The 124435-nt window shown below is 37.3% G+C and overlaps 3 protein-coding genes and 3 long non-coding RNA genes across 7 annotated transcripts in view; 4 read left to right on the forward strand and 2 right to left on the reverse strand.

The window, feature by feature from the left end:
• LOC124166876 overlaps positions 1-1586 on the forward strand; it is a 3915-nt gene extending 2329 nt beyond the window's left edge. Inside the window, exon 2 of the mRNA XM_046544587.1 lies at positions 638-1586. Coding sequence (XP_046400543.1) covers positions 638-688 — 51 coding nt within the window. The 3' untranslated portion in view covers positions 689-1586. The remainder of the gene's footprint in view (positions 1-637) is intronic.
• A 21669-nt stretch (positions 1587-23255) lies between these two features.
• On the reverse strand, positions 23256-26222 carry LOC124166983. Its single transcript, XM_046544732.1, has 8 exons — positions 26149-26222; positions 25888-26067; positions 25721-25795; positions 25558-25614; positions 25425-25475; positions 25096-25343; positions 24849-25014; positions 23256-24225 (listed from the first exon to the last, which is right to left on the reverse strand). The coding sequence occupies exons 1-8, from the start codon at positions 26216-26218 to the stop codon at positions 24077-24079; spliced, it is 996 nt and encodes a 331-aa protein (XP_046400688.1). The 5' UTR covers positions 26219-26222; the 3' UTR covers positions 23256-24076.
• Positions 26223-42152: 15930 nt separating this feature from the next.
• On the forward strand, positions 42153-45900 carry LOC124166988. The gene is made up of 2 exons (XR_006866553.1): positions 42153-44894; positions 45612-45900. It is a non-coding gene; the product is annotated as an uncharacterized LOC124166988 (long non-coding RNA).
• Positions 43953-45618, reverse strand: LOC124166989. Its single transcript, XR_006866554.1, has 2 exons — positions 45161-45618; positions 43953-45044 (listed from the first exon to the last, which is right to left on the reverse strand). It is a non-coding gene; the product is annotated as an uncharacterized LOC124166989 (long non-coding RNA).
• Positions 45901-48621: 2721 nt separating the features above from the next.
• LOC124167347 lies at positions 48622-51130 on the forward strand. Of its 2 annotated transcripts, none has more exons than XR_006866662.1 (4): positions 48622-48770; positions 48951-49044; positions 49936-49986; positions 51097-51130. It is a non-coding gene; the product is annotated as an uncharacterized LOC124167347 (long non-coding RNA). The 2 variants fall into 2 exon arrangements; XR_006866663.1 differs by having other exon boundaries at positions 51090-51118.
• A 19302-nt stretch (positions 51131-70432) lies between these two features.
• On the forward strand, positions 70433-121051 carry LOC124167096 (protein ANTAGONIST OF LIKE HETEROCHROMATIN PROTEIN 1-like). The gene is made up of 7 exons (XM_046544886.1): positions 70433-70454; positions 70796-70922; positions 85864-85946; positions 97577-97790; positions 100081-100258; positions 120196-120346; positions 120473-121051. The coding sequence occupies exons 1-7, from the start codon at positions 70433-70435 to the stop codon at positions 120619-120621; spliced, it is 924 nt and encodes a 307-aa protein (XP_046400842.1). The 3' UTR covers positions 120622-121051.
• Positions 121052-124435: the final 3384 nt, after the last annotated feature.

Genomic DNA, 124435 nt, shown 5'->3' on the forward strand with positions numbered 1-124435 from the left:
ACTGCTTGTTGTGAGAATCGTTCCATGCCCCCACGTTCCTCAGTGATCCCATGGACCGCGCCACAGAAACCCTGGTCGCGGCTCCACCTTGATTTTGCTGGACCGCTTCATGGTTATACATTTTTTGTTGTTGTGGATGCCTATTCAAAATGGATTGAAGTGGAAGAGACTAAGGGATCCATGTCTTCATCGATTGTAATTGAGTGTTTGAGAAGGTGGTTTGCTGTGCATGGGATCCCCGACCAAATTGTATCTGACAATGGCCCTGCTTTCAGATCACAAGAATTCTCACAATTTCTCGAGCAAAATATCATATCTCATGTACGCATAGCTCCATACAACCCTGCTTCCAATGGGCAAGCTGAAAGAGTGGTCCAGACACTCAAAAGGTGCTTAAAGAGACTGCCACCAACCACATGGAGGAGTGAACTTTCAAATGTGCTTCTCACGTTACGGACAACACCAAGTATGGCCACTAACCGCAGCCCTTCAGAGATGCTCATGGGTCATCAGATACAAACACTGCTACACAAATTACACCCTGCCTCTCTTCCACCTGACACAAAAAGAGACAATATTGCTGCTAACTGTCATGAATATTCTAAAACTAGACGCAATTTTAATGTAGGTGACTTAGTCTTTTACAGGATGTATGTTGGACCTCAACGCTGGTGCCCAGGGAGAGTGACAGCAGTTATGGGGCCTCGCAACTTGGAAATTGAAGGGGCTGATGGCAGAATTGATAGACGTCATGTGGACCAAATAATCCACAGAAGGAATCCTGGGCACCAGAGGGAGGATCCTGTTGGTCCAGGTGGTATTCCAAATGTGGCAGGGAGATATTTTTTTCACAATGATGATTTGGATGTTCCAGAGCAGGAACCTTTGTGTGTTGGGACAGATGACTCAAATCGGCAGTTGGGTGAGCCAGTGGCAACAGGAACAAGTAGTGCGCGTGTGTCAAACCGAACCAAAAGACCACCAAGTTATCTGGGAGATTACAGTTTGTCGTACCTCTTTGAGTGCTAGTAGATATGTCATTTTTGTGTCAGCAGTTAAATTATGTGATACGGACAGTTGCAAAAGTTCATATTTTTCTTCTTTCTGGAATAATTGTAAATTCATTTATAGAGGAGGTTTGTGAATTATAGGGTATGACCACATTAAAGTTGGGAGGAGTAAGTTAAGTAAAAGTTATGTATTTTTCATGCAATTGTAATGTTTAGAAGGTAATTGAAATGTTTGTGTTGCTTTGACTTACGTACTAATTTGTTTGGTACCTATGTGAAAAGTTCTTGAGCATTCATAGGGTATGGGCCATATTTAAAGTTGGGAGGAGTTGTCATGTATTGTGCATGTGATTGTAATGTTGTAATGTAATTGAAATGTTGTTTTGTATCAGGCCATCTTGTTAAGGGATATTCAGCAGTGTTTTGTTTTGTGTTGCATGATGGGCGGAAACATGCGGCAGAGGCAGTCAATTTCCGGGTGTCGAACGCGAGCCCTGGCGTTATCAAAATCTATTGTGTTGCTGGCAAAATAAATCCGTTGTGCCTCACTACTGAGTCTGAATATTATTTCCGCACACAACAGGTGGCAATTTGCTCAGGGTCATGAATTGAAATGTTATTGCGGAGAATTGATTTGGTAAAATTAATGTTCTTGGATTTCCCATAGGTATTATTAATAATGTTCCAGGCGGTTTTAGATTTGTTATTGGAGGAGGAAATTGATTTGATGTTATACATTTTTCTGGTGCTGTTGATCACACTGGAGCAGTAATAATAATAATAATAATAATTTATTAATTTGCCAGACGACAAGTATTGTACATACATTGTATATGCCACGTCATGAATACAAAATCAAGTTATATACAAAATGGCAGTTTAAATACAAAGGCAGTTACAAAGATAAATATTCATCAACTGAGTAGAAACAATTGGATAGTAAAAAGTTTTTACACTTAGTTTTGAAGGTCGACAAACTCATGGGAGCTTTTAGGTTCTTCGGAAGCTTGTTATAAAGCCTTAGAGTCATTGTTTTAAAGCCACAGATAGCTTTCTTAGTACGTACAAATGGGATATGCAAGTCTCCCTGCTGCCTAGTACCCTGGTTATGAATATCCGAGTTTAGCGCAAAGTCCTTAAAGTTTGACTTGGCATATAATAAAACAGAAAGTATGTAGACACAGGGAATGGGTAGCACGCGGAGACATTTAAACAAAGGGCGACATGGGGTTCTACATGGTTTGTTTGCAATCAAACGTATAGCTCTTTTTTGGATTTTAAAAATGGTCACTGCATGGGGTGAAGAGCCCCAGTGTAGAATGGTGTATAGTAAATGGGGGTAGAATTCCCCATAGTAAATAATTAGAAGAACATCAATGGATACAGTGGATCTAATTGATCTGATTAGGAAACACTTAGAGCTAAGATGACCAGCTAGATTAGAGACAAGTTTTTCCCAGGAAAGATGCGCATCGATATTCATTCCCAGAAGCATGGTGTCGTCAACCTGTGGAATACATGTTCCATTTAGGTCAACATTAAGCAAACTAGGGGTTTTGTTGAAATTAGAGAAGTAAATAAGTTGGGATTTTGTGACATTGAGATTAAGACAATTCAATTTACACCAAGTAAGAACCTGATCGGAGACAAAGTTGGCTGCTGTATGTAACCCTTTGACAGTTGAGGACGTAATAATAAAATTGGCATCATCAGCATATAATACTGGATGAATACCAGTTGCAGAGGATACAAAGTTGGTGAGGTCATTTATGTATAATAAAAATAGAATTGGGCCAAGAATAGATCCTTGAGGAACACCTTGGGTCAGAAATTTCGGAAGAGAAGAATTTCAGTGCTTTTTTAAGTCAATATACTGACGTTTTAATTCACTATCATTTGTAGCTTTATAACTAACCCATAGAGATTTGAGAACTTGTGCATTATGGATAATATCAGGAGTAATCCAAGTTTTACTAGGAGACCTACTTGATTTAGAATTTTCTAATGGAAAACAGCTGTTAAAGAGTGTGAGAAAGATTTCAAGAAAGTTATTGAAGTTGTCATTTTGTGACGTTACGTCGTAAAATCTGGTTGATTTTTCACGTAAGTCCAGACAAGGGAAATACTCCAACCGTCGGTCACAAGCTGGATCAGGGAAAAAGACTCCACAAACAAGAAAAACAGCTCACAAGAAAAAGGTAGCAAAAAAATAATTTACGAGTTATTACCGTTCGATATCTATTCAAAATAGAGTATTCAAAAATCAGAAGTATTACAGAAAACAATGATAGTATTTCATGATGCCAAAGGAAACATTACCAGCTAAAAACCAGCAGAATAATTGCACAAAATTTGCCATGCCTCACTAGACATGTGACTCCGAGCAGACCACGAGCAAAAGAGAGCCTTGCCTATGCAGGACAAGACAGGATGTGAGGGGAGGGATTCTTCCAGGGAGTGGAGGGGTAGCCAGGCGAATTCAACTACTGCGCCACTGATGCGTCGCTGCCCCTGCAGAAACGGCCGCTCCGCAAAACACCATTCCCTGGTTTTGAGACAACAGCATACAGCCAGAATTTTCCCCTCAACTTCTGGGTTGGAGACATCAGATGAATCAGAGGGATAGTTCATTGGAACACATGGAGGGGAGGGAGATACTGGGGTGAGGTGTTGGAGGGAGAGAGAGTTGTGATAGGACAATGGTAAAACTTCTCACTCCAAGTGCAATACTAAGGCCTTAGCACCGATTTCCCCTATGCTTGCCAAGGAGTAAGTATTTCTGCGCAGTAGTCCTATATAAGTCTTGCATTGCAGGTAGGCTGGGTTCGGTGCTGACTTTCGGATGCTGCTTTCCGGAGGCAGCATTTTCCGGAGACAGGATTTTGCAGAGACAGGACTTTGCTACAGGCCTTTTGCGCGAAAAATCCTTTGCGCGAAAAAACCTTAGCGCGAAAAGTTCTTGGCGGGAGAAGTTCTGCGGATAAGTTCGGAGGAAGTTCGAGGAAGTTCGGAAAATTTCTGGGGGGGGAGGGGTACCAGAAATTTTTTTGGGGGGGGGAACACTAAAAAATGCCACAATTTACTGAGACTGAACAATAAACAGTATCCCAGGTTGTCAATTGTAGAGCATTACAAAATTCACTGATATTTTCAGGAGTGAAAAACCTTTTTTTAGCTTTAGTCCTCTTAGGGGGAGAATATTCGGAAAAAATTTCCATTGTTGTAATTATAGCATGGTGGTCTGAAAGATGTGATTCAACTGCTGTGCCCAACTCACACTTCAAGTTGCAAAAAATATTATCAATAGTTGAGGCAGATTGGGAAGTTTGTCTAGTAGGAACAAATATTGTTTGCTTGATATTAAATGCTGAAAATATGTCCCACAGACAGGTGCTCATATTGCTAATCTGACTAAAATCAACATTGAAATCACCACAAAGGATAATAAAACGGTTTTTAACGAGACATTTCTCCAAAAGCAAAGCCAAATTATCAAAAAATATAGAGGAACGATTTGATCCTTCTAAGGAGGAAACATCCAGATGCCACTTTGGTACAAAGAGTATCAATATGAATTTCCCACGATAATGATTCATGCACTTATAATCCCAGGAATTTTGTTTCAGTGGAAGAACTTAAAATTTTGCCATTTACCCTCAGAAGTGGAGTAGAGGTTATTTTCTTTTGATGTGTATGAAACTGAATAAACGTAGATTTTTTATCATTTATGACCACATTGTTATCATCACACCATTTACTCATTGCATTAATGTTTCCTTGTACTACATCATAGTTAAAATACTTCGAGGAAAATAAATAGGTTGTATCATCTGCATACATGTAAACAGTACCACCATTAAAATATGAGGGAAGATTGTTAATATAGATAAGGAAAAGAAGAAGACCCAAAATAGACCCTTGTGGAACACCTTTAGTGACTGTTAAAGGGGTTGATGTTGCATAAGTACTTATAGTCGAGGAGAAGATACTCACTGATTGAGATCTACCTGTTAGGAAGGATTTTATCCACTGATTTGCTATGCCTGAGATACCATAGCTTTCAAGTTTAGAAAGTAAGATCTCATGATCCACAGAATCAAAAGCTTTTTTTAGGTCATAGAAGATTCCTGTAACAGAATTGTGTTTGTCAAGTTCACTAATAACATTGTGAATGAACTTAGCCATGGCAATTTCAGTTGACCTATTTTTCATGAAACCAAATTGTATTTTAGAGAGAATATCAAATTTAGTTTCAAACGATAAGATTCTGTTAAAGATGACTTGTTCAAAAACCTTTGAAAATACAGATAGAACAGAAATTGGTCTGTAATTATTCATATCTTGGGGGTCACCATTCTTGAAAATTGGGACAACTCTCGCTACCTTTAATTTCTCTGGAAAAATACCCAGTGACAGTGACTCATTAACTAAATATATAAGTGGAGTCATAATAGCCATTTTTACATTTCCTTTCAATATGGTGCCAGGAATGTTATCATAACCAGCACAGTGTTTCCTACTAATTTTAGTCAGTATGCTATTAATTTCTTTCTCATCTGTGGGGTAAAGGAAGATAGACTGAGAATAATGAATTCTGAGGTTAGGAGAGTTAACAGGATTCTTTGGAGGGTTAGAGAAAGCTTGCTGATCATTGATGGTATTCAGGAAGTTATTATTGAGCAAGTTGGCTATGACAGTTTTGTCTGATATTAAAGAGCTGTCATGCAAAACCACGTCAATGGAGGATTTAGAAGCTTTTGAAGTAGTGGAATTTTTGATTAAATTCCAGGCAGCCTTGCTTCGGTTATCTGAGGAATTAATGGTATGCATGTTGAACTTTCTTTTTGTCTCATTAACTAAAACATGGTGTTCACGTTTTAAAGTTTTATAATACTTTTTGAGGGACTGGGAGTCACTAAATTTTAATTCATGGAAGACCTGTTTTAACTTCAACGATGAGGCCCTAATTTCATCGGTAACCCACTTATTCTTAGAGGTGACTGAAGATTTTATTGCTTTTAGAGGGAATGCTACATCGAAACAATACAGAAAAATGCCTAAGAAGTTGTCAAATTTAATATCAAGTGCATCCTCTGTGTATACAGAATCCCAGGATTGCTGATGGAGTAAACTATTAAACTGTGACTGTGCTGTAGGGGAGAAAGATCGTCTGTAATAAACTTTATTGGCCAGGGGGTTAGGATTGCTGTGTGTAATAAGCTCAATCAGTTGGGCTTTGTGATCAGAGAAATAAGTATCAAGGATAATACTTTCAGTTGAAGGCTTATCAGTGAAAATATTGTCAATAATCGTGGAAGAAGATCTGGTAACTCGAGTAGCTTGATTTACTGTTTGGGAAAAATTAAATGTCCCGAAAGAATCGAGTAATTGCCTCACTTGTGAGGAGTTCGAGCTGAAGTCAACATTGAAATCACCACAGATAATTGTGTTGGCTGCATTTTTCATGAAAGCTGGGATAGCATTATCCAGCAGATTCAAAAAAAGAGAATAATCACCACTTGGGGAACGATAAACACATACAACAGAGATAGCAGTATCACCAAGTAATAGTTGAGTCCCACATCATTCAAAATCAAGTTCCTTACTAGGATTATTAAATCTAAAGTTTCTTACACATATACTATCTTTCACCAGAATCAACACACCGCCATTCTTATACAGTGTTCTACAGAAAGAGGAGGCAAGATTAAAACCCTCAATTTTGAAGGAGTTTAACTCATTGGAGTTTAACCAGTGTTCAGAGATACAAACAACATGAGGCTTATGCTCGTTCAAGAATAATTCAAGAACATTAATTTTGAAGCGTAAACACTGAATGTTTAGGTGTAAAACCTTTAATTTTGTTAGGCCAACATTGGTGTCACAAGCAAAATGCCCTAGTCAAGACTTTACTTGGGGAACTTTACCTATCTTATGGTTTTTACTTAATATAAACTTTTCGATGCCAGCATTCTCTGGCCACAGACTTACGTCAAGGACTTGACTTAACTTTGAAGAATCAACAGTAATTTTGAACGAGGCATAGGGACCCCTGGCATTTAAGGTTACAACAGTCACGGGAGAATTCAATTTTTCTTCAAGGTAATCTTTAACCTCCTTATCTTTTATTTGTGGTTCGAGTCTCCACACATGGATGAACGCCTTTCTCTCCAATGCCTTGAAAGGACAACCCGAACTAGCGTTCCCAGTTCCGAACATTCTTGATCGCCGCCGATTTCTCTTGCTCTCGACCACTGTGAACACCGAGTCACTTTTTTCCTCCTGGTTTCTTTCTTGCCGCAGAAAGGTTCCGTTAGGGGATGATGATGATTCCCCCGATTTTTCCAAAGTGGCCTTGATGATTGGCTCATCGGCAGACTGCATTGGGATCCTTTGCGAAGATGTCGGAGGTACAGATGCTTTTTCCCGTGAAGAACATGGGTCGGTCGTCTTCTTCTGGGTGTCTTTCGTGTGATAGTCAACTCTTAGCATAGTAGAGAACGTTTTCTTTGTGTCACTACTTTCAGTAGTCAGGATTTGGGGAGTCTGGGACAAGGTCAAATTAAGCGTTCCCTTTCACTCCCGGTGCATTCCAGACACGTGCCGAGCCCATAGCTTCTCCCACTCGAGTTGGATATGTTCCCATTGGTAGTTAGCAAGATCTCCTCATACGTGAAGGTAACGTGAATCGTATTTCCCCGTCTCGGCATCGGAAATAACCGAAATAATACCTCTAACTACTTTGTTATTGAACATTTTGAAAATAAATGCTTTTCAATGAGAAAACGGGGACAATCCAAAGTCACTTCCGCGTAGCAACCTCGGGGAAAGGCGTCTCGCTGTACAAGTCCCCATTAGACGCACGTACCGAGGTCGCCTCCGCCCTAAACATGACCATACGCATTTCAAAACTTGGTTTTCAAACATAGCTACCGTCGACATAAGAAGTCAATAGAAATTGGGAGAACCACCTCAGAGAGTGAATTGGTGGGTGCCAACCTGAGTCCATATTCTTTTGGCAATATTTTTAGAAGTCCATGCAAATGTAAGATCATTAAAACCGATAAAATTGATCCGAGAGCTTCAAAACACCTTACAAGGGAAATTCTGTCAACTAGCATTAATCCCTGATATTTTTCTCGAAAATACCCTTTTAAGGGTATTTAAGGGTATTCAGGGTAAGGGAAATTTAATTTTGTCCTGACACCCCCTATGTACCCCTTAAGGGGTCGATCAGGGCGGGGGGTACTCACTACTACGTAGTGAGTAATTTCCCCAAGTTTCAGACCGATTGGACCTACGGTTTTGGCCCTATGACCAAAAAACCCGAAAATTTCGGGAATTTTGCTCAATAACTCCTTTATTTGAAGAGATAAAAATATAGTTTAAATTGGAAAGTTGTTCAGTAAGTAACTGGTCATCCATTGCGTGTATTGTTTAACACCTTACACTTCGGGTGTGACCCCTACACTCTGGGGGTAGGGCATGAGGATAAAACTTAAACCTCAATATCTTTCTTATTTGAAGTGATAAATGAAAACTGTAAACGGCAAAAGTGATTTAGTTTAACTGTCCTTCGAATACACTAATCAAAATTTCTCCGACTCCCAAGGATTCAGGGTCAGGGTAACCATGTACCCTAATTTGTAGAGTTAGCATTTTGACAATAAGTATCGAACTTGTTCATCTTTCAACTTTATATACGATAAATTAATTTATTTTTCATAATTCCCTCTTAAAGTGCCCAAAAATCCGAAAATTTTTCTCGTTTGGGGGAAACTTATAAAACCTTAAATATCTTCCACATTTGAATAGATAAAGTTTTGCTTTAAACGGCATAGCTGTAAGCATTTTATCATCCTTCGAATGCAATCATCAAATTTTCTAAGACTCATTCAGGGCGCAAAGTAAGGGTACTAGGGTATCCAATTTGAAGAGTTAGCGCTTTGACAGTTATTACAAAAAATGTTTCTCCTTCAACGTTATACACGAATCACTGATTATCTTTTACGAATTCAACCCGTAACTCTCAAAAAGTGAATGGGGAGTCTGGCGCATGACGTCACAGCATCATTTACCTTGAATATCTTCCACATTTGAATAGATAAATTTTTGCTTTAAACGACATAGCTATAAGCATTTTATCATCCTTCGAATCCAATCATCAAATTTTCTAAGACTCATTCAGGGTCCAAAGTAAGGGTACTAGGGTATCCAATTTGAAGAGTTAGCGTTTTGACAGTTATTACAAAAAATGTTTCTCCTTCAACGTTATACACGAATCACTGATTATCTTTTACGAATTCAACCCGTAACTCTCAAAAAGTGAATGAGGTTTCTGGTGCATGACGTCACAGCGTCATTTACCTTAAATATCTTCCACATTTGAATAGATAAATTTTTGCTTTAAACTGCATAGCTGTTAGCATTTCATTATCCTTCGAATGCAATCTTCAAATTTCCTTGTACTCATTCAGGGTCCATAATAACTGTACTAGGGTATCCAGTTTGAAGAGTTAGCGTTTTGACAGTTAGTACAGAAAATGTTCCTCCTTTGTCGTAATATACGAATCACTGATTATTTTTTACGTATTCAACCGGTAAGCCTCCAAAGCTGCATGCCGAAGCTGGCACATGACGTCACAGCAGCATCTAACTTTAATATCTTCCACATTTCAATAGATAAATGTATGATTTAAACGACATAGCTGTTAGCATTTTATTATCTCTCAGATGAAACAATTAAATTTTCTCAGACCCTTGAGGCTCCATTGTCAGGGTGCAAGGGTACCCCTATTTCACGATATATCGTTTTGACGTCTATTACAGAAAATGTTCATCCTTAAAGCTAATAAACGAAACCATACTTTGTATTAACATTTCTGTTCTCTAACATTAATACTTTCTATTTTAATATTCCAAATTAGTGTTGAATTTTTCAGTTTTTAAAATCGAAAGATCATCTCCATCATTCTAATGCAACTTCTAGCATATTTAAAGGTTATTGTTCTGGGTAAATAAATTAAGAAATAAATAATACATTTTTCATTCCATTTGTAATGTGTTTTATTAATATGCGTACATAAAACTTTTCATCCCCGTTTCAGTTGTAAAAACATACTCCCCCTTCAGTCATCCTGAACATCCGGGGATAGTATAGATTTCTCTCTCCCCCATCATAATTAATTAGGGGCAACAACCCCTCTCCATCCGATACTTCACCCATCCTCCAACTCTTACTTCTTGAGGAAGGTGAACACCTCCAGTACATCTTGTAGTCTTCTCCTTAATAATCACTGCCAGAATAAATGGATAGAAAAAAATATCAGATATTTGATAAATTAGATACATTATCATATATTTCACAACGAAAAAGAAATAAACCCTTTTAAATGAGTAGGAAAAGCTTGCCGTGTTGGTGAGGGTATGGGGTGGCGGTCGTGTAAGAGGTGGCGGTCGTGGTAGTAGGGGGTGATTCCCATCCTTCCATAACAAAAGGAAGCGAATAAATTAACATCATAATGAACAATGAGATTTAAGAACTCCAATTCTTTCCTCCATGATCTGTAATATATTTTTGAAGAAGCAGATCTCATTAATTATTTCATTGATTATTATAGCAATAAATTATACTTTTCTTCCTCCCAAGTCGTGAAATTCCGTATATTTCACTCATAATCAACTTAAAGTTGAATCTCAACGTTTACAACACTCATAAATAACACTTTTCACCCATTTCCACGAAACACCGCATGGAAACGGTAGAGTACATTTCTTCTTCTTTATTTTAGGTATTCTAGTTGACATTTTTTCCATTTCCTTTCCTTTCTTATTTCTGCAACTTTTTCTAGTGAGATTTAGGGGTAGGGGGTATCACTGGGGTCATGACTCCGTAACTATCTATGCAGTTATGCCTTTAATTATTGAAATACAAGTGTCCTCCATATAAGATGAGTATTATTTTTTTTATTAGACGAACCATCACTTCACAAATTTGCGTCAAGCTCGGGTGCTTATACTTATGACGTGGGAAGTCAATGAAGATGACAAATATGCGTCGAAAAGTCGGAAAAGATGTTAAAAAATTGACAACACCTCAAAATAAAACAGAAGCATTACTAATAACTAGATATACGTGTAAATAGCACTTTCATTTTAATTTTATAGCACCTTCAATTATAGTTTATAGCATTGCGTAGCGTCTATCTTTTTCTTTTTTCATTATACATTACCAGTAGATGACGACAAAATGCGGTGAAACACAGTTATTTGAAAAATACGGAATAGTTTTATTAATAATGTGTTGGAAAAAATTAATTAAGGAACTAGATATAACTAAACTAGATCACCCCGGTGAACTTCGTACCACCTGATATTCAATGAACGGTTTCAAAACACCAGTTCTAAATCAAGAACGGTTGTACTGATTTTAATAATTTTTGAATTATTATAAAAATATTAGTAAAAAGTGTGCACTCAAGAAAACTACAAGAATAAGTATTACAATGGCTTGTTAGAAAGACATTTTTATTTATTCTATCTACGCTGGGTAGACGGGAGACTTAACTTGCCCGCTCTTGGGACAAGCTTACATAACGCTAGACCGATGCTTGATTGACGTAACAATCTCGTGAATCGGCCCTAAGGAAGAACATTAATATGTTATGACTTATGGCGCGCTATAGTTTTAACTCGGTTAGGTAAAGTGCACCGCGTAAATCTACCCCATGTGCAAACGTACCTCTGTCTACCCTACACATTCGGGTCTATTCCATTGAGCCAAGCACCTTCTGATATACAAGGCAAAACACAAAATGTCATCATCGTATAGATCGCTAACGATCTTTGGTAGCGTTTTTAATAACCGTAGTCAAGGTGACAGTCTGAAAAAAACATTCTCAGGAAGAAAGGTAAAGAGGGAGAAATGCTTCTATATTCCAATTGGTGAACTCACCGATTTTGCGCCTTTTAGACGGAAGCGTGCGAAAATGGGCTGGCGGGGGCGGTGGTGTAGCCTGTATGGTCTAGTTTGAGTCTCATTCAATTAGCAGTAAGAGCCGGCAGAGCATTTCCATAGAGCTCGTGACTAAATTTACGAATTTTACCATCGAAAAGACAAATTTGCTGATTAAACATCATAAAAGTCCAGTCATCGCGCCTATGTCGCATTTGTTCACGTGCATCGCATCAATATCGCATTTATCACATTAGCAATTTTTACGTATCACTACAAATAACTTATTGGTCATGAAGCACACTCGTTGGTTGACACAGGAGATACCCATTTCCTCTCGTTTCTCATTGTTCTCTAAGCTCTCATGCTTTCACTTATTCTGTTTTTATTTTGCCAACAATGTCAAAAAATTGAAGTATTTTCTCAATTATCATTAGGATACATCTATGCTGGTAATCACTTATTTATTCGAAAAGTCAATGGTTTTCATTACAAAAGTAAGTACAATCTTCTACCATAATCAACGTATTTTAATGCGCATCATCCTAATGAGATTTTTTTATTTTGATATTTCGTACAGATAATTTTCGATCACAATTTTTTTTACGTATCTCCAGCTTAATTTAGCTAATTCCACAAGCTGTATAAGTGTTATGCGTCATCAAAATGGCATGTGAGAGTAGTTTCCATTGAGGCAAAGCTGTTTCCTGCTCCGAATTCGATCATTATAATGTAAAATTTTAGAACTCAGGTCTACAAGCTCCTAACATGACTTATGATCCCACAAATCCATACAAATATATTTTAGACGTCAATTTACGGGAAGAAATCTCTTTCACATTCATTTATAGCGATTAATTTACCCACTGGAGGCGCTCCAAGCCCCTCCCCCCCCCCTTGCCCCCCAAAGCTTTTATTTCTTAGCTTACCATGATCTAACCTTTATGTGATCCGGATGCGTCATGCGTCTTTCAAAAAAAAAATTTTTAGAATGTGTTAGCTTTATTTGAGTGATGGAGTCACAGATGGATACCACTTATTTATCTCCAATAGTCAGAAAAATATGGTTCAAACTGGAGGAAAAATATCAATAAAGTTCAAAGCTCATGCCCTAGAGACATAGGAGTAGGAATAATGAACATATTTGAGTAATTATCAAGGATTCTGACTATGGAAAACATAAGTGACTTTTATTCATCTAATCAATGAACAGGTAACATAATTTTTTTGTAGTACATATATTTCAAACCGTCATGAATCATATGTTGATATCTGCACTGTTTGGTTTCCATTTCTTCAATCAAATTAAATAATTATCTCCAAACTTCTTTGCAATACTCTGTGATTAGAATTGTTTTGGTAAATATTGTTGTGTCCGTAGACGTCCAGTCGCTCTCGTTGCGGCTCGTGAGAGAACAGGATGCGTTCCAAGTGTAAAAGGACGAGTATTCTGCTCCACAATTGTCAGTTTTTGGTCCAAAGCCGAATCTTAACCTACGGAGCACTAGCCTCCCGGTGAACTAGAGAGAGAGACTAACTCAGACGGTTATAAATTCGTTAAGTGCTTTGACGTCTTGACCCTGATTTCTCCCAAGCTCCTCCGGTTGTAGCCCGGACGGTCCACAACCCCGATTTTCAGGGTCCTGTCCTGATCGTCGTAGGGATGCGACAATATTTTATTCCAATAGATCAGCATTTCTTAGAAAAACAAACTTCCATCACGGTGAAATGCAGGTAATTTACAATACATATTACTGTAATGAAGTTTATTATGAATAATACTTAGATAGTTTATCTTCAGCGTTTAATTGCAGGCTATGTTTTATTCACGGAGCCTTGATATTGAAATTTTCACTTTAACCAATTTGTTATACTTGTATTAACTTGAGTTTTTATAAACCAAAGCTCCTAAGGCACATTCCATTCTTATCATTGGAATAAATGGAATTAACAGTGACGGCGATTTGGATTTCTCGGTGACAACTAACGCCATCTATTACTATGTATCCAAACAAGGTCGTTAGGCCCACGGATAAAACGTTACGTTAATAATACATAGGAGTAATGCACATGAATTTAATCGAATGATCATTAATCGGGTAAAACAAACTTTATCGGAAGGAAAAGAGTTTAATTTTCAATCGCTTCGTGCAACGAGATTGGTTGGATATTTCACCATCCCCTCCAGGACCAACCTCCTATTATTGCCGAGCATAAATGAATGGGTAAAGGCTAGAACTCCATCAGTGTGTGGTCCAAGGCGTCGCTGATGTGACATCGTCTTGCATACGGTGATAAACAATCATCAAAAACAAGCAAATGACCATTGGAGAGAAAGAACCACTGGTTACTATTTGCTTTGGAATCCTACGGTACACTTTGCAAATGGAGTGAAAAATATTTGCATTCAGGAAGTATCGGCAAATCAGTAAAATGAAAAAATATTCAAATTTACCAAAAATGCCAAATGCCAAAGTGTACCGTAGGATTCCAAAGCAAATAGTAACCAGTGGTTCTTTCTCTCCAATGGTCATTTGCTTGTTTTTGATGATTGTTTATCACCGTATGCAAGACGATGTCACATCAGCGACGCCTTGGACCACACACTGATGGAGTTCTAGCCTTTACCCATTCATTTATGCTCGGCAATAATAGGAGGTTGGTCCTGGAGGGGATGGTGAAATATCCAACCAATCTCGTTGCACGAAGCGATTGAAAATTAAACTCTTTTCCTTCCGATAAAGTTTGTTTTACCCGATTAATGATCATTCGATTAAATTCATGTGCATTACTCCTATGTATTATTAACGTAACGTTTTATCCGTGGGCCTAACGACCTTGTTTGGATACATAGTAATAGATGGCGTTAGTTGTCACCGAGAAATCCAAATCGCCGTCACTGTTAATTCCATTTATTCCAATGATAAGAATGGAATGTGCCTTAGGAGCTTTGGTTTATAAAAACTCAAGTTAATACAAGTATAACAAATTGGTTAAAGTGAAAATTTCAATATCAAGGCTCCGTGAATAAAACATAGCCTGCAATTAAACGCTGAAGATAAACTATCTAAGTATTATTCATAATAAACTTCATTACAGTAATATGTATTGTAAATTACCTGCATTTCACCGTGATGGAAGTTTGTTTTTCTAAGAAATGCTGATCTATTGGAATAAAATATTGTCGCATCCCTACGACGATCAGGACAGGACCCTGAAAATCGGGGTTGTGGACCGTCCGGGCTACAACCGGAGGAGCTTGGGAGAAATCAGGGTCAAGACGTCAAAGCACTTAACGAATTTATAACCGTCTGAGTTAGTCTCTCTCTCTAGTTCACCGGGAGGCTAGTGCTCCGTAGGTTAAGATTCGGCTTTGGACCAAAAACTGACAATTGTGGAGCAGAATACTCGTCCTTTTACACTTGGAACGCATCCTGTTCTCTCACGAGCCGCAACGAGAGCGACTGGACGTCTACGGACACAACAATATTTACCAAAACAATTCTAATCACAGAGTATTGCAAAGAAGTTTGGAGATAATTATTTAATTTGATTGAAGAAATGGAAACCAAACAGTGCAGATATCAACATATGATTCATGACGGTTTGAAATATATGTACTACAAAAAAATTATGTTACCTGTTCATTGATTAGATGAATAAAAGTCACTCATGTTTTCCATAGTCAGAATCCTTGATAATTACTCAAATATGTTCATTATTCCTACTCCTATGTCTCTAGGGCATGAGCTTTGAACTTTATTGATATTTTTCCTCCAGTTTGAACCATATTTTTCTGACTATTGGAGATAAATAAGTGGTATCCATCTGTGACTCCATCACTCAAATAAAGCTAACACATTCTAAAAATTTTTTTTTTGAAAGACGCATGACGCATCCGGATCACATAAAGGTTAGATCATGGTAAGCTAAGAAATAAAAGCTTTGGGGGGCAAGGGGGGGGGGGAGGGGCTTGGAGCGCCTCCAGTGGGTAAATTAATCGCTATAAATGAATGTGAAAGAGATTTCTTCCCGTAAATTGACGTCTAAAATATATTTGTATGGATTTGTGGGATCATAAGTCATGTTAGGAGCTTGTAGACCTGAGTTCTAAAATTTTACATTATAATGATCGAATTCGGAGCAGGAAACAGCTTTGCCTCAATGGAAACTACTCTCACATGCCATTTTGATGACGCATAACACTTATACAGCTTGTGGAATTAGCTAAATTAAGCTGGAGATACGTAAAAAAAATTGTGATCGAAAATTATCTGTACGAAATATCAAAATAAAAAAATCTCATTAGGATGATGCGCATTAAAATACGTTGATTATGGTAGAAGATTGTACTTACTTTTGTAATGAAAACCATTGACTTTTCGAATAAATAAGTGATTACCAGCATAGATGTATCCTAATGATAATTGAGAAAATACTTCAATTTTTTGACATTGTTGGCAAAATAAAAACAGAATAAGTGAAAGCATGAGAGCTTAGAGAACAATGAGAAACGAGAGGAAATGGGTATCTCCTGTGTCAACCAACGAGTGTGCTTCATGACCAATAAGTTATTTGTAGTGATACGTAAAAATTGCTAATGTGATAAATGCGATATTGATGCGATGCACGTGAACAAATGCGACATAGGCGCGATGACTGGACTTTTATGATGTTTAATCAGCAAATTTGTCTTTTCGATGGTAAAATTCGTAAATTTAGTCACGAGCTCTATGGAAATGCTCTGCCGGCTCTTACTGCTAATTGAATGAGACTCAAACTAGACCATACAGGCTACACCACCGCCCCCGCCAGCCCATTTTCGCACGCTTCCGTCTAAAAGGCGCAAAATCGGTGAGTTCACCAATTGGAATATAGAAGCATTTCTCCCTCTTTACCTTTCTTCCTGAGAATGTTTTTTTCAGACTGTCACCTTGACTACGGTTATTAAAAACGCTACCAAAGATCGTTAGCGATCTATACGATGATGACATTTTGTGTTTTGCCTTGTATATCAGAAGGTGCTTGGCTCAATGGAATAGACCCGAATGTGTAGGGTAGACAGAGGTACGTTTGCACATGGGGTAGATTTACGCGGTGCACTTTACCTAACCGAGTTAAAACTATAGCGCGCCATAAGTCATAACATATTAATGTTCTTCCTTAGGGCCGATTCACGAGATTGTTACGTCAATCAAGCATCGGTCTAGCGTTATGTAAGCTTGTCCCAAGAGCGGGCAAGTTAAGTCTCCCGTCTACCCAGCGTAGATAGAATAAATAAAAATGTCTTTCTAACAAGCCATTGTAATACTTATTCTTGTAGTTTTCTTGAGTGCACACTTTTTACTAATATTTTTATAATAATTCAAAAATTATTAAAATCAGTACAACCGTTCTTGATTTAGAACTGGTGTTTTGAAACCGTTCATTGAATATCAGGTGGTACGAAGTTCACCGGGGTGATCTAGTTTAGTTATATCTAGTTCCTTAATTAATTTTTTCCAACACATTATTAATAAAACTATTCCGTATTTTTCAAATAACTGTGTTTCACCGCATTTTGTCGTCATCTACTGGTAATGTATAATGAAAAAAGAAAAAGATAGACGCTACGCAATGCTATAAACTATAATTGAAGGTGCTATAAAATTAAAATGAAAGTGCTATTTACACGTATATCTAGTTATTAGTAATGCTTCTGTTTTATTTTGAGGTGTTGTCAATTTTTTAACATCTTTTCCGACTTTTCGACGCATATTTGTCATCTTCATTGACTTCCCACGTCATAAGTATAAGCACCCGAGCTTGACGCAAATTTGTGAAGTGATGGTTCGTCTAATAAAAAAAATAATACTCATCTTATATGGAGGACACTTGTATTTCAATAATTAAAGGCATAACTGCATAGATAGTTACGGAGTCATGACCCCAGTGATACCCCCTACCCCTAAATCTCACTAGAAAAAGTTGCAGAAATAAGAAAGGAAAGGAAATGGAAAAAATGTCAACTAGAATACCTAAAATAAAGAAGAAGAAATGTACTCTACCGTTTCCATGCGGTGTTTCGTGGAAATGGGTGAAAAGTGTTATTTATGAGTGTTGTAAACGTTGAGATTCAACTTTAAGTTGATTATGAGTGAAATATACGGAATTTCACGACTTGGGAGGAAGAAAAGTATAATTTATTGCTATAATAATCAATGAAATAATTAATGAGATCTGCTTCTTCAAAAATATATTACAGATCATGGAGGAAAGAATTGGAGTTCTTAAATCTCATTGTTCATTATGATGTTAATTTATTCGCTTCCTTTTGTTATGGAAGGATGGGAATCACCCCCTACTACCACGACCGCCACCTCTTACACGACCGCCACCCCATACCCTCACCAACACGGCAAGCTTTTCCTACTCATTTAAAAGGGTTTATTTCTTTTTCGTTGTGAAATATATGATAATGTATCTAATTTATCAAATATCTGATATTTTTTTCTATCCATTTATTCTGGCAGTGATTATTAAGGAGAAGACTACAAGATGTACTGGAGGTGTTCACCTTCCTCAAGAAGTAAGAGTTGGAGGATGGGTGAAGTATCGGATGGAGAGGGGTTGTTGCCCCTAATTAATTATGATGGGGGAGAGAGAAATCTATACTATCCCCGGATGTTCAGGATGACTGAAGGGGGAGTATGTTTTTACAACTGAAACGGGGATGAAAAGTTTTATGTACGCATATTAATAAAACACATTACAAATGGAATGAAAAATGTATTATTTATTTCTTAATTTATTTACCCAGAACAATAACCTTTAAATATGCTAGAAGTTGCATTAGAATGATGGAGATGATCTTTCGATTTTAAAAACTGAAAAATTCAACACTAATTTGGAATATTAAAATAGAAAGTATTAATGTTAGAGAACAGAAATGTTAATACAAAGTATGGTTTCGTTTATTAGCTTTAAGGATGAACATTTTCTGTAATAGACGTCAAAACGATATATCGTGAAATAGGGGTACCCTTGCACCCTGACAATGGAGCCTCAAGGGTCTGAGAAAATTTAATTGTTTCATCTGAGAGATAATAAAATGCTAACAGCTATGTCGTTTAAATCATACATTTATCTATTGAAATGTGGAAGATATTAAAGTTAGATGCTGCTGTGACGTCATGTGCCAGCTTCGGCATGCAGCTTTGGAGGCTTACCGGTTGAATACGTAAAAAATAATCAGTGATTCGTATATTACGACAAAGGAGGAACATTTTCTGTACTAACTGTCAAAACGCTAACTCTTCAAACTGGATACCCTAGTACAGTTATTATGGACCCTGAATGAGTACAAGGAAATTTGAAGATTGCATTCGAAGGATAATGAAATGCTAACAGCTATGCAGTTTAAAGCAAAAATTTATCTATTCAAATGTGGAAGATATTTAAGGTAAATGACGCTGTGACGTCATGCACCAGAAACCTCATTCACTTTTTGAGAGTTACGGGTTGAATTCGTAAAAGATAATCAGTGATTCGTGTATAACGTTGAAGGAGAAACATTTTTTGTAATAACTGTCAAAACGCTAACTCTTCAAATTGGATACCCTAGTACCCTTACTTTGGACCCTGAATGAGTCTTAGAAAATTTGATGATTGGATTCGAAGGATGATAAAATGCTTATAGCTATGTCGTTTAAAGCAAAAATTTATCTATTCAAATGTGGAAGATATTCAAGGTAAATGATGCTGTGACGTCATGCGCCAGACTCCCCATTCACTTTTTGAGAGTTACGGGTTGAATTCGTAAAAGATAATCAGTGATTCGTGTATAACGTTGAAGGAGAAACATTTTTTGTAATAACTGTCAAAGCGCTAACTCTTCAAATTGGATACCCTAGTACCCTTACTTTGCGCCCTGAATGAGTCTTAGAAAATTTGATGATTGCATTCGAAGGATGATAAAATGCTTACAGCTATGCCGTTTAAAGCAAAACTTTATCTATTCAAATGTGGAAGATATTTAAGGTTTTATAAGTTTCCCCCAAACGAGAAAAATTTTCGGATTTTTGGGCACTTTAAGAGGGAATTATGAAAAATAAATTAATTTATCGTATATAAAGTTGAAAGATGAACAAGTTCGATACTTATTGTCAAAATGCTAACTCTACAAATTAGGGTACATGGTTACCCTGACCCTGAATCCTTGGGAGTCGGAGAAATTTTGATTAGTGTATTCGAAGGACAGTTAAACTAAATCACTTTTGCCGTTTACAGTTTTCATTTATCACTTCAAATAAGAAAGATATTGAGGTTTAAGTTTTATCCTCATGCCCTACCCCCAGAGTGTAGGGGTCACACCCGAAGTGTAAGGTGTTAAACAATACACGCAATGGATGACCAGTTACTTACTGAACAACTTTCCAATTTAAACTATATTTTTATCTCTTCAAATAAAGGAGTTATTGAGCAAAATTCCCGAAATTTTCGGGTTTTTTGGTCATAGGGCCAAAACCGTAGGTCCAATCGGTCTGAAACTTGGGGAAATTACTCACTACGTAGTAGTGAGTACCCCCCGCCCTGATCGACCCCTTAAGGGGTACATAGGGGGTGTCAGGACAAAATTAAATTTCCCTTACCCTGAATACCCTTAAATACCCTTAAAAGGGTATTTTCGAGAAAAATATCAGGGATTAATGCTAGTTGACAGAATTTCCCTTGTAAGGTGTTTTGAAGCTCTCGGATCAATTTTATCGGTTTTAATGATCTTACATTTGCATGGACTTCTAAAAATATTGCCAAAAGAATATGGACTCAGGTTGGCACCCACCAATTCACTCTCTGAGGTGGTTCTCCCAATTTCTATTGACTTCTTATGTCGACGGTAGCTATGTTTGAAAACCAAGTTTTGAAATGCGTATGGTCATGTTTAGGGCGGAGGCGACCTCGGTACGTGCGTCTAATGGGGACTTGTACAGCGAGACGCCTTTCCCCGCGGTTGCTACGCGGAAGTGACTTTGGATTGTCCCCGTTTTCTCATTGAAAAGCATTTATTTTCAAAATGTTCAATAACAAAGTAGTTAGAGGTATTATTTCGGTTATTTCCGATGCCGAGACGGGGAAATACGATTCACGTTACCTTCACGTATGAGGAGATCTTGCTAACTACCAATGGGAACATATCCAACTCGAGTGGGAGAAGCTATGGGCTCGGCACGTGTCTGGAATGCACCGGGAGTGAAAGGGAACGCTTAATTTGACCTTGTCCCAGACTCCCCAAATCCTGACTACTACTTTCTGGAGTCACAGATGAGTAGCTACGATCGTCGAACGACACAGACTTCACAGTTTTATGCTTAGCGCCCAACTGAATATCACTATTGTTTTTTAGCACTCGAATCTCATTATTGAGTCGCAGTATTTGAGTATCTTGAGCGGTAATAGTATCACAGCACTGGGAAATCTTAGACACTAGCCCTTCGATGAGTACTTTTAAATCTTGTTGTCCCGTCATTAGCTGAGACAATGTGCTCGTCGCCTTGTAGATTTGGCGCGCAGGCAAAACTTGACAATTATTACACTGATATATCAGTTCTCGGCTGGAATTCAAAGCATTTAAGCTAGCCTTATTTAAATTAGTGCACTCGAAGTGAAATTTAGCCAGACAATCGAATTTGCACGTAATTATTACGCTATTTTCATCAAATTTATCGGAGCACAATGCGCAACGAACTTCACTATCGTCGGTCTTGGCTTTTTTTTCATATTTTTAAATTACAGAAATGGGCAGTCAGAATCATCTGCAAAGCTAGGAAACGTGACAGCTGTCGCAATCTTTTCAAAAAGTTACAAATCCTTCCTCTACCTTGTATTTATATTTATTGTGCTGTGATGCTTATAAGAAATCACCAATCTCACTTGACACTTCTAAAGAATCTTAATCATAACACGAGAAGCAGAGACAATTATGCTGTGAGACAACATAACCTTTGTATTTTTAATACTGGTCCTGTCACCATGAGTTGCAGGATTTATAATAACCTACCTGCCTCATTAAAAGATGAAAAGGAGAAAGGAAATTTCTCCTCTAAATTAAAGATGTACCTTTTAAACAATACCTTTTATTCTATTGAGGAATTCCTCAATTCTTAATTGTTTTGTTGTAACTGTGTAACATTCTTTTATGTATTGTTTATTCAGAATCTCTTGCGTAAGTGTTTATCTTTTTTGACGGGTCCTATATATGTTTTGCATATCTTTTGGCACCAATAAATTTATTATTATTATCTTATGATGTATTTAGGTTTTATTTTATTCGTGTAACTTATAATTTGTTATTACTTAGCCGTTATATCTTTCACGAAATGTTTCTTTGTTTTCCATTTATTTAGCGAAACTGTAGACAATTGAGGAAGGCGTGGGATAATATAAAAATGAGGAGGAAAAGGGTGCTAGCAGAGGAAGCGCGACGTCGGATGGGTACAGGCGGAGGACCTTGCCCATCCACGTCGAAAGACAGCACCATCCCAGAGTTGGAAGTGGCAATTCCATCGATCGATCACTATCTGTTGTCAGTTGGGGATAGTGATCGATTGATGGAAGCACCCAGCGGCCCTGAAGACTTTGTTATCATTGATGGAGACCTCGGAGGAGAAGGTAAGTTCAACGGGTCTTTGAAATTTATTCATTAATAATGTTGATTACTTATTTAATATTTTTGTCAAACAAAATTCTGTCAACTGTACACCTCAAAGTTTATCAAGACATAATTAGATTGCACTAACCCTAGTAGCACAGAAAGGATTATATCTAGATATAATACGTATCATTGTATACACTGTATACAGATTATATCTGTATAAAATCCATGCAAATGTCCTCTACCACGCATATAATATCTAGATATTATACGTATTATATCTGCTGCAATAATATGGATTTTATATAGATTAAATATGTATACCATGTAAACTTGGATGATGGGGATATTGGTACCTCTAATAGCACCAAAAGGATTATATCTGTATATTTTCAAGATTTCGAAATACACCTGCATACAGATTTACAAATCTGTATATTATACAGATTTTATACATGTCTGATGAGATATTATTTGCATATTTTAAAGATTCTGGTATACATCATGTATAGATACTCATATCTGTATTGTATATATATTTATCACATATTTCAAAATCTCTGCTTCTCTTTGAGTATAGTTAAAATTTGAGATTTTTTAGCTTGACTCAACGCTAGTACCTACTGGCATAACGAGAGTGAACAAAAGTTAATATAGCTTACCTTTGATTCAAGATTGGATTAGTGCCCAAGTAGCCACCCAATAACCTCATCTGTCTGTTATAAAGCCGTAGTGACGCAGTCAAAATATTGATATTGATCAGTAAAAAGTAACAGCTTAATATGTATATGAGCTCATTGCAGTTCTTGTGAAAGAAGAACACAAACTACAATAGAAAGAATTGCATGTGGGCTTCAATTGTATGAAGTACACATTTGGACGTATCCCATTGCGTACTCTAGGAATAATGGGTTTTAACAATTGCTAGAATTTTACAAATGAGATTTGCGTCCAACTATGGAAAGGAAGGATTAAACATTAAACTGTCTAAAGCAAAGTAGGAATGGAAAACACTAATATAAAATCTATGTGAAATCATAACACATCCACACGGGAAAAATGCAATATTCATTTAGTTACACCCCAAAGAAACTTTGTATATTTGATCTGCCACACTTCGCTCCTAATAGCAACTGTAATTGGCCCAACCACTCATATGAGTTTGTCTGCAATGCAGGAGATTCTAATTTCTAACGAACTTTAATCACTAACATCACATGCCATATCTTGCAAACTAACAATTTGAGGTAATGGTTAACTATAACTCTGAATGAAAAATTCATAGACAATCCAAGCCAGAATCTCACCCGTGCAATACATTCAAGATCACTTGGGAGAATACAACGTTACTAGTGTTAACCATGATTGACATTTCTTGAGCATGTTTTTCCTTGCAAGTTGCTACCAAATATTTTCAGGGTTCACATCGGAAATCAATATTTAGGATATCGATAAAGCAAAAGAAGTTAAGTTAATACTTTTTTATTCTGCTTCTGCAATATCATTTACAGAGTTTGTTAAGATCCGCCTTCTCTTAAATCGCCCATTGGCTTGCCGCAGCCACTCCCCAACAGCCTTCGCAACATCCTTCTTCATGGCAGACGAGAACATGACCCTAGACTGAAGGGCATCTGAAAGAAAATATTTCAATTAATATTTACTTATTGTACTGAATTATAAGTTAAGTAGGACTCCCCACCTTAGGACAACTATACCCCTCCAACTCAAAGGCATGAATAAGGTGATGTAAGAATTGAAGAAACTATTATTGATATTTGTACGTTAAGCCCCTCTCTAGTACTTAGAGGGGTGATGGAAAATAAATGTAAAGAATAGGAAAATACAAATCTAGGGTGAACAATTACCTATCAGTAAAATTTGAAAATGAAATACTTCATGATTAATGCTAGATAGTGAAGTTTTTCTTCATTTATTATACCATAAACCTGTGTACTATTTCATATACTGTTGTAAATACAGGGGATAAACGTAATTTGACTCCACAAATACAAGAAATGAGAGTAATCACATGTATACAACATTCACTTAAACAGCAAACCCACTAAAACATTGGAAATTAAAAATATAAGAATTATTTAGGAAATTAAACTTTAAAGTCTTAAAGGGTCATTGATAGTTAAGACTGCTTACTATAAATGGCTTTGAAATATAGCATGAAGCAGTAGAAGTCTACATTTTCTAGTGTCCCCTATTTTATATCATTAGATTACATGATGAGTCTAAACCATTTTACCGAAGAGTATTCTGTCAATCTCCAAATCTTTAAAGCCTGGTTTGTTTCTCCCAGGGACTCCCAAGTATGTAAATTCTCTGGCTAGCTCATCCGTCATTAAGTGATAACACATGGCATTCACTGCAGCCACAAGTGTGTTACCACCCTGCATCTTAAGCTCTTCTCTCTGTAATTTGTCAGTCATAAAATTTCATTAACCATAAAATAATAAGTAAGTGCACTTAAGTAAGTGTAAGTAGGCACTTACCAATAGTTCCCTTGAGGAAGCATCTTTTACAGCATCTTCCAGCTCCCTCAGTTCACCAATTGTGTTCATTGGCAAGTTAAATTTTTGAACAGCAGCCCTAAGACCGGGACCTTGACTTGTGCTCTTCATGGAATCAATGGATGTTACCAAAAGCCTGGTATTCTCTAAGGCTTCTGATAGCTGCATCTGCATGCTGTCAAGTTTTTTCTTGAGTAATTCATTGCTTAAAGCAATCTGATCAATCTTAGCTGTTGTGCAAAAGCAAATAATACTATTAAATATTCAAGAAAACCAGGAGAAGTTTTACTATTTTAGATTAACACTCTTACCTGTTTTCTGTTGGCAGCACAAGTTGCCACACTTACATGATGAATCAGCATCTGTAAAACCAGTCAACAACATGTAAGCATTTTAAAGAAATAATTCTTAAGCTAATACCTAAATTTCAATGTTCACACTTACTTATCACAGTTTCCATTATAAATGAAGTTTCTGCCAACATCGTATCTGGATTGCATCCTGCCAATAGCATAAAATAAGATGATTAATGAAATTAGTTAGCTAGTAATGAAGTCATTTTCAAGCTTGACTGCATAAAAAATTTCCTTATTATTTCAGCACTTACCATTATCTGATAAGGGTTGGCTTTCCAGAAGTTGCCTCTTCTGAATGGAAGCATCTTCAGTCACAGTGCAATGTGCTGCAAAAATAAAAATTAATATTCTTCAAGCATTTCACCAACAAAGATTCGCTTGTACACAATAATTTAATTAAAGGAGTCTTTCAACCTACACTTCTGCAATTTGGGAGGAAAAGGTATCCTCCTCACTGAATCATCCTCATCAGAGGTTTCACCGTCAAAGAGCACTCTTGCTCGCTTCCTTCTTAATCCACGCCCAAGAGGCTTATTTGCATCTAAGTCAGACGTGTCCACTGCCATCGTCTCCATCTCTCTTGCTTGTTCATAAGTATCTGAAAAACAAAATTATTTCATTTTATCAAGCTGGACAATATTGAAGCTCAGTATCAACAGGAAGTGAAAAAAGTGCTTACCGCAACTGCTGTGAGGAAATATCCTCACCTCATATGTTGGCCAGGAGGACTCACATGGTGAGCAATTCATAATTGCAAAACCTCACATTTAAGCCTCACATTATCCCACGCAAGTGGCACAGGTGACTTTTCTCACTACAATTCCTTGGTACGAAATTGATATACTAGTATATAAACAAATTTCACACATGACTTTGAACTTGATAGCTTGATCGTGAAATGTTATCTCTGCGGTGAATGACGAAGGTATAAACGCCACTGACAATCTTTACATTACTATCAGACACTTCTCGATAGCGTAAACCACTGTTTAAAAACCAACCACAATGGAACAGTGATAACTACAGCTCCTGGCAGATGTTTGTCAACCTCGTCAAACTTTGTGCATTACAACCACTGGTACTGTGATTAACGGTAGTTGTCACATTGAAAATAACACTATTTTGAAACAAAACATGTTCGTAGAAATCTCCAAGCAGTGAGCAAAAGTTACATTCACCTCACTATTCAAGCAGTTATAACGTTGAAAATAACACTACTTTGGCACAGAAGATGTTCGTAGAAATCTCCAAGCAGCGAGCAAAAGTAGTATTCACCTTGCAATACAAGAAGTTGTCACGTTGAAAAAATAATATTTTGCCACAAAAGACGTTCGTAGAAATCTCCAAGCGGCGAGCAACAGCTGTATTCACCATACAATACAAGCACAGGCAGTCCTTAACGACGAATTTTCCGGCACCTATGAAGAAATGGAAGATTTTATTGCATATAAAAACATTGCGGACATTAAAAAACATCCAAATTGTTCTAATTAAATAAATGAATGAGGGTCAACTTACAATCAACGTATCCATCTCCTACGGCCGTGGCTCTCTCTCTCTCATCTCAGACGGCTACAACGTTGTTGTTATATGGGTATTATACTTTTTTTGTTCAACTGCTCCAGTCGGCTCCAGTTTTGTATTTTATACGCTTACTCAGACATTAATATTATAAATAACACAAAATGTGATAGCTTTCGAGTTTCTATCGTCGGATATTTTGTTTTAAAAACGCCAACTCGACCCGAAAAATGTAAACAGACGTCCGCCATTAGGGGGTCGGTATCTCACCACCGGGGTAGCTGGCCGTGGTATCATACCGACCCCTAAGCCGTGGTATGATACCGACCGGTGGCCACTCGTAATCGCTCGGGGGCGGTAAACGCGCTTCGGGGCGGTATGATACCGCAGGCGGTATCTCACCGCATGCGGTAAGCCGTTCGTAATAGGCCTCAAAGAGTTTTGTTTTTGTTTGTATCAAATCCAGCTTGGCTCATATCCATTTCCCATTTTTTACTTTAGTTTTATGCATTTGTTATGTTTAGTGATGTCATGAAATGAGTAATATATTATATGTACATATAAATTTCAAAATTTTAAGTTTATCGCCATTGTAATAATCTATTTTGTCATTAATGTGCATGCAAACTGTATTTTATGTTTTTAAACTCTTGGATTTTTTCCTGAATTATAAATATTTTTGCTTTCTACCTTTCTATTCTAATGTGTGCAGAATTGTAGCCACATAGCATGAATCTTGCAAGTCATGCTTCACATAGGGAATATTGACAGCTTTGCTTTTAATATTTCTAACAGGCCATAACTTGCTATGGGATAAGGAATGGCAAAAAAAAATTCCTACTTCCAGGGAATCGGCAGGATTAGAATAAAAGTTGGAATAATGGAGAAAATTCTGCCCTACAACCACAGTTTCACCATCTTGAGTGCCCAAGTAGTTGATCACAACGATTTCTCCTCCTGCCATCAACACACAATTATCTGGCAACTTTGTTGTAACTTTACCACAGCTCAAGTAAAGGGATTTAAAAAATGGCATCCCAACTTCTGAAGGAAGCTCTTCCCCTCTGAAAGGGACATACTCCCTATTCTCTTTACCAGCTCGTTTAACAGAATTATGGTTTCTGCTTTCAATAACCCTTCGAACTAATTGCTGTAATGGGTGTTTAAAACTTCTTATCCTTTTTTTGAGAAAATACAAGTGATTCTCAAATTTAAATGCGCTAAATTTATCTAGAGGTCCAAAATTTCTCACATCATCAACTAAGTGTATTAATCCATGGACATTATAACTAACACTCTCTCTCCCATATAGAACACCAAAATGTTCAGCAAAATATTCCAGGAGTTCTTTGGCATAATTTAAGTTCTTTTCGTCAGCACAATACTCTGCAGCAACCAAAATTCTGATGGAGAAATGCAAACTTAAAAAATGATGGAATACATCACTTGGAACTATATCATGGAAAATAAATGGTCCAGTATACAGCAAAATCTGTCGGAATTCGGTAGCTTTCCACCGTAACAAATGTACAAGGGACCTAGGTTTCCTAGCAAACTCTGCTGGCAAGTAGGAATTAATTTGATTGAGGCGTGAATTTATGACATTTAAATTTGTGGAATTTAATCGTATTTTCAGATTTCCCCTGGTGAATGAAATTAATAACTTCCTCATTACACCAAGACAAACCAGGTGCATGTATTCAAATGGGAAGTGAGACACCATTAAGGTATTTGGAATTTTTTCGAGAGGAGAGACACCAATGTGATGCTCTTCTTGCTTCCTGTCAGCAAAATCTTGGTCTGTTCTTTTAGGCGCATCAATTTCATCAAATACAACCCTGCCTTTGATATAATCCCCTTCTATTGTACACTTACCACACCCAAAATAGCCTGAGTGGCCTTTGATTTGTGCAATAAAAGCACGTGCCGGAGCATCACAAATATATGCAACAACTTTCACCCTGTAAGTCTTTCCATTATACAGGAAACCATCCTCTTTTAAGTGAACTACTTCACTAACATACTCTGACAGGAAGTCTACACATGATTGTGGCTTTTCGAATCCGTGGTAAATTCCCACAGCAAATGGGCTAATATTTGGATAATCAGAGAAACTCATCAAGATGGGCCATAACTGACTACTCGAGCTCTTGGCAAGTGGTACCCCATCAATGTTACACATCAAATTAATAGTAAACTTATCCTGAGTTTCTGGATGCTTACCCAGGGCATCTTTCAAAGATTCTTGTACACCCAAGTGACAATATTGCCCACTTCCAACAGCCTTGGACACAAAATTACGGGGTGTTTTGAGTAAGGTTCTCACATCTGAAGGCAGACTTGAAAAACAACTGTGTCCTCTTAATATTTTTAAAAGGTCATTCACCTTCACTAAAGAAATTCCTGTTTGTGCCCACTCTGCCAATAAATGTGTAAATTTCTCTAAACCAACGTCATCTTCAACAGAAATATCTGAATCTGAATCACTCTCACAAAAAGGTTCAACATCATCCATTATAAAGTTTTCTAAGTCTCTGTCCTGTATTGACGTTGATGGATCAGATGGATTCGACTCATTCCCTCCTGACCTTATTTGGGTGAAATTAGGAGCAATATAAATAACTGGACTCGCATTTGCTATTGAATGAATATCACCTTTACTTATGCTTCCTGTGGTTGATACAGATCGGCACTCAATCAATCTGCGCTTATGTCTAGTACTCATATCTAGCAAATGTTTATACTTTTTATAGGGCATTTTGCAAGAATATTGGATTACAAACAAGGAGTAAATACCAAATGGATCGTAATAAGGAGTTAGTTCAGCTTCCCTGAGAATGAATAAGAATAATTTCTGCTTACTTCCCCAATGAAGTCCAAGCCACACATATCGAAGCCGCAGTTTACTTTCTTACGAAATACTTCTTATTTTACGTCAAATTTTATACCAAGAAACATCCATTTTGACCACATTTGGATCCAGAATTTTTTCTGGGTGGAGGGGGAGGGGTGGACAAGGGTCTGACATGCAAACTGTCTTCTTATATTTGAGATTAAAAACAACATACAATAACTATGCGAAGTATTCTCTTAATTAATGATAGTTATCGATATGAAATGAAATGATTAAGCCTCCGTGATATAGAAAACAAAAAAAAATTAATGATAACCATATTAAACATCTTGTCAATTTTTTAAAGCGGTTTCGGGGGGACACGTGCCCCCGTGGCCCCCCTTCCCTAATTTCGCCAATTATATCCGCCTAATATTCGCGTGTTGTCATCCCGCAACCACGGAAAATGTTTGTCAATAATTTGTACCGTACCTAAGGTATCACGTACGATTTTGGCAGCTTTTTCCGAAAACCCAGTGAACACTTCTACGAAAGCGTTTGAATTTCGCAGTTTTCCGATTTCCTCTGTCTTTAGACCAGCCATTTAGGTCCATGGATGGCATTTTCTGCGTTTTTTCCATCGGATTCCCGCAAATGTTGCATTGTACAGTTGTCACGAAATTTTACCCAAAACGAACGCAATAATAACGGGAGCGTATTAAAAATCGACTTGCCCATTTTTTAAAGGGTCTTGGGGGAACTTGCCCCGTGCGCGACCCACTAAAACGGCCAAATCAAAAGGAAAGCCTTCTTAGAAATGGACTCCAAATGATCTGCTAACGAGCCACGCCCGACCAATATTTAGTTCCCGAAATGGCACTACCAGGTAGAAACTAAATTATAATTAAGGTGTGTCGCATGATCGAGTAAGTACTATGTAGGTCGGCGTCTAGAGTGCTGGCTTCTCTCTCAGTTGGTCTGGGTTCAAACCCCGGCACTGGCAGAAATTATGCAGACGGTTCACTCTTAGCTTTAGTGCTTTTTAGAGGATATTTCAAGTTCAGCAGCGCACTTCGTTCGTCGGTTGCAATGGAAAGCCGTGATCCCCTTGGCTTCTTTCGTTAATAGCAGGGTAATGCCGATGCCCTCCTTCCCTCATGATCGTATCCATAGGCGGATTTAGTGGGTCGGGCACGGGGGCACGTTCCCCCCATGACCCTTAAAAAATAGGCAAGTCGATTTTTAGTACGGTCCCGTTATCATTGCATTCGTTTTGTATTACGGGGTATCCTTGTCCCCCACCCCAGAACGAAATCCTGGATCCGGCCTTGATCGTACCTATCAGTCGCCTCCGCCAAATACCACATTTACAGCAAGGCAACAATGCACACAATATATAATGAGAAGGTCATTTTGTAATTTCCTTTTAATAGCTATATTATTGAAGTCTAAACCCCCCTAGCCTTAATTGTTCCTAGCTGCGCCCCTAAATGTCGGTAATTGTAAACCTCTGCGTGCCGACAGTGTCACGGAAAAAAATGAAATCCACGATATCGAGGAAAGGTTAAGTTCACGACTCATGAGGCTTACAGGGTCTCTGCTCTGTCACATTAACAAGTTTTGAGGTGATTAAAGGCCTTCAATGAGGGCCGGGAAGACGTTCACGTCCAAAAAGGCAAGAATAAGCAAATCAAAAATGAAATCAATGCTCATTGACTTTTTCGACAGCAAAGAAGTGGTCCCTAAGGCATTTTCTTATCAAGGACAGGCCAACAGATTTGGTAGGAGGCGACAATTAATTCACAATAAGGGTATATAATAGCGTACACTTACCTTTAAAAACTTCCGGCGAAATCTGGCGGAGGAGTCCAGCAAATGCGTCACACAGAATGAACTATAGTGACAGCAGTAAAATTCACTCGCGAAAAACGAAGGCAAACGAACGAATATAACCACACTGCCTCACTCTGATAAATATAGTTTTGTGTAACTAGCCTCAACTGACACTCGCAAAGACACTAGTTTCGAAAAACGTGGTCACCCAGATGTCAAGTCAAAAGTAAAACTGCGAAAAAACGTTTCCCAGCTTTCCCCCTTTTATGACGGTCGCGGGTGTACGACGTCTTTGTTTCGGAACCCAATACTGCGGGGTTTAGGCTTTACCCTCGGAGTCCGGGAGCAACTACCCGGCTGACCCTTCGCCTTCATGGGGCCGCGGTCATGCAATTTATTTATCCAGTCAGTTTTCGAAATAAATATTTGTTCTTTTCTCAATAAATATAAACGAAGATTTGGATTCTTTGTCTTTTGAGGAGCGTTTACAATTTTTAAACGAAATTTTACGATAAATATTAACTTATATTTCGAGTTCTTTATAAACATCAACATGGAAATTGATGCTGCATTAAATGCGTTAATATTGACCTTAGAACTTCGTTTAAAATTTGACAAGGCTCAGAAAAAAATGAGGAATTCAATTCAAAGTCTGCAATTTACGTGCAAGAAACAATTATTCATGTGCCAAACACACATATTAAGCAAGCCATGAGTTGACCTCGATGACCGAACCGATGCCACTGGTAGGGTCGTAAACCCAGAGAGGAGGGAGCACATGTGCTCCCTCCTCTCCGGAAGCACATGTGCTCCAGTCCTCACTGGAAGGGGTTGAAAAAGGTTGGAGCTGAAAGCGTGTGATTATCCGCGAGACACTTTAACGAATGTACTCCAAAAATGCTCCGTACCAATGGCGCAGCGAGGGCGAGGTTTTGGGGGATAAACAATTACTTAAGGCAATGGGCAATTATTTAAGTTTCATACAACGAACGTATAACATTCACAACAAACGTAAACATAACAGTAGAGGCAATAGTTGCTAATGACAACAATCCCAGGGAGACATTGATGAATCCACCTCGAATCTACGTCGTCGACATCGATTCTTGTGTTGCACCTCCCCAACCCCCCTCGAAATATTAAAACACGTTTACTTTGCTTTATAAAAGAGAAAAATCATTAATTTTTAAATTTGGGGGGGGGGGGGTTCAGGCGTCCGGACCCCCCCCCTGAAAAATAGAAACGCATTAATTTTGCTTCATAATAAAAAAAAGTGAAAAATCAACAATTTTTATATTTCGTTTGGGGGGGTCCGCACCCCCCCCCCCCCGAAATATTAAATATAAAAACACATTCACTTTTCCTCATAAAAGGAAAATTTTTAAAATGATCAATTTTTATATTTCGTTTTGGGGGGTGGGTCCGCACCCCCTTTTAGCCCCCCCCCCCCGAAATCCGAAGTATGAAAACACATTCACTTTACCTCATAAAAGGATAAATTTTTTAAACCATCAATTTTTATATTTCGGGGGTTCCAGTGAGACCGGGTCCCCTCCCCCCGAAATATATAAAAACACATTTCTTGCCTATTATTATAATAGAGATATTTAAATTAAAGTATCCAAGACATTGAAGATATCTTCTAGACATCTAGCAGATATCTAAAATATCCAAGACATTGAAGATATTTTCTAGATATCTAGAAGATATTTTGTGCTATGTGGGCATAACTCGAGTTATGCCAGATCTTGTTTTGAGTTTAGCTAAAAGAAATGTCAAGTTTTAACTATACTCGACAAAGAGACGCAAAGATTTTGAAATATGTGATAAATATATATACAATACAGATATGTGTATCTATATATGATGTATACCAGAATCTTTAAAATATACAAATAATATCCTTATGCTGTAACCAGGGATCTTCAGACATGTATAAAATCTGTATAATATACAGATTTGTAAATATGTATACAGATGTATATCAAAATCTTAAAAATATACAGATATAATCCTTTTTGTGCTACTAGGGAATGAGTGGAAGTAATGTTCAAGGATACCTAAATACCCATGCACTATTTCTCTTATCCCTGGCAAAAATATACAGTGACTTTTCAGTGATGTACACAGTGAATTCAGTGACTACTCAGTGAGTTTCCCAGTGAAATGAGACCGTGATTTGTCCAGTGACATTGGGCCAGTGGGATTGACAGTGATCAATATGTAATTGATATTTTAAGTTAAAACATAGATATATTAAGTCAAAAATTGAAAAAATCAGTCAATTTAAGAATAGTTTATCTCGCCATATTTCAACATGACCAGTGATTTGTTTTAAAATCAAGAATCACTGGCTAAGTCACAGGCTGCCACTGCCTAGGTCAATGGATACTTTTGCCGGGGATCTTGGGTGTTGTGCTGTGCAATGGCCTTTAAAATAATCAGTTATTGATTTTAAAAGATTTTCCATGATACTATGACACTTGTAACATAACTTTCATAAGTATAATAATTCCATGTAGTCATATCTGAAAGTATCCATTTTATGACAATTATTTCTCACGTTTGCAACCAGGTTAAAGCTTTTATGCAAGCCAACGTTTCGGAAGACTATTTGTCTCCCATCCTCAAGGCTGTGTTATTCAAAGGAAGTCCAATTTCAAGATTTAACCTGGTTGCAAGCCCGAGAAATATTCATCAGAAGTATTCACCACTAAAAATTAAATTCGTTTATCCATTTTATTTTTCAAAATGAAGATGGCGCTGGGTCATGGAGTGAACCCCACCAGTTGGAGGAGACACCCATAGTGGAAGCTGTGGGATCCACAGCTGTTGTCTCTGGCTCTGCTTCAGAGCCAAGGCAGGCTGTGGATACCCTACAGTCCCCTATGGGACCTGGTCCCTCTCCACAGCAGCCAACAGACTGTGTGGGGGGAACCAGAAACACCACAGCACCAAGGGCTCTCACAAGAGCTGAAGCTCATCGAAGGGAGCTGGATGCAAGGTTAGCCAGAATCCAGACTGCCTCAGCTGATGAAGCTAAGATGAGGCAGGCTGCCGCAGAGGACGAAGCTCTTCTGCGGCAGATAAGGATTCAGGCAGCACTCGAGGAATTGGAGCATCAAAGAACATTGCATGCAATGGAAGTAGAATATAAGCGGGTATGGTATCTCTGTGTGTAGATCCTTATATAACTTAGTCACTTTAGGAACTCTTATGTTAATGTATGCTTATTGTTTTTATATCTTACTTGCATCATTTAAATAATAGTATGTTTTTTATCTCTCCTGTCTTCCATGTGGATTTGACTGATTCCTGAGTAACTTATAATTCATAAAATGGCATTCATGTACCTACACAAATTCATGATAATACTTGAATAATATAAATAACAGGAGCTGCATTTTTAGTTACATTTAATAATGACAATTTGTACTTGCAGGGTCATAGTGGAAGAGTGCCTTGGAATTTTAGATAATTAATTGCGAATTTTCTTTTCTTTCTAGCAACAATATAGTAAGTGAAAGGTGCTGCTTATATTCTACTTGCAATTCCTCGAGTGCTACAACCTTGCATCCATCTCTCCTGAGTGCCCTTGGTGCTGTTGGTTTACCTCCACTGCTGTGATTCACTCCATGTGCCTATAGCTCTGGGTGGCGCTTGTCGCTTGCTTTCGCTCCAAGCACCCTTTTCCTCACTCCCACGCCTTCCTCAATTGCTGCATGTCCATGATTATTTCTGCCAACATCTTGCATTGCTTATGACGGACTGCATACACTCAATTATGTCCTTGTACTACCAAATTGCACAAAATAACCTGCTTCTGCCTGCATGGCCTGAAATATATTTATCTGATATGGCATGAAATTGTTTTCTTTACAATGCCTGCTTATCCCTTAATATGCCCGCTGATCAATTGGTGTTGCTTCTTTTAACTGTATTTATTTAAGAAAGTTATTAATTTCGGGGGTATGGAATTTGCAGAATTTTCCTCTGGGTCATTCAATCAATTTATTTGTCATTAGTTGGTAAAAACCACAATAAACATTGTCAAGTAGTGACCTTGGAAAAAATATACATTTTCATGCAAAGCTAAATAGGAAATTTTGAATCATTATCTAACTAAATCATTGCTTGCATCACTATCTGCACTCTTTGATTTTTACAATATAGTTAGTAATAAAATTATTTTTTTGTTAGAATTTAAATTTATCTGGAAAGTAATCACCTAAGATTTTATTCAATAATATAATAGGAAAAAAAAGGCATCAGTTGCTTGATATTTTTTTAATAATTGCAAGAGCAGGGATAAAATACATAAATTTTGGCAGAAACCTCAGTAATCATATACTTTAGCTGGTATAACAAGTTAACAATTGTCATGATACTGTGCTTCGTGTATGTCATTTGTTTTAAGTGCTGTCTACAACTCCCTGTATTCCTGTAACGCAGTATTGAATAAGCGTTCATAAGAAAATGACAACAATAACATATTATCTGGAAAAGAAAATAATGTAATATGATGTAATACACAGTTATAGGTGGTAGGAAAGCATATGATTTTTGAGAATTTTCTTTTGTTAAAATAATTACATAATCTAATCAGTTAATATCCAGTGATAATTATTATGAGCCAAGGAGCAGACGGTGCAGCATGTCCACTAATGTCAAAGGCAGCATCACCTAGTTATAATAAGAAAAGCTGTAATTAGTCACAACATTTATTTAAACAAACACTGTACTTGGGAGTATTTTAAGTAAAAACCAATTTCCAATCAAAGGGTGGGTGGTGATATTGGTGGGTGGTGGAGGTGTGTGACAGCTGAAACATAATCACTGATACACTATTTCATGTTCCACAAAACCTTTTAACCCGGCGGTAGTCGCGCCCATTTTCCGAACATAAACGGTCGCGTGGGGTGTCTCTGGCACCCCAAAAGATTTTCTTCAATTCCTTTCAAATAGTATATATTATTTAAAAATTTCACATCTCGACGTATCCTTTGTTTATTTAGGAATGGCTATACTATATATTTTAAAAACCATAAATTCAACTTTTATTTTTTTAAGAAAATATTTTTGAATACCCTATTTTCCAGTAGGCAGTCCCAGTTCCTCCGGAAAAATTGCCAATTTTTTTTGTTACAGCCAAAGAACACAGTTGAAATGTTGAGATATAAATACATGGCATATACTTTTATAAACATCAATCACTGTATCTCATCATATTTTCAGCGTCGACCTCTATTTGCCTTACGTAAATACTAATAATTGTACTAAATTAATTTACTTATCGATATTGAATCGATTTCCAAAAATGTATTCTTGAGGAAAAATTTACGATGATATTACGGTCACTTATAACTATTGAAATACTTCTGTTACAAATTATATACAGCATTGGAAAGGTAAACTAACAAATATGTAGTCCTCAACAGAAGTTCAATTTCAGGCTATTGAAAAGTTTTATTGAATCTAAAGAATGCAGAAAATAAATTATGTAAACTATTTATTTGCTTCTAATCACTTCTCAAAATTTTCAGCAAATGTGTACCGCGCATTAGTTTCTAACACAGTTTACAGTATATTTTTGTTTTTATATCTGTGGGAAAAAAAACACATCTTCCTACTTTTTTCTATTTTTCTCCTCATCCTTTTCTCAGGCTCATTTTACGCATATTCCTCTATTTTTCAAGTCTCTAGAGATCATGTTCAATATCGATCTAATTTTACTGTATGGAAAAGTTAACGATCGAGTTATCTCACGAAGAAAACTTCTTTGCAATGTAATAGTGAATTAGAATACCTACGTATAACAAATGCACTGATGTCAGCAGTGTTTGGAAAATGAATGAAAATGTCCATGGACCATCTCCTGATGTTTCTGCTTGTATGATAGGTGCTGCCTATTTTATCTAATGTGGCTACACCTCCTTCAGTGCAGTTATAAAAGGTCAATATTTCCGGTTTTCTTTTATTATCTGTTCGTCTTGGATTCATTGATAGAAATAGCTGTGTGAATTGTTGGCGAAAAAATTACATTCTTTGACCATTTTACGACGCAGGAAACTAGAGCTTTTTTCTTCCTAAACCAAAATAAGCTGCTATTTTCTTCTTTCTTTTACTTATACGACTTTCAGTGCTAAATCTCTTTTATTTTTTGCGCACTGTTCCCGCAACCATCAAATTATTGCTTAGAATTTCATGTGCTTGCGGAATATTATTGAATCAGTAGTTCAAACAATGTTCCTCCCGTTTCTGTTTACAAAAGAAAACGTTCGCTTTAACTCCTCTTTCAGACTGCTATCTACAAAAAATGGACCCTCTGGTTGCCACCCTAAATAGGTACATCTTAAAATACAATCGAATTTGCCAATGCAAAACTTTTGATGCTATATTTTTCGGGGTTGGAAGGTAAATATTGCCTATGTGAACATCTCCTTTGAAAAGGAATCAATTGCTCATCAGCTTTTTCTCATGGCCCAATTCTATAATGTTGCCGTGTATTGCGAGCAAACATCTCAAATACATCTCTACTTCGTGCTAATTTGCCACTTTTCATTTTCTCTACTCTAGCAGTCACGTTGTCGAAACGAAAAGATAAAGGGGAAAAGAGAAATATGTCATAGCTCATGGAGGAATAACATATTTCCACTCCTAATCCATTGTGGTTCCAAAACAATAAAAAATTCAGCCACACGGTATTATTTGGCTAAAAGTAAAATACTATTCAGGAACACTAATTCTTTCCTGTCTGTTTCACTATCTCTTTTACGAGAATAATTTTCAGTGACTTTCTCTACCTCAATATTAGTGCAATTTACAATTTTCTCTACCATTCTTTCAATGAACATCATACGAAAACAAAACATTTGAGTTTTGAATCCAATTTATTTTGCTAATAAGTCCACTCCTCTCAGTAACACTGCTACAATATTATGTTCTTATGTTTGGTCTTGATCCCTGCGTATTACACGTTTCAACTCCATACTTCCCAACGTACATAAGCTCCCTTCCCTTTTACAAAAGTTAATCATCTCTGCACTGTTGTTCAGTGTAAGTGTCATGCGCAGCTATATGACACCCATCTTCTTTTTCATCAGAATCAATCTTCTTCCCTCAAAGATTCATTCAAAAGGCAAAGACTCATTCTTTTACTCTAGAGGTAGCTGACATCTAGTATGAATTGAAAACGATGAATGTGAGTATTATAAAGCCAACCTTCACTGGTAAATTCACAGAAACATGTAAATAACGACTTTTTTTGAATAACTACTGCACTAGCATAATTGAATGAAGTCTTCAAAAAATCACTTCTAAGAAATCGCATTTTCTACAAAAGTTGACGTCAGAAACAAATAAATCCTCATCCAAATTTTCAGTCAAAAGTCAAAGTATATTAGCTTTTTCCCTTTTTTTAGAAAGACTGCAGGAATCCATAGTGTACTGAATGAACGTGCTATAAGTATTGCATGATAGATTTTTCGTGGTTCACTTCGAGAAAAATCACTGTAACATTATAAAAAAATACTAACTTTCTATTTGTTGACATAAATTTAGGCAAAAAATATACCAATAAATAAATATCTATTAATGTAAACGTAAAAAGACAACTTGAATGGCCAGTTTCAGAAAAGTAGCTATCTAATGTGATGAAAATGGATGAAAAACATTCCGCGGCAAACCGTAACGAGAACGGTCGCGTGGGGTGTCTGGCGCACCCCACTCTGCAGAGCTTTGACAAAAGTAATTTTTCTTAAAAACTTGCATTGATTTTATAATACTCTTTTACATGTACTCTCAGAAAGCTTAAAAAATCAGCTAGAGGAGGTTACAGGTCATTGCAGTCTCAATTGCAAGAAAAAATAGCGCTTATATAAGACTGGGGTGTCTGGGACACCCCACGCGACCACTGCCGGGTAATCTGACCTAGGTTTCGACTTGGTACAATATGTCATTCTCAAAAGTTAAAATACATGTTTGGTGATCTTATACTGTTTTCTTATACCTTATACTGTTTGATCTTATACCTTCAAATGACTTGTCTTTACCCCCCTTCACCTTTCCAAAACAGTATAAGAACATAAAACATGTATTTTATCTTTTGAGAATGACATATTGTACCAAGTCGAAACCTAGGTCAGACTATTATAAGGTTTTGTGGAACATGATATAGTATATCAGGGATTATGCTACCAAAAGCCAATTTAATTTGAAACTGGATCTCAAAAGTTTACATGCACTACAATATAGACATGCTAATATTGTTTAACCCCTCAAAAATATCATTTACCACTATCAGCAGGCAACCATTATTTGTCATAATTTAAAACCTGATTTATCTCTGTTTTCATGTATGTATTGTAACCCCACCGTGCGGGGCACATTCGGGGAGGGGGAGATTGGAGGGCAAAAGGGGGGGGGCGGAGGTGTAGCGGGGATATTCCGTGCACCTGGGGCGAGGGAATGGGATTTTGGGAAAGGGTAGGAGGGGAAGTTTAGGGGTGATGAGACCTGAGACAGGAGCGTTCGGATAAAGAAAGCCGTTCGACTGCGTAGTTCGCTCAACATAAATTTAATGAGTTTAAATATGACCATTTACAAATACAAGCAAATCAATGGCAAAAGTAACAATTAACCTCTTCTCCTTGAATTCAATGAAATACAACGCATAATTCACCATGCTGCACAACAGAAAAATTTCAGTCCTTAACCTAAACCCAAAAAAAAATCACGCTACACGTTTTCACATTCATAACCCATACAAAAACCACAAGAAAAGGGGACAAATAAAAAAAACAAGAAACGGGGGGGGGATGGAAATATGAAACAACGAAATAGATATTGCACAGAAATTCACACGGTAATAGGGGAAGTACTGTCCTCTTCTCTATTTGTGCGGGGAATTTTATCAATGTTTTTAATGAATTCTCTTCTTGACTTGGTGAAGTGGGAATTTTCTTCTATTCCTTGAGGGGGGGGGGGGAATGGGATTTCGTGGCTTTTTCTCTTACAGTTTGTCGAATTTTCGGGGCTCTCGATCTGCTGACCGTGGCGATTCGGTTCCGCGGCGTAGGCTGCTCTGCATCAACTCCGGCAGGTTCACGAGTGGGAGATGGCTTCTCTGCGACAGTTGGGAGATCCTTTCATCGGCACCACGAGTCTACCTTGCAACTCCGACTCGCGTTGGGCACCCTCTCTCTCTCTCTCTCTTGGGATCTCTCCACCAACTTTTTTCTCTGCCTCCCCACACTCCGCCTACTCTTGGGAGCGTTTTTTTTTTCGGAATCGCCAAAAAAGAAAATCATCTAAGCCCCTTTTCCTCCGGTGCACCACGTTATATAGCCATATGAGGGGAGGAAACACCGGGGAGGGGGGGGGGTCAGGGGAAAGAAAGGGATGATGCACTTGGGGCTGGACGGTCACTTCACCAAGGACACAGGGGGGGGGAAACCACGTTCTTCTTCGTCTTAAGAATTCGACTTGCACACATTAGGAGGGGGGGGGGAAGGGAGAGCATTACACATTGTGGGGAGGAAAATAGGGAAACATCAAACGGGGACTCAATGATTCATGACACTCACGCACACATTCACACGGACACATATCAAAAGAAAAAAAAACAGCCTTCCTTTACCTCGCACTCCCGTCTCATGCGCCACTATGTAAGCGGGCAGAATGCACCGGTTACAGTATGTAACAAAATGATCATGGCGTGACATTGTGCACTCTATGCTATGCTTTTGCGGCCTCTTGATGTCTTGCATACATTGCATTGCTTCATTACCCCCCTGACAATTTCATTTCCTATTCATAGCCCAGACATCCCATTCTCCTATTTTCAATCATGTCGTGAGAAGTTTCCCCACCTCCCTCTTTCACCTTACAGCATGCAGTTATCCTTGGATGAAGGTAAAGTAGCGATTAGTGAAAGCCCTTCTTTCAACTATGGCACTGAGATTTCTATTTTGCACGGCAGGTATTGGAACATCAGCATGGGGATCTTGCAGTTGTATGTGCTCTGGAACTGGCTCCCTCTGGCTGATGGCCACGTTGTGGAGCACAGCTCAAGCCAGTATTATTTTAGCTGATGTTTGAGTGGCTGTTCTCATTTTCATTGAGAGGCAGGGAAATCGCCTCTTCCATATCCCAAATGCCCTCTCCACTGCAGATCTGGTTGCAATGTTTGATGCATTGTCCCTGAAAAAAATAAATGATATGTATACAACCGCTATGATTTCCATGAAATCATTTTGTCACTGCACATCACCCTTTTCAATAAAAGTTAGACAATTTATTTTTTCCTCTAACCAACCTATGCTCAGCTGGTGTGGCTGGGTTGCGCACTGGTGTGTAAAGGTATCTTAGCTATGCTATCTCCCAGCAATAAGCCATTGACTTCATCTCTGTCGAAGCGGAGACACAGTCAGCTGTTGTGGAAGATCCTAGCATCGTGTGTAGACCCAGGCCATCGACAAACAATTATGCTTAAGAAATTGACCCTTCTTAAAAGATTGGGAGCCCAATGGGGACCTGAAGATTTAATTGAATTAATTGTTCACGGCATAAGTGACGGGAAAATCCATGAGTCAGCGAAAATGCGCGACTTTACATCCGTCTCTGATCTAATTTCTTATTTGAGCTCCCTTCAGAAGGTGGCACGTGGGGAAGTAGTCGAAGGAGATAACGTCGAATCAGTTCGGCGGGTGTTTATGGGCTTAATTGATACTGGAGCGGACGTATCTTTGATGTGTGATAAATTTTTGGCTACTTTCTCTGGTAAATTAATACGAAACGAACTTCCCATCATGTGAATTTTACCTGGGAGACTTATATCGAAGTTCCGTTTTGACGCAACCGTTGAGATTACTGGTCAAAATTCGAAGCTCACTTTCGTGATGGTACCTTCTGCATGCCTCGATTACGATGTCATTGTAGGGTGCAACCTATTTGAAGACATAATGTTAGCCGCTGTCACGGACTGCGACGGTACTCGCGTGATTCGGCGACAGCTGCCTGGCGTCATTTGAGTTTCGGAGGATACGATGAACGCCCTCAGCGTGCAAAAGGACTACTATTCTCAGACAAGTGTAGTGCTAAAAAATTACGCCGAAATGATAACCTCTGGGACAGAAGTTTCCACCGTAAATAATGCTTCAATGGAAATAAATTTGATTGACAACTTTATTGTCAACCGACGGCCTTACCGTCTATCGTCGAGTGAGCGTGCGGAAGTTCGCAAAATTGCGGATGACCTAGTATCCAATTGCGTTATTAGAGGGAGCCCCTCCCCGTACGCTTGTCCCGTCCTTTTAGTGAAAAAAAAAATGGGACGTACCGTATGTGTGTTGATTTCCGAGGAGGGCATCCGTCCAAGCCAGAGTAAAATCAAAGCATTGAAAAATTTATCTCGCCCTACCGACGTTAAGCAGGTCCGACAATTTATGGGGTTAGCCGGATACTTCCGAAAATTTATTCCCGAGTTTGCTAGTCGTACCGCATGCATAAATGACCTTACAAAAAAGAATGTAAGTTTCGTTTGGACGACAGAACATGAGGAAGCTAGAAAGTACATAATTGACTGTTTGACCGCCGAACCACTCTTGGTGGTATTCAACCCCGATATGCCCACGGAGTTGCATACAATGCGAGTGCGGTAGGCTACGGAGGAATCCTCATTCAAAAATATGACGGGGAAAGCAGAGTGGTTGCGTATTACAGCAAACGTACCTCTTCTACTGAGGCGAAATATCACTCCTATGAATTGGAGACCCTAGCCATCGTCAACTCTCTAAAGCATTTCCGAGTGTATCTTATCGGGATTAAATTTGTTATTGTCACTGATTGTAATTCAGTCAAATCGACTATGAACAAACGCGATATTGTTCCTCGAATAGCCCGATGGTGGACATACATGCAGGATTTCAATTTTGAGATAATTTACCGTAAAGGCTCTACCCTGAGCCACGTTGATTATCTTAGCCGTAATCCTGTCTCAGTCTTGCGAGTCTCTCAGCACGATTCGTGGTTACACATCGAGCCAAAGGGCAATGCCGAAGTTCGGCAAATGCTTTCCGAGTTGCGTGAGGGAATATTAGACTCGAATCAATACGTTGAGAAGGATGGCTTACTATGTCATCAAGAGATTTTAAAAAAATAGGAGGAAATTGCTGCGCTACTATGTCCCCCGACAAAGTAGGCTTGGACTTCTGCGATTATTTCATGACGAGCAGTGCCATATTGGAGCAGAGAAAACAATTAAGTCAATAAGTTTGCATTCTGGTTTCCGCGGCTAAGACAGTCTGTCAAAAACTATGTGAAACACTGCCTTGTTTGTGTTGTTAAGAAGACGCAAACAGGTTCTCTACAGGGACTCGTTCAATTACCCAATAAGGTTCCAGTCCCAATGCACACGATACACATCGATTGTCTGGGACCCTTGCCGGTGTCTATTGATGGACACAGATATGCGCTTGTACTAATTGATTCTTTCACTAAGCATTGCAACATGGTTGCCTTAAAATCTGTAAGATCTGATGAGACTCTGCGAGCCCTGCAATTTTTTATTTCCTGCTTCGGAGCTCCTGAATTAATCATTATGGACAGTGGCACCAATTTTCATAACTTGGCAGTGGCTAAGTGCCTAAATGAATGGAACGTTCGTTATCACTTCATAACACCCGATATTCACAGAGCAAACAGACAAGTGGAGCGTTATATGCGCACCATCATGAACTTAATAAGAATTGAGACAAGGTTCAGGGCAGAATGGCCGAGCGTTTTGTGGAGAATTAAGTTAGTTTTGAACACTACCATGCAAAAAGCGACAGGGGTCAGTCTGCTCAATTGCTCATTGGTATTGAAGTCACCACCCCATTCATTCAAGCCGCCTTAAATGACCTTTCAAGTGATCTAACTCCTGTGAGAAATATGAATGTTGACAGGAGGCGTGTCATCGAGCGACTTCGATCAGATGAATCATCTAGAGCAGCTCTCAACTCCAGAGGGCGTGACACCCAGCAGTACAGCATTGGAGACTTCGTGCTGCTTCACCGGGCGAGCAAGCTTCACGCGAGCAAGGCGGATTTCGAATTCCTTGGTCCTTACGAAGTTCGAGAGGTGACACCAGAGGGACGCTATGAGCTCAAACGGGTCGGCGCTACGAGACAAAGGATCGTCAAGGCTGCCAAGGAACAGCTGCGACCGTGGCCGAAGGATTGGTCGGCTGCGACTGACATGTAAGACCTTATCTCTCTCCATGAGGGGGAGGGGTGAGGTACGAGGTAAGCCTGTACCCGTGATTTGTTTTGGCTTTCCGGGGTCTTCGGACCTTGAAGCATGGGTTTGAATGAACTCATGATTTGTGTTGGCTTCCGAGGTCGGAGTACCTTGAAGCATGGGTTTGAATGAACTCATGATATGTTTTGGCTTCCGAGGTCTGAGCACCTTGAAGCATGGGTTTGAATGCACCCATGGTTTGTTTTGTTTTCCGGGGTCTTCGGACCTTGAAGCATGGGTTTGAATGAACTCATGATATGTTTTGGCTTCCGAGGTCTGAGCACCTTGAAGCATGGGTTTGAATGCACCCATGGTTTGTTTTGTTTTCCGGGGTCTTCGGACCTTGAAGCATGGGTTTTAAAGAACTCATGATTTGTTCTGGTTTTCCGAAGGTTATGCACCTTCACGCATGATTGCTCCCATTATGCGTTTTGTTTTCCAAGGCCTTAGGGGTCTTGAGGTGTGTGACAAACTAATTTATTTAGATTTCAGATCGACACGAGTTGAACTCTGGAGCCAGCCTGGGTCCATAATGTGCCTATTTTGATGGCTGAGTGCTATCAGTGTACCTTACAACTTGATAATTAGATGTCGCTGCTAATGACAGTGGGATCGCGAGTTTGTATTCGGCTCTTTGTTGTTTTCACTTGTTCTAAGTTGAGTTCTTGCAATTTCAGACCTCGCGCAGCGGCAGTTCCGAGAGCGTAACTGCATTAGGATGGCCGTGTTAGCAGCGTTCGAATTCTCACTGATATCACGGCGGAGGGATACTCCGTCGCATCGCGCTGACGACGGATGTGGCGGAGGGAGCACCGCTAGGGCGCGCTAGGGGAATGGAGGGGAAGGAGACGGATGACGAAGCGAAGCCTGTCCAAGCCTGTCCGGAGGCGGCATATTGGATGCGAGCCCTGGCCTGAGCACACGCATGGTCGTGTTGTACCTGTGCAAATAAATGTGTAAAGCCGAGAGTCTCATGTCATTTTCAAAAGATCTAACAATATCAAAAATAGCTGAAGTGTGCAATGTAACTAAATAGCAAGTAAAGCAAGCTCGAGATCTGAGGAAAAGGAAAGGTATACTTCCAGATGTGTCCTGGAAAGAAGGAAAACAGCTAGCTGATAATATCAAAATAGGTGTAATTAAATTTTAAATTCAGTATGTGTTTGTATGGAACACCAGAATATTACGCTTATGCTAGATGTACTTCCTTCAGTTAAAATGGAATACAAAGATGCAATGAAGTGCATAGTTTGTGACATTGGTTACAATCTGAGTATGGTGCACAGGTGTGAGCAGTGCCCAGGTAAAAAGCAGCTGCGTGAATTGCTATGCAACCATTTAGCTAAGTAGTTATCAGATGATTTAACTCTTACTGATTTTTAGAGGACACATACAGATCATACAATAACTGAGAATGTACAAGTAAATGTAAATGATTTTATAGACCGGCTTTATGGTGAAAGATGTTAAAATTAATCATTTTACTGCTGTATTTCAGGCCAAATTTTTTAGAAGAATTGAATATTGATAAGGTCATAATTTTACTTGACTTTGGTGAGAATTTCTCTTTCATTGTGCAAGATGCCGTTCAGGGATTTTTCTGGGACAACCGATAGGCAACAGATCATCCACTTGTTATCTATCATAAAGTTGATGAAAATGTGTCCTACATGACCTTGTGCATCATCAGTGACTGCTTGGATCACGATGCAGTAGCAGTATATCCCCTATGAATGAGCCATGCCAATGTATAAGAATGTATAAAATTTTGAAACAGTTTTACAAATTTTTTTCATAGGAGATGCCTTTATCAGATAAGTAATTAAGGTTATTAAGGAGATATTTTTTGGCATTGCAAAATGCAAATATTTTAGTGACAGAACTGCAAGCCAGCATAAAAATTCAAAAATATAAAAAATATATGCTTGCATTAATCAGGCTTTGATTTGTCAGCAGAATGGCATTTTTTGCCACAAGTCATAAAAAAAGTGTATGTGATGAATCGGGGGAACGGTAAAATGTTTACCTACAAAAGCCTGTTTACAACAACCCAGTGGACGAAACATTTTATCAGTGTGTGACTTGAGTGAGTTGATAAAAATGTTGAAGGCATAAAAACATCATATGTTTCCAGTGATGATGTAGAGATTTGGAAACAAAAATTGAACATGCAGTTTTAAAACTCTAAAACAATTAAGGGACAAGACCTCCTCACTAAAACATTTCAATAAGTGAAAATGAGTAACAATTCAGTGGACGTTCTCTGCCCAAGTTCAGAGTGCCAAGAAAAGTTGATTTAATAAAAAGATAAATAAAAGCATGTGCCAAGAACATTATTAAAAACCGTGGAACTTATGTCACCACGGTATATAAAAGCAGATGGTACATTGGCTGTGTAATTCAAACAGTTGAGGATGCTTACCATCAGGCTTAAGAGGTTAGAGGTATGTACTTATCCTTCAAATAGGTACATATTCAACCAGTTTTTGCCTAATTGCAAATATCTAGTAAATCCATATATTTGCTAAAATGTTTCCATTTTATACTATTTGGAAATTAAAAATAGATTACCAGCTAAATTTAAAGAATGGTAGGGGTTTACAGGAACTTTGATACTCAAATACAACTCCCCTTTTGGGGGATGCCCTGAAACATAAGTGCTGTAGCCCGCCATTTTACAACCATCATTAAAATAAATCATAGAAGCACTATCCATCATGGGAGCAACTTCAGGTTTAATTTTCCTGAAAGAGGGAGTATAGTGCAAGTTATATTAAAAAACTCGGTCACCTAATTAGTGTCCTTTTTTGTTATTAGAAGTTGAAAAAGTGGCATTTTTCAACTAAAAACATTAGCGGAATGATGATTTTCATAAGATTTATTAACAAATAAATCCAAAATTACCCAAAACCTCACTCTATATTAAAGTTGGTGGTCTTTACCATGCTTACAGAGATTTTTATGGCTTTCATTTGATATATGTGATTTTTACAAGTATTTGAAAATGTCACTTTTTTGACGAAATTTGTCAAAAGTGCAATTTTTGAACATTTATAGAAAAAAAGTTTTCAAGTGAAAATCGTTGTGATAGGATTTTTGAAAACTATAGCAGCATGTTTATATCCTCTAAAATTTTTACTAGCTTCACTCATTTGGTTTAGGTTGTACAGGTGCACAAATATGGTAGTTTTGAATAATTTGACTGGTGTGCAGAATTTGTGTGTGCCTCATTGACTTCAAACACTCATATCTTGGAAAATACTTGCAATGGGTCTTTAATATTTTGGATTTTTCTTAACTAAGGTTGAAACTAACAACAGGGGAAAAATTATCAAAATCTGAGATGGTGAGTGTGGGACCCCCCAAAAATTGGATGAGTTGACATGGAATGACCCTATAGCGTATGGTGTTACGGCTATTTATAATTTGGAATTAGAACTGCGATTTTAATGGCTTCTTACCAGCCGCAGGTTTGATCCTTTTATATTCACCTGATCCATTACCCAATTGGTAAAACGTAAAATAATATTTCATAAAGAAAACAAAGCGTAAATAATTGCAGAAGATCATATGTGGCGTATATAATAAATATTAATTACCCTGTTGAAATGAGAAGACTCCTCAATTAATTGATCACATTTGTGATGAAGAGTTGATGGATTTCGATCAAAAACATTAGTAATACTGGCATTTTTAATTGATACTATGGTTTAAAAGCCGTCGATAATTGCGCCTTCACAGAAACAACAGCATCGAGTGCTGCGCATTATTATTCCGTGAAGGCGGGAAGGCAGTGAAAGCATTTGTTGTCAACGAGAGGAATGCTGAATATTCACGTAAGGTTTATTTTCACTATGCCAGTTTATTTTTCGCAATGGTTTAAATCTTATAACTGTTAAATGAGTTCTAAATTGCAGTGGGTATATTCGAATGATTCTAATATGGTGTTGAAATAATGTGATATAGTAGTGTCTGTTTAATTTTGATGGTAAACATTTCTTTTTTCTGTCATACAGCCGTGGTGTCGATTCAATTTTTAAATCAGTGGTTTTCCAAGAAAAATATTGCTGAAATTGCAGCTATCCTCTGAATTCCCTTATTAGGCACATGGTAAGTACGTACTTAAATCGAAAGACATCTTTTCATCTCTGGTGGTAACTTTTTTAATCTCTAGTTAAACTTGGCAATATTTAATCATCTATCCGATTGTTATACTAAAAAAATACTCTAATGATAAGACTACGACGGCATTATGGTTCCTTACACCACTTGGAGTCACCGTATACACTTAATGTTTATGTGGCTCCGTAGCTGAGTAGGATTACTTCACGCAAATTTGATGCACTGAAGTTATGGGGGGGATTCGAACCTGAGCCAATTGTATTTTTTTTATTTTGTGAAAGGTCAATTGATAACATCAACACAATAGTTTACTCAATAAAAAAATTACCACCAAATTTTTTAAGCGACTAATATTTTTTAAAATAATGACTCAATCTGCCTTAATACATTTATTTCTAAACAAACTTATTCAAAGAGTGGAAATTAGCAGGGGAAGTGGCAGAGGTTGTAATTTGTCCTTGCTACTGTCGAATTTCCATTGATAAAAATCTGTACTCATATTGTGGACAATACTCAATAAATAGCCAGATACACTCGTGTGAAATCAGAATGATAGCCGTAGATCATGATGTTTGAAACTCTATCGATAACACTGATCAACCAAAAAATAATTTTTCCTATTCTAGCCATATGTTTTGCTAATCCTCTGGTATTTTTCGGGCTGATTCCGAAACTGGGCCCAGATGTTTTCTATCGCATTGAGTTTTTTTAGGGCAATCGGATTCAAAGGAGTTTAAGTAAATAAATAAAATAATGTGAAAAATGGGTACTCACTCGTAATTTTCTCGCATATTTAGCTTCTGACGAATCCCTTTTCAGTGTCCACCGCTAATCTGATAATATGTTTCTGAACTTTTCATGGTGCTGTTCGTGCATCAGTGAAATATTCTGGTGGAAACACATATCGTGTTGAGCACTAACGGCGCCAAGGTATGTAGGATGTTTAGCCATTGTGGTGATATTTAGCCATTCTCTTTCCTAGAAAACCTTCAAATGCATTTTTGAATGACTTCCACGAATTTTTTTTGTTGAACTCTTTTTGTCAAAATTCCGAATTCTTCAGCACTTATTCAAAAAAAAAATCTGTGGCCCAATAAAAAATCCTTCTATTATCTGTTTTTCACTGATTTTTTGGACATTTGTTTCAAATATGTAAAACCTGCACCATTTTTACACATATCTTTTACTAAATTTTTAAAAATCCCTAATTTAATACTTAGAGGTAGCAAAATAATGTTTTTAGGATCGTAAAAAGATGAAAAGGACATTTTTGAATCCAGTGACGAGTGCTTAAGTTATAGCCAATCTTTTTTCAAGCAATGATTTTTTCTGTCTCTGCTATCCCAATCGTGGAAGAAGCAATAATATTTTGGTGCAGTGAAACTGTATGCCTAGTAAAATGCAGCTACTTCTAATTTTCCACAAATTTTGGGTACTGAAAAATTTACTGCCTATTCTAGTAAGATTCTTTTATGTCGGTTCCATGAGCTAATGCTTTGGAGGGAAGTTCAATTCCATTATGTTAAAAAACAGCCTTTAAATGACGTTAAAGGAATCAATGAACTGAATGATCATCTGTGTTATATTCAAAACTAAGAGTACCCATAACAGAGAGAACATCATTGCAAAACTTAACTTTTGTTATCATGAGAAAAAATTATTTGAATTCGTCATTGAGAGGTGGATGCATAGAAAGTTTTGTATTTGGATCCAGCAAATTCCAACCCATCAATTGTGATCTTAAGATTTCTCTCTGATTTTTAGACAAATTTAAGTTGCGCAATAGATCACTTAAATACTCTTTTGTCATTAAATGAGGTGTATCAGAAATGTTTGGTCCAAAAATTGGGTCTTTCGAGTTTTCGAATCCATAATTCTCAGATACTTTCTGAATATTCGCTAAGATCAACATTTTGTGTGGTTCCACCACTGGTAAATTTTTCAAGTGTGGGGTTGATTCTAGGTTGTTTGGATCTTTTACAGTGCGTTTTGACTGCGGTGTTATTCCTTTAATTTCTGTTTCACAAAAATAGATTTCAGAAATATGATCCTTAGCTTCCCGTCGAATCATGAGGACGGAAAAATTCATATGACATTTTCCATCAGTCCAACCAGTGAGAAGCCTTTCACACCTGCTACATATCGCAGAAGACTCCGATCCTGTATCCAGGTCACCCAACGGACAGTCATAATAAAGTCTAAAACACTGTCTCAAAAAGGTAATATTCCTCCTTTTAGCCTTCAAAGTAATTTCACCGCACACGTAGTAAAAGTAATCGTGGTAGTTCACGCACTGTTTAGGCCCATTCCCCCTTTTAAAAATGTCTGCCAAAAAAGTATGGCTTGTAAATTTTTTCAAATGGTGTTTTGTGATTGTCTACTTGTAGGGAACCAATGAAAAAAATTCAGGATAATTAAAAATGCTGAACAACATGGCCTCGGTGATTTGAAACGGACTGACCCCATGATGAAAGCTAAGACATTTCATAACGATTACAATGTAATAAGCTGACATTTCCTGCGAGCAACAAATTTCTAAAACCGTCTGCAGATGAAAAACACACGTCTTTACGCGCCGACAGTCACATACTTATTTGGAGTGGAAGCTGATTATGCATTGCATCAAAAAAAATGATAGGTTACTGCAAGTTTAATTATATATTTTGTTGGGACAGGAAGGCATGCTCTCGTAGGACAACATGTTATGACAGGAAATTATTATTTTTACCTGTTCATGCTATTATGATATATATATGAAATAAATTACTACTTTTGTAAAAGAAAAAACATACATTCAGCTGTCCCAATGAAACTAGACGTGATGGAAATAATCCCTGCCCAGATTCCAAATCAGCCAAAAAATACGTCTGAGACCATCCAACGACGCGTCCTGGAGACGTCGCGACGTCTCCAGGACAAAATCTTTGTTCACCAGTGTGGGAAGTTATGTAATTAAAAGCAACAATGCTTTTCTTCCAATAGGAGTGCGAAATACAAATATATCCAAGGATTAAGTTGAAGTAAATTGATACATGAAATCTTTCACCCTTAAAAAAGGACGAAAGGGTAATTGTGTGACCTCGGCTAGGGCCCATGATAGGGGGTCCTCCACCGGAAGATTTTGGGAAATCGCACGCCTACAAATGGATTTTGACGCTATTCTGGCTCTTAAAATTTAGATTCAAGTTAATAAAAAGTATCAATTTTGTAAATAAAAATACTAAGAAAAATGAAAATTACATAGCTTAAAAATTTAGATAGGTGTGATGGTTCTATTATCTATTTAGAATATTTGTACCTAAAAACCGCACTGAAATATAAAAATCCTGCAGAATAACTTTCGAATAACCCTTTCAAAAAGCATAAGGTTCTCTTTTATCTTCTAAAACCTTTATTTCATAATTTTTTTTACAAACATTGCATGCCGATTAAGCTGTAAATAAAGCTGTAGATAAAAATAATCTAAGCTTAGAATTTTATAATTGTTAAAAATAATTTGATATTTATCGACCTTTCACAAAATAAAAAAATCATTTGGTTCGGATTCGAATACCTCCCGATAACTTCAGTGTATCATATGCGCGTGAAGTAATCCTACTCAGCTACGGAATCACATAAACATTCCGTGTTCACGGTGAGTCCAAATATGAATCTGAAGAGAGGGAATCCTCGCCACGGAGCTCGCAAGAAAACACTTCGAAGGCCCAACATGAGCGTGGACGTGAGTTTCCTCAGCGAATTCTATCCGCTAGGGCATTTCAGCCTGTAGTTTGACTCCTTTCTCGCTAGCCCGGTCGCCCCCACGTCAGTCCTCGTTGGCTATTGCTGGCGTACCGGTGAGAGATGCAGGCTAACTTATGTGCCAACCTTCTAAGTTTTTATCGACCCTACCACATAAGTTAAGTGGGACTCGTGGGTGTCTACATACTTTTGAAAACGATAGTACATTTTCTGGCAGCTTTCCCAGTCGTTTTTCGCCCTTTCTCGGAGCACACCCTACACCTCTTTCGAGCCTTCTTTTGTCCTGATGGTGCGGGAATTTTTTCAGTGAAATGCTTTTCAGATATTCTAGTTATCTCGGCTCTGGCGTTTTCAAGGGGCGATTCGTCTTCCAATGTAACTAACTCCGAACAAATTTTTTGCGTAAAATAGGTGACTGCAACGGATGTTTGGCTTAACTGATTGTGGCATTTGTCACTGCCATAACTATTAGGTGGAATACCAGCTTACGCCACCACTTCACTGATCGATGATCCAGGGCACCGTAACTCATTAGTTGATCAATTAGATCTACACCAAATTTTTTCTTGTTATAGTGTATTACTATCGCAGGTTTAGTTTTCTCCCTTCCTCTGCGATCTTTGAAAGTGATCATGTCACTTGTATGTCGAGTGGAGAGCAGAAACACATCACGTTTGTCTTTCCAACGCTGGACTAATATATTTTCATGTCGCGCGAAAACATGCTATCCATGTGATAGGCGAGCATTTTTTATTGCCAATGGAATCCCCGCCCTATTTTTCATGATAGTACCTACTAATCCCGTTTGAAGGCTTTCCAATTCACGGGCCAGGGCTTGTGTAAAATCGGTCTGTATATAATGTGTGACCCTTTTTAGCAAGCGTAGCCAAAAGTCTCTTGACTATAGCCAATCCAGAGTTTTCCTGGCCATGAAACACATCCACATTCCAAACAAAACCACTGCTTGCTTCTGGGAGCATGTAGAGTTTTATGCCATATTTGCTTGGCTTCTGAGGCATGTACACTTTGTAGCAAAACCTACCACGAAAGGGACAAATTCCCTCATCTACAGTTATATCCTCCGCAGGTTGGTAGGATTTTTGAAATTTATTTCGAAAATCCTCGAGCAATGGACGCACTTTGAATAGGGGGTCGTGACGGTCTACGCGTTTTTCAATGAATAATTGGTTGTCCGCAAGATGGAAATTTCCTAAGATTGCAAGTAATCTATCTCTAGAAAAAACACCAGGACAGAAGCCACACGCCAAGACGGGATCAGTACTCCAATGATCATGGATACGAGGACGTTTGCTAAAGCTCATGTGCATTATAACGGCAAGAAACTTTTTTACGTCACCTTGAGTCACTGTTTTCCAGGATTGCAATCTGCTTTTTGCGGATAGTAAGTTCCCTCTCCTCAGTTTTGCAATTCTTTGCCTTGCATATAAGTTCGTATGTTCTTTGATACAATTTATCAAATCAATGTCGAAAAATGTTCAAAAAATCATCATCTCACTTGAACTATTTAGCCCAGTACATATTTGATTTCACACCATAGTCACCAGTGAAGATTACATACTTCAAAGATGGAAAGATTATCGTTAGAATAGAGGCTCGAAAAGTAGCTAAGTTCCATATCCTAAATAAAAACCTTGGGAACTGCATCAATATCACTCCAAATATCTCCCGGGCCCGCTCCTCTGTTAGTTGACCGTCTTCCTCTAGGTGCACCCCTACGATTTCACATTGTTTTTTGAGCTTCTCCTCGCTTACTTAGCTGTTGCACCATTTCTGGTTCGTTCATACCTTCAGAGTCTAATATTAAATATCATATGAACAATGAAAAACAGTAATCGTACGAATAAATGTTGCGCAAAAGATATATAAAAGAAGTCAAAAAAAGGTCACGCGGGTTGCGTTACTATACGCTAGAAATGGAAATTACCTCTTGAACTATCTTTGCTGGGCATGTAATCATCATCGCAATCTGAGTCATCAAAATCACTTTCACTATCATCGCTGTCGAAACAATTCAACGCATTGGCAATGTTTTCGTCGGCGAGATTTCGCTCCATGATCACTGGCGAAAGAACGCACGAATGACAAACGAGGTAGGGATTTCCAAACCTTCAGACAAATTTTGTCTTGAAGGAGAAAAAATATGATGAAATATATGACTTTGTGGCATTAACTTCACCTATAAGAGCAAATGCATGAATCCGAGTAATACCAGCTGCGTAACTTTGAGGCGTGAGCCGCCACAATGTAAACAAAATGCCCGTCGTAATATTACGCCTCCCGCAAATTCTGCAACACCTCGCGCCGCATAATATTAAGCGGTTAGCACTCAAAGTGTTAAAAGTCTTAGCAGACATAAGTTGTACACCAGTGAGCTTTTATGATCACAATTGCTCAAATTTAGCACTATCTTTGTATTTTCCTTCGATTGTATCTCCTAACGTTAAAAACGATAATGATTATTTTAAGAAAATAAGACTTGGTTTAATTCGTAATCCTGAAGTATGTATGTGATGTATTTAGTGCACGAACGCTTTAATACTCTCTCATGTATTCATGAGATTTGGCTGAGCAGACTTCTTTATGAATTTGCAAGTCTCATTCTCCTGTAAGTAGAATTAATTACCAGTGAATGTTCGTGCTGAAAATACATTATCAGCCTTTAAGAGAGCCATTTATAATTATTTACTGTTGCCATTCTTGAATGAAATATGAAATCTAATTCCTTTATTCAACTTTAAACTAAATTATGGACTCAATTTAAAGTTGAATGATACTTCTTGCTTTTTTATTACTATTTTTTAATATAATGTACTTTAAAGTCTTTAAAAATCTTCGCAAGTCTAAAAGGGTATTAGTCGGTCGATCTTGAATAAAAAGTACCTTTGAGGATAGGTTATTTGTTGGAAAAGGTATTGTCATTTGCACTCGAATGAGATGAAGTCAATCTTGGAGGGTGCCTACTCCAAATTGCAAGACAATGAAAAATACAGTGTTGTTTCTAATTGTTGAGTCTAGATGATACCGTTTGTGTTTCCTTTGAGTGCCACCAGGAGGTGAACCCATCGTCGCCAGCCGAGGAGGCCGGACTTCGAGCTTTCGAGGATTACATTATCGGAGCTGACTCGGTTCTTCACAAGAGCGGTAAACATTTTGTGGGGTGATTGGGGGCCCCAGTCGAGATAAAAGTTAATAAAAAGTAGTGATTTCTCAAGAAAAAATGTTGTGAGAATGCATAGCTTGTAAAATTTTCTAATTTATCCTGGTTCTAGTATCCATTTTTTGAATTATTTCCTTGAAACTCCACTGAAATATAAAAAGCCTCTAAAATAACCAAGGACATGAGTCGGTTCCTAAATTTTTTTGGTTCTCGGTACTGGTCCGATTCTCTCCCATTGGTTCTCGATACTCGGCTCCAAGGATAAACTATTATTATCTGAATTAATGGCAAATTTTGATGAACAACAACAAGAAGTCAATGACAATAATTTCACTTAAGAATTAAATCAGCAGGAAAGCTCTGTAGAAAAAATCTTAAGATTGTCTCCATAATTTTATTTTCCTAGTAAAAAAAAGTTTAAATAACAGGTTGTTAAAGAATGCATGATCGACCAATGTGTCACATTACATCAGGCAGCCACACTTTCTTTCTCCAGGTCTTGACTTTAAAAATTCAACATTTTTACCCTATTTATTCTTTTCTGGTAGAAATATTGCGTGCAGTACCAAACAGGCATTCACTGAAAACAGTAGGGGTTGAATGTTGGTGGTGGTTTTCGGGAATTGCTGCGTATGTAACATTTTCACATTCAACGTTTCACTCCTCCTACTGGGAGCGTTATCAAGAGAATGGGAGGGAAGCCGTTGTCGTCCTGAGCTTATAAATGTTTCGTTACCCATTGTTGACCCGATTTTGAATTTTAGGCGATAGCCGTTGGTCATTACAGGCATCCCCCGAGTTACGTTTGTCTTGACGTACGTAAATCCGTACTTATGTAAGTGATAACCGTATTTCAAATGATTACGTTAATTTTCGAATGCGAGCGCGAAGAAATAGATATTCGCTCGTACAACCTATGGTAGAAAAAATATCGATTGGTTATCGAGTTTTTTTACGTGCTAAAAATAACAAAGTGACCCATATTTGTCATTCCTCGAAGGAATTTTCATTAATTTCTGCAGAAAAATCGCTTATAAATCCCAAGTCAGCAATCAACGGGAAAATTTGCAGTTCTAACGATGGATGTGGTTGCGCTCATTCCTGTATGATACAACTTGTTATACAGGATGCTCACCCGAACTCCGACTTTCTACTATTTAAAATTTGTATCCTTAAGTTTGGACATTTCCATCTGTGGCATTAAAAGAAAATGAAGTTCAAGCAGAAATCTTTATTGTGTAAAAGAATTGTTTAGTACCCACGTAACGGCATTGAAATTTTGAGTGGTGGCAATGAACGCCACGAAAAAGTTTAGAAAAAGTTGACACACGATATTAATTGTGTAATTGTTTACATGTTTCTGGCGGAAGATTTTATTAAGCTGCATTTTCTCGTTCTCTCATATTGTGTGCATCTGTAAATGAATATTGCGTCATTGAAAGCTTTTCCCCACTAACTTTGTTGCACTTTAATGGTGGAGTTGGCTGAATAAAAGCTCACTTTTAATTAGCTTCGTGCTTTGGAAATACTCTTCGATGTTTCCAGCGAAGTAAATATTGAAATGATGATATTTTCACGTTATTTTATTGTGATATGAGACAGTGAAAGTATGTTTCCGTGCGTGAAAGATTGAGTGTATGTGTGTGTGAATGTATCTAAGAATATAGTTATTCACTGGTATTTTTTGTGTGTTATTTGCTCGTAATCCTAGACACTCCTACTACGTGTATTTACTGTGGCAGTGAAACCACCAGATTCATCGATCAACGTAATATATAAAAGGCAGAAGATATAATGATTATAGGTAGGTAGACAATGCATTCTTTGGGCCCTTAGATCGCAGTATAACATAATACTACTACTTCCTTGGCACTACAGCCCGGTATGGGCTTTGGCCTCCCTCAAGACGCCTGTCCATTCTCTCCTGTTCTGCACTTTCTCCCACCATCTGACAATCCTCATTGCCTTTATGTCATCTTCCACATCCTGCATCCATCTTTTCCTCGGTCTTCCTCTTTTTCTCTTTCCATCCATATTTCCATGTAGAATCTTCTTAGGCACCCTTTCTTCACTCATTCTTTTTACATGACCTAGCCAAGCTAGCCGTTGGGTCTTCACAAACCTCACTATGTCTTCGCCTCGGATAATATTTTCTATTTCCTTGTTTGTTCTTATCCTCCAAGTTACCCCATCTGTCACGGGACCATATATCTTTCACAAAAGCTTCCGTTCAAATATCCGCAGAGCTTGCTCGTTTCCAGTGGAGATGCTCCACGTTTCTGCTCCATATGTCACGACCGGTCTGATAAGTGTCTTATAGATCTTGAATTTCATCTCCTTAGATAGAAGAGTTGACTTCAGGAGCTTAATATTAGCAAAGTAAGCCCTATTTCTAGCCATTATCCTCTTGTTGATCTCTTCTGTCATTGAGTTCTTACAGTTTAAATTAGTACCAAGGTAGCTGAAATATTTTACATTTTCAAAGTTGTACTGCCCAAATGTAACGTTTTGAGTCCATCTTCTGTCTTCCGTGGTCGACATTCTCATGTATTTGGTTTTTCTCTCATTGATTCTGAGCCCTATATTCTTACTCTTCTGTTCTAAGATTTTGAATATTTCTTATAACATATTGAATCAATTTAAGTATTCAGTTTAGTAATGTAGCGTTGAGATACGTACTTTCCTGAATCCACGCGATTGGTCAACTCTGGGAATAATATTATGCATTTTGATTGGCAATGCTCGAGATGCAACTCTCAGACTATATTAATGTTTATCAATTTTGTATCTAATAACGTAAGAATACGCAGTAGAATTCATGAATATCGCAGTGAATTGAATGAAACTTCACCGAGAATTTACCGCGCATTTCTTCGCTGAGAATTTCACCGCACCGATCGAAATCTCTGAAGCACTAACTCAAAGGTTCGACTTACGTAAATTTCGACTTACGCAGAGTCTGCCGGAACGCATCTCTTACATAACTCGGGGGATGCCTGTATATTGGGCCAGGAACCCTCTCCATATGCTAATGATGCAGGCCTTTTCGAAACTCTAACCCGCCGAGCCAAAATCGTGTTTGATGCGGAGCATATCAGTGGTGAAATGCTACACCTTATGTGGGCACTGAAAGGTAATGGTTACAGTGTCTCATTCATAAAAAGAGCGATGAAAGAAAGACACCCGCCTCAAGATGACGACCACAAGGGGAAGAATTAACATATGATAAACTTCCATACATCTCCGGGGTCACTGATAGAATCGCTAGGATCCTTCAAAAAGGCTACATGAAGACTCACTTCCGCACGGTGAAGAAAATTCAAAATATCCTACCTTCACCGAAGGATAGCCATCCTCCCCTTCAATCCATGGGAGTGTATGAGGTTCCCTGCTGCTGCGCCAGAAGCTACATGGGACAGAGCCAGCGTTCAATCACCCAAAGGCTTAAAGAGCACGAAAGAGCGTTAAAATTACATCAGTGGGACGCATCAGCTGTCGCTGAACATTAGGCCTCCAGCCCTGGGCATAGAATAATGTTTAACGTTACATGGGTATTGGCGAAGACGGTAGAATATCATCAGCGTCTTATGCGTGAATCCATCGAGATAGCGAAAAGGCCTAATAACTTTAATAGGGAGGATGGATATATAACCTCAGCCACACAGGGAGAGGGTTCCTGGCCCAATCTAATGACCGACGGCTATCGCCTAAAATTCAAAATAGGGTCAACGATGGGTAACGAAACATGTATAAGCTCAGGACGAGAACGGTTTCCCTCCCATTGATAACATTCCCAGTGGGAGGAGTGAAACGTTGAGTGTGAAAATGTTACGTACGCAGCAATTCCCGAAAACCACCACCAACATTGATAAAAGAATCTGTGAAAATCTTCATACGAAAAGTAGTGGTTGAATTTGATTGGCCACGCGAAATATGCTCAGAGCACAGTTTACACACTTCATAGCATCAGGATCTATAGTGAAACTCCCCCAACATCTGATGACATCATCCGTTAATTTGTTGTAACTAGTGAGTCAGTTCAAAATATGTTCTGTATTCTGCGATGTAGCTTAAATTGTTACTTTAATTGACAACTCACTTGCATGCTTCACTGTCACAGTTCCTACAACCTCAACAATAAACTGCCCGATACGCCGCTACAGCGACACCATGGATAAACTGAGCAGACGTGAATTAAAGCATAATTGCAATGCAGTGTTGCATTCTGCAGGATAACAACACTTTTCTTTGCCTTGCATAGGTTTATCAACTTTCGAACAATTTCTGGGAACATATCTTGCTTGTATGTCGAAGATTTACTGTATGTGTACGTGATTCAATCGTAACACCACTTTCACTTGAAACGATTTTCCGCTGGTCGCCGTATATTGCAGTCCACACTGCGTTGCTGAGAGTCGTATTTTCTGAGCACCGCCTGAATATCACGTGAACGGCAGCTGGCAAGAAGTCGTTTCGTCTGAAAGCGGCCTCAATGTAGCATTGTCTGTACAGTTAAACTTCGATTTTACGCACTTTGATTTTACATCAAGTCTCGTTTTTACGCAGCGACACTCAAGTCCGGCCTGAAAGTATAGGGAATTGCAATGGTGAAACTTCGATTTTACATCTTTTCTTGATTTTACGCAGCTTTCTTTCGACTTTTTTTGAAAATCCCGATTGGAGCAATATGAAGTTAGGTTATTCATTCGTCTCAATGAGTAGCAAAAATGAATACAGGAACGGTTGAAATGACGTTGCGCTGTTGAACGAGAAACTAAAAACATCGCGAATCTAATTATTGTTTCTTCCTGCGTCTTCTCAGTAATATTTCAGTCTCCTTTACGAACGCAAATATCTCTCTTAGTTCAAATTTGCCGTTGAAGGATATCGAAACCTAAAACATACGGCAATCGCCGTGTATGCGTAACTACTTTTGATTAAGGCAGATGATCGCCGGAGATATTAACATTATCACCTTTCGTTTATTATTCGACTTATTGATCGGAGCTGTTTATAACCAATTGATTGTAATTACAGTAGATGATCGTTTATCCAGAATTATGAACTACGGAATATCTAGCCCTAACGGAAGGTTTTCTAGAATTTTGCCAATGCTATGTTTTCCGTCGCCCCGGCGAAATATAACGGCGAGATGATCCATTAAAAATCCTCCCGTGCCAAAATTTTGGCTTCCAAGGTGATCCAAAAAAAAGTCGTACTTCTGGTATGGACGTAAGTCGATGGTGATTCAAAACGATGATAAAAGCAGCATGCGTTCCCTCATTCCGCGGGCTAACCCCACATCTGCGGGGACAAGTCTTAGAGAATGGAGGTGAGGGAAAATTAATTGCGCGGCGCGCTTATCAGAGCTGACTCAACTTGTATCGCATTGTCAGTGGGTTTAAATGAAAGATGGTTGAAACTTACACCCCGCCAGGTGGCAAGCGTTTATTTTTAACGGAACGGGAGTTAATCCCTCGGAGAATAACTCGCGTCGTCAATCGTCATGTAATCATTGAAGTAACCCAGAGAAGTCAAACTCAAGACGTGAGTGTTAAGGCAGTCCCTTTAACTGAGGAATGGCTTAGCACCATTAAATCGAATTACAAAAAGAGTCCGGTGTTGTTTTCAGATATGGGGAAGCAAAATATTACGTGAAGATGAGTCACACAGCTTGTGAGTCGAAGGTCCCGGCGCTGAATCTGCGGAAGAATGCCGACAGAGAAGCTATACCCGGTAGATCCTATCTACTGGTGCTAAAATTTCATGGGAAAATGCTTTTTTCCGGTGTTAAGATCACTTTTTAAAAAAAAGTGATCTAAACACCGGATGTGGTTAAATGGATTTCCTGAAAACTGCTTTTAGTGAGATTATTTTCGAAAATTAGCTTCTCTGCGAGCATCTAGTATCACCATTCCAAAATTTCTCCTGCGTAACAGAAGTAATCTTAGTGCCAGAAATGTTAGCAATTCAACAATGGGAAACATTGTTCAGGAATGCAACATTGTTTCTCTTAAGGTAACATGTCATCTGTGGTGTTGCTTGTGAGTAAATAAGATTATTAGGCTTCATTTTCTTGCCTCCAAATGAGTAATTGAATCGGGGAAACATGTGACGCGATTGAAAAGGATTTCATGCTCCTTTACTATGAAACCTCACGTGTGAGACTTTCTGGTTCTGTTTCTGGCCTAAATCAGAACTGTACTAAAGTGTATTACTAAGCGTTCTAAAAATAATGAGCAAGTGTTATCCTGGAAACTATACTCCAACTCAATACCAACTCTTGATTTTACACACTTTGATTATACACAGTGCCCATATTTCAGTCCCTCCAACTGCGTAAAATCAAAGTTTTACTGTATTTGATGCGGTAGAAATTTGAACCAAGAAGGGGCAGTACCGAGAGCCATGTAGCGGAACCGACTCATCGCTAAAAATACGTAACCGTTGTGAGTAGTCGTTTCAGAAAAGCATCAGGGTCTCTTCTATCTTCTTAACACTTTATTTAATTTATTTTTATATGATATTGATACCCTGAGTATGTTATAAATAAAACAAGAAATGAGTGCGTAGAATGTTATGATTGCAAAATAAATTTGGTTCTAGTAATCTGAGTACAGTGAAACCTCTCTTTAACGAAAGTCAAGGGACCGAAATTTTGCCATTTCGTTGATCGGGAGTTTGTTCCCCGGGTATGATACGCACGTTGCATCATCCTGGGGGCATGGAAATTGAAGCAAGTCTGCTTGAGTTATCTTCATTCTACCTTCGCACACTTCGAAACAGTGCTGATTTCTTCAGCTGCAATGCAAATTGCGGGCCAGAGACCACAATTAGGAAGCCTAAGTGCGTATTATTCAATCACTTTGCGTGCTTTTTAACCCGGCAGTGGTCGCGTGGGGTGTCCCGGACACCCCAGCCTTATATAAGCGCCATTTTTTCTTGCAATTGTGACTGCAATGATCTGTAACCTCGTCTAGCTGATTTTTTAAGCTTTTTGAGGATAAATGTAAAAGATTATTATAAAATCAATGCAAGTTTTTAAGAAAAGTTACTTTTGTCAAAGCTCTGCAGAGTGGGGTGCGCCAGACACCCCACGCGACCGTTCTCGCTACGGTTTACCGCTTAGTATTTATAGTCGCCTTGAATGTTTTTCATCCATTCTCATCAGATATTATAGCTACTTTTTCTGAAACTGGCCATGAATGTTGTCTTTTTATGTTTACATAAATAAATATTTATGTATTGGTATATTTATTGCCTCAATTTATGTAAAGAAATAGAAAGTAATTTCTAATAATGTTACAGTGATTTTTCTCGAAGTGAGCCACGAAAAATCGATCATGTGATACTTACAGCACGTTCATTCAGTACACTATGGATTCATGCAGTCTTTCTGAAAAAAGGAAAAAGCTAATATATTTTGACTTTTGATTGAAAATTAGGAGGAGGAATTATTTGTTTCTGACGTCAACTGTTGTAGAAAATGCGATTTTTTAGAAGTGATTTTTTTAAGACTTCGTTCAATTACGTTAGTGCTGTAGTTATTCAAAAAAATCATTATTTACATGTCTCTGTGAATTTACCATTGAAGGTTGGCCCTATAACACTTACATTCATCGTTTTCAATTCATACTACATGTCAGCTACCTCTAGAGTAAAAGAAAGAGTCTTTGTCTTTTGAATGAATCTTTGAGGGAGGAAGATTGATTCTGATGAAAAATAAGATGGGTGTCGTATAGCTGCGCATGACACTTACACTGAACAACAGTGCAGAGATGATTAACTTTTGTAAAAGGGAAGGGAGCTTATGTACGTTGTAAAGTATGGAGTTGCAACATGCAATACGCAGGGATCAAGACCAAGCGTAAGAACATAAAATTGTAGCAGTGTTACTGAGAGGTGTGGACATGTTAGCAAAAAAAAATTTGATTCAAAACACGAATGGTTTGTTTTCGTATGATGTTCATTGATAGAATGGCAGAGAAAATTGTAAATTGCACTAATATTCAGGTAGAGAAAGTCACTGAAAATTATTCTCGTAAAAGAGACAGTGAAACAGACAGGAAAAACTAAAAATTCCTGAATAGAATTTTACTGCTAATCAGGGTAAATAAAGCTGAGTAACTGAATGATTTATTGTTTTGGAACCACGATGGATTAGGAGTGGAAATATGTTATTCCTCCATGAGCCATAACATATTTCTCTTTTCCCCTTTATCTTTTCGTTTCGGAAACGTGACTGCTAGAGTAGAGAAATGAAAAGCGGTAAATTAGCACCAAGTGGAGATGTATTTGAGATATTTGCTCGCAAATCACGGCAACATTTTAGAAATGGGCCATGAGAAAAAGCTGATGAGCAATTGATTCCTTCTCAAAGAAGATGTTCATATAGGCAATATTTACCTTCCAACTCCGCAAAAAGTAGCATCAACATTTTTGCATTGGCAAATTTGATTGTATTTGAAGATGTACCTACTCAGGATGGCAACCAGAGTGTCCAGTTTTTGTAGATAACAGTCCAAAAGAGGAGTTAAAGCGAATGTTTTCTTTTGTAAACAGAAACGGGAGGAATATAATTTGAACTACTGGTTCAATAATATTCCGCAAGCAGATGAAATTCCAAGCAATAATTTGATGGTTGCGTGAACAGTGCGCAAAAAATAAAAGAGATTTAGCAGTTGAATGTCGTATATGTAAGAGAAAGAAGAAAATAGCAGCTTATTTAGGTTTAGGAAGAAAAAAGCACTAGTTTCCTGCGTCGTAAAATGGTCAAAGAATGTAATTCTTTCGCCAACAATTCTCAGCTATTTCTATCAATGAATCCAAGACGAACAGATAGTAAAAGAATACCGGAAATATTGACCTTTTATAACTGCACTGAAGGAGGTCTAGCCACATTAGACAAAATAGGCAGCACCTATCATACGAACAAGAACATCGGGAGAGGGTCCATGGCCATTTTCTTTCATTTGCCAAACACTGCTGATATCAGTGCATTTGTTATACCTAGGTATTCCAATTCATAAAAGGAATTGCAAAAAAGTTTTCTTCGTGAGATAACTCGATCGTTAACTTTTCCATACAGTAAAATTAGATCGATATTGAACACGATCTCTAGAGACTCGAAAAAATAGGGAAGTATGCGTAAAATGAGCCTGAGAAAAGGATGAGGAGAAATAAAGAAAAAAGTTGGAAGATGTGTTTTTTTTTCCAACTGATATACAAACAAAAATATACTGTGAACTTTGTTAGAAACTAATGCGTGGTACACATTTCCTGAAAATTTTGAAAAGTGATTAGAAGCAAATAAATGGTTTACATGATTTATTTTCTATATTCTTTAGATTCAATAAAACTTTTCAATAGCATGAAAGTGAACTTCTGTTGAGGACTACATATTTGTTAGTTTACCTTTCCAATGCTGTATATACAGTAAAACCCCTTATTTACACTTTTCTCGGGACCCAAGGAAAAAAGTGTAAATTGCGGGAAAATGTAAATTGTGGGAAATAGAGAATTTTCACTTTTATTCACATACTGGCTTTGGAAATGTTAATTTTTTAATTGTTCACTAGGCATTATTCCATAACATTGTTTCCCTCTGAAGCACAGTGTTTTTGCTGGCAGCAAAAATTTAAAAATATGTAATCCTGTTTTGTCTGCACTGAAAACATCTTTTGGGCTGTAACCTTCCAGAACTCTAAAATATTCAGATTCTTTCCACTGAGTTGCTGTCTCTATGTTAACATCTTTGCTTTCACTACTCACCGTCTAATATACAAGACTACCTAATTTTGAATCTATCCAACCAACCATTACAGATGCCGTGGAATCTTAGATTCCCAATCTTGTGGGGAAATACCTTTTCTCAAGGGCCTTTGGGCCTGTTTACACGATACATTAACACGTACGAGTTAATTTCTGCTTGCATGAATGATTTTTGTGGACCGGAACGGGACATGTACGAATGTAGGCAGGGGCAGATGCAGGATTTTTTCCTGGGAGGGGCACAGAGGGCCTGACAGGCGAAAGATCTTGTCTTAATTGAGATTAAAAACAAGATATAACAATGACTTTACAAAATTCTCTTTATTTTTATATCAAAGTTATTTTTATTGAATTAAATGATTGAGCCTCCTTGAGTAATACACAAAACAAAGCGAACGTAATGATGATCATCAGGGGCGGATCCAGGATTTTTTGCTGGAGGGCACAAGCAATGCCGTGATTTTGTTCTGGAGAGGGGGGGGGGCACAATGATACCACGTTATACAAAACAAACGCAATGATAACCGGACCGTATTAAAAATCTTGCATATTTTTTAAGTGTCTGGGGGGGCACGTGCCCCCCCCTTCCCATAGATCCTCCTATGATAACCGTATTCAAATTTTGTCTATTTTTTTAAGCATCTGGGGGGGCACGTCCCCTGCCCCTAAATCCGACTATGAATGCATGAACCAAATTTGAACAGGTTCTATTTTCTGTTCATGCATACGCACAAGTTGGGTGAATACACGGTGCATTTTCGTGTTCATAATTTAGGCATTAACTTGTACGGGTTAATGTACTATGTAAACAGGCCTTTAGATGATACCATTTGCAGGGACATTTGATGATCTTGCACCTAAAAACTACTTTTTTAGAATTCGTTCTATTTATTCTTACCCGGAATTCTTCACGTATATTCTCTTTTTTGATAAATGTCCGCACTGGTTTGCATATTTTACAATGGCATCGCGATTTTTCACCACGGTATTGAATGTTGACAGTCCCAACATTCGAGTTGCTTCGCCAGCGTTTGAATCGATGCGGGTTCCGGTGTGGGAATCAACCATCTCTAAAATTTTCATTTTCTCGTCAGTTAAAAATGTCCGTTTTTCACCTCGAATTTCCATTTTCAAGCCGGATCAATTCTATTTCCCGAACGAATTGAGGGTAACTCGGCTACACACGAGTATCTGAACTACCCCTCGGCGATCAAATGCGTAGTACAAACTGTCATGGAACTTCATAATTTTTGAAAGTTACAATAGTTTGCGATACACTGCTATTTGAATGGGATTATTCAAGTTTAAATAAGTTTTTTTAAAGTTTTTAATTAACCCATAATTGCTACGCAACTGTTGAATGAAGTCAGCGCAAATGATCCCAGTTGTCGGCCAAGTTTTATAGTTCCGGCATTTATCACGTTTCATCACGTCTGGTTTCCTTTCAAACTCTCGTATCAAGTTATCGACTACATGATTATTGTCAACATTCCTTCAGGAGTTCTTGCATTATAATTAATACATAGCTCGATTGCTCTAAACACCTACGTTCATATCGTGAATCTTTTCGCCGCTGATAGAAAACGAGATGACGTAGTTCAACTTTCCGACGTTAGTGGCGTTCTGTCCCGCCACATTCAAATTCTTCCCGAAAATAGTTCTCATTACGTCTCTTTCTCATGGATTTTTAAATAAAAATGCGCGAAAGGAAGCCAAACGACAGTTTTTTAGGGCTGATATGCGCGATTAATTGTTTTAGTACGGAAAAAAAAATTTTTAGTCGGCACGTCGTGATGCAAATGGCGGGAAAACGAAAAAAACACGGCGTAAATACAGGGTTCTATTTACATTGGAGAGATAGGAAATATGACGGGACCCTGAAAAAAACTTGCAATTTGCGGGAAAACGTAAATTCCGATAACGCAAATACGGGGTTTTACTGTAATTTGTAAAAGGAGCATTTCAATAGTTATAAGTGACCGTAATATCATCGTAAATTTTTCCTCAAGAATACATTTTGGGAAATCGATGCAATATCGATAAGTAGATTAATTTAGTACATTTATTAGTATTTACGTAAGGCAAATAGAGGTCAAAGCTGAAAATATGATGAGATACAGTGATAGATGTTTATAAAAGTATATGCCACGTATTTATAACTCAATATTTCAACTGTGCTCTTTGGCTGAAACAAAAAAATGGCAATTTTTTTCCGGAGGAACTGGGACTGCCTACTGGAAAATAGGGTATTCAAAAACATTTTCTTAAAAAAATAAAAGTTGAATTTATGGTTTGAAATATATAGTGTATCCATTTCTAAATAAACAAAGGATGCGTAGCGATGTGAAATTTTTAAATAATATATACTGTTCGACAGAAATTGAAGAAAATCTTTTGGGGTGTCAAAGACACCCCACGCGACCATTTATGTTCGGAAAATGGGCGCGACTACCGCCGGGTTAATCGGTTTTCAAAAATTGGTTTCGTAGAAGAGGAGTTCATTCATTGGGGTTTTTCACTACACCCATGTCTCGTATAGCGCAATTTTGATATAGCGCAAATTCGTTCTTCAGGGAAACATTGCAATGCAGTGTAGCCTAATCAAAATCTTAAACGCTCTCATGATAAAATGTGAACTTGCGCTAAGTGCACACAAAATTGCAATCTTTTACGCATATTAACATTATTGCTCGCCTCAAATCTTCTTTTTTGTTTATATATTAATCGAAATCCATTGCTGTGCAATGGCCAAAAGTATTACTCGTCATTGGGTCCAGATAGCCGGCCTACCGAAGTAATTTATCTCGTCTCCTTAACAGAATGGTAATAAATAATTTAGATCATTAATCAAGCGTGAGGCTGGTGGAAATGAGTTTCTTTTTAAGCAATACAGTTTGAGATGTATTTTTGCCGTCATAGGATATCGGGCGATTGACTTCCAGGTGGAGGGTCTACGCTATAGCCTTCAAGGTCATCAGTATTCACGGGGGAGAAATGGAGCGGTGGCCGAGTTGCATATGAATCAATAGCATCAACACATAAAAGGGTCCGCTATAGAGCCTCAAACACAATGGCTTCGCTCCCTCCCCGCAGTCGTAGGCCTTCTGCGTCTCAGGAATACAGTTCAAAGGTAGAAGGTGATTTAGATAGAGCCATACAGAGTAAAAACCAAAAGAATATGGCAAAAAATAGGAATGCGTGTAGAAAAATCAAGAATTTATCAAGAAACACCTTAAACCTAGAAGAAGTCAATTGCTTTGAAAATGGAGAGCGTCAAAGCGATATTGCTTGGAAGTTTAAACGCACGATGCCTTATTCTTAATAAAGACGAAGTTAAAACATCAGTGACCTCAGCCGCACCAGCTTCAACCAAGCGGTCTACACATACGGAAAGTTCATAGTGAATCAGTACAAAAAGACGAGGGTGGTAATCGCTCCGAGACATTCAGTGAAAGCTCCGGTTGGTTCCAGAATTTAAACGGCAAGCAGGTATTTTCAGTGCGGCGATATCAGGTGAATCTGCAAGTGTTGATAGCGCAGTCACCACAACATTTTCTGATGAGCTCCAAGCTGTGATTGAAAGTGGCTCCTTTCCCCTCGACTAGTTTTTAGTGTTGATGAGACGATATTCTTTTGGAAAAGAATGCATTCTCGTTCATTCATTTTCAGGGAATGAAAACCTGGGTCAGGTTTCGAGGCATTTAAAGACTGTTTCACGTAGCTGCTAATGACTTGGAGGACTTCAAATTAAAATGATTTATCATTCATTAACTCCGCTGGCTATGAAATGGCATTCAAAGAAGCATTTTCCTGTCATTTCAATGAGCAACAAAAGGGCCTGGGTGACACGATAGTTGTTTTTACACTGGTTTGAAATATCGTCAACTGTCGGCAACGCATTATGATCCCCTGAGATAGCAGATGTTGGCCCACCCACACGACAAGAGGGAATTTCGAAAGCACGTAAGAATTTTTTTTTAACGTGAATAAAAGTCTTTGAATGCAAGCATACTATCTTTAAAGGTGTTTAAACTATAAACATTTATATAAATAATGTTTTCTAAGGCTTTTTATGGGAATATAGATGTTTTAGAGGAAATTCAATGCCCAAGACCTATGCTACCAGGAATGCATCCCTATCTTCCCAGTGTTAAAACGCTCTCATATAACGCAAATTCGTATAGCGCAAAGATCCCAAGGAACGCATCCCTTGCGCTATACGAGACATGGGTGTACCGTGTTTACATAGACAATTGGCCGGACCAATAGCATTTGTTCGTTGAACGGAGTTCTTCGTTCAGCGGGAGTTCGTTAATGTGAGGTTTTACTGTATTTTTTACTACATCTTTCACATAGGCTTCACGATAGACAAGCGCATTGTGGGGGCCCCTAAGCTCTGGGCCCAAGGCAATTGCTGATCAGCTGACCTAGTCAGCATTTGTTCGTTGCATATCGGCTGACGTGGTGATTACTGCTGACCTAGTCAGTGGTAATCACCAGGGGCGGTTTGGGCTGGTCGCTCAAGCCCCTCTGTTTTATGTCGAGAGGTATTTTGTTTTGCAATCAGTCAACAGCCCTTATTTTGACCTCTCTGAGCACTAAAATCGTAGATGCCTGTTCAAAAAGCTTTCTGAAAGTGAGATATTCAAGTTAAGAGATGGCATTTTCTCTTAAAGGTCATATCACATGGGGCACTTCATTTTTGCAGGTTAGCACTGAAAATGTTTGTTGAAATTGCAAGAATGCATGCTCGGGATTAGAACAGAGGTTATTTTGCCGTCTCGCATCCACGCATCCTCACATTTATTCTAGCAATACTCCTCTATACACGACGAAATATTGATTATGCCTCGGTGTGTACGTAAGATTGCACAATTACGTGCTCCTTGTAAAACGGCCTTTAGAATTGGAATAAATCACTGGATTAAACATGTGTTGTAACAGATTGACTCAGTATAAATATCATAAAATGGCCTTATTTCTCAAGATACTTAGGAAAGTGGTTGCGTCTGTTGCTGATTGTGTTACATGTGTTTGTCTTTGTTGCAGAGGACTTGTTCTCGCTGATTGAGGCCCACGAGGGGCGTGCGTTGAAGCTGTACGTGTACAATACTCAGGAGGACGCTTGCTGTGAGGTGACAATCACGCCCAACTCGGGGTGGGGAGGAGAGGGGAGGTAAGTGAATATTCAGCACTCTCGCTAACAGCCTTATCACAAAGGTCTGGCTTTTACGAAGCAAATCGTTTGTCCCAGTGTAGGAGCCAATCCAATCTATAGTTAAAGAAACGTCATTAAGAAATTTAAGTTGTTACTAAATCTATAATCCCTGCCCCGTGCCTTATTCATGAAGGCCTCGATTTTGTCGTATCCTCGACAATGTCGAGGGGGCGACGTTCAAGCCTCTACGTTTCCGTAAGTTGCAATTTCACAAAGCTTATTGTCGCTGTTTTGAGGCCACCCTAGGCAGAATAAATATCGAGGCGACGTAGGCCTCGACAATTATTTCGAGTCTTGTTTATACTCTATTTACAAGGATAGCAGCTGACGTATTTAGAAACTTACAGTTCAGTAGCTGACGTACGTATGATGGTGATCACGGTCTTATTTCATATATTTAAGAAGGCAAAATAGGTATAATGATACATGTATGGTTGTATAATTTAATAATATCATAATTCCAAAAACCGAAGTTTCATGAGGTTGTTTCATAAGCTATCACCTGTGTTATTTTCTGTGAAGAATCGTTATTAAATATTCGCCAACACGAATCTCAGTCACATTAGAACAATATTTATGTAGCGGATTTTACTGCCCCTAAATTTGTGGAGTTGGGCAAAACTCATGAACTCCCACTGACTGATTTAGGGTTGTGTCAAGGTTCGTGTTGATTTCGTGATTATCATGGGTTGTGTTCATCTATCCGATGCATGTTATATGGCTGTGTTTTCTGCTGTAGGTGATTGATGTAGCAATGTTGGAAAGGAGGAAAATCTCTGTAGTAATATCGAGAAAATGGTAACTTTATTGAGGGTTGTTTTTTATACCTAGACTATAGCTCGCCAGCATGGAAACAACTTACAGCTGTAGAGATAAATGAGTGTGCTTGTTTTGAACTGTAGTAGGTGGTGGTTCTCTTTGAACTTGATAATTTATGGAATACCTAGTTCTCTAAATGCATTGTACTTATGTGTGGATAGCATGAGATAAATACGTTTACATATTGTGCATTGATTCATAATATTTTGGAGCCAAACATCACATGCATCATTGGTACTTTCTTGTTATAACGTGTTGAATATGAATTATGGTTTTCATCGTGTAGCAATTTCCTGATTTTTATGCTTCTTCATGACCGTTGCCATATCATAAGTACTACTGTTTTAGTGCTACTGATTCTTTCCCATGAGCATGGTAAGTTATCATTCCTTAACACTTTCAACGCGGCGGTAATTTTTTTAAGTTTTGCCGGTGACTGAATTTTAATTCTTTGGTTTTAGATGGTTTTGGTCTCATTTTGAATAGATTGTTCATTGGAAGTTACGAAAAAATTTTTTTTTTATGAAAAATCGCAATTTCAAATTTGACGACGATCGTCGTCCGACGTCACCGGATAGCACAGCAGTCGTGTAATGCGTGGTTGCATAACCGAGCCCATTTTTCCGATGACTTTTTCTTTTTACCGTATGCCATGTTCTGTCTCTAATCTGACATGTCAATTGAATATAAATTGATCCGTGCCGTAAATATTAATTAGCAAGAACGTTGATGGCTGTGTAATATTCGAATTTCTTAGTCGTTGATAGAGAATTATGTGGCATGACCTTTTCTATTTCAACTTTTTGAATTTCTATTTGAAGGAGCCGACGAGGAATATATCTTTCAAATCAAAGACGAGGTGGGAATTTAAAACAAATAAAGATGTAAATTTCATATATTTAAATTAACACTAAGAGGACGAGAGTTTCACCCCACCTATAAGGACGGCTAGTGTTCATTTAATCACAAATTCCTTTTATCGAATTCAATGCCGTTTTTCTACCCATTGACGGTGTTATTGTAATATTGTTCAAATCCATTCTTTAAAAACTTATCTTAGCATTAACAATGGTATTTCTGTTGAAAACTATACGTAATTATTATTTCTGAAAATAATGAGTTATATTATGTTCAGTTGTCATGAGTCTCAAAGTAAATTCTCTCAAATTTCAAAATTATATTGTTTTAAATGAAAAAAAGGACCTGCTCTAACCATTTATCTATGTATAAAAAATGATTTTTCATTCATTGAAACTAAAATGTATAAAATATTTCGAAGCATAATTTTTCAGACTCGTTTTTATTTTTTCGGCGCAATTTCCGGGAAATATATTTTTGCGTTGAAACAAACAAAGGAGGAATAATACAGAGAAGGAGACGACATTCCAAGTGGATACAAAAATTGGGTTTAGACGACAACTTCCGAAGTGCTAATCACCCGAACCCGACCCGGGTGCTGATCCCTATCTTCTAGGAACTTGCGCTAATGCTTCTTACCCGTTCCAGGAGGGAATACCAAAGTTAGGAAACAATAGAATTTTACATCTTTCGCTCTTCCTCTGCACTCCCGAAAGGAAACAACGGTTTTCACCAGGTACATGGTGGGGGGACCGAAAACCAGGAAAAATAAAAAATATTTTGAAATTATTATCATTTAATACTTAAATTTTACATAACATTTAATAATGGAATACATAATATTTAATACATTAAATCATGGAGAGGACTAACATTGAACATTTCTATGAAATGCTTCAAAGCATGGCTTCAAGCACAGGGGTGGGCATCCCTCACAGGCGGGGCAAAAATATGCCGTCTCCTTCCTGAACCCTCTAGACTAATAGAACGTGCAGCGTCGTTGAGGGACACGTTTTCGTTTTTGGTCGATGTCATGTGTCTCCGGAAAGTGCTTAGACAATCCAAGGACCCTGGAGGCTAGGCTGGGAGAGGAACGAGGAATAGGTTCGGAATATGACGGACTGATTTTGTAGAGTCGATCAGACGATTGCGGCTCATCGCGACCAGGATTACTCGCAAAATGCAGAGCTTGCATGATCGCGGTGAACCTGTCCCTGCCAATGCATTTCCTAAAGCAAGGATAATTGAAAAGGGGGTCTACACTCCAATAGTCGGATATTCTACTCAATGGGCATTAGGCCGGCCCTTATTTTTCAGAATTTCGAAAAGTTATGTTTTCCTGGTCTCATAATGATCCAAATGAGGTTTATATTCACGTGTTAAAATTTGGTTACTTTAAAATAATGGCAACCCGTGCCCCAAGGGCCCTAAGTACTAAGGACCCTCAATTGAGTTTTTTCGGATCAAAAAAATGCTATTCCTAAGTAAAACGTAAAAGTAAAGCCCTTTAGGGCCAATTTTCTGTTGGTTTTGACCTATCTCTAAGCGTTTAGGAGATATCGTCCGTCGTAAAGCAATCCCCCCCAGGGCGCCACCCCGCACAGCGGCACCGCTGAGGTACGGCCCGCACCACTTACTACAGACTTCCCCTCCACCCCCTCCCCTCCCTCGGCAAAGACTTTGCTCCTGACGACAAGATTTACGTGCTAGTGGTACAGTATTGAATAGTTTTGTTCATCTTCTGTCATGATTAATGTTGTTAAGGCCCATAATGTCAATTTTAACTCTTCAACGCCGTATTATGTACGAGTACTGGGTACATACCCCTTAAACCTTGATTTTTTTCCGCCAAACGGCCGCGAACCATTCCAGCAGGCTTTGTTCCATAGTGCTTTTTATCTACAAAATATTATAAGCATGCAAAATATTATATGCAAGCAATGTTACGGTCAACTTCAGAATTTTTATGAAGCATTGGGGCGACAATGTTGAACAACATGCATTATTTTCTTATTATGTCGATAAATTTGCGTAAATAGTTGTTGATAATAACTACCCTGTATAGAACATTGAAATAATTCAATCAATCAATAAGTCAATCTAGATGTTTCAGGATCAATAAATGGGAAATAATTTTTCAAGTTTCTTTGAATCCGATTATGTTTTGTTATGTGTGATTCTTTCACTGCCTTTCTTGACTGATTGGCAAATCTATGCGATTTTGTTGTACATATCTGGCTGCTGTCCTACCTTCCCTCAACACCTGGGAGGGGTACCGAAAGGGAACCCACGACATGAAACATTTCGGCCAAGTTATCAGTTATACAGTACTATGGTTATACCATAGCCACCCAGCACTCAGTTTGAAAACACCATCGTGACAGGTTATGCTTTGCGGTTGGACTGTTTTTTTATCGTAGTTCCAGCTTTAAATTTCGAACGAAGGATAGGAATTTTAAAATGTCAAAAGCTAGTGATACTGTTCATACCAGGGCAAGTGAATTCAGCTGAGAAGGATTTTATGTGAAAGACAGAGTATTACTGTGCAAAGTGGATAAAATATTTTAATTTGAAAGATTTGACACTTTGTTAAAGCTCATCAGTAGCGATACACATAAACGTGCGAAAGAAAGGGGACCCGCAAAACAACGGCTATCATTTGAACACACAGTCACTCAGTCAAAGAAAGCAAAGGAGGAGCTTGTTGTTGCCACTACAGAAGAATTTTTAAGGGCTTTATTTAGTGTAGAATGAACTTGACAATCCAAACATTCTGAAATGGCTCACAAAGCATACATATATGCACAAGGTGGGGATTTGTCATTTGCCGATTGTATTCGCCAAGACTATATTGAACCAATACAACTTGAACCATTTCCTTCATTTAGTTTTATCAGAAATTTTGTACAATCGAAATTGTGCTGAATGTTACATAAAATGAATAATAAAAGAATAAGTATACATGAAATGTGTATCACAAAATAATAAAATGCCTATAAACATGGGAAAATTGTAGCATTATAATAACACCGTCAAGATTTTCTATAACACCTAAATTATGTGGTTTTAAAAAGAATTTTAGCAAAAAATTAAATTGCTTTCACGGACCTCTAATCATGACGTAATGTGTCCTCTGTGAAACTAATAATAATTATTATTATTGATGAAATACTACATCATAATTCGTCATTTACAATGAGTTTGTTAAGGAGTTTCCATTTATTCCACTAGTCAGTCAGTCTGTTGTCTTCTCTTATTGCCTCTTAAATACCATTTCTAAACTGTAAGTAAAATTGATTTCAATACAATCCTCGGGAAACTATTATTGGGCGTAGAATACAAAGCAAAGCATTTCAATACGGAACTGAAAACAGGCAACTGATTTCTCGTAGGTGGCACAAAAAAGTGCTTTCATTCTGCTGTGAGGAACTCTATAGGAGTTTTCCCTTGAAGGGTAGAAGAAGCGTAGGCCGTGACACATTGCACATGCAGCTAATGTTAGGGGCCTTGAAGCTGGGTTGGACGACGCGGAAATGCTAGTCAAAATTCACTCCTCAGTCAACTGCCCAATTGGTTATGCAATATAGTAGTCCAATTTCAACAAATAAGTAAGCGCGTAAGAATCAATAGCCATGCAGCATCCCATGGACCTTGTGATAGGCATTGCGAAGTTTTAAGATCAGAAAAATGTTTAAAGTATGTGTGTGCAGCATCAAGTCATCCGTCACTGGGACTTGATCCGTGGAACCTCTGATTCTAATCAGTAAAGTGTCTGAATTTTAAGCATGGTTTGCCCTCTTTTGCCACCCGATAACGACTTAACTTTGCCATATAACACGCCCTCCTCTCCTTCCTTCTGAAACTTTTCCATTTCCTCACGCTATCTTTCCCACCAAGCCTCCCTTGCCCTCTTAGTTTCACGTCGTAATCGATTATTTAGTTCCCTATACATTCTTTTGCCCTGTTCTGTGTCCATGTTCTTCCACTTCCTCCTCTCCTGCATTTCTTTTACCATGTTCTCCGTTATCCACGGCTTCTTTATCTTCTACTGTCAACATAACCAATTGACTTCTCAGCCGCTTTAACTATTCCCATTTTAATATTATCCCTTCTTTCCTTAACAGTCTTCATACTTTCAATCTCCCTTACACTAATGTCCACTAGTTCCTGATATTCTCTCCTCATATTCCCCTTCAGTGCTTCCAACTCCCCTTCAGAGTCACCAATGCTCAATTGGTTGTACTCCTTTTTTCAGGGAAGAGATAGTTGGTAGGGTTTCCCACTTCCATTCCAACAGTGTTTTTCACGTGACACCATCTCGTGGACTATTTGTCTGGCTCCTACCCTTCGACCTGTCTGGTATGGCTGGCTCTACTGGGAAAAATTTAGAATTAATCCCACCAGTGCAGCTCTAGAGGTTATAGAAACACGCAAGCCTTTCCACGGCAGCAAGGATGTAGCCCAAGGGAAATATATTACTATATATAAACAAGATATTCTATGTTACTAATAGAATACATAGTATAAGGATCAATAAAATATAATATCCCTCAGAAAGCCGTAAAACTCACCATTTTGAACCATTTCTCTTGAAATTCTGCAATTTATTATTCTCTCACCTAAAGCTTATCCTGGTGGGTATTCCATACCCCCACACACCCCGGTATAAGTTACACCTAAACCCCTCCCCCCCACCAGCCTTAATTCCTAGCTGCGCCCCGGCGATGTATGTTCAGAAAGTAAGTTCCATATAGACATGATAAAAGAGAAATTTATTGCACATATCTCTACCACTCTTAAGGCCTGGTTACACGGTACATTAGAATGTACAAGATTCTGTACATTTTTCTGAATGGTTTGCTGAACAGATTCTTGTACATTCACATGGACAAGATCCACGGCTAGGTCGTTACACGGTACATTTTTTCGGACACTTTTTCGTACATTTTTAATTGTGCAACAAATTATTTCAACTTCAAATATAAACCAATGGGGAACATGCAAACTTTTTTAAAAGTACTAAAATAATAAGATCCTTGCCTCAAATGTACTTGCCGAAAATTCCGCGGATGAATAATGTTTTATAGGTGAGATATGAGTCTTTAAAAATAATCTTCATCGACTCTTTGACAACACGTGATGGAGCGTGCGCGCGTTACATCACGGCACGGTACCCACTGATGACAGACGGAGGAAGTGGATAGAAAAACTGTATATGTAGGCACTCAAAAGCAAATTTGGCGAATATAATTGCTGTTTTAGCGTCAAACCTGGGATAGGGTTGGGTTGCCAAGGCGTTGTTGAAATAAATAAAGGCGATTGTTGGGGGAGCTTTGGATTGTTTGAGGATTGTTTGGAAAGATTAAATTAAAATAGGTTGATCGCAGATTGTGATCTATGTGACACACCTACATTATTTGCGTAATGTGGTAAGTGTATTGCAGCGTGGACCTTCAATAGAAAAACGTGTGAAAACCATATAAATCGTGTATCCCATAAAACCGTATAAAGTGCTCCGTCGTCTAGTGCCTCTATTTACTCGCCGAAGAAGTTTTTTGCATGTGTTCGATAGGACAAAAATAAAAGGAATAAGTGGTGGTCGATCCACAGAATGGAGTCAAATACATTATCTATATTGTCAATGGGATATCCTCAAGGTAAGTACACTCTTAAATCAGGGTTACCGTGGGATTTTATCAAGTAACTTATTTCACTTTGTAAATGTCTCTATAAATGTACCTATCATTCTACCCATTGTAGGATCAAATTATAAGGAAAGTGGCTATTTACGAGAATAGGTAAATACTGATAACGTTCAAACCACGGAGAAAAATAAGGAATGTAATTGGCGGCCGGCCTCTCGTCGAAAGGAGCCCCTAACAAGGAATATTCATGAAGTGCAGGGTTCCCACTCAACCGTGAAAACCTTAAAACCGTGAATTAGCCGAGAATTTCGTCTACTGTGAAAAAACCTGGAAAAAGCCGTGAATTTCGTCCTAAAACCTTAAAAATATCTCAATCTTGATAATAATACCTTCCCAGAAATTTTCAACTTCGTTCGTGGCGAGCGCACTTCTATTCATTGTAGCGAGCATCGTCGCATGGGTCAGAAAAGCGTGGGAACGAATGTTGCCTGAAGAAAAAAAAACATCTTTTCCCAGCGCAGGCCTTTTCTCTCCTCCCCTCCTGAAATATGACACCACTTCTCATCAGCTTGTTTACTTTCCTCGACTGGCTTGGTTTCCCCTCCCTCGGTCACAGGATAGTCCCCCTTCTACCCAATTAGGCTTCCCACTGACTGCGGCGACCACTTTCGAAACTAAATCTAGATGGCATTTGTTTAGAAAAATTTGAACGTTTATTCAACACCCTCAAACCTGTGATTGGAAGACCGCTAACCTGGACAACCTGCTATGCGCTGTGGACACTACGCTCCTTGCGTTTGAACCGGGAGACAGCGAGCTTTCAGCGCGACGTTACTAATTCTCGCGCCTTGCGGCCTGAAAACGAGAGAAGATTTCCGCTTATGGCAACACAGCATTACACGATCTTCGCATGCGTCGACCTGGGCCTTGCCAGTTTTGCGTTAAAATGGTGAAAGTTAAAATAACATGTTTCATCAGGTATTTATTATGTCTTTATATATTTCAAACCGAGTGAATTATAATTTACCCATTTGCACCTATCTAAGATAAGGTTTTTTTTCCCTAACTCCTGAAGAAAACAGTCTTACAGTCGAATGCAAAATTCTCGACGTCAATCGGGTTGCATAATTTTCGTCGGAAAAAATTATGGATACCTGAGGTTGCAACCTAATATTTATAGCTATGCAACGAAAAAACAACGTCAAAAATACCTGAATAGTAATTTAGCTTATTTAATTTTGTGTTTAAGTGAAAAACTATTGCCATTATTGGCAGCAGGTGAAGCGTGCGTACCAATCAATTGCCGGGTGCACTTCTGCCGTGTCCGCGAGATCGCCTGCTTTCCCCCTGGGTTCGGCTCCGTTGAAGTTAGAGCTTGATCAACTTACAAAATTTTTGTGTGATTGATTACAATTTACCTAAATTTTAACCAGGGGCGGATCCAGGATTTCTTTCTGGGGAGTGGGGAGCACAACCAAAGCCGTATCCAGGATTTTGTTCTGGGGGGGCACAAGGATAACTCATGATACAAAACGAGCGCAATGATAATGTGACCACATTCAAAATCTTGCATATTTTTTAAGTGTCTGGGGGGTATGTGCACCCGTTACCCTCCCTAGATCCGCCTAGGATCGTAACGTTAAAGCCTCCATGCCGTCGCGATATAAACTGCTACAAAGTCGTTCCATTTTTCCCAGAACAACAGTATGAAGGGAACATGATTTGCCTCTCATTAGAGAGATCGATTCAGTTTTGGTTTCTGAGTATTACGATAGCAGAGAAAAGATGTCATTACACTGCCGCTTTCAAAAGAAAAGTTATACGGTGGAACCTCGATCTATCGTTTCAGCATTGATCGTTCGCCGTTTCTGATCCAAAATAAAGCTCCTTATAGGCAATGTAATATTTTCCCGCATCCATCGTTCCCCGAAGTATTGTTTCTCGCATTGATCGTTTGAAGATCGTGGTTCCGACGCATAATTTTCCCGCATCCATCGTTAGACGTAAATGAGACGAAATAAATACAATGTGTAATTTTTGGCTAATAACGAAAAGCACATAGTTGGAATCTTCCCCAAGAGATGGAACTACCATTGGGAGAAGCTTAGTGCCGTGGGAAAGTAACATTAGCGCATTTCCCAAGATCCGTTATCCTCCTCCATTCAGCATTCGCCTCCCCCCTTCTGACGTTTTCCTCTTCTTCAAAATAAAAAAAGGCCCCAGCTCGCGCAGGGATTGTATTACGAAGACCTTAGCTTCGAAAAAATATCGAGGTACGCGAGAACAATAGAAACGTGTTTCGCGCTCCACCCTCTTCTCACCCACTGACCTTTTTCAGCCTAATTCCTTCAAAGTTTCCAGTTCCTGGAGGTCAACTGCTGCACGAGTCCCCTATTAGCCAAAAAGGTATCTAACAATGATATTCAGCAATTGCTATTATGCTTTTATTAGATTGAAATGTTAGCCATTTGCACGTAATTAAAAGAAAAACGAGACCAAACGCGATGTATTTTAAGCAAGGAAATAGATGAAAAAATACGATGGTGATTTTTGGCGAGACGCGATATCGTCGTAGCTTAGCTTCTCGGCAGTTAATTCGGCATTTTGTCCCGGAAACATGATATCAGGTTGTTATCAGTTATCAATATACGAGCTTTACTATAAGTCTCACTTGTCAGAGCTACTGACGAAGGGATATCTTCTTAGGATTTTTGTTTCTCCCTACTAACAATCCGAATTCATCTGCTCATCTGGCGCTACGATAGTTAGAAAAGAATGGGTATCTTTAGGGTAAAAAATTTGATGGCGCAGTCATATGGTCACGCTTCTCCCTCTGCAGTATGCTCTGCGTACCCCCCTACGCGATAGCATCAGTTCCGAACTTAACCTCGTACGAGTGGTTCCCTACTTTCCAGGGTGGCTGGACTTCGAACCACCGAGGGTTTTCCATGTGGGTTTAATAAAGTCAGGTTTCATTTTCACTAGTTCAATTTTATTCGTCTTCGGACCTTGGCCACTCCGAAGAAACTATTGAGAACTTTAAGAGATGGACTGAAAATAATTGAACACGAAGAAAAGAATCCGGGCTAGATGCGTGTGAATATTGCAGAGCGCCTTGGGTTGTCCGCTAGCACATGACGGTAGGGGTGGGGGTAGAGTGAGCTACCCGGAGAAAACAAGTAAAGATATGAAGACGAAGATCCAGATGAGCGTGCCCCTGACGATTAACGCAACATAGTTCACGCTTTACACACTACCTCAATTATATTTAAAATACATTCATTAGACAGGAACAATTCAAGTAATAGACTATTTTTGGCCTTCGTCATCCATCTCACAACCAGTCACTGTGCCGGCGAATGCGGTTGTTTTAGGCACAACATGCACATTGCTCTCGTGAATACGTGTACTGGAAATGGTGTTTGATGGATAAGAATTTTTACATCAGACTGAAATCCATGATAGCAGTGTAAATTCCGAGTGGAGAGCAAACATTTTTTTAGTGAGTTGGCGTTTTCCTTCAGAATTTTGAAAGAGATATGGGTCGAATCAACAATATGACGTAGGTTTCTTGATAAAGTACTACTATTCCTGTTATTATCTTAAATATTTTTTGAAACCTTTAATTACTCGCCAAAATCTTGCGTTTCCTGGGACATAGGCAACCTAGCAAAAAATAAAGCATTGATCTTTTTTCCGCATTCATTTTATAATCGTAACGTTATTAGGAAAAAAATTTTTTCCCCTAGTGGAGTTCCAAAAAAGGAGGGTAGTCTTAGATTTGAGCTAATACGGTGTATGAAATTGTTTTTCGATTTATTATGTTCTATAAACAATTTTCATAAAATATTTTTCTTTAAATAAGAAAGAATCAATTTATTATATTCTATAAACAATTTAAATAAAATATTTTCCGTTAAATAAGAATGATTGGGGTGGGGGAAATTTGGTTACTGTGCAGTTATACTGTGTGTAAAAAACAATCTCTCGGCGAGGAATTAAAAAGGACCTCGGGTGTCCGGACAGAAGAAGGTCCGAAGGGTATTCGGCGTCGAGGCAAGAGCGCGGTTGGGCTGGTCCTTTAGTTGGCCCTGAATTTTGCAAACGATAGATCACGTCATAACAGATATCACTTTTCATTGCGGCGTTAACATTCACGGCGTTTGCCGCATACATTAATTTTCTGTTGATATACGGCCAGTGATTTTCTTACTGTTGGCTTATTAACGGACCGTGAATTTAGCGAAATTGTGACCGTGAAAACCTGAAAAAAAACCGTGAAAACGTGAAACATAACCGTGAAAACCTGGAAAAAGCCGTGAATTTCATTATTCAGGTAGAGTGGGAACCCTGGAAGTGTCTTTCGCTGATATCGTTCAAATTTTGTTGGATAGTAGTGTTCCATAATAAAGGCACATTTTAAAATTTTCTCTTGCCTTTAAGCCTTGTGATATAATAAACAGGACATAATAAAGGCAGTTGAATTTTAGACTTGAAAGCGAGTGTGTCATGATTTCTCTCCATCCTTCTCCTGTGAATCGGTGCATGCTACAGGAATATACGAGAAATGTAAGACTTTTGGCAAGGTAAATTCAGTACTTATTACTGCGTTGCCCATAACGTTTGCTGCATGTCTACGCAACACCTAAAAGTTCGACTCGTTTTGCAGTCGGTCTCGATTCAAAAACAGGAACTTGAGTAAATACAGCGTAAATAGTACTTGAAACTTATTTCCTTGTCTATCAAATGCTTATTTATGACCTTTTAACGATCATTTGGATCTCAATCTTGGACAATTCTCGCGGTTCAAACATTCAGCGCCTTTCCATCTGATCATTCCTTTTACCCATCCCTTTTCTTTTGTTCCACCTTTTCGCAACCAAAGAGTGATAAATCCTAAACAATCAAGACGTCAAAATCAAAATAACTATCGGAGCCATACATAAACAAAGAAGTGCCCATACAAGCCAGATGAACTGAATGTGTCATTTTTGTAGTCTGCCACCAGCAGCTCGATTCTATAAATGTGATACCTGTGCTTCGCGTGCTTCGAACCACAGTGGAGTTCTCACGCCTCTCTCCGTGAAAGACGTTCAAGCGATCCTGCAAGCCTGTGTCGTGAGATGTTTGACGAATTGCAAACTATCACTTTAGTTTCTTATGTTGGTAGCTGTGCGGATGCGAGGAACGAATCAGAATCTCCGACACAAAGTTAATTCGGCGGCCAACTGCAACTTCAATTACCATAGAGAAACATATACAATGCCGTGGAATATTCACTCCCAAAGTAAATAATACTTCTTTACTCAATTTTGAGTGAGGTCTTTTCTTTTAAAAGTACCTATTAATGATAAGTTACGGTTGCTTAATTAGTTTATAGCTATTAACTGTATATTACCTCTTTTATATGTTGTCAAGTGCTGCATATCAAAGTCAGTTATCACGTAGCGGGCTCGTAATTGCACAATTAGCTCTAATTTCCTCATAATATGGAGCTAATGCTTACGCGGAATGAGAGCAAGTGTTATTTTATTATTTAATAATGGTTCATTCTCGTATGCGTTTGAGCTGTTCTCATCATTTCAGTACATAATTTTAAATGCGCTGTGGTGCGTATACATATGTGTCTGATTGTGCAAGCACATGCCACTATTCACGATTTATACTGTTGAAAATTTTTCCGGCGTGAATACGAGTAGATTATTAACAGTTTCTGCTAGAGGGCGAGATGTTTACATGTTTTAGTATTTCTATTATGTCAACAGAAAAACGAATCATGTTGGTCGTGTTGCTGAACAGCAGCAATAATGCATGCAAGAGATGGAATAGATGATCAATGTTTATCTTAACGTACTAAAGTATGCCCCGGCAAGCCATCTAAACGTCTACGAATTAATCGTGGTGTGAACTCAGTGATCCATCGCCAATCTTGCGTCTTGAAGGGATTGATATCGCGTATCTGCCGTCGAAGTATGTGCATCTATTGCCTCTGTCGACATTGGTGCTCATGCAACAGTAGCGGAGGTATGTAAAGAGCCTCCATTCTCACTAATAAAAACAAATTGAAGGCTTGAACTTACGAAACAAATATTAATTAAATCTGTTAACATTCAATACTGCACAATACTTTTACCGTTGGTTCTACTCCAAATTATTATGAACATTAAGTGTGAGTATTTTACTTGTACATTCTAGAAGATGCACAAATATAAGATAATTGTCAAACCCTCAGCGCAAGGTTTAACTTCCCACCAACTTCAATCGCAATGAAGGCCAATCAATTTAAATAGGACGCGAATGTAAATTTAACTTTACGCATTTCTTTTATTTGTTTTCAACACATATTACTTATGGCAAGTGACAATATGAAATAGCCACCATCGTAATTAATGAATAATGTGCTATTAATTATCAATCACAGCGTAAATTCATAATGAAAAATTAGAGCGCATTGCCGCGACGAAGCTACCACGGGCCCTCTTGGGCGTGAATACTTTCACGGACGCGGCTGTGAGAGTGATGTCACTAAAAAGTTTCAGAATCACTCCAGCGTCAAAGCCGTGAATACATTGACGAAATCCGCTTGAGACGGCCGTATGACATTTACAGAATCGAGCTGCAGGTGACTCTGTTATGAGTCCAAATTGTACGATTGTCTGAACGAAATTAGAACAGGCATTCAGAAATTCATACATCTTACATTTTGAGTGGTTACACGGTGCATTTTTGCGTTCATCCTGGGATGCAGACATTCTCACATTTTCTTGTACATTCTAATGTACCGTGTAACCAGGCCTTTTCACTAGTTTTGGATGTAGATGCCGTCCAAATAAATTATATAAATTGACAGCCTTCCTGACCCCCCCCTGAGCACCACAAAATGAACATAAATCCGCAATTTATTAATATCGCACCTACCGCTTATCCTGGTGGGAATTCTATAACCCCCACAGACCCCCGGTATTAGTTTCACATAAACCTCCCTCAGGCTAAATTCTTCAATTCTTTTAATAATATCAAGTTTTTGTTCTAATGTCACCGTTTTTTCTTCACGTCTGAAGAACCTCCAGGATAGCCACTCATCTTCGTGGACATTTTTTTCGATTGGAATCAGAAAAATGTTCGGATAATGGGTAAATGAGGCAAAAATTATTCGCCCAGATGCATATTCAACATGTGCTACCCACGCCAACCTTTTCTGTCAAACGAAAATTACCAATTTCATTAATATAGTAATATTTACTATGCATCAGATGCGCTTTTGTCCTAATTGCCATTCAATTTTTTTTCCCCGTGCATAATTTGAACAACGTTATCGCGAAGCAACAACGTCGTTAAATGATGAAGGGTTTCAATTTTTGGACAACGTTAAACTGGATGGCGTTAAACGAGGACTCACTGTACTATATTTACGATATCTCTTAAAGACATAAAATCAGAAAATAAGCATTTTTGGCTGGTGGCGATGTTTTTGGCCTAGTTTCTCTAAAATAAGAATTTCCTCATTGTTTTCTAGGTTGTCATGGCTGCAGGTTGAGAAGTCGTTGCTTCAACCAAACAGCGGCAGTGGAGTGAAGACGGGAGTTCCTTGGCGATGCCCCTGCAGGTTACCTCTCAGTGGAGTGTGGTCTTGCAGACGACGGGAGCGTAGGAGTTAGCGGTGAGTGCATTTGTCAGGGAACAGGGGGTCCAATGACCGGTAGAATCTTGCAATCGGGAACATGCATGATTTTGTTAAAGTACTAGAGAAATAACTCTATGTATTCAATGGAAATTTTGTGGATGAATGACGTTTTTTAACTGAGGTAAGAGTCTTTCGAAATAACTCTTCATCAGCTGCCTGAAAACACAATTTCATCATGAGTGCTTGTGCATGACGTCACGGCACGGTATCCACTGATGACACACTGAGGAAGTGGATAGAAAATTGGTCTATGCTGGGTCTTAAATGCAAATTTGGTGAAAATATTGCCGTTTTAATGTCAGACTGGAGATTGTGAATATGTTGGGTTGCCTAAGCGTTGTTGGAACTAATAAGCGTGACGTCAGAGTCCAATAAACAAAACGTTTACGTGGTGCCTGTAGACTATTCGTCCCAGTTTTAGAAAAACCTATGTATCACTTAGTATCTTTTTCTCAGTACAATTTATTATCCAAGCTCTAGATTACTAGCAAACGAGAACCTTGATTTAATTTATGTTCCATTTCAATTTTTTGGATTCTCAACTCCGCACCAAGAAATCTTAAAATTAAAGTCACAGAGTATTCTTATAGCGCTAAAGAATTAAGTAATTTTGGCGAACTTTGAAGCCCTGTAGCAACAAGAATATTGAGAATTATGAAGTCAGATTTTGCGTACGTTAATAACTTTAACTTGATTATCTATTCACGTTAAAAATATACTATTTTAATTTTATCAGATACCACATTAGTTTGTAGTAAATGTGTGAATATACTATGGCATTATATGTACAACAATGGAAAATGAATCATTTGTTTTCATTATCACCATATTCTGATGTTGTAATTATTTTGATTTATGGTTTATGCCCATGTAATTAACTTAATATTAATACAGTAAAACCTCTATGTAGTGAACCTCTTTGCATCATAAACCTCCATACTTCATACCACCCCCACAGTCCCGTCTGATTTACATGTAAATTTATAGGCAAACCTCTTTGTAGTGAAACTCTTTTTCTCATAACACCTCCACTTCTCATACCAAGGAGACACCCCCGAGATGGCCTAACTACCTCCGCAAATCGTACCGAGAAAACTAGAGACCATTAATGCAGCCGTGATTACGTGTATGGTATGAAATTTTCAGCAATAAATGTTTCACCTTTTTTTATACGTACACCCTTAATATGTTGTAATTTTCACATTAACCATTAGTTATGGCCAATTTGTTCAATATGAGAGCATACATGACAGTAAATAATAAAAAAGGTATCCAACGATCCAAATCATTTTAAGTGACTGTTGAATTAAAGGGATCACATCATTTTCTCTCTGGTCATGGTACAAATCATGCGATAGCGCTCGCTTTCTGTAATTATGAAATAATAAGTGCATGTTCACTAATGCGTGCATGTTTATTTAAACACATAAATGTTTTTTTTTTTTTTTTTTTTTTTTTAATAATAATAATATTTATTGCAGAGATTAGAAATTTTACAAAAATTGATAACATTAATCAAAGATGAAATGTCATTTACAAGAAATACAATGTGAAAAAAAAGTCTAGGTCCCGCTAAGCCTTTCAAGGCTTGTCAGCAGGTGCCTATTAGTTTTTTTTTTATTCGTGGTCGTACATTGTCTTTTAAAATTGTGTATCTCATAATGTTTCCACTATTACCAAAAACATATTATAAAATTATTAGGAAGCAAGAGTACATACATAAATACACATTAACATTACAGGAATATATGTATTAAATATTTTTTTTTGATATATAACGTGATTGCATTGGAGTTATTTCTTGTATTGGAAGAAAGAAAAAATATATATGACAAAATAAAGACAAAATATATGTATCTTTCTTTATACATGTATAAACCATAAATTTAGGTTAATTTTTAACAAAACAATGTTTTAAAATTTTTAGCAATATAATGTAATAAAATTTTTTAACAATAGACTTTTTTATAATATAAGAAATTTAATGGCAGAGATTAGAAATGGTAGCAGAAAAGATTATAATAAAACTTATATAACTGAGTAGTAACAGTAACTTATAACTTTAAGCAAAAAGAAAATAAATGTATTATCACATTAGCAAACATGAATTCTCACTAATAATGTTTCCACTATTGCCAAAAACATATTATAAAATTATTAGGGAGCAAGAGTACATACATAAATACACATTAACATTACAGGAATATATGTATTAAATTTTTTTAAAAATATATAACGTGTTTGCATTTGAGATATTTCTCGTATTGGAAGAAAGAAATTATATATGTGACAAAATAAAGACAAAATATATGTATCTTTCTTTATACATGTTTAAACCATAAATTTTGATTAGTTTTTAACAAAACAATGTTTAACATTTTTAGTAGTATAATGTCATTAAATTTTTAACATGTGTACATAACATAACAAATTTTTAACATACATACAAGACAAAGAAATAGATGTATTATCACATAAGCAAACATAATTCTCATATATCGGTATCATTATATTTCTCTAGTAACCAATGTCTCAGACGCGTTTTTAGTAGAGAAATATTTTCTATTGATTGCAAATTTTGTGGTAGCGTATTAAACAATTTAGGAACTACGTGTTCCAAGGTTCTTTTCCCGTGAGCGTTGATGAAACTAGGTACATTATATATTCTAGTACTTCGGAGTCCTATATCGTGTGTTACATTTCTTACAGTTTTGTAGCTATTGTTAAAATAGTTGTCTGTTATTAATATGTAGTGTAATAAATCGCGTATTGGAAGCATGTTTAGATTTTTGTAAATTTTAAAGACATTTCTTTCTCTTGGATCCAATTGTAATACCATATTGTTTTGGATTTTTTCCACCTTTCTCAACAGGGTTTTATTTGTGGAGCCCCAGATCGTTAAACCATATCTGAGTACTGCTTCACCGAGACTTAAGTACAACATTTTTTTAAATTGAATTGGTAAGGTATATTTCACACAATATAGTTGGTACAAAATACATCTAAGTCTATTACACAAGTGATTAATATGCTCACTGAAGTCAAAATTTTCGTCTACGGTCAATCCTAAATATCTAAAGGAGTTGACTTGGGAAATAAATGAACAGGAATATAAATGACAGTTACTCTTTTTATGGCCAGGGTTACCAGTATGAAGGCATAAATGCGTATGAAATCTTAATTTTATTAGTTTTCTCGTTGCCTTGGCATTTCGGAATTGCATGGTTACCGTTTTCTTATCATTTATTACTAATTTATTGTCATGGCACCAGCACTGTATCGCATAGAAATCCTGTTGCATTTTTTCCTTAGCCATTTCAAAAGATTTGCTGATTGAAACTAGCGCTATATCATCAGCATACATATATATTTTAGAATGATTAATATATTCTGGTATGTCGTTTACATATATACAGAAGAGTATTGGCCCTAATATAGAGCCTTGTGGCACACCAGAGGTGACAGATTTAATCGTGCTCTTATGTTCAAATAATTTTACAAGTAATTTCCTATTGGTGAGATAGCTTTCTAACCATGTAAGCGGTATTCCTCGTATACCACATCGTTCCAGTTTTTTTAAAAGGATGTTGATATCGATAGTATCGAAAGCTTTAGTGAAGTCGATATATACAGCGAGAACGGACCAGTTCTTATTTAGGCTTTTCCGTACATCTTCACTGAAGTACTCTAGAAGCGATCGTGCACTTTTATTTCTTTGGTACCCATATTGATGTGTAGTGATAATGTTGAATTTTTCTATGAAGTTAATTAATTGTACCGCAAAATATCTTTCTATGACTTTATCCAAGGAGGGTAGAATAGAAATGGGACGATAATTGTTTGTGTCGTTTTTCTTTCCTTGTTTATATATCGGTCTGATAACCGCTAACTTTAAATCGTTATGTAATTTACCTTCAGTTATGCTTTTGTTTATCCAGTGGGTTGTTGCAGCAATGATGTCATGTTTACAACTGAGATCGATCATTCTTATATTATCGTGCCCTGGGCATTTATTTTTTGATTGCTGTAATATACTTTGGATATCAGCTGGAGTTGCTGGCAACAGTAAAAAGGTAGATGGAATTATTTTTTTAGCACCAGGGTTGAGAATGTGTTGTGAGCATTGGGGCAGTATTTTTTGTATGTCATTAGTGAATTGAGATGCAAAGGATTCGCAGACATAGTTTAAATTAATATTCTTAAAATTTGATTTTATTTGCATATCAATGCTTTTCTTACTGGTGACACCCCTAAGGCTATTGATCAGTAGCCAAGTCTTCCTAATGTCGTCTTTGTTCCTTTCGAGATTAGAGCGAACATAAGAGATTTTAGATCGCCTTATCAAGGAAGTTACCTTATTTCTTTGGGTTCTGTAATTATTTCTGTGCACTTTGTTTGTTGTATTGGATTTGTATTTTTTGAATAGTGTGTCTCTTATCTGTATTTCTGAATAAATAGCATTATTCATCCACGGAAGTTTAAATGTATTATTACCGATATTTTCCCGTTGCCTGATTTTAGATAATGAATAAACATGATTTAACTTTTCGCACAGTTGCTGATAAATGCTGTCAGAATCATTGAGTGTAAGTAGTGTCGACCAGTTTATTCTGTTTATTAATTGTGTTACCCTCCGGTCGCAAAGATGAGTAGATTGTCCCATAACCTTATCTTCAGGTAAGCTCTTATCTGTGTGTATGAAAACACCAACAGGAAAGTGATCAGATATTTTTGTTTTGATAATGAAACCATCAAGTTTTGAGTGGAAACCTTTAACGTTAATGTGATCCAAGCATGAAGCTGTCACTTTACGTTTTTTTATTTCTATTCTAGTGCTTTTTGTGATACAAGCAGTGAGCCCATTGGATGCAAGTAAATTTTTGTATGCGTCCACATTAGTATCTTTTTTCGATTTTAGATTCAAATTAAAGTCACCAATCAATATAATCTGGTTTTCTGATCTACTTTCGAGGAAGGATTCCAGACTAATGAGGAAATCCTTCTTCTTACAATGTGGTGGTCTGTAAACACATACTAATAACACTGTGTTAGAATCATAAACCATTTTCAAGATCAATGACTCGCATTCGTCCAACTCGAAATCAACTACCGTTGCAGGCAAGACCTCCCTCAGAAAGACAATCATACCTCCACCCTTTCGTTCTTCCCTCAGTTTATGGAAAGAGTTGAAACCTAGTAGGTTGTAAGGACCCATTTCTGATGATTTTATATTGACCTCAGTCAACAAACATGCCAATACCTGACCCCTATTATTCAGCATATTGAGCAATACTTTTACTTCATCCCAACCTTTCTTCAATGACCTCACATTCAACGAACAAAAAATACAACCTTTAAACAAATTTACATTATTCAAGAAACCACCAGTGCTCTCATAGGATTTGCATTCAACATCACTAGCTATTGATGACAATGGATCCATGATGCCAAAAGATCTTTCAATTTCAACAGCAAACAGATAGAACACTTAATGTGTCTTATAGTGTTAAATACTTAATGACAATAACAAAATCAGTAATAAGAAACAGGAATATAATCAATTGAAATATATATTATATCAATTTACATAGGTCATTTTCATTTTCCACTTTAATTATTCGGCTGGTTTCGTTTTTTTTGACAAGTATTCCACCATTTCTATACCAGACAAATTTGAAATCAAGTTCTTTAGCCCTAGTCCTAACTTGCCACATCAAGTTTTTGAGATAAGGAGTTAGACTTTCATTGATGTAAAGTTTTGCATTAGGGTACTTTTTCCTGTTCTCAGGGCTGTTCAAGGAGGTTCTGTTGATTAAAAGAGATTTCCTCACAACTTTGCTGTTAAACTCAACAACGATTTTTTGTAGCTTTGTTTTAGCCTTAGGAAGGACGAAAACCTCAGATATAGTTCTGCTATCAATTACAACGCCAACATCCTTGGCAACATCGATAACTTTAGCAGTCAGGAGCTCACTGCTATCACTATCACCCAAGGGAATACCCACAATTTCTAAGCGGTTTTCTAGCTGTTTTTGCTCCAACCGGTTAACCTTCTTTTGGAGATCACAAATAAGAGTGTCTTTCTGTTTAAGTTGTTCTTTTAGGTCACTGATAGTGTTATTCAGCTCACCCACAGTGTTCTTAAAAGCATTTATGGTACTCACAAACTCATCATAGCCGTGGCTGAGGAAGGTAAGACTCTTCTTAATTTGTAGTACATCCTCCCTCGTGAGAACAGCATCAGTGGAACAGCTCTCTCGTTGTTCCTCAGCTGGCTGAGCCTCTACGGATGCAGCTGGTGGATTTCTGCTTTGCTCATTTTGCTTTGAATTCTCAGCACAACGACAGGTAACACATCTCCAAGCCTCTTTTTTCTTCGAGGACATAGACCTATATGTCGACTCTCTGATGCCGGCACAGTTGAAGTGAATTCTTGACGAGCAGCCGTAACAATTGACGAACTCCTCGTCAACAATATCTTCTTCACACTTGTTGCACTTCATGAAGATTTCAAATTGCTTTGTGAGTTCGTAAATAGTTAGTGTTTGTTGATTAGTGCTACGTGATACGTATTAATCACAATATGCAGACAACTTAAGGCACATGTATGTAATGGTTTAAAAGATAGTAATGCCTTTCATTTCCAAAGAATATGAAAAAATTGTGCCTATCACTAAAATTTCTCTATAGATAACCTCCATTCATCAAATTGCCCAAATTTTGGTCCCCTCCATTACGATGTAAAGAGGTTTCACTGTATTATTCTTCAAAGCGTGAAAGTCCTGCTTTCACAAAAATAACAAAAAAAAACAATGTCTCTGCGCTTCGATTTTAATGAGTGTTAAATATCGCACACATCCTGCAGTGTAGGCTGAGTATTCTCCCGTATGTTTTGCGTGACATATAATCAAAGGATAAACACACCACACACACTAATTCGTCGCTTTTGTCACCTGTGGGTGAAGACGAGCTCCAGTCCACTTTGGAGGCACAACCAAGTGCACTATTAGACGAAATCACTGTTCGGCAGCTGCTTCTAACTAGACGATGCAATTTTGATATTGCCAGCGAGTAGCCTAGTCAGATCCAGGATCAGGGGCCAGTGATTTTGAGAGTGGGCCAGCGTTTACTAGCCGCAATCAGAACTGATAATGTTGTGAAATTTCTTCGACTTACAGGCGCTTTGGTTGTGTGTGTAGTTATGCTCTGATTTGGTTGTACACTTTGGAGATGAAATTGCTTCAACTGTTCCTTTAAATAACATGTTCATTGTTGTTGTTTTGCTTCTGAGTAAATAGACTAAATAAAATTGAAAAGCTCAATACTTGAATCAGTAGGAAGCTCTTTTAGATCCGGAAGTCCATAAAAATCACACAGATTGATAGAATAGAATTTGTTCTTAAAATTCTATTCTATCAATGTAAGCTACACTCCTAGATTAGAAATGGTATTTAAACATGTTACAATCATGATTAAATGTAGCAAATGGGAAACTTATTTGATGTTATGGTCAAATTTCATGCATGTATGTTCACGACCAGCTGATGATTTGAAATAGTGATTCGACATTCAAGTTATGATAGCCTCTAGTGGTATTTATTTTTCTCTACAATAATTACGTGTTCAACATAATGTGCTATGCCATAATTGAAGCTCTTTATTGCCTTGTTTCATTATCCATCAAATCCTACAACATTCCCTAGAGATGTAATGATTCTTAAGTAGGTAACACTGAAATATTATCTCATGATGTGGTATATAAGAATCACCATATTAGTCCATGAATTTTTAGCATATCCTTCACCACGACGTGGGATAACAGGGTGTCCACAGGAAAATCAGGAATCATGCTTGAATTATAAGTCCCTGGAATTATGCGTGAATTACTGTATAAGGGTGTGTAAGAGGTGCACTCCTATTTTGAGCATCGGAGCTAAAGAAAAAAAAAACTTTTTGGCATTTTTTTTATCCTATCGTGCGGTGTAGCAGACTTAAGCCTGGACTTTCGACAGTTATCAAATTTTCCACTTTCAATAGTAATAATACACGCGGCGTTTTTCAGATAAATTTACATGGTATGTATGGCGCTCGGAGATTAGTAGGTGTTCACTTGTAGCCTTAACCTTCTGATGCTTACTAGGAATGGTCGGATCAGATAACTCAGATGCAAATATCCACGAATAATGCCCTTCACCTTAATGTACTTCGGATCCAAATTCGTCAAAGAAATTGAATCTGAATCCTAAATTTTCAATCATTGCTTTCGTGAATGCAACGACCCTTGAGAGGAAGTAGAAAGAGTTCCGATCCTCTCTTCATATACGCCGTTGCACCACGATATTTGTCCTACTCAGGTGCAATTTCTTTAGAGCTCATGTAGGAGTATTGCAATAGAATTTCAGCCGTGGAAATTTGTAAATCAAAACACGACAGGCACATGGTGTGAATCTTCCCTAGAGATTGGACAACAATCGGGGGAATCTCAGCGCCGTTAAAAAATAACCACGGCATAGATTTAACAAAATACCCCTGGCCCTCCACCAGCCCCTGCCTATCATGTTTTTTTCCTTTCCGAGACCCCATGGACCATAAATCACTTGCCTCAAAGGAAAATATCAAGTAACGTGGGAACAATGGAAACTTGCTTCAACCCTTCCCCATCTCACCAACTGACCTTCATCGATCTCTCAGTTTCTGGAGGCCAAACGCTAGGTGAGTCACCTCGTGAGCCCGAAGATATCTCAATAGCTTTCAATAATTGTAAGGCACACACAAAGTTCAAAAAAAGAAAGATCTAACGCGACGCATATCTGACAGAATTTAAGTTTTTTAAGCTCTAATTGATTGACTCAAAGATTTATAGTTACCACAAGGCTACTAATATTCAAAATAGTCCAAACAGCTAAATTTCGGAAGGAACAAGCGTAGCATGAGCGCATTCAAACAAGACAAGACGGACTGGAAACTTCTGGCAACTCAAACTGCATTTATCACATTGCTGCCCCTTCGCTTTGAAGACAATGACGTCACGTGCAAGATCGGACGTGTTCTTCCCTTTCTCCTTTGCCCTCAGCCTCGTTGCGGAGGAAAGACGGAGGGAGCGAGCTCCTTCCCCTCTACCTCTCCTTCAACGCTCTTCACTTGTAAACATTTCAGATTTCTTCTATCCGCCATTCAGTCAAACAATGTACACACTCGTTTGAATTTTTTAAACAGCAGGTTTTGACTCCAATATAATTTTCAATCGCAATAACCCTTATAATATTGTATGAAGATGATTTTTGAGAAAGCAGGCCCCTAGCGTAATGGTAATTACTCGGCAAGACAGATGTTGACTATTGTCCAAGTATTGTCCTTCAAAACTGCACTTTTCTCCACGTTTGACAAGCGAGTACTATTTGCAGTATAAGGGCTGTATTCTTAGTCGACCCTGTAGGGTCAACCAACCCTGGATACGTCATCAGCCCCTACATAAACCGATCTCGCCCTACATACGCCAAGTCAAGCCCTACATATGGCCGTTTTTGGAACTAAACGGGCCCTACTTGATGTAGGGCACCCGAACCAACACTACACCCTACGAAAACGTGGCGGCCAAATGTCGTCTGCTGATCACTTCGATTAAAGAATCTACGTTGCAATGGATATTAAGGGGGACGACCTCACACAAGCCATTTTAAAATGTACAGTAACACAGCGGAAATGTAATAATACTACCACTTTATAACCACCAAGTAAAATAAATTATAAAATTGACTGAACTAAAAAGAACAATATAGCGGTATAAATCATCTTGTTTCTACGAATATATAATATTTTTCACTTTCGGCACTTGGTATACTTTTGGGAAACTAATACTTCGTTTACGTATAACCATAGAGAATGTATTTTCGTGCCATTATTTGACACATAATAAACTTAACTACGTAAGGTGAAAGTGAATGACGAACCTTGATGATGCAACGTAAGTTCCCACTTCAATGCTCATATTTGCTCCATACTTATTACTATCTTGTACGTAGACCACTTTTGAAGTAATTTAAAGACAATTAGGTTCTACTTTTGGCTCGATATGAGAGTATTTGTAGCGATAATTAAGGTACCGACACGACACCGATTGTTTATTTACCTTGAGCCGTTGCCCTAACAATACGCCCGAAAATTATCAGACGTCTTTTCAGTTTCATAGATAGTTCCCATTTTGCCACCAGAATGGAAAATTGCCACTGCGCCATCATCTACATCATCTCAGAGAATTTTACGATAGAATTACTCCCCACCACTTATGTAGGGTCGACTGAGAAACGCATGTAGGGGCCTTTTGTTATGTAGGGACGGATTTGTAGGGTCGACTAAGAATACGGCCCTAAATGCTGCGGTATGCCCACCCGTAGCAGTAAATTTAGTGCGCCCTCCGGAGCGGAAAACCCCACGGGATCTTTTCCATGTTCACATCTGGGGTACCTACCGATGTGACGCTTTCGAGTAAAAAATGCAAACAGGAGCATTGTAAAAATACGTCACGAAGGAAGAAACTCCCCTGCCTCCCGCTTGTTTTTGACCTTGGTTTTTAGATGACTGACTCACGCTGGAAACCAAGGCCACTGAGTTCCTCTTTGGCTAGCAACCGGGGAAAGGGAGGAGGGGAAGATACAAAGTTTGTGTAAGAGGCGCACCCCCATTTTCGTCTGCAATTGCTGGGGAAAAAAGGTGCGCCTCTTACACGTGCTTATACGGTATTCATGAATTTTTGCTCTAACCGGGAATATTAAATTTTTTTTCAAATTCATTTCACATATAATTTTTCCTGTTCAATTTTTCTGGCTGAAAATGTTTGTTTCAATTTTAATTGCACAATCTAAGTATAATTTCTACTGCCGCAGCGAAATGTGGAATGACGGACAAGGCAACAGATTCGAAATGTCTATCACCCTTTGACTTTATGTAACATTCAAAAACACAAGGAATAGAATTCCATGTGACAACAAAATCGGCTTATTAGATCAAAATAGCGTCTCGAATTGAATATATTTAAATTTTAAATGCATTGTGTGCTAAGTAATCTATCCTTGTCCTTTTATGCACATAAATATAATATTATTTAGAAGTATTGAAATGATTTGGAGTGTCTTAACATTCTTAGCCATCACAGTAATAACGTAAGATTAGCCTGGAATTTTTTCAGTTTTTCTTGGAAAACTGGGAACTATGCATGAATTTTTCTACTTCGATTGGTTGAACATCCTGTGGAATCAATTGGAGCATGAAGGCTAATTGCATGAAAAGGGGCTAGCTAACCTCTTCCTTGTCCTTGTAAATACATAAATATAATATTATTTAAGAGTATATGAGTAATTTTCGGTGTGTTAAAATTCTAATCCATCGCAGTAACAACGTGGCATCAACCGGGATTGTTGTAAAATTTCTTTGACTTGCATGTGCTTTGTTTGTGCGTGTACATGTTCTGATTTGGTTGTACACTTTGAAAGATGTACTTTGAGTTAGTGTATGTTACATTTATACATACTATGTTGGTATGCTTGTATTGGAGTTTGGCCTGTTTCTTCACTCTTCTTTGATGTGCGTTCATTGTCTTCTGAGAACAGGGCTCGGGGATTTGGCGGATGGGGATAGTGGCAGACATTGCGTGTGCTCGCACTCCGGCAAGGGATTTGGCAAGAGCAATCAGCTGTTGTGCCACGTAAGGACGCACCACTCGGGGGAGCTCCCCTTTGCGTGTGGCAATTGCGGACGACGGTACGTCAAGGCAAGTGACCTGACCCAGCACGCAAAGAGCCACAGTGCCGTCAAACCGCACAGGTAAAGTCATGGACTGAAATTCTCCTCTTGTGGAAAAAAACTTCGAATTGGAGGTGGAAGGAATTCTAAATTTTCTCTCGTCCAATTCGTGAGTGTTTCTTAGATCTTTCCCTCCGCTGAGGATGTCTGTTTACCTGTGAAGCTGTGATGTCGTGGAATCATGTGGGCCTTTTTGTCTTTCCAGAATACTCTGTGAATTTGATGATGAAACGCCTGAAAAAAGTCTGCTTTTGTTCCACGTAGCAATCTGCAAAACCTATTCAGCTTTATTGAATTTGTGCGATGACTTGGTTTGATATTTCGCATTCATATTTCTGGGTCGAATTTGGCAAAGACATCACCTTGTTCTCCAACCCCTCCGCTCTTATATACAGTAAAACCTCTATGTAGTGAACCTCTTTACATCGTAAACCTCCATACTTCGTACCAATCCTCTGGTCCCGTCAGATTTACATGTAAATTTATAGGCAAACCTCTATATAGTGAACCTCTTTATCTCGTAAAACCTCCATATATCGTACCAACAAGACAGCCCCGAGACGGCCTAACTACCTCCGCAAATCGTACTGAGACAACTAGAGACCATTAATGCAGCCGCGATTACCTACATGGAATGACATTTTCAGCGATAAATGTTTCACGCTTATTTTTTTCTTAAACACCTTTAATAATGTTCACGTTAACCATTAGTTAGGGCATCCAACTATCCTAATAATATTAAGTGACGGTAAATGAAGACAGAACACATCGTTTTCTCTTGAATCATGGTCAAAATCGCTCGATAGCACTAGCTTTCTTTTACTGATGGCTTTATTTTCTTGTAAGTGCCTACACACTATGTTCAGTTAATAAAAGAGGCGACCAGCGCAGCCTATAATCACTTGCTGACGGAAATATTTCAACTAACTTCACTTTCATCCATGGAGACAGAATTACTCAACCGCATGCTACTTCCGCTTCTAAAATTAAAATATTTCAAGAATTTTCCGCGGCTTGAAATAAATCAAATACACAATTTTCGCTATTATTTTATTCCCATATTTCCTGGTGTAGCACTTTCTTGCTACCACCTTGGTAATTTTTTCGATGCTTTCGTGAATGATCGTAGTTTAAAATTTATTGCGCTTAGCGACAGTCATATGTCTTGCCTGCGTATTTATGCTGCGAAATCTGGCTATTCCATCGGGAGTCCGGGACGTCAATTTCTAGCAATACTGAACAAACATCAATCCATGCGCGGCAGTGTTAGGTGAAGGAGGCAGCTAATTAGCTGATACGCGGTAGGGCATTGAAATTTTTTACCGTCACCGCCACATTCTGAAGTAGTTCGCCCAGCATTCTCACCTGTGGCCTGAGTCTTGAATCCTTCGTTACGCCTCAACGAATAAAATCCGTCGTTATGACGAACTCATTCGTTGTCATTTGTTCGTTATCCCAAACGCGCAAGTTTTGAACACTTTCGTTGCCAACGAAAGTTTTTCATCGAATGTATTCCTTCGTTTACGCAACGAAAAACGAAGAGCATTCGTTCATAGCCTAACGAAGTTAAATCATATTGTTTGTTTACACCAGTATGGCGGCCTTGAGACGTGTTATTTTGATGAGGGGAGCTTATGAAGAGGAAAGGCGTTTGTATAGGCGAGATAGATATCTAAGGGACCGGCAAAATCCATACGATCTTCCCGAAGATTATTTTGTTCAAATATTTCGCCTTAATCAAGAGGCAACTTTGGGTTTAGTGGAAGAGCTAAGGCCTTACATGCATTCTTCACGAAGATCATGCATTCCTATTGAAATAAAGGTATTTACCTGTAGGCATGGACTAATTTCATTTTTTTACCATCAGTAAAATGAGTCCTACTAAAGAAAGTGAACTTGTTATTATTGCAAAATTGTTAGCCGTATATTTAACCTTTTCTTGTCAACGATTACTACGTTTCTCTTACTATGGAAACTACGATAAAAAAACCTATTTTTCTTGAATGCAGGTTGTTACAGCATTGCATTTTTTTGCCTGTGGCAGCTATCAAAGGCCAGTTGGATTAAATTTATTTTTGAATGTAAGCCAAAAGAATGTAAGTCGAATAATTAAGGATATAACTGATACGGTGAATGAACATTTACTTCACAAATGGGTTGCATTCCCAATTAATATTGATAAGCAGAGAAGGATAAAAGCACGGTAAACAAATTATTTCATTAAGATATATTCCAGGTTGAATGAGTATTCAACGTTGGACATAATTATTGATGATATTCCTAACTAAATCTAACTAAGTCTAAATTTCAGATTTTTGGAGGAAAAGAATTTCCCCGGTATTCTCGGTGCAATTGATTGCACGCACGTGAAGATCAAGGCTCCGCATGTAAATGATGAAGTATATCCTGAACACCTTTACGTTAATAGGCATGGTTATCATTCCATAAATGTTCAGCTGGTAATATACATATGTAGCATGAATATTGGTTAAAGAGCCTATGTAGATAATAACCTACTATTTCTTGCTTGTTTAAAGCTGGAAAGTAATTCATTGATTGGGTGATTGACACAAATTAGTAGCCAAAACTGTGATAGGTGTGGGTATTTGGAATATTGGACGTAAAAGTAAAAAAATATTCATCGGGAGGAAAAATCTGAAAAGTTGAAAAAGTCGATTAGTTTTCGAGATATATCGACTTGAATTAACATGGGAGCCTTATGGGACTACAACTTTTTCGCTTTTATTTTGTACTTTTAATTTTCCGAGGAACATGATATTCAATGGACATAGACTAGATTTTTTGGTCGATTTTTTGGTGTGGTTGCCATAGCGACGAATTGATATTTAGTATTTTTTATTACTGTTTGAATGCTCTCAATGCTTTTCTTATGGGAAAACTTTAGGAATTTTTTTGACCAACTTGCAATAATCGCACGACAAATTCCTTTGCCAAAAAGTTAGATAATTCTTTGGTTAATTTTTTGGCTATCTTAAAATTTTCGTACGTCGAAACAATTCCGAGGAATAAACGATTTCGATTTAACATTGTCGTGATGGGCGAATTTTCAAACTCGGATTTCAGCCTTGAGACATGTGCCATATGAAAATTTGGACTCTTTAGGAAAAACCGTTAGAGGGTTCTCCGAACCCTCACGTTTGAGCTCACTTTCTCCGTATCCCTCTTGGGTTATTCATAATTAAATTCCGAAAAATGTCCTGCACGCGAAAAATCATTGTCGCCATTTTTTTGTGGAGCATGCAATCTTGAATATCTTAGCAACCGTTTAAGCTAGAGAAATGAAATTTTCAGAGTAATACTTTTATCAAAATGGTCAACTTTTGCAATGATGACCATTTCGCTCGATCGATTCATGTGCGAGTTATATCGATACCAATCTCCTTGGTTACGCTTAAATCGCTAATAACTTTTTTTCTAAATCAAGGCATGAATGTGAAAGTCATATATAATACTACTCTTAATGTCTTTTCTTCGACAAAAGTTAAATCAAGCGAATCGAGCGATTACAGTCGAAGTTATGATCGATAAAAGGTTGCATTCGATTGAGACATTTTTCAGACCTATTTACATAGTTACGGGGATAAAAATTATAAAAATATGTAAGGGAAGAAATGAATTATGCGTATACATATATTATTTAGATGAGTATTGTTTCCTAACGAAGATATATCAATATGAATTTATATCTTTTTGTATTAGGTCCCCGTAAGAAATACACGCATCGCCCTATATACGTCACCAATATAAGAACATAGGCGAAATTTTGAAAGCGGGGATAGTAGAGAAGAGAGGGATAAGGGTATGGCCATCGAATGGAGGGGTTATCAATAGGATGCGAATTTTTCAATACAGGTGGCAGTATAGTCGAATGTACGATTCGATTTTTATAGCAAATACGGAAATTGGCATAAAATGATAAGTGTATACGTTGGACCAATGAAATTTAGTGAATTGGTACATCATGGTATTCCTCACAATGCGCAATGGAAACATGTTTTGTATATAGTCTCACGCTCGATATATATCGAATCTACTTTTTCTTAAAATATATCGAATTGCTATAGCATATAGGATTTTACATCTAAGGACATAGTAGAACAGGAAATATATAGTAGATACCCATAGACCAGAAATTAAACCAAAAATATTGCGAATTTTAAAGTACAGATGTCAGTATGATCGAAAAATGAATTCGATTATTATAGCAAATACGTTAATTGGCATAACTTCAATTGTGTTTCCGTTGGACCAATGAAATTTGGTGAATGGGTACATCTTTGTATTCCTCACAATGCCCAATAAAAATATGTTTTGCATGTTGTCTCACATTCAATATATATCGAATATAATTTTTATTAAAATATATCGAATTGCTATAACACATAGGATTTTACATCCAAGGACATAGTTGACCAGGAATTATATAGTAGATACCCATAGACTGTAAGTTAAATCAAAAGCAATGCGGATTTTAAAGTACAGATGTCAGTATGATCGAAGAATCGATTCGATTATTCTAGCAAATACGTTAATTGGCATAACTTCAATAGTGTTTCCGTTTGACCAATGAAATTTGGTGAATGGGTACATCTTTTTATTCCTCACAATGCCCAATGAAAATATGTTTTGCATGTAGTCTCACATTCGATATATATCGAATCTGCTTTTTCACAATTTATATCGAATAGCTATAACATATAGGATTTTACACCCACGGGCATTGTTGACCAGGAATTATATAGTAGATGACCATAGACTGGATATTAAAAAAATGTCATCGCGGATTTTACATTACAGATGTCAGTATAATCGAAACATCGAATCGATTATTGTAGCAAATACGCAAATTGGCATAACTGGATTAGTATATACGTTGGACCAATGAAATTTGGTGAATGGGTACATGTTGGTATTCCTCACATTGCCCAATGGAAATATGTTTTGCATGTAGTCTCACATTCGATACATATCGAATCTGCTTTTTCACAAATTATATCGAATAGCTATAACATTTAGGATTTTACACCCACGGGCATTGTTGACCAGCAATTATATAGAAGATGATCATGGCGTGGAAATAAAATCAATATCGTTGCGGATTTTACAGTGCAGATGTCAGTATAATCGAAAGATCGATTCCATAGTTATAGCAAATGCTAAAATTAGCATATTTTGATTAGTATATACGTTGCACCAATGAAATTTTGTGAATGGGTACATCTTGGGATTCCTCACAATGCCCAATTGAAATATTGTTTGCGTTTAGTCTCACGTTCGATATATATCGAATCTACTTTTTCTTAAAATATGTCGAATTGCTATAACAAATAGGATTTTTCATCCAAGGACATAGTTGACCAGGAAATATAGAGAAGATTTCTATTAACTGGAATTAAAATCTACGGCATTGCGGATATAACAATGCAGATAGCAGTTTTATCGAAAGATCGATTCGATAATTGTAGCAAATACGCGAATTGGCATAACATGATTAGTATTTACGTTGGACCAATGAAATTTGTGAATGGGTAAATCTTGGTCTTCCTCACAATGCCCAATGGAAATATGCTTTTTGTGTAGTCTCACGATCTATATACATTGAATATGCTTTTTCTTAAAATATATCGAATCGTTATTACATACAGGATTTTCTATCCACGTACATAGTTGACCAGGAATTTTAGGGTTGATGATCGAAGACTGGAACATGATTGCGAATTTTCAATACACGTGTCAGTATACTTGATAATTCGATACGATAATGATAGCAAATATGCCAAAGCTATTTTTTTCAAATTGGAATATCTTGAGAATAACTATTTTTTAGTACCAAAGAAATTTGGGGAATCGTTACAATATAGTATTTTACACACTGCATTATGGACATATGTTTTGCGAGTGGTACATCTTTATATATTTATCTGAGGAATCTGCGTTTCATTTTCAAGTTTCGCTTATCACAACGCTTTTGGACTTTAAGAGTTGAAAAATAACCACAAAATCATCACTGTCTTGAAATTTTAAAAACCTTATTCCAATTATGTCTCAGTGCTAAACTTAACCTATTCAAATAATGAACTATCCGTCAAATGAAATCATATTGAAAATAACAAATAATTTTAAAAGTAAACAATTAAGTTCCTTGCCCTTTCAAAAACCGGCAGGGAAATTTTTGAATATTTTAAACACTTATGGACACAATACTCGACAACACGTGACACAACAATGTTCTCACCCTCCTAATTACCCGCTTGAAGAATTCAAGCACCCAATCGACTCGTTGCGTCTATAAAGTGGGAAACTGACTCATTGATTGTGTGATTGATACAAATTAGCAGGCCAAACTGTGATAGGTGTAGGTATATGGAATATTGGACGTTAAAGTAAAAAAAAATTCATCGGGAGGAAAAATCTGAAAACTTGAAAAAGTCGATTAGTTTTCGAGATATATCGACTTGAAATAACATGGGAGCCTTATGGGACTACGACTTTATCGCTTTTATTTTGTAATTTTAAACGCCCGAGGAACATGATATTCAATGGACATGGACTAGATTTTTTGGTCGATTTTTTGGTGTGGTTGCCATAGCGACGAATTGATATTAGGTATTTTTTATTACTGTTTGAATGCTCTCAATGCTTTTCTTATGGGAAAATTTTAGGAATTTTTTTGACCAACTTGCAATAATCGTACGACAAATTCCTTTGCCAAAAAGTTAGATAATTCTTTGGTTAATTTTTTGGCTATCTTAAAATTTTCGTACGTCGAAACAATTCCGAGGAATAAACGATTTCGATTTTCCATTGTAGAGGTGGTCGAATTTTCAATCTTGGATTTCGGCGTTGAGACATGTGCCATATGAAAATTTGGAATCTCCAAGAAAAACCGTTAGAGGGTTCTCCGAACCCTCACGTTTGAGCTTACTTTCGCCGTATCCCTCTTGGTTAATTAATAATTAAATTCCGAAAAATGTCCTGCAAGCGAAAAATCATTGTCGCCATTTTTTTGTGGAGCATGCAATCTTGAATATCTTAGCAACCGTTTAAGCTAGAGGAATGAAATTTTCAGAGTAATAATATTATTAAAATGGTCAACTTTTGCAATGATGACCATTCCGCTCGATCGATTCATGTGCGAGTTATATCGATACGAATCTCCTTGGATACGCTTTAATCGCTAATAACTTTTTTATTAATCAAGTTTTGAACATGAATGTCATACAAAATACGACTGAATATGTCATTCATCCGACAAAAGTTAAATCAGGCGAATCGATTGATTAGACTCGAAGTTATGATCGATACAAGGTTGTATTCGATTGAGCCATTTTTTGGGCTTATTTACATAGTTACGGAAATAAAAATTTTAACAATATGTAGGGAAAAAAATGAATTATGCGCACACATAAATTATTTAGATGAATTATGTTTCCTAATGAAGATACATCGATTTGAATTTATATCTTTTTGTATAAGGCCCCCGTAAGAAATACACGCATCCCGTCTGTCTACGTCACCAATATAAGAACATAGGCTAAATTTTGAAAGCGGGGATATTAGAGAAGGCAGGGATAAGGGAGTGACCATATAAGGGATATCAATAGGATTGCGGATTTTACAGTACAGATGTCAGCAGTGTCTAAAGTACGATTCGATTAGTATAGCAAATACGCAAATTGGCATAACTTGATAAGTGTGTACGTTGGACCAATGAAACTTGGTAAACAGGTACATCTTGGTATTCCTCACGATACTCCATGGTAGTATGTTTTGTATTCAGTCTCACGTTCGATATATATCGAATCTACTTTTTCTTAAAATATATCGAATTGCTATAACATGTAGGATTTAACATTCAAGGACATAGTTTACTAGGGATTAAATAGTAGATACCCATAGACTGGATTTAAAACCAATACCATTGCGGATTTTACAGTACAGATGTCAGAATGATCGAAAAATCGATTCGATTATTATACCAAATACGTAAATGGGCATAACTTCAATAGATTTACCGTTGGATCAATGAAAGTTGGCGATTGGGTACATATTGGTATTCCTCACAATGCCCAATGAAAATTTGTTTTGTACGTAGTCTCACATTCGATATATATCGAATCTACTTTTTCTTAAAATGTATCGAATTGCTATAACATGTAGGATTTTACATCCAAGGACATAGTTTACTAGGGATTAAATAGTAGATACCCATTGACTGGATTTTAAACCAATAGCCTTGCGGATTTTACAGTACAGATGTCAGTATGATCGAAAAATTGATTCGATTATTATAGCAAATACGTAAATGGGCATAACTTCCATAGATTTACCGTTGGATCAATGAAATTTGGTGATTGGGTACATATTGGTATTCCTCACGATTCCCAATGAAAATTTGTTTTGTACATAGTCTCACATTCGATATATATCGAATCTACTTTTTCTTAAATTGTATCGAATTGCTATAACATGTAGGATTTTACATCCAAGGACATAGTTTACTAGGGATTAAATAGTAGATACCCATTGACTGGATTTTAAACCAATAGCCTTGCGGATTTTACAGTACAGATGTAAGTATGATCGAAAAATCGATTCGATTATTATAGCAAATACTTAAATGGGCATAACTTCAATAGATTTACCGTTGGATCAATGAAATTTGGTGAATGGGTACATATTGGTATTCCTCACAATGCCCAATGAAAATTTGTTTTGTACGTAGTCTCACATTCGATATATATCGAATCTACTTTTTCCTAAAGTATATCGAATTGCTAATACATGTAGGATTTTACATCCACAGGCATAGTTGACCAGGTATTAAATAGTAGATACCCATAGACTGAAAATTAAACCAATGGGATTGCGGACTTTACCGTTCGGATGTCAGTATGATCGAAAAATCGATTCGATTATTATAGCATATACACAAATTGGTATAACTTGAAAAGTATACCCGTTGGACCAATAAAATTTGGCGAATGTGCACATCTTGGTAATCCTCACACTGCCCAACAGAAATATGCTTTGTATGTTGTCTAACGTGCGATATATATCGAATATGCTTTTTCTTCAAATATATCGAACCGCTATAAGATATTGGATTTTACATCCAAGGGCATAGTTGGCCAGGTATTGTATAGTAGATACACAGACTGACAATTAAACCAATAGCATTGCGGATTTTACAGTACAGATGGCAGTGTAATCGCAAGATCGATTCGATTATTCTATCAAATACGCAAATTTGCAAAACTTGATTAGTTTATACGTTGGACCAATGAAATTTGGCAAATGGGTACATCTTGGTATTCCTCACAATGCCCAAATGAAACATATTTTGTGTATAGTCTCACGTTCGGTATTAATCGAATCTACTTTTTCTTAAAATATATCGTATTGCTATAACATATAGGATTTTACATCCAAGGACATAGTTGACCAATATAATTATGTGGAAGATAGCCATAGACTGTAAGTTAAATCAATAGCATTGCGGATTCACTAATACAAATGCCAGTATAATCGAAGAATGGATTCGATTATTATAACAAATACATAACATTGGCACAAGTTGAATAGTGTATCCGTTGGACCAATTAAATTTGGTGCTTGGTACATCTTGGTATTCCTCACAATTCCAAAAGGTAATATGTTTTGCATGTAGTCTCACGATTGATGCATATCGAATATGCTTTTTCTTAAAATATATCGAATCGTTATAACATAGGATTTTGAATGCACGTACATAGTCGACCAGAAATTTTAGTGTTGATGATCAAAGATTGGAAGGTAAATCAATCGGATTGCGTATTTTCAATGCACGTGTCAGTATACTTGATAATTCGATACGATTATGATAGCAAATATGCCAAATCTTTTTTGCAAATCTGAATATCTTGAGAATAACTATTTTTTAAGACCAAAGAAATTAGAGGAATCGTTACAATTCAGTATTTTACAAACTGCATTATGGACATTCGTTTTGCAAGTGGAATATCTTTATATATTTATCTAAAGAATTTGCGTTGTATTTTAAAGAGTGGCTTATCACAATGCTTATGAACTTTAACAGTTGAAAAATAACCACATAATCAACACTCTCTTGAAATTTTTAAAACCTTATTCCGATTATGTGTCAATGGTTAACTTAATGGATCAAAGAATCAATTATCCGTCAAATAAAATCACATTGAAAATAACAAATATTTCTAACAGTGAAAAATTTAGTTCCTTACCCTTTCAAAAAACGGCGGGGAAATTTTTGAATATTAAACCACTTATGGGCACATGACTCGAAAATATGTGACACAACTATGTTTCCACCCCCCCCCCTAATTACCCGCTTGATGAATTCAAGCGCCCAATTGACTCGTTAACGTCCCTATAATAGCTGCAAACTAATTCACTGATTGGGTGATTGATACAAATTAGCAGCCCAAACTGTGATATGTGTGGGTATATCGAATATTGGACGAAAAAGTAAAAAAAAATTCATCGGGAGGAAAAATCTGAAATCTTTAAAAAGTCGATTAGTTTTCGAGATATATCGACTTGAATTAACATGGGAGCCTTATGGGACTAAAACTTTTTCACTTTTTTTATGTATTTCTAAATATGTGAGGAACATGAGATTCCCTTGAAGTAAACTAGATTTTTCGGTTGATTTTTTGGTGTGGTTGTCATTGCGATGAATTGATATTTAGTATTTTTTATGATTTTTTGAATGTGCCCCATGCTTTTCTTATGGCACTACGTAAAGAATTTTTTTGACCAACTTGCAATCATCACAGGACAAATTCCTTGAAACGCAAGATACTAGATTTTTTGGTTGATTTTTTGGCTATCTCGGAATTTTCATATGTCGAAACAATTCCGAGGAATAAACGATTTCGACTTTCCATTGTAGAGGTGGTCGAACTTTCAATCTTGGATTTCGGCGTTGAGACATGTGCCATATGAAAATTTGGAAACTTCTAGAAAAACCGTTAGAGAGTTCTCCGAACCCTCACGTTTGAGCTTACTTTCGCCGTATCCCTCTTGGGTTATTCATAATTAAATTCCGAAAAATGTCCTGCAAGCGAAAAATCATTGTCGCCATTTTTTTGTGGAGCATGCAATCTTGAATATCTTAGCAACCGTTTAAGCTAGAGGAATGAAATTTTCAGAGTAATAATATTATTAAAATGGTCAACTTTTGCAATGATGACCATTCCGCTCGATCGATTCATGTGCGAGTTATATCGATACGAATCTCCTTGGATACGCTTTAATCGCTAATAACTTTTTTATTAATCAAGTTTTGAACATGAATGTCATACAAAATACGACTGAAAATGTCATTCATCCGACAAAAGTTAAATCAGGCGAATCGATTGATTAGACTTGAAGTTATGATCGATACAAGGTTGTATTCGATTGAGCCATTTTTTGGGCTTATTTACATAGTTACGGAAATAAAAATTTTAACAATATGTAAGGAAAAAAATGAATTATGCGCACACATAAAATATTTAGATGAATTATGTTTTCTAATGAAGATACATCGATTTGAATTTATATCTTTTTGTATTAAGCCCCCGTAAGAAATACACGCATCCCGTCTATCTACGTCACCAATATAAGAACATAGGCTAAATTTTGAAAGCGGGGATATTAGAGAAGGCAGGGATAAGGGAGTGACCATAGAAGGGATATCAATAGGATTGCGGATTTTACAGTACAGATGTCAGCAGTGTCTAAAGTACGATTCGATTAGTATAGCAAATACGCAAATTGGCATAACTTGATAAGTGTGTACGTTGGACCAATGAAACTGGGTAAACAGGTACATCTTGGTATTCCTCACGATACTCTATGGTAGTATGTTTTGTATTCAGTCTCACGTTCGATATATATCGAATCTACTTTTTCATAAAATATATCGTATTGCTATAACATGTAGGATTTAACATTCAAGGACAAAGTTTACTAGAGATTAAATAGTAGATACCCATAGACTGGATTTAAAACCAATAGCATTGCGGATTATACAGTACAGATGTCAGTATGATCGAAAAATCGATTCGATTATTATAGGAAATACGTAAATGGGCATAACTTCCATAGATTTACCGTTGAATCAATGAAATTTGGTGATTGGGTACATACAGGTATTCCTCACGATGCCCAATGAAAATTTGTTTTGTACGTAGTCTCACATTCGATATATATCGAATCTACTTTTTCTTAAAATGTATCGAATTGCTATAACATGTAGGATTTTACATCCAAGGACATAGTTTACTAGGGATTAAATAGTAGATACCCATAGACTGGATTTAAAACCAATAGCATTGCGGATTTTACAGTACAGATGTCAGAATGATCGAAAAATCGATTCGATTATTATACCAAATACGTAAATGGGCATAACTTCAATAGATTTACCGTTGGATCAATGAAAGTTGGCGATTGGGTACATATTGGTATTCCTCACAATGCCCAATGAAAATTTGTTTTGTACGTAGTCTCACATTCGATATATATCGAATCTACTTTTTCTTAAATTGTATCGAATTGCTATAACATGTAGGATTTTACATCCAAGGACATAGTTTACTAGGGATTAAATAGTAGATACCCATTGACTGGATTTTAAACCAATAGCCTTGCGGATTTTACAGTACAGATGTAAGTATGATCGAAAAATCGATTCGATTATTATAGCAAATACTTAAATGGGCATAACTTCAATAGATTTACCGTTGGATCAATGAAATTTGGTGAATGGGTACATATTGGTATTCCTCACAATGCCCAATGAAAATTTGTTTTGTACGTAGTCTCACATTCGATATATATCGAATCTACTTTTTCCTAAAGTATATCGAATTGCTAATACATGTAGGATTTTACATCCACAGGCATAGTTGACCAGGTATTAAATAGTAGATACCCATAGACTGAAAATTAAAGCAATGGGATTGCGGACTTTACCGTACAGATGTCAGTATGATCGAAAAATCGATTCGATTATTATAGCATATACACAAATTGGTATAACTTGAAAAGTATACCCGTTGGACCAGTGAAATTTGGCGAATGTGCACATCTTGGTAATCCTCACACTGCCCAACAGAAATATGCTTCGTATGTTGTCTAACGTACGATATATATCGAATATGCTTTTTCTTCAAATATATCGAACCGCTATAACATATAGGATTTTACATCCAAGGGCATAGTTGGCCAGGTATTGTATAGTAGACACACAGACTGAAAATTAAACCAATAGCATTGCGGATTTTACAGCACAGATGCTAATGTAATCGCAAGATCGATTCGATTATTCTATCAAATACGCAAATTTGCAAAAATTGATTAGTTTATACGTTGGACCAATGAAATTTGGCAAATGGGTACATCTTGGTATTCCTCACAATGCCCAAATGAAACATATTTTGTGTATAGTCTCACGTTCGGTATTAATCGAATCTACTTTTTCTTAAAATATATCGTATTTATATAACATATAGGATTTTACATCCAAGGACATAGTTGACCAATATAATTATGTGGAAGATAGCCATAGACTGTAAGTTAAATCAATAGCATTGCGGTTTCAACAATACAAATGCCAGTATAATCGAAGAATGGATTCGATTATTATAACAAATACATAACATTGGCACAAGTTGAATAGTGTATCCGTTGGACCAATTAAATTTGGTGCTTGGTACATCTTGGTATTCCTCACAATTCCCAAAGGTTATATGTTTTGCATGTAGTCTCACGATTGATGCATATCGAATATGCTTTTTCTTAAAATATATCGAATCGTTATAACATAGGATTTTGCATGCACGTACATATTCGACCAGGATTTTAGTGTTGATGATCAAAGATTGGAAGGTAAATCAATTGGATTGCGTATTTTCGATGCACGTGTCAGTATACTTGATAATTCGATACGATTATGATAGCAAATATGCCAAATCTTTTTTGCAAATTGGAATATCTTGAGAATAACTATTTTTAAAGACCAAAGAAATTAGAGGAATCGTTACAATTCAGTATTTTACAAACTGCCATATGGACATTCGTTTTGCAAGTGGAATATCTTTATATATTTATCTAAAGAATCTGCGTTGTATTTTCAAGAGTGGCTTATCACAATGCTTATGGACTTTAACAGTTGAAAAATAACCACATAATCAACACTCTCTTGAAATTTTTAAAACCTTATTCCGATTATGTGTCAATGGTTAACTTAATGGATCAAAGAATCAATTATCCGTCAAATAAAATCATATTGAAAATAACAAATATTTCTAACAGTGAAAAATTTAGTTCCTTACCCTTTCAAAAAACGGCGGGGAAATTTTTTAATATTAAACCACTTATGGGCACATGACTCGAAAATATGTGACACAACTATGTTTCCACCCCCCCTAATTACCCGCTTGAAGAATTCAAGCGCCCAATCGACTCGTTACGCTATTTAAAGCTGGAAACTGATTCATTGATTGGGTGATTGATACAAACTAGCAGCCCAAACTGTGATAGGTGTGGGTATATGGAATATTGGACGTAAAAGTAAAAAAAAATTCATCAGGAGGAAAAATCTGAAAACTCGAAAAAGTCGATTAGTTTTCGAGATATATCGACTTGAATTAACATGGGAGCCTTATGGGATTACAACTTTTTCGCTTTTATTTTGTAGTTTTAAACGTCCGAGGAACATGATATTCAATGGACATAAACTAGATTTTTTGGTCAATTTTTTTATGTGGTTGCCATAGCTACGAATTGATATTTAGTATTTTTTATTACTGTTTGAACGCTCTCAATGCTTTTCTTATGGGAAAACTTTAGGAATTTTTTTGACCAACTTGCAATAATCGCACGACAAATTCCTTTGCCAAAAAGTTAGATAATTCTTTGGTTAATTTTTTGGCTATCTTAAAATTTTCGTACGTCGAAACAATTCCGAGGAATAAACGATTTCGATTTTACATTGTCGAGATGGGCGAATTTTCAATCTTGGATTTCGGCGTTGAGACATGTGCCATATGAAAATTTGGACTCTTCTGGAAAAACCGTTAGAGGGTACTTCGTACCCTCACGTTTAAGCTTACTTTCGCCGTAACCCTCTTGGTTTATTAATATTTAAATTCCGAAAAATGTCCTGCAAGCGAAAAATCATTGTCGCCATTTTTTTGTGGAGCATGCAATCTTGAATATCTTAGCAACCGTTAAAGCTAGAGGAATGAAATTTTCAGAGTAATAATATTATTAAAATGGTCAACTTTTGCAATGATGACCATTCCGCTCGATCGATTCATGTGCGAGTTATATCGATACGAATCTCCTTGGATACGCTTTAATCGCTAATAACTTTTTTATTAATCAAGTTTTGAACATGAATGTCATACAAAATACGACTGAAAATGTCATATATACGACAAAAGTTAAATCAGGCGAATCGATTGATTAGACTCGAAGTTATGATCGATACAAGGTTGTATTCGATTGAGCCATTTTTTGGGCTTATTTACATAGTTACGGAAATAAAAATTTTAACAATATGTAAGGAAAAAAATGAATTATGCGCACACATAAATTATTTAGATGAATTATGTTTCCTAATGAAGATACATCGATTTGAATTTATATCTTTTTGTATTAGGTCCCCGTAAGAAATACACGCATCCCGTCTATCTATTTCACCAATATAAGAACATAGGCGAAATTTTGAAAGCGGGGATAGTAGAGAAGAGAGGGATAAGGAAATGGCCATCGAATGGAGGGGTTAAAAATAGGATGCGAATTTTTCAATACAGGTGGCAGTATTCGCGATTCCAGCCCGGAAGACGCCTACTACCGGCGAAAAATGTAAGCAGCGCGGTGGTGATAGCGGTCATGAACATGCATGTTCATGATAGCGGTGAGAGTGGACTCTTTACGTGTAATTCATATGCCGAATATAGGCTGCGTAGTGCCTTATAGTAATCCCTGATGGATTCTTTCCTGACAATCATCCCTCTTTAATAGATCTTTCGCTTATCTTGCATTTCTGTGATACCTCCAAAACTGTATATTCTATGTAACTCTTAACTACAACGTAGGTAACCGAATTTTCTGTTCTCACAGCTCAGCCTCTCACGTCTTCGAACTTCGCTTGCAGTCATTTCCATTATTTCTTCTCGGAAATTAACTGCAATAACCTCTTAATAAGTCTCAAGTATTTATAGTTTAATTCCTTTCATTCCACCTTCTTTATTTTACTGTCGCCGTACATTTCATATGTATCCTATATTTCATTCAAGAGGAAAATGATCGGCAAGGTGATTGTCTCTCGGCGTCATGGACGCGTTTTTTGGTGGAAATTCTTCTTCAAGAAATAATTTAGGGAGAATGTGTCGTCAAAGCTAGGCGTAGGTATAGTTCCTGTTGGCGCTAAGGTGAAGAGAGAGGATCGCGATCCAAAACACGTTCATTGTATTTTGATATCCTAATTGGAGACATGGTGCAGTGAGCCGTCGCAAACTCAGTGTTAACTTCACCTCATAAAATCAAAGATTCCTTATAGTTTTCAGCACTTAATCAAGCAGGATCATTAAATTATCTACATTAAGGTTAATATCTCCATCTGGAGTATGATACATACAGATGACAACAACATTTAAATAAATAAACTTAACAATCGAAATATCAAAAAGATTGTGCATGGGAATCACATTTTTACGGCTAATTGATTGAAAAAAAACACCATTTCTAACTGATGCAAACTTTCTTCCATTTTAATCCCAGTTCTGCAGAAGTAGCTTCCCACAGAATAACCAAGTGATATTACTATAGTATATTACTATCAACTATAGTTGACTCTCCTTTAGGGCATTCATATTATATTCTTTGGAGCTCCTCAGAGTATATTATATTTGAAGTAGAAATCATTTATATAAGTACTTAGTTGAAATATTTTCCATTTGTTACTCTCCCTACTATGTGAGCAAAATAATAAACCACCACCTTTGATGATAATAATGTATCTTATTGTAACCATACGTCATGTACCATTTGGTTCACTATGCTTCTTATATATGCTCCTATTGCCTAGAAGAAGCTTCTCAGTATCAATAGGTACTCATATAGCTCTGATAGTTGTTCTGTAGATATGGTGACTGAATAAGCCAATGCAATCATTTCTCCCAATTGCACCTTCTCCTTCATCACTCCCTCCACTTATAGCTTATTTTACCTCTCCAACTAAAGATTTTTTGGTTTTTCTCCAGTAATTAATAAATGAACATCCAGTTGGCATGCTTAAGAACAGACCCGACCTAATGGTATCATGCAGTTCCTGTACTTGTGAGTAACTATTCCAGCCCGCTAAATTATTTCTTACTTCCTACTCACTGACCCCTTTCCCTTAAAAAAAATACTCAAAATATACTCAACCTAAACGATTTTACTCTCAAATGTTGACTAAGCAATTTTGACTTGATGCTTCCTATCATTGGTGGTGAATACAAGTTTCAAGTGGGGATGGCAATAAAATATTTATAGAGAGTTTACTGTTAGAGAGGGTTCTGAGAAGCACAGAATTTTTCTGATTATTGGTGGGCAATCCTTATCCCTAATTCCTACAACTGCTTCACAGAGGAAAAGCCCTCTTTTAAAATCATGTACTGAAATTGGTAAATTAGAATGCAACAAACCCCAACTGTACTGATAATACATTCCTAATTATAAAACTTAATGGCACCCCTAAAAAGCCTATTTGGACCCATTTGGACATTGAGTATTTTAGAAATTAATTATGTACAATAACAACTACCCATGCACTGGAGAGGATAACCATATCAGGCAGTTCTTGAACCCATGACCTTCAGCTTGCAAAGCGAGGCCTTTGCCCCACCACAACAAGGCCAGCATTATTGAGTTTAATTTACAAATACCCCTCGATGACTATCACTTGGTGTGACTGGACTCTTATAAAGTGATGGTGGAGTGGATATATTAAATAAAGTTAAGGTGCAATATGTAGACAATAAACTAGATAGACTCAGGATCAACTGTGTGAACACAACTTATTCTAACATTAAAAGAATACAAAAAAGTTTTTCTTTTCATCTACGATACAGTTGCAATTGCTAATTTGGACTAAATTCTTCTCCATACTGCAACACTTTGTTTACAAGTACTTACCTTAACATCTACTTTTTTACCACTCCACTCCAATGTACTTTTCATTATCACAGCCCACTTACTACTTTCTGTCAATGTCCTCGACTCTTTCCCCAATTATTCATCAAAATTAGCTAAGAACAAGTAACTAGGTAAAATAGATTCCATGAGCTAAGGTAGGTACCAGCAATACCACAGAAAGTTAGGATGGCCTTAAGAAAAATTGAAGAAAATTTTATGCTGATTCTATTTTTTATTATACTTTTTGGACATTTTGAAAACACGATACAAGAAAGAGGTAGGTAGAGAGTACCAAGGTTATGAAGTTTATATGAGTGTTGACTATTACTTGTTATGGGTTTTCCACTCAGATCAGGGATGTAAACTTGGGAGGAAAGAAAAACATTTGTGGTACACTACATAGAGAAGTGGCAGGTGGATAACATAAAGGCCTTTGAAGTCAATATAAAATAGGTTCAGTTAGCAAGCTGGTTCATAAATACAAAGCCATTGAAGTCAACAACAGTGAGGACATTACAATCATAGTTCAATCATGGGCCTAATCATAAAACAAGTGATTTGTTAGGAGGAACAATGATAAAATGTTTATGAAGCAAGGTTCAGTTGGCATGCAGGTTCATAAATACAAAGCCATTGAAGTCAACAACTGTGAGGAAATTAAAATCATAGTTCAATCATGGGCATAATCATCAAACAAGTGATTTCTTAGGAGGAGCAATGATAAAATGTTTATGAAGTAAGGTTCAGTTGGCATGCAGGTTCATAAATACAAGGCCATTGAAGTCAAAAACAGCGAGGAAATTAAAATCACAGTTCAATCATGGGCCTAATCATCAAACAAGAGATTTCTTAGGAAGAGCAATGACAAAATGTTTATGAAGTAAGGTTCAGTTGTTATGCAGGTTCATAAATACAAGGCCATTGAAGTCAACAACAGAGAGGACATTAATATCAAGTTCAATCATGGGCCTAGTCGTCACTCTAGTGATTTCTTAGGATGAGAAATGAAAAATGTTTATGAAATAAGGTTCAGATAGAAAGCAGGTTCATAAAAACAAAGCCATTTAAGTCAACAAAAGTGAGGACATTTAAATCACAGTTCAATCATGGGCCCAATCGTAACACAAGTGATTTGTTAGAGAGAGCAATGATAAAATGTTTATGAAGTAATGTTTAGTTAGCATGCAGTTTCATAATTACAAAGCCATTGTAGTAAAAATAAGTGAGGACATTAATAGCACAGTTAAACTATGGGTTTAATAAGAGGAAGTTTTATGGAGAAACCTGTTTCAAAAAAGAAATCTGAAGGGAATGTATGGGAACGGAGTTCCTATTTCAGGGTTCGATAAGACCACCGAATAACATTGAGAAACGCTTAATTTCTCCTCATCGTCGTTTTCCTCGGTGGGACCATCGCCTTGTTAGTGTTTTCCATGACGCTTTACAAGTTGAAAATTACGATAAAGCTCTAAAATGAAGTTAATAATGAACCAGCGGAATAGATAAATGTGCACCAATGTAATGGAGAGCGGTTCAAAAAACGATATATATTGAATGAAAAAGAGCACTACATACGGAAAATCCTCTGTACTGTGACGTGCAAATACGATACTTAATATATCGATAGATATTAAGGATAAATATAGCAGAAGATGGAGCAAAATAGCCATATAAAGCTCGTTGCGATCTAATCTAGCAACATAATTTATCACCAGTGTGTCCGCCATCTTGGAAAATTACGTCACCGACGCTAGCGCCGCTAGTGGTGATTTGAGTCGCCAATAGTCGAATGTACGATTCGATTTTTATAGCAAATACGCAAATTGGCATTAAATGATAAGTGTATACGTTGGACCAATGAAATTTAGTGAATTGGTACATCATGGTATTCCTCACAATGCGCAATTGAAACAAGTTTTGTATATAGTCTAACGCTCGATATATATCGAATCCTCTATTTCTTAAAATATATCGAATTGCTATAGCATATAGGATTTTACATCTAAGGACATAGTAGACCAGGAAATATATAGTAGATACCCATAGACCAAAACATAAACCAAAAACATTGCGAGTTTTAAAGTACAGATGTCAGTATGATCGAAAAATCGATTCGATTATTATAGCAAATACGTTAATTGGCATAACTTCAATTGTGTTTCCGTTGGACCAATGAAATTTGGTGAATGGGTACATCTTTGTATTCCTCACAATACCCAATGGAAATTTGTTATGTATGTAGTCTCACGCTCGATATATATCGAATATAATTTTTATTAAAATATATCGAATTGCTATAATACATAGGATTTTACATCCAAGGACATAGTTGACCAGGAATTATATAGTAGATACCCATAGACTGTAAGTTAAACCAAAAGCAATGCGGATTTTAAAGTACAGATGCCACTATCATCGAAGAATCGATTCGATTATTCTAGCAAATACGTTAATTGGCATAACTTCAATAGTGTTTCCGTATGACCATTGAAATTTGGTGAATGGGTACATCTTTGTATTCCTCACAATGCCCAATGAAAATATGTTTTGCATGTAGTCTCACATTCGATATATATCGAATCTGCTTTTTCACAATTTATATCGAATATCTATAACATATAGGATTTTACACCCACGGGCATTGTTGACCAGGAATTATATAGTAGATGACCGTAGACTGGATATAAAAAAAAATGTCATTGCGGATTTTACATTACAGATGTCAGTATAATCGAAAGATTGAATCGATTATTGTAGCAAATACGCAAATTGGCATAATTGGATTAGTATATACGTTGGACCAATGAAAATTGGTGAATGGGTACATCTTGGTATTCCTCACATTGCCCAATGGAAATATGATTTGCATGTAGTCTCACATTCGATACATATCGAATCTGCTTTTTCACAAATTATATCGAATAGCTATAACATTTAGGATTTTACACACACAGGCATTGTTGACCAGCAATTATATAGAAGATGACCATAGCGTGGAAATAAAATCAATATCGTTGCGGATTTTACAGTACAGATGTCAGTATAATCGAAAGATCGATTCGATAGTTATAGCAAATGCTGAAATTAGCATATTTTGATTAGTATATACGTTGCACCAATGAAATTTTGTGAATGGGTACATCTTGGGATTCCTCACAATGCCCAATTGAATTATTGTTTGTGTTTAGTCTCACGTTCGATACATATCGAATCTACTTTTTCTTAAAATATAGCGAATTGCTATAACATATAGGATTTTACATCCAAGGACATAGTTGACCAGGAATTATGTAGTAGACCCCATAGACTTGAATTTAAACCAATAGCATTGCGGATTTAACAGTACAGATGTCAGTATAAAAAAAATTGATTTGATTATTTTAACAAATATTTAAATTGGCATAACTTGATTAGTGTATCCGTTGGACCAATGAAATTTGGTGAATGGGTACATCTTGGTCTTCCTCACAATGCCCAATGGAAATATGCTTTGCGTGTAGTCTCACGATCTATATATATTGAATATGCTTTTTCTTAAAATATATCGAATTTTTATTACATTCAGGATTTTCTATCCACGTGCATATATGACCAGGCATTTTAGGGTTGATGATCGAAGACTGGAACAGGATTGCGAATTTTCAATACACGTGTCAGTATACTTGATAATTCGATACGATAATGATAGCAAATATGCCAAAGCTATTTTTTTCAAATTGGAATATCTTGAGAATAACTATTTTTTAGTACCGAAGAAATTTGGGGAATCGTTACAATTTAGTATTTTACACACTGCATTATGAACATATGTTTTGCGAGTGGTATATCTTTATATATTTATCTAAGGAATCTTCGTTTCATTTTCAAGTTTCGCTTACCACAACGCTTTTGGACTTTAAGAGTTGAAAAATAACCACAAATCATCACTGTCTTGAAATTTTAAAAACCTTATTCCAATTATGTATCAGTGCTAAACTTAGCCTATTCAAATAATGAACTATCCGTCAAATGAAATCATATTGAAAATAACAAATAATTTTATGAGTAAACAATTAAGTTCCTTACCCTTTCAAAAACCGGCAGGGAAATTTTTGAATATTATTAACACTTATGGACAAAATGCTCGACAACACGTGACACAACAATGTTCCCACCCTCCTAATTACCCGCTTGAAGAATTCAAGCACCCAATCGACTCGTTTCCCTTTAAAATCAGATATGTGACTATGATTTAAACATTTTAAATGTTAACGCAAGATACCCTGGGGGAACACATGATTCCTTCATTTGGAGGAGCTCAAACATATACAGGGCATTGGAAAATGCTCATTCTGTAGGAACCCTAGATGGATGGCTTATAGGTATGCTACAGTTTACTTTTCAAGTTGACAAGAATGTATTAATCATCAAATTGAGTAAGCACCCATTCTGTCGGTTTTATAAAGAAGTGCTAAATACCAAAATGAAATACTTTGTTTTCATCCCAGGGGATAGTGGTTACCCTCTTCAGCCTTGGCTGATGACACCAGTATTAAATGCAATACCAGGAACCCCAGAGAACAGGTATACAGAGGCACATGCTGCTGCAAGAAACTGCATTGAAAGATGCAACGGTGTCCTCAAGAGTAGGTTTTGATGCTTGCTATCTGAGAGAGGACTACATTTTTCCCCTGAGAGAGCTTCATTAATCGTTAACACTTGTGTTGTTATACACAACATGTGCAAGAGGTATAACTTGGAAGATGATAATATACAGCTTCCTCCAGCAAATAGAGCTGCAGGTTATGTAAGGGAAGATATTGAGCATCATGCTCATAATGAAGCCCTAAGAATTCGTCGCCAAATTATTAGAGCTCGGTTTTCCTAATTTAGTTAAACTGAATGGTATTTATTATCCTTAGAAAATAGTCAACCATGCCGATCTACATCATCACTCGTTTTGTAATTCACCAGTTATTTTGTAATTAATCTCCTGTATGAAAATCGATGAATTCTGTACTGTTGATGCAGTAAAACATCCAGTTGTGAATAAACAATTTCTCCTTCGGAGCAAGTGGCACCAAAAATGAGTGTATGATTTAATCAACCTTTAGGTTTAAATGACTTACCTGATTATAATACCACATACTATCCCTAAAATAGCTGGTATTTATCCAACTCTGCATGCAGATGACACTAAATTCATTGTTTTTTCTTCAGTCTTCAATCTCTCATCACAGATGGTTTAACTGTCAGTGAATCGCTGATGGCTTAAGAACTCCCTTAAACTGAACATTGTGAAGTCACACAATGTATTTCAGAAATATACAAAAGCCTAAGAGGGGCATTTCCCTATCCCCATACATTTTTTAGGAAGAAGTGTCATCACTTATTGACTAATTACATAGTTGTTTAAAAGGGAGAGTGTGAAATTGGGTTAATGCTCATTTTTTAGTGGTACCTATTATATTAGAAATAATGTATTTAATGGATTGTTTGAAATAGGTTCATTGGCACAACGTTACAATGTTATTCTTAGTAGTGTGAGATTAGAATTAGTGGATTATTTTTATCATGGGTGTCCATTCTGTTTCTAAACTTTGTACACCCATGTCTCGTATAGCGCAAGGGATGCGTTCCTCGGGGTCTTTGCGCTATACGAATTTGCGTTATACGAGAGCGTTTTATCATTGGGAAGATAGGGATGTGTTCCTGGTAGGATAGGTCTTGGGTATTGAATTTCCTCTAAAACTTCTATATTCCCATAAAAAGCCTTAGAAAACATTATTTATATAAATTTTTATAGTTTAAAACATCTTTAAAGATAGTATGCACGCATTCAAAGACTTTTATTCACGTTAAAAAAAATTCTTACGTGCTTTTGAAATTCCCTTCTGTCGTGCGGGTGGGCTAACATCTGCCATCTCAGGGGATCGTAATGCGTTGCCGGCAGTTGACGATTTTTCAAACTAGTCTAAAAACAACTATTGTGTCACCCAGGCCCTTTTGTCGCTCATCGAAGTGACAGGCAAATGCTACTTTGAATGCCATTTCATAGCTAGCGGCGTTTATGAATGATAAATCATTTTAATTTGAAGTCCTGCAAGTCATTAGCAGCTACGTGAAACAGTCTTTAAATGCCTTGACACCTGACCAAGGTTTTCCTTCCCTGAAAATGAATGTACGAGAATGCATTCTTTTCCAAAACAATATCGTCTCGTCAACACTAGAAACTGGTTGAGGGGGAAAGGAGCCACTTTCAATCACAGCTTGGAGTTCATCAGAAAATGTTGCGGTGACTGCGCTATCAACACTTGCAGATCCACCTAATATTGCCGCAGTGAAAATACCTGCTTGCAGTTTAAAATTCTGGAAGCAACCAAGCTTTCACTAAATGTCTCGGAGCCATTACCGCCCTCGTCTTTTTGTACAGATTCACAATGAACTTTCCCTATGTCTTGACCGCTTGGTTGATGTTGGTGCGGCTGAGGTCACTGCCCAGACGGCACAGAACCCTCCGTATCTAATTCGTATGTACATAATACCCATTGACTAAGGGGATACTATGCCGCTCCGTCGCTTTTCGTCAATGGATAATTTCCGTTCGCGGCCTGTCGATGAAGCGCGTACGCAGCATGTGAATGTCCGCTACTAAGCACGTACGATTGGATACGAAGCGCGCAGGAACACGGCACTCAGGCTAATCTCAATCGATTAGGTCGAAATTAGATATATCGTAACTCGCACGATCGAAAAATGTATCGAACGCAACACAATCGATAGCTACCGACCGTAGCGAGAACCTTGATACGAATCATTATGAATTGTAAGTTCTCAATAGGTAAATAACACCATACCATGAATTCTAATTACCATGAAAGACTCACGACCGACAAAGTTTTTGTCGGTTGTGAGTTTTTCATGGTAATTAGAATTCATGATATAGTATTATTTACCCATTGAGAACTTACAAAACTTACTCGGCCACTTAAATAACTCTGCGAAAAATGAGATTCTCATGGCTAATTTTAAGTGGCTCGTACTTACTTGGAAACCTTGAGATGTTAATGAGAGTAAATTCTTATTAATTTTGACACTAAATAAGACATCACATAGCCCACGAGCATTAAAAAGCTTACCCTAAAGCCTGACGAAATAAAATTTTTAAATAAAAATTGCCGATGAAACAGGATTGCTGACACATCTGCTATTAGTATGATCGAATTCATCAAAATGCAAGCAAAAATTAACGTATAGTTCAGTCTCAGCTACTAAAACTTACCCATATCAGGCGCTAAAGTATTTGAAAAATTATTTGGGATGAGTAAAAGTCCCTAGGTCACTGCAGTAAATGTATCAACCTATTAAAAATATGAAAGTCCTGCCAAATCACCAGCATAAACACTTGTAAAATAAAACATGTTATCTCTTAGATCACACCTCCGATTTTATACTTACTTTGCATGAAGTCACCACCGCAAGAAATTTTAAAGAGGCAGGAAAGAAAAAAACCCACAGCAATACAATACATATATTATGTATTTTCTATTGTCAACCACAATAATATTTCCAATTTTCTCTTCTATCCCACATCTAATTTAGCGAAACAATTACTCTTATTCTCTTTCGAATAGAAAATTATTTAAAAGAGGACTGGTCGATACATACAAACTATCGTCAATACTTTCTCCGATGAACGTCCACTATCACTGCACCAACTTGCACAAATCAAATCCACATCCACAAATATGTCACTTCTGCCACAATGTCTGTCTTCTTGGCGACAGGTAACAGTGAAGCAATGGTACCTTCCTCCAATCTGGGCACCTTCAATTCAGCAAGAATTTTCTCCTCGTCTTCTCGTCCAAGGCCACAGATTATTTTCTGATATCACAAGGTGCGATGTGAAGCTCACACACCTAAAATTAATAAATAATAAAATACCATGTAACTTATTAGGTCAAATCATTTCCAATTTTTGGTATTTCTGCATGAGAAATCAAATTACTAGGCTCGTAAATATAGTAAATATTTTTATGCCTGATATTTTTATTGTTTTAAACTATAGCATAAGATAATTTGAAATGATGAAAGCCGACGTGTAATACACCATAGGGCAAGCTAAGAAGCAATATTCGCTCTTATAAACTTGGCAGCTTATTCCTAGTTTCTCCTTTAACCACACGTTTACCGAATGAATTAATACAAAAAAGACAACTAAAATGCAAGAATTTTCAAAAGAATTGCTGCTATACAATATTTTGAATCACCATTTTTAGTACTGAATAGTACTATAGTACTTCAGTACTGAATAGTTCGGGATGTTGATGCATCAACATCCCGAAGCCACTTCTAACTTAAAATTACATCCAAATAATTACAGCGAGAAAGAGTACATACCTCACAGTTTTTCGTAAGGGTGAAATGTTTTCTTCTTATCGCCCAAATGTACTTTTTCTTCTACTCAGGAT

Source organism: Ischnura elegans, chromosome 10, assembly GCF_921293095.1.
Source record: "Ischnura elegans chromosome 10, ioIscEleg1.1, whole genome shotgun sequence".
Taxonomy (NCBI): domain Eukaryota; kingdom Metazoa; phylum Arthropoda; class Insecta; order Odonata; family Coenagrionidae; genus Ischnura; species Ischnura elegans.

Excerpts from the sequence above, each read along its gene's own strand:
- LOC124166983 (XM_046544732.1), bottom strand. The coding sequence starts at position 26,218 with ATGAATTGCTCACCATGTGAGTCCTCCTGGCCAACATATGAGGTGAGG. Across the intron at positions 26,068-26,148 it reads ATTTCCTCACAGCAGTTGCG|ATACTTATGAACAAGCAAGA; the intron begins GTAAGCACTTTT and ends TTTGTTTTTCAG. Across the intron at positions 25,796-25,887 it reads TCCTCCCAAATTGCAGAAGT|CACATTGCACTGTGACTGAA; the intron begins GTAGGTTGAAAG and ends TTATTTTTGCAG.
- LOC124167096 (XM_046544886.1), top strand. The coding sequence starts at position 70,433 with ATGGGGCACTTCATTTTTGCAG. Across the intron at positions 97,791-100,080 it reads AGTGCCGTCAAACCGCACAG|ATTTTTGGAGGAAAAGAATT; the intron begins GTAAAGTCATGG and ends TCTAAATTTCAG. Across the intron at positions 100,259-120,195 it reads TATGTAGCATGAATATTGGT|AATCAGATATGTGACTATGA; the intron begins TAAAGAGCCTAT and ends GTTTCCCTTTAA.